The 144179-nt window shown below is 38.7% G+C and overlaps 5 protein-coding genes and 1 long non-coding RNA gene across 7 annotated transcripts in view; 1 reads left to right on the forward strand and 5 right to left on the reverse strand.

The window, feature by feature from the left end:
• Window positions 1-14718: 14718 nt before the first annotated feature.
• Window positions 14719-22992, reverse strand: LOC127418831 (uncharacterized). Its single transcript, XM_051659685.1, has 5 exons — window positions 22864-22992; window positions 19628-19960; window positions 19420-19479; window positions 17992-18068; window positions 14719-16927 (listed from the first exon to the last, which is right to left on the reverse strand). The coding sequence occupies exons 1-5, from the start codon at window positions 22943-22945 to the stop codon at window positions 16817-16819; spliced, it is 663 nt and encodes a 220-aa protein (XP_051515645.1). The 5' UTR covers window positions 22946-22992; the 3' UTR covers window positions 14719-16816.
• Window positions 22993-31808: 8816 nt separating this feature from the next.
• Window positions 31809-50226, reverse strand: LOC127418536 (interferon-induced very large GTPase 1-like; the record flags this gene model as incomplete). The annotated part of the gene is made up of 5 exons (XM_051659116.1): window positions 31809-36996; window positions 37066-38582; window positions 41035-42182; window positions 45051-45758; window positions 50202-50226. Coding segments are annotated over 5 exons (6567 nt in total), but the record flags the coding sequence as incomplete, so codon positions are not given.
• A 20248-nt stretch (window positions 50227-70474) lies between these two features.
• On the reverse strand, window positions 70475-86502 carry LOC127418824 (uncharacterized). Its single transcript, XM_051659675.1, has 6 exons — window positions 86390-86502; window positions 85967-86281; window positions 84960-85108; window positions 82739-82844; window positions 82476-82567; window positions 70475-71766 (listed from the first exon to the last, which is right to left on the reverse strand). Exons 1-6 carry the CDS (start codon window positions 86445-86447, stop codon window positions 71728-71730), a joined length of 759 nt encoding a protein of 252 aa, XP_051515635.1. The 5' UTR covers window positions 86448-86502; the 3' UTR covers window positions 70475-71727.
• Window positions 86503-88739: 2237 nt separating this feature from the next.
• On the reverse strand, window positions 88740-100675 carry LOC127418808 (regulation of nuclear pre-mRNA domain-containing protein 1B-like). Of its 2 annotated transcripts, none has more exons than XM_051659647.1 (8): window positions 100439-100675; window positions 98545-98722; window positions 93726-93855; window positions 93505-93644; window positions 93251-93369; window positions 92851-92977; window positions 90534-90709; window positions 88740-89313 (listed from the first exon to the last, which is right to left on the reverse strand). In XM_051659647.1, exons 2-8 carry the CDS (start codon window positions 98693-98695, stop codon window positions 89164-89166), a joined length of 993 nt encoding a protein of 330 aa, XP_051515607.1. In that variant the 5' UTR covers window positions 98696-98722; window positions 100439-100675; the 3' UTR covers window positions 88740-89163. The 2 variants fall into 2 exon arrangements, with proteins under 2 accessions (XP_051515607.1, XP_051515606.1); XM_051659646.1 differs by having other exon boundaries at window positions 93466-93644.
• Window positions 100676-100689: 14 nt separating this feature from the next.
• Window positions 100690-106799, forward strand: LOC127418859 (uncharacterized). The gene is made up of 3 exons (XR_007893552.1): window positions 100690-100744; window positions 103357-106567; window positions 106725-106799. It is a non-coding gene; the product is annotated as an uncharacterized LOC127418859 (long non-coding RNA).
• Window positions 106800-123204: 16405 nt separating this feature from the next.
• LOC127418830 (V-set and transmembrane domain-containing protein 2-like protein) overlaps window positions 123205-144179 on the reverse strand; it is a 64152-nt gene continuing 43177 nt past the window's right edge. Inside the window, exons 2-4 of the mRNA XM_051659683.1 lie at window positions 134901-135070; window positions 129719-129763; window positions 123205-123838 (exon numbers count right to left, since the gene is read on the reverse strand). Of these exons, the coding sequence (XP_051515643.1) occupies window positions 123506-123838; window positions 129719-129763; window positions 134901-135070 (548 nt within the window). The 3' untranslated portion in view covers window positions 123205-123505. The remainder of the gene's footprint in view (window positions 123839-129718; window positions 129764-134900; window positions 135071-144179) is intronic.

Below are 144179 nucleotides of genomic sequence, written 5' to 3' on the forward strand. Positions count from 1 at the left end.
ATCATCACAATTAAAAGAACCAAAGACTTAAACTACTTCAGTCTGTGTGCACTGAATTTATTTAATACACGAGTTTCACAATTTGAGTTGAATTACTAAAATAAATGAACTTTTCCACGACATTCTAATTTATTGAGATGCACCTGTACATAGTGCAAAACTAAATACAAATCTGTTATATACAGTGCAAGGGAATGTAATGGCAGAAGAGGTTGGATGTGTTGGATAAATATAAAAAGACTAAGCTGTGTACTGCACATAGTTATTGCTCAATGGGGCAATTTGACTGTTCATGAGATGGATAGCCTGAGGGAAAAAACTGTTCCTGTGCCTGACAGTTCTGGTGCTCAGAGCTCTGAAGTGTCGGCCAGAAGGCAACAGTTCAAAAAAGTAATGGGCAGGGTGAGTGGGGTTCAGAGTGATTTTTCCAGCCTTTTTCCTCACTCTGGAAGTGTATGGTTCTTCAAGGGGGGGCAGGGGGCAACCAATAATCCTCTCAGCAGTCCAAACTGTCCTTTGTAGTCTTCTGATGTCTGATTTCATAGCTGAACCAAACCAGACAGTTATTGAAGTGCAGAGGACAGACTCAATGGCTGCTGAGTAAAACTGTATGTTCTGAATTACAGTAATACACCATTCCTTGTTATTCCAGTAAGGTCGGTCCAGAACTTAATGAGGTCACCACTAATATTACAGAAATATAAGCAGTCTATATGATCCTCAACACCACAGCACCTGCACTCCAGGGCTAATGTACAGTGATTACGCCCTGCATTCAGTAGAGGTGATTATCAGTAACTTCCATAGTTGCTTTTGGTTCCATGACACCTGCTGGCTGCAGTGACTACGTGTCTGTCATCTCAACTGGCACTTCGTAAATATGTCGCTGCAATTCAATACAAAAACACAATTAAAAGATGTAATGTAATGGTGTAGATGCCAAAGCTAAATGTTTTTAAATATTTATGTTTATAATCAATGTCAGGTTTAAAATTCAAACCACATAATATTAGCCCATCATTTAATTATAAACGTGTACCATATAATTATTCATAAGTGAGAGAAAGTTGACAGATTAGGTTACATATTCCTGTGATAATACTTGCATTCTTGTGTTTCCAGTATAGGACAGCAATGATGACACTTGATGACACAATGATGAGCACCCCAAAGATGGCCACAACTACAGGTGTAGTAACGCCAGCAGGAAATGATTTACTGGGCATTGGAGAGGAGGTCAATGGGCTGACAGTACGGGGTAGACGATCTATAAGGAACAAAAAACTGTTTGCAAGTAGTCTATTGTGACAAGTTTCTTTCACTCTCTCAAGGAGGAAGTGGGAGATGGCAAATCAAACTCAAAAGGTACACTATATTGCCAAAAGTATTCACTCACCCATCCAAATAATTGAATTCGGGTGTTCCAATCACTTCCATGGCCACAGGTGTATAAAATGAAGCACCTAGGCATGCAGACTGCTTCTACAAACATTTGTGAAAGAATTGGCCGCTCTCAGGAGCTCAGTGAATTCCAGCGTGGTACTGTGATAGGATGCCACCTGTGCAACAAGTCCAGTCGTGAAATTTCCTCGCTACTAAATATTCCACAGTCAACTGTCAGTGGTATTATAACAAAGTGGAAGCGATTGGGAATGACAGCAACTCAGCCACGAAGTGGTAGGCCAAGTAAAATGACAGAGCGGGGTCTGCGGATGCTGAGGCGCATAGTGCGCAGAGGTCGCCAACTTTCTGCAGAGTCAATTACTACAGACCTCCAAAGTTCATGTGGCCTTCAGATTAGCTCAAGAACAGCACGTAGAGAGCTTCATGGAATGGGTTTCCATGGCTGAGCAGCTGCATCCAAGCCATACATCACCAAGTGCAATGCAAAGTGTCGGATGCAGTGGTGTAAAGCACGCCACCACTGGACTCTAGAGCAGTGGAGATGCGTTCTCTGGAGTGACGAATCACGCTTCTCCATCTGGCAATCTGATGGACGAGTCTGGGTTTGGCGGTTGCCAGGAGAACAGTACTTGTCTGACTGCATTGTGCCAACTGTGAAGTTTGGTGGAGGGGGGATTATGGTATGGTGTTGTTTTTCAGGAGCTGGGCTTGGCCCCTTAGTTCCAGTGAAAGGAACTCTGAATGCTTCAGCATACCAAGAGATTTTGGACAATTCCATGCTCCCAACTTTGTGGGAACAGTTTGGGGATGGCCCCTTCCTGTTCCAACATGACTGCACACCAGTGCACAAAGCAAGGTCCATAAAGACATGGATGAGCGAGTTTGGTGTGGAAGAACTTGACTGGCCTGTACAGAGTCCTGCCCTCAACCCGACAGAGCACCTTTGGGATGAATTTGAGTGAAGACTGTGAGCCAGGCCTTCTCGTCCAACATCAGTGTCTGACCTCACAAATGCGCTTCTGGAAGAATGGTCAAAAATTCCCATAAACACACTCCTAAACCTTATGGAAAGCCTTCCCAGAAGAGTTGAAGCTGTTATAGCTGCAAATGGTGGGCCGACGTCATATATGGATTAAGAATGGGATGTCACTTAAGTTCATATGCGTCTAAAGGCAGATGAGCGAATACTTTTGGCAATATAGTGTATCTTTATTTTCACTCACTGTAACGTTTTTTAGTACACGCAAATGATGCCCGCCCATAAACACACACACACACACACACACACACACACACACACACACACACACACACAAGTGCAGGCTCGGCTCTCTCTCTCTCGGTCTGGATCGCCCTTTAAATCACTTTCCGCTCCCACTGCCATTCATGTGCATCAGCACGTAAACTAATCTTAAACTCAGGATCAAAACCTGAGTTGATAGAGAAAGTCGATGAGCAGCATCATGTTACCAATGAAGCCTGATTGGATTGGTTGGTTTGGTCAACTAGTAACCAATCCTGGAACCCTAAATTTGTTCAGTGAGCTTCATGGTATAGGCCACAGGTGTGTATGACTTTCTTTCTTCACCATTTTCTTCATATTTGAAGAAAAATAGAAAAATATCTTAGCTCAGTATGTCCTTAAAATGGAAGTGGATGGTGATTTCTCTTTCAAAGATCCCAAAAAAAAAAATCACATATAGTCATCATAAACGTCATCGATATGACTCCAGATGTTAATGTCTTCTAAAGTGACATGATCGCTCTTGGTATGAAAAAGATAAATAATTAAGCACTGTTTTTTTTTTAAAACCCAAATCATGCTTCTGGTCGGCAGCGGAAAGCGCATGTGACAAAATCACATTGACATTTGAAACACGTGAGAACTGACATACGTGCATCACAGTCAGAAGAGCAGCGCTGTTTACAAGTGAGAAGGAGGAACGCTGTACAGTAGCTTGGTTGGTTTTGGTTTAGATCTGTATTTATCTGTTTCTTTACTCACAATGGTGCATTGGTGTGCTCATCCCGGATGTCTCAACCGAGAGTAGAATATGAGATTACGTCCGTATCATGGCAATGCGAAAACGTTACACGAGACACCGCTTGGACTCCACCCTCTCGTGAAGCTTAACAGAAGCGATGATTTAGAGTTAAAAAGTACTTAAATATTGATCTTTTTTTGCACCAAAAGTGATTGTATTGCTTTAGAAGACATTAATTTAACTGCTGGAGTCATATTGACGACGTTTATGCTGACTGTCTGTGATTTTTGGAGCTTCGAAAGAGAAATCTATATTCACTTGCATTTTAAGGGCCTAATGAGCGGAGATATTTTTCTATTTTTCTTCAAATGTGTTCTGGTGAAGAAAGAAAGACTTACACACCTGGGATATCATGAGGGTGAGTGATTAATGAGAGAATTTTCATTTTTGGGTGAACTATCCCTTTAAATTGGAGTGTCATGCCAGTGACGTCATCTCCTTTGACTGTGGAAGTTCGAGTTTTTTTGTTTTTATTTTGAACGTGTAACATTTTATAGGTTTTTTAAAATATACATATGTATATAAACCTTCTTAAAAAGAGTTACGACTTGTGTTACTCGTGTTCAAATCGGGCTCACAATCTAATGTGGTACACAATTAGATAAATTAGACTGAGTGCTGCTAAAAATCATCCTTGCGTGTTTTGCATTTTCCACTGGCTCGTGACCTCTGCGACGTACGCGTTATTTTTTCCCCACCCATTTTCTGGCAGATTACGCCTCCTGCATTCGGATTGGCTACTAAGAGCTACTTACAAGTGGTCTGCGATTGGCCAGTTGAGAAGTCGTTCATATCCACCTTTTTTCCTACATCCCATGATGCTTAGCGAGAAATATGGGCGTTACTTCCATTGTCAAGTAAACACAGCTGTTGTTGTGGCATACATCCATTCATTCTTTCATTGTGGTGTTGGGATTTTGAGGAGAGTGTGTATGATTTGGTATGTACATAAATCAATCACTACACCAGTGTGTTACTGAACGTTAATAAACTGCAAAAAAGTCATAAAGACAAAGAAAGCACAAACAAAACCAGCACACTGTTTCTCCCAGATGCAGTTGAGATTTAATCGAAGCACAAATGCAACATTTTGAGCAAAATTATCGGTGTTTGGTGGAGTACCTATGTTAGTTCAGCTTCACATGTGTGTGCTTGTACTTGTCACCCTGCATGTTCAAATCAGACAGACACACTAAGGAAGAGCTGTGAAGTTCTCATCCTTGGGTACAGTATGTAATCGCTTTTTCAAGTTTTTCGATCGGACGAAATCTGCACGTAAGCGGATGATTTACTGGTGAGAGGTGGTGCTTTGCTGCTGTCAGGACGTCGTTTTAAACCTCAGATGCGATGTGGTTTTTGACTACCTCTTTACAATCACAAAAAAATTTCACCTCGTTTACAACTATATTTAGCGCTGACTTTTGCAATCGGATCATCCGAAATGCGTCTTATTACCAGCTGTAAACAGGGTCTAAAATGACTGCAGCAAGAGCTAGGGAATGCTGTAGAACAATTTCCGGTGGAAGTTCCACCCACATTCATTTCCCCAGTAAGACCCCCAAGAAAAAGGTGGATAGCCTTAGTAAACAAAAACAGAGAAAACGAACAGCCACAAAGTTCGAAGTTCAGTGCGAATTTTAAATGGTTAACATTAGACTAGACAAAACTATCACATGCATTTAAATAAGCTGTCTAAAGCTTTGTCAATTAATATTATAATGGGGACGATGTAACGTCGCAGCTTTTTACTCTCTTCTGTCCTATACAACTGATAGACCTATTTACTATTCAGTATATTCCATACAGCTCAATATACGATATGTATCTTATATAAGCTCAATATACGATATATAATGTGTCACTTTTTTCTATAACTTCAGAATAGAAGTGGTTTAATGAAGCAATATAATAGATGTGGGTGAGAAACAGATCAATGTTTAAGTCCTTTTTTACTAAAGTGTCAGCTGTGAACTGAAAATGTTGTTTTCAAACCTTGCTGCCTTATAATTATAATAATGCATCTGACTCCATATTTTATTAAATCAGTTCAAGTTCTGCTTTAAATGGAATAAAATTACCTTACAGTATTATCAGTTCTAAGGGTGTCTGTGTGCTTAGCTGATCAATTTCTTTTCCACAGCATTCTCAAAAAAATCTGAAATAGCTAATGACAAAAAAATACATATTCTCTCATGGTAAGTGAGGGTTACCTTTACACTTTTTATATTCTTATACAGTTTAAGTCAGACGTTTACATAGACATTAGCCAAATACATTTAAACTCAGTTTTTCACAATTCCTGACATTTAATCGTAGAAAACGTTCCCTGTCTTAGGTCAGTTAGGATCACTACTTTATTTTAAGAATGTAAAATGTCAGAATAATAGTAGAGAGAATTATTTATTTCAGCTTTTATTTCTTTCATCACATTTCCAGTGAGTCAGAAGTTTACATACACTTTGTTAGTATTTGGTAGCATTGCCTTTAAATTGTTTAACTTGGGTCAAACATTTTGGGTAGCCTTCCACAAGCTTCTCACAATAAGTTGCTGGAATTTTGGCCCATTCCTCCAGACAGAACTGGTGTAACTGAGTCATGTTTGTACGCCTCCTTGCTCACACACACTTTTTCAGTCCTGCACACACACTTTCTATTGGATTGAGGTCAGGGCTTTGTGATGGCCACTCCATTAGCTTGACTTTGTTGTCCTTAAGCCATTTTGCCACAGCTTTGGAGATATGCTTGGGGTCATTGTCCATTTGGAAGACCCATTTGCGACCGAGCTTTAACTTCATGGCTGATGTCTTGAGATGTTGCTTCAGTATATCCACATCATTTTCCTTCCTCATGATGCCATCTATTTTGTGAAGTGCACCAGTACCTCCTGCAGCAAAGCACCTCCACAACATGATGCTGCCACTTCCATGCTTCACGGTTGGGATGGTGTTCTTCGGCTTGCAAGCCTCACCCTTTTCCTCCAAACATAACGATGGTCATTATGGCCAAACAGTTCAATTTTTGTTTCATCAGACCAGAGGACATTTCCCCAAAAAGTAAGATCTTTGTTCCCATGTGCAATAGGGATGCACCGATCTGATACCTGGATCGGTATCGGCTCCGATACTGAAGCTTTTAGACGGATCAGTTATCGGTCCGACAAGCCCGATCCAAATCCGATACTGTGTGTTAGTCATGTTCGTTACTGTCAAGCTCCAAAAATGAAATAAAAGAACCATAAAAACACCATTAAAGCAGTTCGTATGACTCGTGCATTTTATTCAAAGCCACTTGAAGACGTGCGACAGCTCTGTGAATCACAAAAGGCTGTGTTTAATAAGTAAATATATAGTATGTGCAGCGCCAGCGCGTTAGTGAATGGTGCTGCTCTGTTGACAAACTCACGCACAGGCTGGTGATGCTCTCGCGGCTAGTTTTAGCCTTCACAGTGGTGCGCAATATTTGAGCGCTACTCAAGAACAGCATCTCAGATGTAGATACTCAATAGTTCGGTTCACATATAATATGCATTTAGAACGGCACCGGAGATGCATTTTACCAGAATTTGAATAAGAAGCGGATTAAACTACTGTGAACTTGCCTACAGACAGACACATACAGGACTTCCTGGAGAGTTCAGAATGTCAAAATAAAAGCGTGAGGGTTTAAAAAGTGCACAATTTAAATATATTACTATTGTATTTAAAGTTATAATTAAAAGTCAATAATAATAATGTTAATAACAATTTATTATTATTATTGTCATCATTAGTATTTGTTTACAATTTATAATATTATTTAAGTTGAATGGGTTCCAAAAAATAACTGTGTGAATGAAGTGGACTGATGTCTTACAACTAAATTCAACAAAAAAAGAGATCTGAATCCTTTAAAGTCCAGATGCAAGTTGAAACATTTCATACAAAAAAAAAAACAAACAAAAAAAAAGGCAAAAAGAAAACACTGGTTTCTTTTCTACTGAAGACTTGAAGACAGGAATTACTGTTAATTTTGCTGCTACATTATCCAGTATACTAGTTAACAAAGTTTTTCTTAATAAGCTGTACATTTATATTGAAATAATGTGTAGTTAGAGGTTTGTGTTTCTTTACATTTTAAAGAGTACACCCAATTAGTTCCACACAATAATGTAAAGATATTCTAAACTGATTATGCAAAAAAACAACACTGGTATCAGCTTGGGAACAGTATTGGCCGATACTGAGATTTCCAATATCGGAATCGGAAGAGAGACTGTAGTCTGGCTTTTTTATGGCGGTTTTGGAGCAGTGGCTTCTTCCTTGCTGAGCAGCCTTTCAGGTTATATCGATATAGGACTCACTTTACTGTGGATATAGATACTTGTCTACCTGTTTCCTCCAGCATCTTCACAAGGTCCTTTGCTGTTATTCTGGGATTGATTTGCACTTTTCGCACCAAACTACGTTCATCTCTGGGAGACAGAATGCGTCTCCTTCCTGAGGCTGCGTGGTCCCATGGTGTTTATACTTGCGTACTATTGTTTGTATAGATGAATGTGGTACCTTCACGCATTTGGAAATTGCTCCCAAGGATGAACCAGACTTGTAGAGGTCCACATTTTATTTTATGTTTTTAGTTTTTTAGGTCTTGGCTGATTTCTTTTGATTTTCCCATGATGTCAAGCAAAGAGGCACCGAGTTTGAAGGTAGGCTTTAAAATACATCCACAGGTACACCTCCAATTGACTCCAATTAGCCTATCAGAAGCTAATTGGCTAATTGCCTAAAGGCTTGACATATTTTTCTGGAATTTTCCAAGCTGCTTAAAGGCACAGTTAACATAGTGTATGTAAACTTCTGACCCACTGGAATTGTGATATAGTCAATTAAAAGTGAAACAATCTGTCTGTAAACAATTGTTGGAAAAATTACTCATGTCATGCACAAAGTAGATGTCCTAAACGACTTGCCAAAACTATAGTTTGCTAATATGAAATCTGTGGAGTGGTTAAAAAATGAGTTTTAATGACTTCAACCTAAGTGTATGTAAACTTCTGACTTCAACTGTATTTGGCATACAGTGAAACCATAAATGTGGGAGCCAGGCAAAATCTCATTCATATCACTCATTATTATTAAGGACAAAGTGATGTCACATATAACTAATTATTAGTTCATTTCTTTCCAGCTGTGTCTCCTTTCGAAGGCCGCATGCTAGGTAGGAGGCGTCCTTTGAAGGCTGCAGTATACCGAGTGTCCTCCTTTAAACAAATCTCATTTAAATGAGACAACCTTCGTAGGACAAACGGAAACAGAACGTAACATGGTTACTATGACAGCACACCACTCTTTAACAAGTGTGAGCGCTTTGAGTGAGAAGGGAACAAAGTCCCTTTGGAAAAGAATGTATGAGGTACATTTTAGGAGAGATATAATGATGTAAATAGAAAAGAGTGTACTTTTAGTCTGTAATACTTTATTTTAATTATATATTAATATAATTATACATATTATATACTCTGCACCCATCTACTGAGGTACTTCAACTTGGGAATTAACATTAATTGTGTTTGAACATCATATTTACGAGCAAATTGGCGTCATTATTTATTTTTTTTTTTTTTGACATTTCTGTTGAAGCAATGAATTGTGGGTTGTGAGTGTAGTGTGGCTGTCCGGAAGAGGAGAAGGAAAAGGACTCCTGCACCTCAGTCGATGCTAGCACTTGCGTCCATGGAGGCAATTCCCAGTCACTACCAGCTCTCTCCAAGCCTTCAACAGCTCTTAGCTCCCAGCCTTCCACGGCTGCTCTGTCCAGGCCTTCCACGGCTGCTCTGTCCAGGCCTTCCAGGGCTCTGTGTCCCATGGCTCCGCCCCTCGAGCCTCCCATGGCTCGGCCTCCCTTAGCTCCACCCTTCGAGCCTCCCATGGCTCCGCCTTCCATGGCTCTGCCCCTCGAGCCTCCCATGGCTCCGCCTTCCGTGGTTTCACCCCTCGAGCACTCCATGGCTCTGCCTTCCATGGCTCCGCCCCTTGAGCCTCTCACAGCTCTGCCTTTCATGGCTCCGCCCCTCGAGCCTCTCCTGGTCCGCCTTCCTTGGCTCCGCCCGTTGAGCCTCTCCAGGCAACAATATCTGCTGGTGTTAATACTGAACAAAATATTTAAAGAACTTGGAAAGACAACTTAATATTGGCAAAACATTTTTTTGCTCCCCATGATGGGAAGGTTTTGGAAATATCCTTAAGTATTAACAGTAAAGTATGTCAACAAATATAAACATATGTCTCTGAAGAAAAAGTTCTATAAAGTGATCCCAACACAGGGACTATGGCTTGTAATTCTTGGAGAAATCTTAATGGAAATTGAAATACTGGCACTTACATGAGTAAATGGGTAAAACGGATATTATTAAATTTAAAATGACATTGGAAATGAAACCACCAATGGATGCACCCACAGGACTGCATTATATACATAAAATAAAATACCCATGTCAGCTCCTCCTCTTCACTCTCATCTGAATTAGCCTCCCCACAGTGGAAAGAAAGGTTTGTCAAATCGTCTGTCAGAAAAATGGAAAATTATTTGAAAGAGGGCAACATTCGTGAGGACAAGAAGCTTTCTTTTGAGCTAAATCCACTGCGTTTGTAGTATTTTTATTTTCTGTAATTATTAGACATGACAACCAGAGTAGTCATGGATGTTTTTATTTACAACTTGTTAGTAGTGCTATTATAAAACTTACCAGACTCCCGAAGAAGAGTAGTGGCCAACGTAACTCTGCCACATCATTTTGGCTAGCAGGGAATCTGACCTATTCGTCCATTAAGATTTTCTCAATGAACTGATATTAAAAAACACAAGTTATCATTCACCAACACATAACTTGTGTTTTTTTTATATCAGTTCATTGAGAAAATCTTAACAATTTCTTCAGAGACATATGTTTATATTTGTTGACATACTTTACTGTTAATACTTACGGATATTTTCAAAATCTTCCCATCATGGGAAGCAAAAAATGTTTTGCCAATATTAAATTGTCTTTCCAAGTTCTTTAAATATTTTGTTCAGTATTAACACCAGCAGATATTGTAAGGTAGTGAATGGTTTTTGGTAAGTGCTTTTGAGTTGAAGAGCTCAGATGAAGCCACTAATTGTGCATTTGAATCAAAATTATTATCGCTCAAGCATTCCTAAAGTCAGGAATTGACTCTTTTGTGCGAGGCTTAAAATACCAGTCACAAATAACAAGAGTGTTACATTTATTACTGTATGTACATTGTATCTGCTATTGACACAACAGTTTCTGTACTGGCAGCTTAATTCACCCTTGGGTATTTTACAGTAATGACCTTCTAACTAACAGACCAAAAACTGATAAAATGTAATGTTTTTTTACATACTTATAATTATGAGATTGATATTGTTTGTTTTTCATTGATTTTGAATGTTTGTTTTGAATTACTTAGATTTTTCCATATATATTATTTGTAATATTTCTTTAATTCCCATATATATATATTATTTATTTATTTATGTTATTAAAGTGTTCTATGTAATACTTGTGTGAGCTTTCTTTCTTATTGAACACAGGGGGAACAGTATCTGACGGTAACATTCCCAGCTGTCAGGATGCGTTCCCTCTGCTATAATGGGAGTGGTTTTAAGACAAAGATAAAACCTAAAAACTTGTGTGATGTTATTTATTTTTTTATGTAGTATTCATATACAGTATGTTCCGCCCATTTAACCCTTGTGCGTCAATTTAAAAAAGTTACTCTGAGATCTTTAGAGGACAAAAATGTCTGTGTCAAAAAAATTGCCAAAAACAATATTATATATTAATATTATTTTCCACTTTCAATTAGTTAATTTTTTTAACCAACATTAGTCCTGATCATAACTGCCAAATATTCATTCATTTTCAGGATTTTAACCCTTTAAATGTCAGTTTGTTTACATAATGCCACTGTTGTTTTTTACACACACACACACACATTTCTCAATACACACAAAACACACTCTGACATCCATACCAACACACCCACACAATCTTAGCTGCATCATTTATTCAGCTGGCCTGCAGTGCTCTATAATACAGCAAACAGAAAATAGGGAAAAAGCATGTATTTGCTCCATAGGCTAAACATGAGAAAAATGGCGCCATCTGGTGGAAAATATAAAAAATGTACATTTTTAAGCCAGGGCTCTGGAATGAAAGCATAATATCATAGAATTCATGATTTTATGCTTTAATGACACTGGGATCAAATATTGCAGTTTCAATGGGTTTCAATGGGGACATTTTTGTCCTGAAGGTTCTGAGTGTAACTATTTTGTGTACACAGTGTATTATAGATGTATTATAGGAACTGAGGTTGAAATTCCAAAATTTCCCCAAAAATACAAACATTTTAAATAAGAAAATCATGCACACTTTGTTGTTGTGTTCTCTGGTTGAGATGCACATTCAATAGTTACTACTGGTAGTCAGTGGATTTTATATGAACGGCATTGTGCAAAATGTATGCCGTTGGCATTAACACAGCCAAAATGATCGAAAAAACTAAAATGAAAAAGACAAAAATGTCCCGAAGGTCGTACAAGGGTTAATGTTTGCACAAAGGAGAGACAAGCACAAATCAATTGTAGTGTGCCCTTACAAAACAATTTTGAGGAGAAAAATGGCAAATCTGAAGGTAATAAAGGAATAGAACTAGTATATCCAAGTGAACGAAGATGCTGTATCCTTTGCTGTTTGACTGGTAAAGGCTTACTGGAAGCAGCAAAAATGCAAAGAAACCGGTGAGTAACCCTGCAACAGTTAAGCAACTGAATAAAAAAAAAACTAAAACATGACAGGAAGTGTAAATGAGGAGGTGACAGATACAGATTAAAAACAGAAACTGATGATGATGTCACTGAATTGAAGCTACAGGTGCATCATTGAGTGAAGCTCTGTCAAACTGAATAATATCTGATATTTGTTAAAAATGTTCATCTACACACAGGTTTTTATTGTGTTTGTCACCACTGTGGAGGGTAAGGTATTCTTAAAGCTAATACTGTTTTTATGTTTAGTTTTATATAAGAAAATCATGCACACTTTGTTGTTGTGTTCTCTGGTTGAGACGCACATTCAATAGTTGCTGCTGGTATTCAGTGGATTTTATATGAACGGCATTGTGCAAAAAAAAAAAAAAAAAAAAAAAATTTTAAATCATTTTAACATTACATTTGTATTGCAAAGTTAAGTTTATGCAGTTCCACAGCAATACGGGCAATAACAACAGAGCAAACATCCTGCTTGACTTGCTTAACCATGAGCTTTTGTGTGAAAAGACAAATAAATGTGCATGTGATCGTTCAACAAGCAGCATTAATTACTGCTTATTTTACTGCTCACTTACTGTAAAATACATCTTTACGATTTATTATGATTATCGCAAAAGGTTTTTCTTAAATGTAATCATGTGTACATTTCGGAAACCAGGCTTTTTGCCCGGCACAAACGTCCTTTCTTTGAAGTATGAAACATATAATGTAACCACAATGAGTCATGTAAAAACAAGAAAGCATATGAAACTTGAAGTTTGCCTTTTGTCTCATTAGTAATCAACAGCATGAACACACTCATCTGACTAATACATGTTTGAAATATTGTATAAGGATTTTATAAGAATTGTAAATCATTTTAGTAGTTTTACTGTTAAATTTAGTTCTTAAACACCCATATCTTAAAACATTATGCACAGGTGTTCTGTGTGGAACAACTGATAACATAACTTCCTGCTTCAGTATTGGATATTTCCTCTGTGGTTGCTGTATAACCACTGCTAAATATCAAGAGACGGTTGTTTTCATCTTCAGCTGATAACAGTATATACATCATCGTGTACTGTATGTATATATATATATATATATATATATATATATGTTTTCATATTGTTCCAGTGGAGGGAGAGTTTGATCATGTTGGAACAGTTACAGTGATGGAGGGTGGCGTCCTTAATCTATATCCAAGAGTTGATGTAAAAGGAGACGACCAAATATTGTGGATGTTTGAAAGTGGCAATCAAACTACACGTATTGCACAGATGTATCATGGGAAAATTTACACCCACTATGAGGAGAGATTCAATGGCAGAGTGCAGCTGGACCAACAGACTGGAGCTTTAACCATCTCAAACATCAGAACCAATGAATCTGGATTTTATGAAGAAATAGTTGTTTTTAATAGACAGATTGCAACAAGAAAGTACAAAGTGAATGTAAATGGTAAGTTATACCTGCAGCCAATATGAAAACAAAACAACAACAACAACTAGGCAAAAGTGTCAGGATAATAAAATCAATTTTACAGGATTTCTAAAACTGTTGTTACACAATTGCAAGTAATGTGCATGTTTCCTCTTGTCCTAAAGCATCCGTGATTGTACCTGCTATCAAGAGCAGCTCATTAGTAAGTGTGCACCAAACTCCAGGTGAGAATACTCTATCTGAAATAATGCAATATATGTAGTTGAAATGATTTAGGATTGTTTTTCTACATTTCTTTGCTTCTTTCCCTTTCCATACAGCCTTCACATCTCTCTGCCTGCAGGTGCTGCTGTACTGTAATGTCTGAGAGATCTCGTCACTGTAAAAACTTTTCACATTTTAATGCTAAAATAATCTAAAAATGCTGTAACTGTACGTTATATTCCATTACGTGCAACAACAACAAAAAATAATAGTAAAATGTAGATATTTGTTTTTATTTTTATATTTAGGGTAAAAATCTGTATTATATTTAAAAAGACAATACAAGTACTTTTAACGTAAAAAAAAAAAAAGGTATAATGATGTTCCTAAAAGTCCCTGCAGTGTAAGAAATTCCACATTCACTCAAAATAAATAAATAAATTAGCCTACTTGAAGATTTACTCATTTCAAGTTCATAAATTTCCATCAAATTAATTTTTTAACAAGATTCAATTCATAAAACTTGAAATATTAAGGTATTTTTTATTTGATTAAAAATTACTCAGTTAAATTTAATGGAATTTGTTATGAAATTGAAATGCGTAAATCTTTTTTTGAGTGTACATATGTGTGCTGTAGAACGAAGCTTCAACAAGTGCCACATTAAGTAGTATTATTAGTGGGAAAACAGCTTATAATATTTCCCATTAATTCTCTATTTGCAGGTATATAATATCAGCTTTACCCAATTTCTGGAACATTCATTTATTCCAGGACTTCTCTCCACTAGATGAAGCTGAACAGTCCATTCATTGCAAAGAGATGCAAGTGTACATGTTTATTTTGTTCTTTTTCTTTTTACATGAAAAAAATAAATACAGACAATTCAAGTTTACAAGTCGATTCACATTTGATTCTTTCAGAAATGAATTGTATGAAAAGATTATTTGGTCACATTTGGCCCAAAATGCCATTTCTTCGAAAAATAAATAAATAAAATAAACATCACTTTGAGTCTATTCAAAGAGATGATATCACTGTGTCTGTTTACATGTAACAACATGTTTTTGAGGACTGGATGATCTGACGTACTGTAAGACTTTAAAAATGGTTCTAAAGATTGTCCAGGGTTACAAACTCTGACAACTGGTTTGTAAATAACACTACATGTGCATATTTCTTTGTCAGTTATTGCTTCACACTTTGAGCTTAACATTGTGATGGTGTACTACTATGACAAAAGTATCAAGAATTATAAAGCAGAGACAAAAATACAAATAATCTATAATAAGCAATGACAGAAAAAGAAGAAAACAAATACGTGAGCACACATGGAACAAGTTGAGCTTAAGGTGAATACAAAAAACTGAAATCCAGTTACAACAAACTTCATGAAAATAATACCAAAAATGTTAATGACTGCTACAAACTGAAAATACTTAATGGCAACTGTATAACCAGACTCCAACAAAAAACATCAAGAAAGCAAAAATAAAAGCAGCCGTTTCATTGAAGTAATGTTAGTGGTAGAGTTAGGATTAAGAAATACATTTTAAGGCAGCGTAATACAAAAAGCATCATCCAAAAGAACACTTATACGTCAGCTAGTTATCAACACAATGAATAAACACATATAAATACATATAAATAAATGATCACCTTTCTGAAATATAAATGCCTACTTTGAGGTAAACAGAGGGTTAAAGCTTCATCAAGTTATTTTTAAACTTACATCATAGGGGACTCTGGAAAACGTAAAAAAATAAATAAATAAAACTGATGGTTAAGTGTCAAATCTGCAATTCATTTTGTTCAATAAACTGAGCATACATTCTTGTGGAAAATTTGTTCAGTGCAATTATTCTTAAAGCACTCCAGTTTATCAGATTTAGTGGAAATTTACAACTCTAGAAGGGGCTACAGGACTTCCTAACAAAAAAAGTGCCAAATAGCAGCGATCCATGAAATACAAAAGCACATGAAAGTGCTGAGCATACGTTAAAGTATAGGCCTAGATGTGCAAAACAGAAAGATAGAAACATAGGTAAAGCGCTTATGATCTGAGAGTATATATATATATATATATATATATATATATGGCACTATATTATTTGTTGAGGAGTGTTGACTCTCCCCTACTGGCCTAAATGAGACGTCTAATTATCTTCTACTGACTGTACTAAAAGAGTATCACAAAGAAGTTGTAGTGGGCATGCGTCTAACACATTCGTATTTGCTCACAGTCAGAAGATCATACAAAGGCAACGCAGTTGACCAGGCACGAGTCGGTTCAGAACACACAAAAATGAAGTATACCTGGGCCTCAAGGTTTGTGATCACAAAGCACATCCTTAAATAACTACTACTCACCACGATCCCTTTGCAAACATTCAATGAAAGAGTATGTGACATGTGGTCCTCTCTCTCTGACAACATTGCATTAGCTTAAATATGGACTAGTTGGGCAAAGTAAAGGTATGAATTCTCCCTAGTGTGACAGGGGTAAAATCTCTCCATACATATTCATCATACTCATTTAGGAAGAGGGTCTGAAACTCAGTGGGGACTTGGTCAGTCCACCTTGTGGAGGAAATTAATGAAATTGGATGGTAAACTAACTTTCTCCTACGCTAGTTTAATGTGTCACTTTCCAGCCTGATCTCATGAAAATTATGTGATTGAGGGGACATTTTTGCAAAATGATAAAAGGTGGTTCCTAACACATATCACGGCAGTTCCACGGTGAAATGTTCACTGTTATTGAAATGTTCTCCCAAACAGATAAGACTTAAGGTTAATGCTCTATCAAGCATTTTAAATCATCAAAAACGACTTCCCTACCCTAAACCTTAAAGCAAAACTTAACCGATAGTGTCATAAAAACAAATGTGAGATGAGAAACAACTGCTACACCAAGAACGTCATATTGTGGTGCTTGTATGACACTTTTGGCTCATGTGTTGATCAGGACTCGTACACCGGTCCAGCAGGCCATTCTGTTTTGGATCTGAATCTTCCAGACATTTGCTTCTCTGAAAAAAGAAATGAAAGGGTATAATTTAAACATAGTAAATTAAAAATATATGAATAATTTCAGGGTTATTGTATTGTAATATTCTTTTTTTTCTCCCAATTTGGAATGCCCAATTCCCAGTGTGCTTTTAAGTCCTCGTGGTCGCGTAATGACTCGCCTCAGTCCGGGTGGCGGAGGATGAATCTCAGTTGCCTCCGCGTCTGAGACTGTCAACCCGCGCATCTTATCACGTGGCTTGTTGAGCGTGTTGCCACGGAGACATAGCGTGTGTGAAGGCTTCACGCCATCCACCGCGGCAACCACGCTCAACTCACCATGCACCCCAACGAGAACAAACCACATTGTAGCGACCACGAGGAGTTTACCCCATGTGACTCTACCCTCCCTAGCAACCGGGCCAATTTGGTTGCTTAGGAGACCTGGCTGGAGCACCCCTGGGATTCGAACTAGCAAGCTAGCGAACTCCAGGGGTGGTAGCCATGAAATATTCTTTTTAACATGTCTTTTTAAACCATCTTTTAAGTAATGAGACATTTTGTTGATGAATGAACTGAATGTATTGGTAAATTAATAAATCACTCAATCTTGTTCATGTATGAGGATATGCTGACTGACTGAACGAATGGAGGCCGCATGTTGTTCGTTCAGTTCAGCATCTCATCCATCAACAGATGAATTATGAATAAAAGTGAGTCTTGACCACACATTGTGTGGACGTTATTAAAACTCTTAATTATGTATCGTTGCCTTTTTTCGACAGAGTGATAAAAACTCATGTTCAGCAGTTCATAAAATTATAGATATGCTTTGTTGTCATTTGTGGGACTAAAGTGCTTACATGACATTTTAAAAAGTGGTTGTTTTAATCCAACTGAAATCAACCTTTTAAAGTGTGCTTTAAAACTTTTAAAAGAGGTCCCTCCTTCAATGTAAGTTTATGGGACTTTTTTTCACAAGTTTTACTATCCAACAAGTGAAAAAATTCAGGGGGGAAAATGTATATCATTTTTAATGCAAAATCAAAAGTGTAGCTTGCTGCATTCTTCCAGATATAATACTTGCCTTCCAGCAGATGAGACCAATAAGAACCACCACGAATATGACTGCAACTGCAATGTATACAAAGAATCTTCCCCGTGCTGTAAGGGACAAGAACAAAAGATGATCTCGAACTGTATATTAGCTTACACTTCATATGTACCTCAGCTGGCTCGGTCTCAGTGTTTTTGATGTAAAAACAAATGTAGTGGCTGCTGAAGCAATTAGAATAATATTTGAAGAATTTTTAACCCTGAGATGATTGTGTCATCACAATGATGTGATGCACTGATGTACTGTATCAGCCGATAAAAGCAGTTATCTGCACTATCGGACATCAGCCGTTCATAAACGGACAACGTTCAGGGGCAATTATTTCACGGATTAAGGATTCCAGTTTTTAGTTTTTCCAATTTTATTCTGTTTCTTTTTTATTTCAGTTAACAAAAATGTTTCCATTTAGTTTTTGTTTCAGCTTTCGTAAATCAAGCTTAAATGAATAATTCTCCCTAAAATTAAAATTCTCTCATCATTGACTCCCCCTCATGCCATCCCAGATGTGTATGACTTTCTTCAGCAAAACACAAGTGAAGATTTTTAGGAGAATATTTCAGCTCTGTAGGTCCTTATAATGCAAGTGAATGGGTGCCAAAATTTTGAAGCTCCAAAATGCACTTAAAGGCAGCATTAAAGTAATCCATAAGACTCCAGTGGTTTAATTCATATATTCTGAAGCGATATGGCTGGTGTGGGTGAGAAACAGTACAATATTTACATACTTTTTTACTATCACTCTCTACTTTCACTTTTACACTCTTCTTTTGTTTTTGGTGATTCGCATTCTTCATGCATATCGCCACCTACTGGGCAGGGAGGAGAATTTATGGTAAAAACGAACTTAAATATTGATCAGTTTCTCATCCACACCTATCATTTTGCTTCAGAAGACATGGATTTAAACACTGGAGTTGTACGGATTAGTTTTATGTTGTGTTTATGTGCATTTTGGAGCTTCAAAGGTTTGGCACCCATTCACCTGCATTGTAGAGCTGAAATATTCTTCGAAAAATCAGAATTTGTGTTCTGCTGAAGAAAGAAAGTCATACACATCTGGGATGGCATGAGGGTGAGTCAATAATGAGAGAATTTTCATTTTGGGTGAACTATCCCTTTAATTCAAGTGGATATGGCAGACACTAACTGGTCAGTGAATACAAGTAAATGCGCCAATTGTCTTTTTATACTTTAATAGTGACTGTCCACATATTTACACAACAAATAATTCCTGTTACAAAACAGCCCAATTTGATCAATTATTAATTTAATTTTTCCATCAAGCAAATATCAGTTGGTAAAGTTTTTGATTATGTGAACAGTAAAATAAAAATGTTACATTTTCAAGACAACCAACAGTGTATGTGATGGCAGGGAAACTCTGGAATTTAGGCATACTTGACTTGTTCGGCATCTCTTGCGCTGCATTTGTGGAATCAGGCATTGCAGAAGTCTGGCCTTTATAACAGAACAGCATGTTAAGAAAGAGACATAATTAATAAGACATAAATAATGTAAACACATGAATTCTACTTAGTAATAAATGCAGTAATCACATACATCAGTGGATGTAATCTAATCAAATGTATTACTGTAACATACTAACCTTCAACAGAAAGAGTGAAATTCAATAAAGTCCTATATCCATTAAGGATGACACTGTACAGGCCGGAGTTAGTGATGTTTACTTTGGGTATGACCAGAACTAAAGAATCTAATTCTACTCGGAAATGCCCCACAGTTGTTGGGTCGTTGTCACATTTCCCATTATCGCAGAAGTACTGCGCACATAACTTGGGCTCACTGAAGCTTCTGTAACAACGGACGAAGACTTGATCATCCTTTTTCAACTGAGAGGTTTTAATGACTGTTTTGTAAAATGTTGATCCCTCCGCAACAACCTCAGTTCCAGTCAAAGGGAATGTAAAGGCACATGTACCTGTAAATAAAAAAAACAGATGTCAACACTCAAAAGATGTAAACTGGAAAATATGTATGTGGTGTAAATACTAATTATGCGGGAGTAACACAGATTCTCTCTCTCTCTCACACACACACACACACACACACACTTCGCATTTAAAATAACAACATACTATCTACCACGTGATCTTCAAAAACATATACAGTATGTGATATTAAACAAATAAACAAATGTTTGTTTCAAATAGCTCTGAATTAGCAATTTGAATAGTACTTTATGCAAGCAAACGTCACTGGGTTAACTATTAGGATAATGTGAACACTGACTAGTGACTTATTCGACTGGACGAAAGCACATGCCGAAAAGTAGTAGTTTTTTTTCATGAGCTGCCAACTGAAAAAAATAACCTACAAGATCTACCTATAATTTATACGAAACCACGTTTAAGTTGAAGCCACTAAACACTAAAACTTGCTTTTGTTTTTGCATGCGTGCAATAGTACACCCAAATAACTACCCTTAAAAGTGAAGTTTTAATTAATCAGTACCAGGGTTGGATCATGGTCTCACGTCACGAGACCCTAAGCACACATTTTTGGAAAGAATATGAGAAAGCACTTTGCAATTAGTTAAAATAATTAAGAAAAACTAAAATTTTCACATAATATATACACTCACCGGCCACTTTATTATCTACTTATTCATGCGATCATCTAATCAGCCAATCGTGTGGCAGCAGTGTAATGTACAAAATCATGCAGATACGGGTCAGGAGCTTCAGTTAATGTTCACATCAACCATCAGAATGGGGAAAAATGTGATCTCAGTGATTTAAACTGTGGCATGATTGTTGGTGCCAGATGGGCTGGTTTGAGTATTTCTGTAACTGCTGATCTCCTGGGATTTTCACACACAACAGTCTCTAGATTTTACTCAGAATGGTGCCAAAAACAAAAAACATCCAGTGAGCGGCAGTTCTGTGGATGGAAACGCCTTGTTGATGAGAGAGGTCAACGGAGAATGACCAGACTGGTCCAAGCTGACAGGAAGGCGACAGTAACATACAACATGTCGAACACTGAGGCGGATGGGCTACAACAGCAGAAGACCCCTCCAGGTACCACTACTGTCAGCTTAGAACAGGAAACTGAGGCTGCAGCGGGCACAGGCTCACCAAAACTGGACAGTAGATGACCGGAAAAACATCGCCTGGTCTGACATATCTGGATTTCTGCTGAGGTACACAGATGATAGCCTCACTGCAGCCTCAACTTTCTGTTCCTGGCTGACAGAAGTGATACCCAACATGATCTTCTGCTGTTGTAGCCCATCCGCCTCAGTGTTTGATGTGTTCAGAAATGCTTTTCTACATAGAACTGTTGTAACGTGTGTTTATTTTGGTTACTGTCACCTTCCTGTCAGCTCGAACCAGTCTGGCCATTCTCTGTTGACCTCTCTCATCAACAAGGCGTTTCTGTACACAGAACTGCCGCTCACTGGATGTTTTTTGGTTTTGGCACCATTCTGAGTAAATTCTAGAGACTGTTGTGTGTGAAAATCCCAGGAGATCAGCAGTTACAGAAATACACAAACCAGCCCACCTGGCACCAACAATCATGCCACAGTTTAAATCACTGAGATACATTTTTTCCCCATTCTGATGGTTGATGTGAACATTAACTGAAGCTCCTGACCCGTATCTGCATGATTTTATGCACTGCACTGCTGCCACATGATTGGCTGATTAGATAATCGCATGAATAAGATGATGTACAGGTGTAACTAATATAGTGACAGGTTTTGTTCTCCTTTTTTGAACATATTTTTTTAAATATATATGTATATTTTTATTGATAGGATTCATTGAACTGAGCTTATGGCTAGTGGAGGGCACTCCCAGCAGAATATATATAAAATTACGTAATTTAATAACCACATGCTTGATCTGAACAAAATAGGTGTCATTTTATAGCTTAGGATCTGGACTTTACAATGCATATAGCTGATCCTAACAATTCTTAAATAATGCTTTTTAATTAGCTGACAAATAAGAACTGTTTCGTTTTCATCATTTGCAAATTTATCGCAAGTTTTCATTGGCCACAGTTCTCTAATTGGTGAATCTTTCACTGTTGGACCATGGGTAATGTAGTTGTTTCCCACGAATTCTGCTATCAAACACAATTTTTAAAACTTATTTTAAACACAACTTATTGTGAGAAGCTTGTGGAAGGCTACCCAAAAAGTTTGACCCAAGTTTACAATTTAAAGGCAATGCTACCAAATACTCACAAAGTGTATGTAAACTTCTGACCCACTGGAAATGTGATGAAAGAAATAAAAGCTGAAATAAATCATTCTCTCTACTATTATTTTGACATTTCACATTCTTAAAATAAAGTACAAATCCAGTTAATCTTTGCACGCATGCGCAATGAACGCTGTAACCGGAAGCAGTTGTGCAAATACTCCAACTCCCCCATTCATTTGATAAATAGCCTCTGCCCTGGCCCCTTAAGTATAAAACTCAACAAAATATATCTAAATCTCCTTCCATTCTTCTTAATACAACATTCTGCGTTTTGTATTGCATGTTTTGGAAACGCCTCGCGTGATCTACAGAGAATCTTAAATCACTGACTGACGATCAGTTCAAAACCGGTTTGAATCAGTTTGGGAAGAGAAATCGGCCGAAGAGTTGCCTAAACTTTGGTATTTTTACCCACTGACGATTTCGCTTTAGATGTAAAAAGCCAGTGGTTGACCTGGACATTTACTGAATGGATAAAAAACAACACGTGAAATTTCGGAACTTTTTAAAGCGCTGCTTCAGACTAGCGCATCACTTGTGACACGTGGAGATGTCAACGCCGGTTAGCCAAAATACAAGTCGCAATTACATTGAATAAAAGTCTTACCTGCTTTTACGAGAAAGATCAGCAAAAGGACATGGAAATGAGATCGCATCATAGCAGTGTAGAGCAGTAGAGGGCCGTTCATGTGACGGCTGTTGTAGGTACATAAGGACTCCGCTCACTGAAACGTCACGTGCCCCTTTTCTTGCTCTCTCATTGGCTGTAGGTCACAGTGGTGTCCAAAAATATTGGCATTCTTGGTAAATATGAGCAAAGAAGGCTGTGATAAAAAATGTGCATTGTTTATCCTTTTGATCTTTCATTCAAAAAATTCACAAAAATCTAACCTTTAATTGATTGAAGTAAAACAATTGAAAGAGGGGAAATATCTCATTATTAAATAAATATTTTCTCTAAAACATGTTGGCCACAATTATTGGCACCCCTAGAAATTCTTATGAGTAAAATATATCTGAAGTATAATCCCATTCATATTTAAAAATTTTTAGCACACCTGTGTGACTAGGAACATGAAATCAGACACGACTTCCTGTTTCACAGGGGTATAAATATGAGGTAACACACAGGCCAAATTCCCTTAATCATCAATCACAGTGTGTTAGACTAAAGAATACAGTTCTGATGTGCGGCAAAATGTTGTGGAGCTTCACAAAATGGGAATTGGCTATAAGAAAATAGCCAACGCATTGAAAATGGCCATTTCCACCATCAGGGCAATAATTAACAAGTTCCAATCAACTGCAGATGTTAAGAACTGGCCTGGAAAAGGACGTGTGTCTATATTGTCTCCTCGCACAGTGAGAAGGATGCTTCAAGTGGCCAAAGAATCTCCAAGAATCACAGCTGGAGAATTGTAGAAATTAGTTGGGTCTTGAGGTCAGAAAGTCAACCCCCCCCCCCCTACTCAAGCGTCTTCAGTTTGCCAGACACTACTGGAACTTCAAATGGGACCGGGTTCTATGGTCAGATGAAACAAAAAAAGAGCTTTTTGGCAGCAAACACCAGAGATGGGTTTGGCACACACAGAGATTAAGAAGTACCCAATGCCCACGGTTAAATGTGGTGCTGGATCTTTAATGTTGTGGGGCTGTGGGGCCTGGGTAGCTCAGTGATAAAAGACGCTGGCTACAATCCCAGGGCATGCTGAGTGACTCTAGCCAGGCCTCCTAAGAAACCAAATTGGCCTGGTTGCTAGGGAGGGTAGAGTCACATGGGGTAACCTCCTCGTGGTCGCTGTTATGTGGTTCGTTCTCGGTGGGGCACGTGGTGAGTTGAGCACGGATGCCGCGGTGGATGGCGTGAAGGCTCCACACGCGCTATGCCTCTGTGGCAACGCGCTCAACAAGCCACGTGATAAGATGCACGGGTTGATGGTCTCAGACGCGGAGGCAACTGGGATTCATCCTCCACCACCTGGATTGAGGCGAATCACTACGCGACCACGAGGACTTAAAAGCGCACTGGGGATTGGGCATTCCAAATTGTGTGAAAAAGGAAAAAAAAAAAAAAATAATAATAATTTTCTGCCAGAAGTCTTGGACATCTTGTTCGGATACATGGCATCATGGACTCTATCAAATACCAACAGATAAAAAATCAAAACCTGACTGCCTCTGCCAGAAAGCTTACAATGGGCCCTGGTTGGATCTTCCAGCAGGACAATGATCCAAAACAAACATCAGAATCAACACAAAAATGGTTCACTGACCACAGAATCAAGGTTCTGCCATGGCCATCCCAGACCCCTGACCTGAACCCCATAGAAAATTTGTGGGGTGAACTAAAGAAGAGAGTCCACCAACATGAACCTCTGAATTTGAAGGATCTGTAGAGATTCTGTATGGAGGAATGGTCTCAGATCCCTTGCCAGGTGTTCTCCGACCTCATAAGGCATTATAAGACAAGACTCAGAGCTGTTATCTTGGCAAAGGGAAGCTGTAAAAATTATTGAATAAATGGGTGCCAATAATTATTGCCAATGCGTTTTGGAGAAAAATATTTATTTAATAATGAGATATATCCCCTGTTTCAATTGCTTAACTTCGTTAGATTTTTATGATTTTTTTAATGAAAGATCAAAATTATAAACAATAAAGATTTTTTATTTTTTTTATCATAGCCTTCTTTGCTCATATTTACCAAGGGTGCCAATAATTTTGGCCACCACTGTATTTAGTCAAAACACATTTCACATTGCGTGATTTGGAATCGCAGACAGGTCCAAATATTTAAACATGCTAGATATCTCGCTGACATCGGCGACGCTTCTCTCAGATCGCGTCTTTGATAATTCATACATTGTGTTCGTCGCTCACGGGAGCGAGCTCTGATTTGTCTATGATTTCAGGCTTTTGTCGGCGATCTCCACAAAACTGTCGGCGAGTGAAAATCGGGCCTAAAATCATGTAGTGTAAACTCGGCATTATTTTCTTTTTGATCCGATACCAATAATTTCAAATCCAATATTGTTGATACCGATACCAATACCGATACTTCTATTAAACTGATTTTTTTGCGATTTCTTGGGATAAAATGGGTAATTTAAAATATCATTTTTAGTCATAATTCAAGTCATTAATTATTATTTATTTTTATTTTTTTATTATTTTTTCATTTGTGAGCCTAAACAGAAAATTATTAGACTTCTGTTTTGTTTACACCTACAAAAAATAACTATGGTTTCACTACAGTAACTATAGTTTAACCATGGTATTTAGTTAAACCATAGTTACCACACAATTAACCATGGTTACTACTACAATATTACTGTAGTAAAACCATTGTTTCAGCCCTAAAAAAAAAACATGGTTAGGCCACTACAATATTACTTTAGTAAAACCATGGTTATATTTTGTTATTTTGTCATGGTTACTTTATTTAATTATTTATTAACAACAGTTAAACACAAACACATTATAAGAAATGTCACCTTTAGATATGTTTTTATTTTCATGTGAATTTACTCCAGAAGCTGTTTCTCTGATTTTCTGTCATTACCTCTACAAGGCACTGATCCCTCATGTTTGAATGAGTCTTGTGACGGTGCAAGCGCCTGTCTGCTTGTGTTTTTCAGCATGCATGTTAAGATGAACGGAAGAAGAAATAGTTCCCATCCTGCACAAGTATTTGCTAATATAACCTAATCCTTTTTATTTCACTTTGAAGCACTTTGAAGATTATTGTTCTTGTTCATGGTAACCAAATAATATCCCTAGTTAAAAAAATTTTTTTTTAAATGTTAGAATCGATTTTTTGTGTGAGGATTGATATTTTTGATACAACATCAGCATCGGAAGTATCGATACTTTAGGAGCGATCCGCCTATCCCTACAGGAAACAGAAATTATTAGTTCACCTTTCAACTTTTTTGGTCTGAGTCGTTCGTTCTTTTGTCACGTGACAGCCTGTCACATGACAAAAGAACGAACAACTCGGACAAGAAGATTTAATCCAGTGGTGAACTAATCTGTCTGTTTCTCATTATTTGTCCTTTGCTGTATTATAATTTTTTTCCTTATTGGGACTATAATCAGAGTTTGCATAAGTAGACGTTTTGGGGGGATTTGGCTATTGAAAATGTAACATTTTAATTTAATTCTGCTCAAATGAACGAAATGACTTGCATAAAGATTCGTTCATTTTGCTGAACGAGACTCAAAGATCCAAGTCAGTAAAATGATCCGATCTTCCCGTCACTAGACTGCAGGTGTAGAAAGAAGCACACCTGATCATGTGTACCTGCTTAGTACTTCTTCTTCCAGAGTTTTATGGCAGATTGAACGCCATTCGGCGCATTACCGCCACCAACGGGACATTTTAAACCTCATGGAAAAAAAAGGATTTTGTCAAATCTTAGCACTAAGGCCAGAAGACTTTAAAAATTCTATAACATATTTGGAGGTTTCAGATATCTTGTCCTTTGGGCCAAGAAGTGTGGATAGGGAACAAGTGGTTACACCAGTTTTCATTGATTTATCATATAATTCTGTCCTAGCTTTATCAAATTTCAAACATTCTAGTAATACATGGGATACCGTTTCAGACATTCTACATACATCACATAATCCATCCGGATGTTTTCCTATAATATAATGATTTGAATTCAATCTACAATGGCCAAACCTAAGTCTGGACAGCAATATTTGTTGGAATCGGTTATTTCCTGAAATGTAACTACCATGAGTTTTAACATGTGGCTGTATTGAGAAAAGATGTCTCCCCCTACTGTCTTCTTCCCATTGCACTATGTAACACATTTTTTGATCCTGGGTAGTAAGTGTTATTTCCTAATTGCTTATGCCTCAAAAGTATAGAAAATGGCTATTATTTCCCACAAACTTTGCTTTTGTGACCAGGACAGTGATATTTTGAAATGTACCTATTTAAAATGAGAAAACGGGCGAATTTGTGTCTTTTCGTTCACATAAAGTCAGAAAAAAACAACATATGAATTCAAATTAACATGTATTTATACTAAAGTAATATAAAATTGACTACAAAAGATTTAGAAGTGAGTAGTTTTTCGAGATTTACGATTATATTGTAAATCACTTTCATGAATCAGCCCCCAAATGTAGTCTCCCATCATGTTCTCGTTATACTGTCCTTGGTAGCGGCGTTCCAAAGTCTAGTATATCCTGACGGAAGCACTCGCCTTGCTCCTCCGAGTACGCTCCCATGTTCTCCTTGAATTTATCAAGATGAGCATCAAGGATATGGACTTTGAGGGACATCCTACAGCCCATTGTGCTGTAGTTCTTCACCAGAGTCTCAACCAGCTCCACATAGTTTTCAGCCTTGTGATTGCCCAGGAAGTCCCGAACCACTGCGACAAATCTGTTCCAAGCCGCTTTCTCCTTACTAGTGAGCTTCTTGGGGAATTCATTGCACTCCAGGATCTTCTTTATCTGTGGTCCAATGAAGACACCAGCTTTGACCTTTGCCTCAGACAGCTTAGGTAAGATGTCTTGAAGGTACTTGAAGGCTGCCGACTCCTTATCTAGAACACTGAAAAATTGTTTCATAAGGCCCAATTTGATGTGCAGGTGTTCCTGCTGTCCCAAAGGCAAAGATAGCAGGGAAACTTGGTAAAACCGCCATCAGGAATGCCTCCATTTTGAAGTCTCCTATAATCTCCCAGCCATACTCATCATATTTCAAGGTGTCCAGCAAGGTCTTGATGCTGTTGTAATCCTCTTTGAGGTGCACCGAGTGAGCCAGGGGAAGAGACGGGTACTTGTTACCATTATGGACCAGCACGGCTTTAAGGCTCCTGGATGAGCTGTCAATGAAGAGGCGTCACTCATTCTGGTTACAGGCGATTCCGATTGCCTCGAACAGACTGGTCACATTGTGGCAGAAGCAGAGCGCATCTTGACGGGTGAAGAAGCTGGAAAAAGTTTGGTGACGCTTCCTCTGATCTGCGACTTGCACACTTTCATCCAACAAGTTCCACTGCTTGAGACTAGACGTCAAAAGCTCGGCATTGGCCTTGGTGAGACTAAGATCTCTAATCAAGTCGTTGAGGTCTTTTTGGTTGGGGTAGTATGGGTTTCTCTACTCAGCTCCACCTCTGAAATCCCTCAAAGTCCATATCCTTAATGCTCATCTTGATAAATTCAAGGAGAACATGGGAGCGTACTCAGAGGAGCAAGGCGAGCGTTTCCATCAGGATATACTGGACTTTGAACGCTGCTACCAAGGACAGTATAACAAGAACATGATGGGAGACTACATTTGGGGGCTGATTCATGAAAGTGATTTATAGTATAATCGAAAATCTCGAAAAACTACTCACTTCTAAATCTTTTGTAGTCATTTTTATATTACTTAAATATAAATACATGTTAATTTGGATTCATATGCTGTCTTTATGTGAACGAAAAGACACAAATTCGCCCATTTTCTCATTGGAAATAGGTAAATTTCAAAATATCACTGTCCTGGTCACAAAAGCAAAGTTTGTGGGGAATAATAGCCATTTTCTATACTTTTGAGGCATAAGCAATTAGGAAATAACACTTACTACCCAGGAACCAAAAAAAAAAAAAAAAAAAAAACATTTGTTACACAGTGTTGTTGCTGCCATAGTATCCCAATACCTGACATTTACTTCATAATTCCACTCTAATGCCTACTATCTCTTGTTTTAAAGACTCTTTAGCAGGGTGTATAGTAACTAAGTACAAATACTTCGTTACTGTACTTCAGTACAGTTTTTTAATATTTGTACTTTATTGAGTATAAATATTTCTTTGGACTTTTACCTTGACTTTACTACATTTTGAAGAGAAAATTGATACTTTTACTCCAATAAATTTCTCCAGACCCTTTCGTTACTTTTGCCACTGAACACCTAAAAAAATTAAAATAAATAACAGCAGTATGTGCAAAAATGCATGCAAATCGACGATAGTGATGTGTGATTCGTTGAAAGAATCATTTGAGTCGAATCTTTTACATTTGATTCCTTTGAACTGAACAAAAAGATTCAAAAGTGGTCTGAATGATTCATTTTGAGAATCACGAATCTGAATCAAAATCACAAGCGAAGCGCGCGCCAAATTACGTGTTCTGTCGTGTTCATATAAAAGTCAGTCACATGCGTTTACATTTTATGATGTGTATGAATAATTACCAGCGCTCATGAAAATGTCCAACAATATTTATTTTTTATAGTTTATGAAGATGTGAATGTTCTTTGCCGAAGCAAATCTAGTTTTCTGGTGGTTGCTAAAGTGTTATATTTGCTTTGTAGCACATTTATGCTACAGTATGTGGTAACTAGGGTTTTCTGGGTGGTTGCTAGGGCATGCTATGCAGTTATCAAGGTGATCTCTGCTGTGTGTTTTGGCGCATTGCTACAGTATATAGTTGCCAGGTTGTTACTATGCTGTTGCTACGTTGTTTTCTGTGTTTTTTCACATTGCTTTGCAGTTGCCAGGGTGTTGCTATGCTGTTAAGTTGTTTTAACTGTGTTTCAGCACATTGCTTTGCAGTTGCCAGGGTGTTCTGGGTGGTTATATGCATAAATATTAATTCTGATGTGACTTGAATGTGCCATTAAAGGGATGGTTCGTTTAAAAATGAAAATTCTCTCAAAAGATTTTTAGAAGAATGTCGCTGTTATTTAGGTCAATTCAATGTAAGTGAATGGTGGCCAGACCTTTAAAGCTCCAAAAAGCACATAAATGCAGCATAAGAGTAATCCATCAGACTCCAGTGGTTTCATCAATGTCTTCTGAGCAGATCAAATTGGTTTTTGGGTGAGAATAGACCAAAATATAACTCCTTTTTCGACTATAAATTTTGACATTTGGCAATCAGGATTTCAAGTTCGATTACACTTCCTATAGTGCCACTTAGGGCTATGCGCATTCATCAAGCACTAAAAAGTGAAATCAAGCTTGAAATCATGATCGTGCCTAGAGATTGCAATGGCAAGATATACAGTGAAAATGAGTTACAGTTTGGTTTGTTTTCACCCAAAACCAACTGAATCGCTTCAGAAGACATGGATTTAACCATTGTAGTAGTATGGATAACTTTATGCTCCCTTAATGTGCTTTTTGTAGCTTGAAATGTCTGGCCACCATTCACTGGCATTGAATTGACCTATAGAGCTGAAATATTCTTCTAAAAATCTTTGTATTTGTTCTGCAGATGAAAGAAAGTCCGGGCCGGATTTAGGCATGGGCGACATGGGCAGTTGCCCAGGGCGGCATCTTGTGGGGGGGGCAGCATGATGTCTTTTCTTTATACAGGTTAAAACAGAAGAAGAGACAGAGCAAATAACCATCCTGTTTGGTCTAACATCCTCTGCCCATTCTAACGCCCACAAAATGGCTACTGTTTCAGCTGTAGCCATCATCAGCTATTACTTCGGGAGACAGATCTACTTTATCATCATTAAGTTAAATCCACATCTACTGTAGGCAGTAGCCATCCTGGGACTAAAGCCCTTCCAGGATTGTTAGCAGGAGCAATATTTAAAATCTTAAACTTTTCAGCCCATATTAAACATTGCCTTATATAACATACTAACGTTTTCTTTGATTTGGCCAACTCAAAACATTCATATAGTACTCTGTTAGCAGGGCAATCCTCAAGTTTGTTCCAATACTTTAAAGTTAGTTTAATTCTTCTTATATATAATGGCTTTTCCCCCATTTCAACTAATAGTGCAGGGATCGGAGTACTTTTAAAAGCACCACTACATATTTGTAGTGCATTTGCCTGTACTATATCAAGCTTTTTTAAATTACATTCTGCAGCTGATCCATAAGTTTGACACCCATTATCAAAAACAGACCTAATCATAGTTTGATAGATAAGTAAAAGAGGACTCTTATCTGCCTCCCATTCTTAGCTTGTTAAACATCGCATAATAACCTGCTTGGTACTAGTAGACCGTTTTCTTCTACACATTTTGGTTCTCAAAGTAGGCCTACATTGCTGCCACCTACTGAGTTGAATGGACAAGCCATAGACCAGAGGGGAGACCATTTGCCACACTTTTTACTCTAGTGAATATTTCTTATGATAGATTTATTTTTGAAATTTTGTGACCGTCGCCACATTGTTGACCCGGAAAAAGATACCGTTCATATTGAACGCATGTTGATCTTTTGTGACCTTTTATATTTTGGTTTTGCATGTTGTCATACTATATGGAGAAATAAGTTATCTCAACGTGAACCTGCTGTAGGTTAATTAATGGTTTTCCAGCCAAATTTAAACAGTAAAACCATTAGTAAAAAAGTAAAAAATTTTAAAGGTAGCTTGCAAAAATATCAAACCATTGTTTTGGCCAACAGAAATTGTAATTCATTATTGATCTAAAATTACAACAAATAAAACACATGTCACCAAGTGCCCCAATATAAATGTTCAAATTTGACCCAACCTTTATATTTAAAGGTCACTTTATTGTGTTCACTTGTTTAACCAACAGCTGTTACACAAACATGATGATAGTGGCATTTTATTTTGGAGCATAGAACATATATATATATATATATATATATATATACACACACACACTGGCGGCCAAAAGTTTGGAATAATATACAGATTTTGCTCTTATGGAAAGAAATTGGTACTTTTATTCACCAAAGTAGCATTCAACTGATCACAATGTATAGTCAGGACATTAATAATGTTGAAATAAATGTTCAGAACTTCTTAAACTACTTCAAAGAGTTCTCATCAAAAAATCCTCCACATGCAGCAATGACAGCTTTGCAGATCCTTGACATTCTAGCTGTCAGTTTGTCCAGATACTCAGGTGACATTTCACCCCACACTTCCTGTAGCACTTGCCATAGATGTGGCTGTCTTGTTGGGCACTTCTCACGCACCTTACAGTCTAGCTGATCCCACAAAAGCTCAATGGGGTTAAGATCCATAACACTCTTTTCCAATGATCTGTTGTCCAATGTCTGTGTTTCTTTGCCCACACTAACTTTTCTTTTTGTTTTTCTGTTTCAAAAGTGGCTTTTTCTTTGCAATTCTTCCCATAAGGCCTGCACCCCTGAGTCTTCTCTTTACTGTTGTACATGAAACTGGTGTTGAGCGGGTAGAATTCAATGAAGCTGTCAGCTGAGGACATGTGAGGCGTCTATTACTCAAACTAGAGTCTCTGATGTACTTATCCTCTTGTTTAGTTGTACATCTGGGCCTTCCACATCTCTTTCTGTCCTTGCCAGAGCCAGTTGTCCTTTGTCTTTGAAGACTGTAGTGTACACCTTTGTATGAAATCTCCAGTTTTTTTGGGGCAATTTCAAGCATTGTATAACCTTCATTCCTCAAAACAATGATTGACTGATGAGTTTCTAGAGGAAGATGTTTCTTTTTTGCCATTTTTGACCTAATATTGACCTTAAGACATGCCAGTCTATTGCATACTGTGGCAACTCAAAAACAAACACAAAGATAATGTTAAGCTTCATTTAAGGAACCAAATAGCTTTCAGCTGTGTTTGATATAATGGCAAGTGATTTTCTAGTACCAAATGATCAATTTAGCATGATTACTCAAGGATAAGGAGTGATGGCTGCTGTCTAGATTTGATCAAAAAGTACTTTTTTCAAATAGTGATGGTGCTGTTTTTTACATCAGTAATGTCCTGACTATACTTTGTGATCAGTTGAATGCCAGTTTGGTGAATTAAGGTACCAATTTCCTTCCGAAACAGCAAAATCTGTACAAAATTCCAAACTTTTGGCCGCCAGTGTATACCAATATATATATCGATCAGCCGCAACATTAAAACACCTGCCTAATATTGTGTAGCTCCCCCTCGTGCCGCCAAAACAGCGCCAACCCGCATCTCAGAATAGCATTCAGAGATGCTATTCTTCTCACCACAATTGTACAGAGCGGTTATCTGAGTTACCGTAGACTTTGTCAGTTCAAACCAGTCTGGTCATTCTCTGTTGACCTCTCTCATCAACAAGGTATTTCAGTCCACAGAACTGCCCTCACTGGATGTTTTTGTGTTTTGCAACATTCTGAGTAAATTCTAGAGACTGTTGTACATGAAATTTTCAATTCACCTGTCATTGGTTTTAATGACATTTTTTAAAATTTAGATTATCATTCATTATTCAGCACATTCTGTAGTTTTAAGTATTTAAACAAACAGAACTTTCAGAATCAGGAAATTATGAAGAAAAAAAGTTAAAAAAGAAGTACCCTTAGTTATTAATAATGAGATTCGTCCCCTATAAGTATAATATATTTTTCTCAAAATATAATATTCATATATCGTCTGTGATAAAGTGTAAAACAGTTGCTTCTGAAGAATAGAATACTTTGATTAAATATTAACATTATACGTTTTAAACTATTCTGTGAAGTGCTTCTTTGCTACAAGCAGTTTATATTTAAGGCGGTTTATATTGAGTTTAGTATATATTTCACAGTCACTGTAGTGTGGAACAGAAACTCATTTCAAACTTGTCTTGTGTATCAAGATCCTAGAGTCTCATTCTTTATCTTTTCCATCAAATGTATTTATCCAAACTTTCAACAGCCTCCTCTTTAGAGTACAGTCTCCATTCATCTGGAATCCTCCCGCTTCCCTCAAAGGTTTTATTGTAGTACTTTTCCAGATCTTTCTGAAATTGGCACACAAACCATTTCCAGTACGGCAGCTCAGATAGGTCAGAAGTGATGCTCCAGCTAGCATATTTACGACCAGCTTTTTTGTATTCTTTCCATGGGAATTTAACATGGGAGTCATTTGGAAAAAAACATCGATCACTGGCCACTGCTGATGTGCAGATGCTGATAGATAGGTTTGTTGTTCCTCTGTAATTCCACCCATTCAGTCCAATATTACGATGGAAAGGCACTCTATGATCTCCAGGATGGTCTTCCATCGTGTTGGTGCAGATGGCTGCACAGAAAGGACACTGAACCCAGCAGCACTGACAAAAGTGATCAATCAGAATCTCATCTGGCCTGTCTGTGCAGTCTAGATTTACTGGAAATGTTTCTGTACTATATTTGCTGCTTATTTCAGATATTATAGAAGGTAGTTCTTCTTTTATCACATCTTCTAGGAGGCTGACATCAACGTCATCATGATTCACTCCACTGAGATCACTTATAGAGAATATAAGCACATCAGAGAGCTGGTGTGTGAAATAAATCAACCACAAATTGACATCTCCATTGATCTCTTGAGCCTGTTTGGTGGATTCATGTACTGCGGATATGATCTGCTGCTGCAGCGGCATGATGCCATTTTGCATCTTGGGTTGAACACTATCTTGGAATCTTTCAGTGATGTACTGACTTACTTCATCCCTGATGAAATTCTTGAAGTGATTTCTGGGATTATGTATGTAGGTCATGTATGTGTCAAAATTCTTCTTTTCTGCCATTGTCTTGAGGATGTGTTTCTCTAGGTTAGATCTGTTCCCATTCAGCGATTCACAGTTTGTCTTCATTTCATCTGTCAACTCTCTGGCGGTTTTTTTGTAGACATGCTGCTGAATTGGATCTTTAAGTTTATTACAAATAAATTCACCAAAAATGGCAGCTGATGTTGCCCCTCGACAGTATTTCTGGAAAATTCTGTAGTACTCTTCCCTCTTCCTCTCAGAATAAAGAACAGGATCATTGACTTCCCTGAACATTTTGTGTTGGTCAGCGAATGTCTTCTTTGCCCTTTGACATATGCAAAGTACCAAATCAATGAAGAATTCTCTCTTGAACACATATTTCACTCCTTTCAGCCCGTCCTCGTGTTTTTTTAATCGTGTCTTTATGTAATCTACAAGTTGTTGAATGCAGCTAATGTTGTAGCCCATTTTTGCAATGCTAAATGACATAATCATTTTATCTGTCTGCTCAGTAATGCCTGTGACTAAGGTTCTTATCTGGACTTCATCCTCATTAGATAAAGCATGACCAAACATCTGTTTAGCTCCGTTGTAGGCATTTTTGAAAGATCCTGCAACTCCTCTGGATTTCTTTAACTGTACATATTCGGAATAGCTTGGCACAGAGCACATATCACTGTATTTACTGCTCTTTTTCTCATGGTCTACAGGTATACTTTGATAAATGTCATTGAGGAGTTCTTTGACATCTCTTATTATGTCAATAGATTTGACTGGTGGAGTATCTCGGATTATTTCTTCCACCTGCTGTTCCCAAAAGGAATCAAACTCTTTTTTCATTATATTTTCTTCCTTTGCTTGCTCTTTAAGTTTCAAAGCAAGTTCTTTGCTCTTTTCAAAGAGAGTGTTTTCATGATGTGTCCTCTGAGCATCAATCTTTTTCTTCAAGTCACGCTGCTGGAGAACATCGTTTAATTTCCTCTTTGTTTCCCTCAAAATGTTCCCTTGAAGCTCTTGGATTTTTATTTCAAATGAGGCTTTCCATTGGTTCAGCATAACTGCATCTCTGTCTTTCTCAAAAAATTCTGACATTGTCTTTTTCACTCCTTCACTTTGCACATATAGTTTTTTTTGAAGATCAGTTTCCTTGACCTCCCGAATCACTTCATTTTCTATATTGTTATGTAGTGTGTTTTCAATTTCCAGCATGGCACTCCGAAGACTCCAGGTCCATTTGCTGTATTCGGTCTCTAGTTTCCTATAAGTTGCGATTTCCAGAGAGTTCTTGAAGTTGAAGACAAATTGTTCACTAAGCAAAGCCTCCCAGAGATCTTGGATGCGTTTTTTTAGGTGAGTCAGCATCATGCCATTTGATTTTGAGGCATGACAAAGAATAGTTTGCTTTAACTCTTGAACATTTTCACAGTAGTGTGGGTTTGGTGGTGCCATTGGCGGACTGCCCTCCCATAGCTGTGCAAAATACTTCACATCGTTCTGAACATCGAATGCAATGACATCACTAAAACAGTCTGCATCTGACACTTCCTCTATGGCAGCGAGCTTAGTCATTTCATCCAGTGTCTCTTGCAGTCGTCTCCTTCCTTCCATGTTTTTCTCTCCAGCTGTGACGTCTGAAACATTCTGATGCACAAACATGCAGCTGGGATTCAGTCGGACCTGCTTCATCCTCAGGAAGGCCTGAATAACAATTTGCAGAATGTCCTGCATGTCATAAGGGTTTTCTCCAAAGATGTTGATCAAAGTCATATTTCCAAGACCAACAACAAATGTGGCCATTTTGTTGTCACGACATCTTGTTGACCTGCCATCCAGTTCTGGTGCACGAAGCCCCTCAGTATCAACCACCAGAATATAGTCAAACTTCAGCTCTTCTTTCATCTCCTCTGACACTCTGACCAGCTGCATGAAAGCTCCTCTGGTGCACCTGCCAGCGCTGACTGCAAACTGGAGTCCAAACATGGCATTCAGCATGGTTGATTTCCCAGAACTCTGAATGCCTAAAATTGACAGCACAAAGACACTCTGGTCTTCCAGTTTCTTGACGAGTTCATCTAGAACAGCAGTAACCCAGGTCAAAGGAATATGAGCAGCATCTCCATCCATCAGCTCTATTGGAATTCCAGAGATCATCATCTCTGCTGCAAGTCTCGGCAGAGAAAACAAGTCAAACTGCAGGCCTTTCTTGTTCCTCTTCACAGATGACCATGATTCATATATCTGACCAATCTCTCTCAGGATGTGCTCTAAGCCAAAGGTTGTTTTATTGATTTGCTCTGATATTTTTTCCAGAATTGTTTGTTCAATCTGTAGTTGGTCTAGTTGATCAGGCATCTTTTTCAAAGCTGAGACTTCATTCCATTTCATATCATACTCCTTATGAAGCCTACAGCGCTCATCTGAAATGAAATCATCCAACAGATTTCGCATCCACATCAGAAAATAGCTTTTTTCATTGTCTCTCTGTGATTTCAGTTTTTCAATAAACATCACAATGAACTCACTCAACCCTTGTGCCACTTGCTTTTCTCTTATAGTTCTCATGAGCTTCAGTTTGGTACTTTTATCTTCCTCTAGATTTTCTCCTCCTAAACAATGTAGTTTTTTGTTCATTTTACACCATTCATCCCACAGATTCCCCTGACAGGGCAGGTTTGTTTCTTTCACTGTTGATGGTTCCTTTCCATCAAATAGTCCCATAATTTGGAGTGCTGCATCTTTCCCTTTCTGGCTCTCTGGATCATCCTCATCTACTCTGATTCCTGTGTGTTGGGCCACATCTTCAAGTTTAAATGTCTTATTCTGCACCCTCAATCCCACTTTGATAGTCTCCCTTATCTGATAAGATACATCAGATTGGTTTTTGTTCAAAAGACCAATTATGAATTTTCCACCTCCCAGTTTAGTTTTATCACAGTTATTCTCAGTGAGCAGACAAATGAGGGGCTGAGGAGATTTGAAGAGTGATCTTACCAAGCCCTTGTAGTGGTTGCTCTGTCCAAAATCAGGTAAAAATAGGACATTCATAGAAGCCATCTTGATCAAAATCTCATATTGTTTCTCGTTGGCTCCTGCATCACCATGGAGATTACAGAATGCAACACAGTCAGAAAATGTATCTGTCTTTGTCCCAGAGGGACAATACCAAGCGATCTCCACCACTCCATCCATCAGTACTCTGGTTCTGCTGCTGCCTGGACAGTTCCTGTGGAAGAACGTGTTGTGTTTCTCATTAATGAGGGAGTTCATCAGCTGAGATTTGGATGACGACAGAGAGCCAAACCTGAAGAAAGCCACCATTGGAGTTTCTGCCTTATAGACTGGCTGGAAACGGCAACATGTTTGACCTGTTTCATCTGTTGCTTTCCAGCTCTTGCTGATTTGCCGAAATGTCCAGAGAGGGAACTCAATGTGTTGTGTGAATGGATCAGGTACAAGCAGAGGCAGAGCATACTGACACTGTGAGAGTTTAGTCACCATTAGCTGCTTTAAGAAACCATCAGCACAGTGAAACACAGCCATCTGAACATCCATTGGGTGAGTACTGTAGTGATTCCCTGAGAGAACAGTAGGGTTGTAGTTTGCTCCCTCTTCCTCGCCTTCTTTCTTGGTGGTAGGTGTTTTTTGGTCTTCTTTCCCTTCCTGCTTTATGACAGTGTATCTTGCTCTGTAGTCCATGTTCAGCAGCTTTTGTAGGAATGAGTTTACCAGTTCAGTCTCTTTTTGTGGCTCCTGGGTTTGAAATGAAGTGATTGCAAGAATGTCTGTTGTCTTCAATTTATTATATTGCATGTTTGTCAAAGCTAGTCTATTCAAGAGGTCTTTGAGCTCTTGGTCCAGGCTTTGGTCCTCATTGGTTTCAGGCATTGGGCTTGGGGCAGTTTCATCTCCCTGTAAATTAATACACATGAGATTTATATATAAGTAGTAATTTGTTATTGTGTCACTTTAACAGAGAGAATGTACAAATAAACCGTGAAATTAGAAAAAAAGATGTTTATAGGCATACGTGAGTAATATGGTAATTAATATTTCACAAATAATTTAGGAAAGAAGGAGCTTTACAAAAAGAAAGAAGCATTTTGTGTCAAGGTTCAGCCACTTCTGTTGGTTTGTTTATATCTTTTGTGGCTGAATTCTGACATTCATTTATTGTGTCATGTTGTGTGAACACATGGCAATGAAAACCAAACAAACCATGTGTTCCTATGTCTTGTCATTTGTTGTGTGAGTGCACTTGGCTTAGTGTTTTCTCATTGTCGTGTGCACTCGTGTCAGTTCAGTCATGAGTGATACCCCGCCTCCTTTGTTACCATAATTAATTTGCCTCACCTGCCTTCCCTCGTTACCCTCCTAATTTCCTTCCCTATTTAACCTCATTGTGTTTTCTGTCCTGTGCCAGTTTGTTGTGGATGTTTCCCTGTTAGGTGCGTGCACATCCTGTTGGTCAAGTCTGATCCGGTTCCTCCAGCCCAGCCAGGAGAGGTTCGACGGGAGGAGCCAAGGAAGGTGGAGCCAAGGAAGGCGGAGCTGTGAGAGGCTTGAGGGGTGAAGCCACGGAAGGCGGAGTCATTGGAGGTGGAGCCAGGGAAGGTGGAGCTGTGGAAGGCTCGAGGGGTGGAGCCATGGGAGGCAGAGCCATGGAAGGCTCAAAGGGCAGAGCCGTGGAAGGCGGAGCCATGGGAGGCTTGAGGGGCGAAGCCGTGGAAGGCGGATCCGTGAGAGGCTCGAGGGGCGAAGCCGTGGAGGGCGGAACCGTGAGAGGCTTGAGGGGCCTCCATGGTCGTGAGCACTGGCAGTGACTGGGGAACGTCCTCCGTGGTCGTGAGTACTGGCAGTGACTGGGGAATGGCCTCCGTGGTCGTGAGCACTGGCAGTGGCTGGGGAACGACCTCCGTGGTCCTGAGCACTGGCAGTGACTGGGGAGCAGGTGTCCCTTTCCTTCTCCTTTTCTGGACAGCTGGGAGCATTATTACGGGAACAGTCGAGGCTATAGGCATTGGCTCTGGGACGGTTGAGGCTACAGGCATGGGCGCTGGCTCGTTAACCATGGCAGTCGTGGGTGCTGGCTCATTAACTGTGGCAGGTGTGGGTGCTGATATCCCATGAGGAACGGCCTTCATGGCCAAACGTACCGATATCAGTGGGGGATCAATCACCTTAGAAGATGGTGCTAAACACAACGAGGTAAGCACCGTGGGGGAATTGACCAACGGAGCTTGGAGGGGGAGAGCCACCTCCAAAAATGTATTTTGGGGAAAGGTATGGAGAGGAGTTACCTTAGGGTTCGATACTAGCGAGGGGTAATGGATGGCCAGCTTTGCTAGTACATATTCCTCAAAGGAAAGACTCCCTACCTACAGAAGGGCTGTAATTCAGTGGAAATTTTGTCCCATCCCATAGATGGACTTGAGGTAGGAGTCTGATATGGTGGTTGCGGTGACGAGTTGACAGAACTTTGAAGTGTAATCCAGGAGAGGAAGATCTTGTTTGAAAAGTTCCAAAAGCGCACCAGTCAGCTCCATACTTCTGATGAGCGTGCTCGGTGCTTGGTGGGAAATTAGAAGCCCCCGCTGAGTCCTATTGGTGGTCTAGTCTTCTGTCACAACACAACAGACACAGAGGGAGGGTTGAACCCAATAGCGGGAGCTTTATTGATGGAGAAGATCTTAGGCGAATCAAATGTTAAAGGAGAGATCGGTAACTTAATTTTAATGACAGAGGTAGTGTTTGTAGGGAGTTTGCAGAAGGAGATCCAATCCAGGAAGTCAGAGGAAGAAGATGAGTCCTTGGGAATCGTGGAGACGAGGAATATAGGGTAAACAACTGGAGTTTCACGTACGGAAGTGGAGCAGGTAAGTCTAAGTGTTCCTCACGGAAACTAGATGTGGATAGAGTGGCGGGGTGAGGATTTATAGAAGTGATGATTGAGTGCAGGACTGGGCTCTGATGTGAGTGATAATTGCTTTAGGGAGAGAGAGCGGAGCATGGAGTGAGAGAGGGAGTCCAGTGTGGATGTGACAATGCCACTGTTGGGCCCTTGAGCAAGGCCCTTGACCCTATCTGCTCCAGGGGTACTATATCATGGCTGACCCTGCACTCTGACCCCAGCTTAGCTGGGATATGTGAAAAAAATAATAATTTCATTGTACATGTGCAAATGTGTTATGTGTGACAAAAATAAAGTCTTCTAATATTTACATTTTTATTTTGCATTGTCAGCTCATCTTTTTTCACTGAGGCCAGCAGCAATTTTTTATTGCAATTATAAGCTGCACTGCAGTGCCATTCTTTACAACAATGTCCCAGTCAACATTGAGATAGCAAGTCATTGATCACTTACCCTTTGAGAACAGCACATTTTCATGTTTTCCAAGTCTTTTCTTCTGTCTTCTTCATAATCCACATATTTAACGCTCTCTAGTACATCTTGCCTCTTTTGTTCTATTAACTTAATTTTGTCTTCATAAATCTTACATTGTTTTTCATTTAGATATTTCTCATTCTTGATTTTCTCTTCAAGTATCTCACGATGTTTGTTCCAGTTTTGTTTTTCCTCCATCATCCTCCTTTCATTATCTTGCATCCGTTTCAGTGTTTCCTTTTGCTGTCTCTGTATTTGCTCTCCTTCTATTTTCAGTTCCTGGGTTTTTGTCAGCTGCTCCTCTAATTTTTTCTTGTATTGTTCTTGGTTTTCTCTAAATTCGACTTCAATTCTCCTCCTTTCTTTGTCATGATTTTGTCTTTCTTCTTCCAATTTTATCTTCATTGTCTCTATCTCTTTTTCTTGGTTGGCCAGAAGTTCTTCTCTTTCTCTGCTCAGCTGCTCCACTTTGTCCCTTAGAATCTCTATTTGTTTTTCCTGTAGATCTCTCTCCATCTGTCTGAACATCTTACATGAGTAGTAACTCCCTCCATTTGCTGCCACCATTGCATCTATTTTTTGTAGTAGAGTAGAAACCTGTGTATGATCTCTAGTCATTTTAGTATTGAACACATGATATCTGTTGCCACACTGTTTAATGAGGTTCCTCAAAGCAGATTCAAGGTTTCCCAGGTAATCTTCAATGGACTTGTTCTTCAGATCATCTCCTCTGGTGAAGAGCACTATGGTGTACATTAAAGAGTTTTCACCAAAAGTTTCTTGAATTATCTTTACAGATTTTTTCTCCTCTTGAGTGAAACGTCCCAGTGGTATGAGTAAGAGAAACACATGTGGTCCTGGTAATGTCATTGAGGTGCAATTAGTGATTTCTCTCTGGATCTCTTCTTCATTAAGTTTAGTATCAAACAGTCCGGGAGTGTCAATCACAGTAATGTATCTGCCATTGATCTCAACTGTCTCTCTCTGACACTCTTTGGTAACTGACTCTTGAGACACATCTGCTTTAAATGCTTCTCTCCCTAAGATGATGTTTCCTGCTGCACTCTTCCCAACTCCAGTTTTTCCCAGTAACACAATCCTTACATCATCTGATATCTCTCTTGAACCTGAAAAAGAGAAAACTTCATTAGTCATGTTGCTAGGAACTAGTGTTGGGTTTGAGTCCACCTTAGTCAAGTCTGAGTCGAGTCCGAGCTCAAAAGGGGCAGAATTGGACTCAAGACCGAGTCCATAACAGGCCGAGTCCAAGTCAAGTATGAATGAATCTGTTCATGAATCTGAATTCAAATTGTAACCGTAAACTCAACATCCATATTTTAACCTTCACAACTAAGAAAAACAATTTGTCTAGATAAATTTAACAAAATAACCTCTGTTACATTTCATATATATATATATATATATATATATATATATATATATATATGATTAGTATCCTGCCAAACAAACTTCAAAGTGGTATCAGAATGAAAGCATTTGCTTTGTGTATGAAAAACTGTCCTTCAACACACTTCTTATTGCGTTCTGTTGACATTTCAGTTATTTGTTGCTTTCCCCCTCCACTCAGACATAGACTAATGAAAATGAAGGCTGCGTTAGTCATTACAACCAAGGTTATGTTAATTTAGTTTTTATTTTTGCTTCATTTTCAATTTGTCCATTCAATTTAGTTTAGTTTTATCTAAAATGATCCCTATCTAAAGAAATAATAGTCTATACTGAGATTCCTGTCTTCTCTATCTGCTGACTGCTTTGGGAAAATAATGAGTCAACACAGTAGTAATTAGCATTCGCTGAGAAGTTCCATCTCACAATTTGACGGCAAATGCTACATCTGAAAATATTGGAAAAGCCTACAGCTAATATAAGGGCCATTTAACACAGACATGATTGTCTAGTTTTATTCACGGAAAAATGGCACAATGCGGGGCGGTTCTGCGCACTGCTTGTGCACCTAAAACCCTGATGCATCCGTGTGTTATCGTTTAAAAAAAAATAAGAGAATCATAAACATTTATTTAGTACAACCTTGAAAAAGCTATTTGACAACAGATACTCACATACAGTATATTTCACAAGACAAAATAGTAACTGAATTTAAACAAATGATTCTGTTCAAAAGTTTACATTCCCTTGGTTCTTAAAGGATTAGTTCATCTAAAAATGGAAATTCAGTCATTCTTAACTCAAACCTGTGTTGTTATAACCCCATATGACGTGAAGCTGCCCACTTTTCTTAAGAAAAATCCACCAACTACTGTCCATTCTTTGGTTTCCCAGCGTCTTCTGCACATATGAGTTCTTCCCAACAGTGGCTAAATGATATAGACACCCAGCTTTTGACACTTAGGACAATTGATGGACACATACACCACTATTACAAAAGGTAACACAAGAACCAAGGGGATGCAAACTTTTGAAAAGGATGATTTGTGTAAATTACAGTACATTTTGGATTATGTAGCTTTTGAAGGGCAGTACTACATAAAAAAAATATGATATTTTACCTCTTATATTTGGATACATTCTGAAAGGGGTGTGAAAACGTATAGTCCTTCTGCACTTCACTGTATATATAGTTTGTGAAAATCTTATTTCATATTCTGTTTTTCATGATTTAACCACATTTTAGCATTTTTTTTAATGTAGAAATTCCATGTAGCCTATACTATCCATAAAATGTCATATTGCATGTGTAATTATGAACAGACTTGTCATGCCAGGTACACATTTTAAGACAAAATTCACAACATTGAAACCTAAAATTCAAAATACAATCCCCACATCTCAACATTTAAGTGCTTGTACTATGTACAGGGATGCAAATTGGGAGTGGTGAAAAAGGCGATAAAGTCATAGCAGGTGTTCCAGATGTATAATGTCTGTTGATTTGTTTGTTGTATTAAATCTTTTGTTATATTTAAAGCTTTTTTTTTAAGTGTTTAGGTTAAAAGTAACCCTTTCAAGTGATTTTAATAAGGTTAATGTAGAAAATTTCATCCAAAAAATTGGGCAAATTAGCTTCAGAAAATGTGACTAGCTGAAAGGTGAGTAGTTTGCATCCCTGTATGTAAAAACTGCAGAAATTGATCGGCTTCTTTCGGCTCGTTGTTGAAAACGCGTTTTGCATTATTTTGGGCATTTGTGCTAACTGACAGGACGACATAGAGCGCGTGCCAAGTGCATGACGTCATTGCCATGGAATCCAGTCACATTTCAGCTGATCTGCTGAAGACTAGAATGAATGTATCATCAAATCAACGTGCAACACAACAAAATTGATTTTCTTTCTCTGCAAACGATACCAGAGACAATATCGTGAAGAAAAAAAAATCAGTGACCCTACCAAAAACCGATGTAATAAACCGAGACGTCTGGTCACCCAATCTATAATTAAATTATAAAACAAAACATTTTGCTGCCCAAAATAACTTTATATTTTATTGTGCATTTTACTGTGAAAAAACTATAAAAGAACATATTTTAAGCAGCTCGTCAATGCTTTTAAAATAGAAAAACAATAAATAGGTGCTGTTTATCTGTTTTTCAGAGTTGCAGTCTGCTTTAGCAAAAAAAAAAATTTTTTTTTTTTGGACTATTTAAAAAGTTACCGTTAATTCATCAAGGACCAGTTTTTTTATTTTATTTATTTAATTGGGTTTTTTTTTTTTTTTTGGTCTTCTGCAATACATCTAGGCTATAAGACGTTTCCTCTCGGATGTCAATAAGACATTCAGCAGATGTCTTTGAGACATTTATGATTTAGAATGTTTGTAAATCTGATATTTTAAGATATTTTGCTGATGTTAATTAGAACTCAGTGCTTTCCAGATGAAACGCTCTTAAACAAACATCTCGGAGATCTACGTGTGCTATCTAGGTGTGCGCTTGCTACTTTTAACGGTTTAACGGATTTTGCTCGTGTGAGAAATGTAGCCTATGTCTCATTCGTCAATGACACTCCTCAATCTTACACAAGATGTTCCTTTGGGAAACAATTTCCATTTGCTCTGTATTGCCGTCTTTCATTTTTCTATCATCTTCATGATCAGAATTCCCCTCATCTTCTTCTGCTTTGAACAAGGCTTCAGATTTGCTCTGTACTTCATCCACTGGTATTCCTTCTGCATCCTCGTATAAGTCACAGATAAGAAACGTGTCCTCTTCTTCCTTGAGTATATTTTCTACCCTTTCAATCATCTCAGAAAGCCACCCTGATTTTCTTTCATCAAACTGTATATGTCCACCTCCACATTCCTTTATTAATTGATGAATACATTCACAGCTCTGGTCATCTTCCTCAGCAGTCAGCACTATAGAGTATTTAATCGCCTGCTCACTGAATTCTTCCAGTACATATTTCACTCTCTTGCAGTCGTCCTCACTGAAGTCATTGTACCGAAGTACGAGTATGATCACATGAGGTCCTGGGGTAGACAGGGACACACATTCTCTCACTGCCTTTGCAATCTGATAATTTGCAAGATTTGGGTGGAGCAGCTGAGGACTGTTGATGACTGTGATGTCTCTATCCTTCAGTTTTCCTCGGACACACTTACTGTGCTGCTTCACATTAGCCAGAGGTCCTGCAATCTCAAATGCTGCTTTTCCTAATATGAAGTTTCCCACTCTGCTGTTTTGTACTATATCCGTCCCCAGCAGAACAACCCTTAAGTCACACACTGGAACAGAGAACACACAAAAACAGTACTACAAATCAAACATTGATTAAACTACAAACAGGGCCGCCTCAAGCCTGGCGGGTCTCGGGGCAGGTTAGAATATGTGGGATGGGGGTGGGGGTACTTGTCAGACAGTTTCTGAAGGGCCATATGATTTCCGTAATCTAGTAATACTGAAGAGTTGAATGTTGATTAGTTAATTAAATAAAGTAACTACACTGTGTTAGTGATGATTGATCATTAGTGATGACACCTGCTGTTAACAAGTTGAGTCTACTGAAGGAAAGAGAAGGGAACAACAAGAACAAGAAAACAAGAGATCAAACCAGCAGACACCACAACAATTGAATCTGTCTTACACCCACACAGCCTTAGATATACATCAACTGCAAATAAATCTCTTTGTATGTTTTAGAAAAGTTATATACTTATAATTAATATAGGTTTGTCTCAATTTAGTGTTGCTGATATCTTTTTGTGTCATTTGAAGTCACCATTATGGTGATTATTGCTTTGACTGGTTAGGCACTTCAACCTTGCTCAAATAAACATCATCATCCAAAAAGTACAGTTCAAGAGAACAAGCACAAAATAATATGATGTAGGAACTGCATCACGATGATGGATTAAGAGTTAGCATCAAAGGAATAATTGCATTCCAATACAATGTGATTATGATGTTAACTGTGGATCTATAATTAACACTATGGAATAAGGGATATGTTAATGAAAATCTCCTTTGTCAGAGTGGTTGGATGCTGTCCTTGATGGATGATTTTAAAGTTGTGAATTAGACAAACAAACATCAAGACTCAGCATACAAAATTCAACAATGGTGACAAACCACAAACTCATTTTCACATTCATACCACTATCCATTATGGGTGTTCACATAGTACAGATCTCAACAATGGTACCCAGCATGCATTGCAGCATATATTGTTGATTGTCACCATTGATGAGATTTGTATGTTGATTGTTGATGTATAGGTGTACATATTTAACTTGCTATATTGTTCACTGGCAGAATTTGCTCAACTTTACATTTTGTTGTTCTAGTAACTGCTCAACTGTATATATTGGTAGAATTAATGTAGCTATAATTTAATTTACCATAAACTTATTGAAATAAATCAATAGTTTACGCTTTTGTTTCAAACTCATTATGTCAAAAAGCTGATCTAGTCTAACTTCATTCCCTTCCAGCTTTGTGCAACTGCATGTGCTTTGTTGAAACACTAATGCACTGAGCGGAAGATAATTTACTGACTCACATTTGCATTTGATAAATAAATAAATGTTTTCCATCGTACCATTTCTAGCATTAATTAGTTAGGCTTCTTCATTTGGGCTTACTGCAGGTCTTGTTTTAAGCATGGAGGTCAGAATACATAGAAATAACTTAAATTAAACAACTTAAGTAAACCAATGCCTGCAGTCAGATTTCAATAAGCTGGAAATTACTATAACACCCTGATTTTAAAAGTTCAAATCTATTTGGTCTAATTCGATACTTACCTGAGTTGGACGCCATTTCATCTTTATCCTATTTAAGTGTAGAAGTCGAAAGAGAAAGTTAATTTGGCAGACAGAAGAAGAAAAGGAGAAACCCGTCTGTCTGTGTGTGTGTGTGTGTGTGTGTGTGTGTGTTTATCAAACAAATAATTGTGATTTATGATGATTAATTGTCTCTTTTAGGGCTTTCAGGATTAGTTGTCATAGAAATTGTCATATTTCATATTTAACTTCAAAGATATAAATCAAATAATAAAACAGGGATATATGATTTCCTTAAAGCTTTAAATGAATGACACGAAAAATAATGTTTTATATATCAAAACATTTCTAAATACTTAAAATATGTTTATCTTTTTGGTCAGCTTTAGTTTTGGTCAATTTTATATTTACACTGTTGTTTTTGGAACTCAACATATTTTATATTATATATTTTTTTTGTTATAAAAAAAACTAAAATATATTTTTTTACAAATATATTTTTATTGTATTATATTATGCAATAGTAAAATATTTCTGTCCTAATTTCTTCAATTTCACATGTTATTTAAATGCTCTGATTAAACACTTGAGCCCTTTTTTCTCATGAGGCAAAACATTTCTATTTTGTTTCATCATTTCATCACTCCAAAGAAATAAAGTGTGCGTCTCTTCTGTGTCACTGTTTGTCATTAACACAGCATGTATGGATGCATAATGACCAGGAACATTTTCCATTACATGATCGTTTAAAGTGAAACCAGAGCGCTTTGCGTTCACTATCAAAGTTTATATTTGTTTGTTTAAATTTTCATACTGGAGCTGATCTGGTTGACATCTGCTGTGCGGCTCAGTGACGCTCAGAGTTCAACTGAATGAGACACACAAATGCGCCTTTGATGACATTTATATATTTGCCTAAAATTCCCTTTTTTGGGCATTAAAATGTGATTGTAATGTGAAGTGCACAATAATCACGGTTATCTCAAATATTTGCGATCAGACGATTGTTTAATAATCATGGCAGGCCTAATCAAAGCGATTGTGTGAAGTTAATTAGTTAGGCTTCTTCATTTGGGCTTACTGCAGGTCTTGTTTTAAGCATGGAGGTCAGAATACATAGAAATAACTTAAAATTAAACAACTTAAGTAAACCAATGCCTGCAGTCAGATTTCAATAAGCTGGAAATTACTATAACTCTTGATTTTAAAAGTTCAAATCTATTTGGTCTAATTCGATACTTACCTGAGTTGGACGCCATTTCATCTTTATCCTATTTAAGTGTAGAAGTCGAAAGAGAAAGTTAATTTGGCAGACAGAAGAAGAAAAGGAGAAACCCGTCTCTGTCTGTGTGTGTGTGTGTGTGTGTGTGTGTGTGTGTGTGTGTGCACGCACAGGGCGGATGCAAACCGGATTAACTAGGCAATTGCCTACGGCTACATCTCTGCGGGTGGCAACAAGGCGGAGCGAGAGAGAGTGCCTATAGCTACATACACTATCCTTCTATGCACAGCTAAATGCTTCTAATTTTGTATTCTTCCACTTGCGCTCCATTTTCTTAGCTGCTCTCTAGAGAGCATGAGTGTGATCATTGTACCATGGTGCAGGGCTTTTTTCTTTAATTGAAGGGGGCTGACACTATCAAGAGTGCTAGAGAAGACTGTATTTATATTTTCTGTTATTACATCAAGATATCTATGTGAATGTTGAAGTCACCAACAATTAAAGCTCACAAGATCTGAAAGAAAATGTGCTAATTCACCAAGGAAATCTGAGTATGGCCCAGGTGATCTATATACCGTAGCAAGGGTGAAAGATGACAGAGATTTTTTATTCATATCTGGATGGTGTCACATTAAGCATTATTAGTTCAAAATACTTAAAATTATATCTTGCCCTCTGAGTAACACCAAAAACTTCACTGTAAATTGTAGCAACACCTCCTGCTTGACCCTTCAGATAAGGCTTATGTTTATAACAATAAACTGGGGGAGTAGATTCATTTAAACTAATATATTAATCCGGTTTAAGACAGGTTTCAGGCAAACAGAGCACATCCAAACAATGATCTGTAATAATTTCATTTACAATTAGTGCTTTGGTTGAAAGAGATCTCATGTTTAGTAGCTCTATCTTTATATGATTTTTATCTTCAATTCTTATTTTTTTGTTTGTTTGTTTTTTTTAAAAGTTGACTTTAATCAATATTTTTTCTAAATGATTTAGTGAGAGTTTTGTGTATGGTAGTTCGGGGAACAGACACAGTCTCTATGTGATATCTAGGTGATACAGTCTCTATGTGTTGTAGTTTACGTGACCTGTGTGACATCTCAAGGCAGCTTGCAGATGTTTGGATTAACGAGATTGTCTGATTCCTGACCTGGGCCCTAGTTAGTCAAATACTATCACTATTAAGACTACGAACCAAATTACTAGAGAGGTGAGCGGCACCTTCCCTGGAGGGATGGAGTCCGTCTCTCTTTAGCAGGTCAGGTCTACCCCAAAAACTCTTCTAATTGTCTATAAATCCTATGCTATTCCCTAGACACCACTCAGACATCCAGCCATTTAGTGACACTAATCTACTATAAACCTCTTCAACACGATGAGCGGGGAGGGGGCCAGAGCATATTACAGTGTTTTGACATTGTTTTTGCAAGTTCACACACCTCTTTAACATTATCTTTAGTGATCTCTGACTGGCGAAGCCGGACATCATTAGTGCCAACATGAATAACAATTTTAGAACATCTACATTTAGCTTTAGCCAGCACTTATAAATTTGATCTGATGTCAGATGCTCGAGTCCCGGAAATGCATTTAACAATAGTGGCTGGAGTCTCTATTTCCACATTTCTTACAATAGAATCACCAATTATTAAGGTTCTTTCAACATTATATTCAGTGGGTGCATCACTCAGTGGGGAGAATCGATTGGAAACCCTAACAGGAACGGGAGAGTGCTGTCGCTTTGCTGAGTGAGTATGCCGCCGAGACGTCACCCAAATGCCCTGCTGCAGGGGCTCTAGAGCTGAAACCAAAGTGTGTGTGTGTGTGTGTCGCTCACTGTACTACCCGCATTCGAAACAGTATCTACTGGCTTCTCTTTCTCACTGACCTCCACTAACGCTCATATGCGTGTCTCTAACTCATTAAGCTTCTTTGTCAGCCTGAGTAATTCCTTACATTTATCACATGCGAATCCCTCACTGCTGACGGAATAAGCTATAATAAACATGTGGCATTAACATGTGAGGATGCCATGACTTACCGCAATTGTTTGTTGTTGTTGTTGTTGTTGTTGTTGTTGTTGTTGTTGAGCGGCGAGAGTTTGAGAAAGATGTGGTTCGATGTGATTCCCTGTCAGCAGTGGTCAAATCAAATCAAAATCAAATCACTTTTATTGTCACACCACCATATACACAAGTGCAATAGTGTGTGAAATTCTTGGGTGCAGTTCCGAGGTCATAGTAGTCGTGACAGTGATGAGACATATACCAATTACAGTAAACATCAGATTTACAACACAATTTAAAATCTAATATACACATAATTACACACAACACAATATACAAATAATAACATATAATGTACAGTATACAATACACACAATATAGAATACACATTATACAATAAAAAAGTATATATAGTATATATATAGAATGTACAGTAGGTTGTATTGTACTGTATTGACATTCAGGCTGTCGGTTGATAGTAAGTTGTTAAGAGAGAATATAATATAATAATAATATAATTTATGACAGTCCGGTGTGATATATAAGAGTAAGAGTAATAAAGTGCAGTGCTGATGTATTCTGATCGTGGGAGATCAAGAGTTCAAAAGTCTGATTGGTTGGGGGAAGAAGCTCTGGTGCGGGTCCTGATGCTGCGATACCGCCTGCCTGGTGGTAGCAGTGAGAACACCGCCTGGTATATATGTCCTGGAGGGAGGGAAGCTCACCTCCGATGATGTCTCTGGCAGTTCGCACCACCCTTTGCAGTGCTTTGCGGTTGTGGGCGGTGCTATTGCCGTACCAGGCGGAGATGCAGCCAGTCAGGATGCTCTCTACAGTGCAGATGTAGAACTGTGTGAGGATGTGGCAGTTCATTCCAAACTTCCTCAGCCGTCTCAGGAAGAAGAGGCACTGATGAGCCTTCTTCACAAGGGCTTCATGTTAGTTCCTCAGTGATGTGGACACCCAGGAACTTGAAGCTGCTGACTCTCTCCACTGGTGCTCCATTGATGGTGATGGGACTGTGTTCTCTATCTCTTATCCTGAAGTCCACCATAAGCTCCTTTGTCTTACTGACATTGAGGGAGAGGTTGTGCTCCTGATACCAGTGTGTCAGAGTGTGCACCTCCTCTCTGTAGGCTGTATCATCATTGTCAGTGATCAGACCTACCACTGTCGTATCATCAGCAAACTTAATGATGGCATTGGAGTTGTGTGTTGCCACACAGTCATGTGTGTACAGGGAATACAGGAGTGGGCTGAGAACACAGTCCTGCGGGGCTCCAGTGTTGAGGGTCAGTGATGAGGAGATGTTGCTGCCTATTCTAACCACCTGGCGTCTGCTTGACAGGAAGTCCAGGATCCAGCTGCACAGCGTGCTGCTTAAGCCCAGAGCCCAGAGTTTCTCATCATGCTTGGAGGGCACTATGGTGTTGAATGCTGAGCTGTAGTCTACAAACAACATTCTCACATAAGTGTTCTTTTTTTCCAGGTGGGAGAGAGCAGTAGGTATTGTAGATGCAATGGCATCATCAGTGGAGCGGTTGTTGCGGTAAGCAAAGTGCAATGGATCCAGTGAGGGAGGCAGCACAGAGCAGATGTAATCTCTGATTAGTCTCTCAAAGCATTTGCTGATGATGGGGGTCAGAGCAACAGGACGCCAGTCATTTAAGCAAGTTGTTTTGGATTGCTTTGGAACAGGCACAATGGTGGATGTTTTAAAGCATGTGGGGACTACAGACAAAGACAGGGAAAGGTTGAAAATGTCCGTAAAAACACCAGCCAGTTGGTTCGCGCACGCTCTGATGACGCGGTCCGGAATGCCCTCTGGACCCGTGACGTTGCGGATATTCACCCGTCGGAAGGATCGGGTTATATCCGCTACAGAGACAGAGAGTGAACTAACCTCTGTAGCTTCGGCCGCGAGAGCTCTCTCCGCGAGGGCGGTGTTATTTCCCTCAAAACGAACATAAAAATGATTTAGCTCATCCGGGAGAGAGGCAGCAGTGTTCACGGCGGAGTTTTTATTCCCTTTAAAGTCCGTGATGATGTTAATTCCCTGCCACATGCTTCTAGAGTTGGTGGTGTTAAACTGTCCTTCAATCTTGTTCCTGTACTGGCGTTTTGCTGCTCTGATAGTTTTTTGGAGGGCATAACTGGCTTGTTTATGCTCCTCTGCGTTCCCAGAATTAAAAGCGGAGGTCCGTGCATCAAGTGCCACGCGAACATCGCTATTAATCCAAGGTTTCTGGTTCGGATAGATCCGTATTGTTCTGGTCGGAATGACGTCCTCTACGCACTTTCTGATGAAACACATTATGCTATCTCCCAGTCCACGTGAAAAAAACAGTCTTGTAGCGTAGAGTCTGATTGGTCCGACCAGCACTGGATCGTTCTGAGGGTAGGTGCTTCCTGTTTCAGTTTCTGCCTGTAAGCGGGCAGAAGCAGAATGGAGGAGTGGTCCGATTTGCCAAATGGTGGGTGGGGGAGGGATTTGTAGCTGTTCCGGAAGGGAGAGTAGCAATGGTTCAAAACCCGGTCCCCTCGTGTGTTAAAACTAATGTGTTGGTGGTATTTTGGTGCAACTGATTTGAAACTGGCTTTATTAAAGTCCCCGGTCACAATGAACGTGGCCTCAGGGTGCGCGGTTTCCTGCTTACTTATAATCCCATACAGTTCCTTGAGTGCCCGAGACAACATTTTCAAGATGGCAGCGCGCTAGTTTCTCTGGCACATAAGGTGAAAAAGAGCTGTCGGTACTGTGATGGCATTTTCACATCATTGCCGGTACAGCATACTTTTTGTTGGTTTGTATATGTACTGTATATTTAAAAGAAAGTAAGTGGAATGGCCCTAAATATTAATATGAATGATATGAATATTACCCAGCAAGAGCGCTGTGATCATTGGGCTGAAATAATTTTTGAAGTGGAGTAAAGACAGAATAAAGACTGCATTGATTTCAAATAATAATAAAAAAGATTCAAATTTATTCTTACAAACTAGGTACATCACCAGGATCACAGGCGAGCATCAACACAACTTTCTTCAAACAGAAGAGATCTGTCCCACACATCAAAGATGCAATAAGTACGAAATGTACATCAAACTGCTTTTTACTGCCAGAGCTTTGACTGGGACTTTGTATCTGACAAAGGTAGCCATTGACAAAGTATTTGTTTAAATCTCGTCTCTCTCGCGCTGTCTCTCCCTTTTAACTTTCAGATTATTCACAGTTTTGTGATGAAACTGAAGTGGTGATCCGTCTGGTTCTGTCTGTTCTGGTGGGTACTGTCACATTAAAGTTTTTGATTAAGTGTAGGATGTGTGTTACAGAAATAGCTTTAAAGAGACATTACAAAGTGTATTTGCTTTGATGTTGATGCAGGTTTCCTGGAATCTATTATTGACACCCTATAAAGAGTAACAATTATTATGGCATAGCAATTCTTTGAATGGTACGCATCATTTTTAAGGCACATAATGGTATTTCTTGTTCAATTTTACAACCATATTCCATTTGTTTTTGTTTTCCAGAGGTTCTCAAATCCAAAACCGTGTAATATTTGTAACGGATTGTGTTACACTAAATTTTGGCTCAGAAAACAAATCAGATCAGAAGACATCCAGGTTCAGGAATAGAGGTGGTGGCAATTACGAAAGGAGATGGTATTAGGGTAAGTATTTTACTATTTTACTGAACTTTTCCTTTTTGTTATTAGGCCTTGTTCTTTAGATATGTAGTATCTCAGAAATAAAATAAAATAACCAAAAACCATAAAACAACAAAGTAAATTACATCAAATAAACACTGACAGACAATGTATATCACTGTAAATATACCCTCAAAGTATAAGAACAATGCACAATAATATTTTGTTCAGTTTCAGCCAAACCAAATTTAGTATTCAAAAGTATCGATCCATTTCAGATAACACAGGTAATCAGAATCAATTCAAATATAAATATCAAAAGATTTGAGTTCAATATCAAATAGTTCAATATGAGTTCAGAATGGATCAGAGTCAAATATCAAAAGGATTGAAGTTAAGTTTCTAAAGGGTTAAAATACTGATATTAGTTCTTTCCCCCTCAATTTCTGTATTCAAGATTTAGTCCCCTATGAGAGGAACATAGTCTTTGTGATGGAATTCCTTTGACTTTTGCAAAGAAACAGAAAATATACTGTCCTTTACTCTGTGGCTGAAGCCTCTACTTTCTTCCCAAAGTTTGATTTAGGTTGGCTCACCATCAAACCAAGATCAAAATCCAGTTGGACAAAAAAACCTGACCACGTCTGAATATCCACCATTCGGTTACTCAAAGACTTCATAAACACATCGACTGTCATAAGTACAAAGTTATAGTTGATCCTACTGAACGATCTTCTCTCTCAACTGTTTTGAAGAGTTTTAAGAACTATTCTCGAAGTTATATTCAGTTTTTTCCATCTGCAAATTTAGCTTTCATCTAATGTTTCTCCCGTTCACTCTCTCCTCTGACCTCTGCAGTCTGTTAGCTCAACAAGTGGGCGCGACTAACCAACACACATTCTGATTGGTCAGGACATTAGCTCACTCCAGAATTGAGACACTCAGAGATAAAATTTAGAAATATTTCAGTTATGTATATATATTCTGTAATGTTGTGTTCAATAGTGTCATCAGTTATTAAATTTGAATTTTCATTCCCCAAATCTCATTAATTTACATTAATGAATACTCATTTATTTTTTATCTCAGTTAACCTGGGTTACGTATATATTGCATGCTTAGTATATACCAACTTTAGGCTGTATGTGCTATTTGGATTTCCATTGTCATGTTAAAGCTCTTTTCTATGGTATTATACAGTATACACATAGTTTATTTTAATCAAACTCTCTATTTGCTCGAACCATTAAGTTGCTGAAATGGCAATGCAAATTTCCATGTCTTGCTACTAATAAGCAGGCCCAGGTGGAATCTGCAGACTGTTTTGTGCTGATCTGGGATTATATTTTAATATGGTTTAAAGGTTAAACTGAGTTTAGAGTGATACACTGTTCTTGAAAGCATAATCATTTAAAAATTGTTCAATTAGCCAAAATCTTTAATGAAAAAACCTGGTAGGGATGAGGAATTTGCAGATTTTAATTCCTGTGGAAATCCAAGAGACTTCTGACATCTGTAAAGGTCTGCCCATACAGATTCCCTACAGGCTTACTAATGAGTGGGAGGTACAAAAGTAGCACAATCCCAATCATTTCTGTAATGTGATCCAAATTTTCTCCAGGTACTGTATGTACATTCTGATTTTACAGAATCATAGCAGCAGAGAAAAAGTTCAGCACACAGTCATAGTTTGCCAATCTTTATTAAACGGTAATGTTTCTTCAGGCATTTAAAAAATAGAGCTCAGACATCTCAGAATGCACAATCTCCTCTTAATGAAGTTAATAAACGAAGGTTCAGTAGGAACCTGCCCATCTAATCAACTAATTAGTTGTAGTATATATAAGCCGCCACTTACCTCTCCCCTGTGATGGTCCTTTCAGCAATTGGCCCCGCCTCAAACCGAGAAACATGTCCAATTCTATGGAGTTTGAACTCTTCCCGTCGGATGACGAATTCTCCAATCCTCCCGACACTCCACTGCCACCCTCACAGCCCAAACCTGGAAATTCCAACCTTCCTGTTTCAGAATCTCCCCGAGAGCGCATGGGTTGTCAGACCCAGCAAAGGCTCCTTTCTCTCCTCGCAAGAACACCTCAACTTTCCTCAGCCCATCCCCTGATCGCTCAGGCTTCATCTTCATCTTACTCTCACCTGGCAAGTCCTCCAATTCTGGATATTTCAAAATGGACAGTCAACAATTTCTGCCAAGCCCTCTCAGTGGCAAGCGTGGCGTTTTCTCATATATCCACCAAAATCCATTTTTACGACAAGTACCTTCTCAGCCAAAAAAGTTATAGGAAAGCTCCTCCCAAAACAATTTTCCAGTGCTTCTCTACCCGCTCTCAAACTCTTGCAGCACTTTCACTGCCTTGTGTCTCTGCTACCTTTTCTCAAACCTCCCCTCCCCACACCCCAGCCTCTTGCAATTTCAGCTCCTCCTTCACTTCAAATGCCCACCACTTCTGCCTCCCTTGTCACTATGAATCCTCCTTTTTTCCCTCCATCTGTCCCACAAACCTCCATCACCCAAACAAATACCCCTTCCTCGGGTGCAAGATTTTATCCCCAGTCTTCTCTCCTCCATCTTATTTCTATTTTTACCTCAGCTCCTGCCAATTCATCTGCCGCCCCCTTTCAGCAACAACAACTCTCCTTGTTGCTTCCTCCCTCAGTTCCTCCCCTTCACCCTAAACATTCTATTTACTGAATCAATCAGAGCATGAGGATGCCTCCGCAAAATTTTCCGGTTTCAAATCTCCTCCCCTCAGGCCTTCGTCCTTCACACTCGCTTAAACAATTCCTCTCCCAGCTCCTCTCTATGCTGTCGCTATGGACCCACCTTCAGTGTCTACAAACCTCCGCTTTCAAATTCTCACAGGTACAAACATCGATCTAGCATCCCTCATTTCTCCCGTTCCACAAAATGAAACGTTTCACTCTTTGGACTGTGGACTGATAATCATCATTTTGAAAAATTCCGCAACAAATTCAAATCGCGTGCTGACCTTAGCCGAGTTCTGTGTCGCCTTCGAGAAATACACGGAGTTTTCCAACAGGCATAAGGAACTCAATGACTTCTTCTCTATCATAGCCGAGCTATCACTCTCCTTTGGAGGTAGTAATTTCTTCATGTATCACAAACTTTTCTCTGCCAAGTGTGCCACCAGAGTGGTCCAATAGAACCACTGTCCGTACTGGGGAGCACTCGACCTAGAGCTCTACAACAAAGTGTTCTTGGGCTACCGAAATCTCTTTTGTGCCATTTGCAGATCAGTTGATCATCAGACCCCAACATGCCCCTAAATTATTAAAGCACTCCCTCGCAGAAAGCCGAACTGGATGCGAACAGGTCTACCTCTCACGTTCCGCAGTCCAGGAGCTAACTGGTTTCACAGAACACCAGACCTGCCCAATACAAGCACACATTGCTCACACCCACTCTATCTGTCCTGTTCATCAATCATCTACAAAAACAAATAACATTTTAAGAAAGTATCTTTGTACTCTCATCTTTGTCTCTTAACTGGCACTGGAACTTGCAAATCATCCAGACAAAAATTTCACCCAGTATTTGTTAACAGGTTTGAAGGAAGGATTTAACCCAGGTCTCGAAAGCCTTCCAAATGCCAGCCTAATATGCAACAATTTGCAGTCCGCATTTTCCGAACCTGAAACAGTAGATGCCTTAATAGCTAAGGAAGTGGAATCAGGGTTCATGATCGGCCCATTCAACACCCCCCAGCCCAGCATTAACAGTATAATTCCTTAAGAGGAATATTGTCTCGCGATATGCTCTCTCTGCTGGGCCACTTAAAATTCCCCATGCGCATAGTGCCTCAAGGCCACCCGTTTATCTCCCACCATATCTCTCTCGCTTTATCAATTCCAGAATTAGACGACCCCAGAATTAGACCCCAGTTGCAGAGCCGATCTTAATTTATGGATCACTTTCCTCAATCAATGGAATGATCTTATCTTTTTTTACAATGACTTTCTCTCCCCAGCGACATCCAATTATTCACCAATGTGGAACCTTACGTCAGTTTCTGAGGTTATTTCAATGGTAGTTGGATCGCTTCCATCTGACCACCCAAGCTCTCCAATATCCCATCATCAGCCACTTCTTCTGTTAGAGATGTAACCCATCACAGCAGCCTCCCACCTGTGGGGGAGCAAATGGGCATCCAAAAGCATTCTGTTCTTTTGCGATAACTCAGCTACCGTGAATTGCATTAACAAAGGCTGATCAAACTCCCCCGAAATCATGCCCCTGCTAAGTCACCTCATCTGGCTTTTGGCCTGCAACCAATTCATCATCAAAGCCAAACATATCTCAGGAAATAAAAATCTAATTGCTGACGCTTTGTCGCCCTTTCTTTTTCAGAAATTCAGAGCTTTGGCTCCGGAAGCGAACGCAACACCAACCCCAGTCCCTCCATATTCAGAACTGACATTCCATTAGACCATCCGCTGAAACACCTTCACACCTTATCCAAGGACTTAATCATTAACTCTCCCTGTACCCTACAACCCTACTGGACAGCTTGGTGGTCTTTTAGACTATTCCACAGATGTTTCAACCTGCCTTTCCCTAATTTTTCTTCAATCGTGATATCTTCCTTTATCACACACTTGAGCCAAACGAAACATCCAATCTGGAACCATATAGATCCTTCTACCAATCTGCACTTTCTCAGATCAGATATTCCAGATAGCTTCTTCTCTAAAAATGATTCTAAATAATGTTCAGTGAAATTCAAGTGGTACATGAAATGTGACAGAGAAGGAAGTGGTTTATTCTAGTGGTATGTGATCTGCAGTGAGGTCTGAAGTTGTATGAAACCACTTTGTGGAAACGTTGTGAAAAAGCTGACAACAAGAACAATACAAACAAAAGTTGCCACCACAGTGCTAGGATTGTTGCAAAGGTGTTTTGCTATGTAGTTGCTTCCAGGTGGTTGCTAACTGGCCCAAGACAAAAGAAAGCACCACAATCTCTGTTCCCTAATGACTCGAGTCCCTTCCTCAATGTAAATCTATTTTTGGGATGTGTTATCAGATAATTTAGAAAAATAAAAGCACACTTCTTCTCAACAAGCTGCATGATTTGAGGCTTCATGTGTAAAAAAACAAAAACAGAACTTGATATTTTATTTCAAATCTTTGTGTGTGTTTTCTTTGCCTTTGATAGGAGCACCTGACAAAATACATTTTTGAACTGTAAGTAAATTAATAACACAGATTTACATTTAGATTATACAGTAATTTGCTATGTAAGCACTGACTGCGTGAGTTACACAGGCTCTGTCCCAAAATCTAGTAAACTGCATGCCAAGGCAGTACTTCACGGTCTCAAATTGGAAGTACTTGATTATGATGCCCCTTAGGATACCTCCAAACTCTGAGGCAGGACTGCATGTAGGCCTACCCTTGATAGATACAGCAGTCCCACATGCCACATTGCATTGCAACGTGAAAAAATTCCAGAAGAGCTTGAGTTACCATAGCAAATGCATGCTCATTTGTATAATGAGAACATTTGAATTCAGTGCTGAGATAAAAATATCAATATTTATAAATATACTATAAATATTAAAGAATTTCAGTTAATTAAAGATGCATTATTTCACCCAAAATTCATGTGTGCTAGGTATTATTATTAATACTATGTCTACTTGGTAGCATAATTACATGCTCAAGTCAGAATCAGCTACTTTGCCTGACATCCTGTTTACGTAGAAGCGCAACAAAGTTGCTGCCTTTCAGGCTTATGCCAAAGAAATCACTTAAGACATTCTTTATTATTAGGATTTATTTTATGTACACAGCTGCCAACATAGAGGCGTAAAGTCGGCTCACACGGTTTTAATCCGGAGCCAGTTTAAACAGCACGGACAAGATTAAACTTGAAAAGCATTGAAAACAATGATTACCTGTGATCTGGATTATCATCAATATTACAGTCATAAACAAAACACATCTTGAAAGTGTTCTCATTGTCTCATTGGTGTAACTTAATGTAGTCAGGTTGATTCAGACATGTTTAATCAAACCAGTTAATTTAGATGTTAACACATGAAGCACATTTTTTAGGTTAACATTTTGAATCAATGAGAGATCAGAAAGAGAAGAAAAGCTTTGGTAAAATGTTCATTGTTGAAAGGCACCTGGTTACCACCTAACAGCTGATTTCATGGGCAGTGTCACTTCCTGATGAAAGTCAGAGATACAAAAGATCTTCACTAAATGTTCATTCTGCTCAGATGAGTTCCAGGTTATTCACTGAGAAACAAACTCAACACAATACCTGTTAAAATGCTCTTCAGCATATGGGCTTTCATTATATTTTTCATCGGTGTAAAAGGTAAGGTATTTTAACTCTAGTATTTTTCTACTATTGTTTTAGTGGTTGTGGTCACTGGTCAAGTGGCTTGCTTGAACATTTTTAACATTTGGTAGTCAATGCATGCTGCACGCTGTCATGCACATCTTGACCAGTACTCAAAACAATTAAAGTTCACCAAACAATAAAACGTGTGTAAAATGACAGCAGTTTAGAATAAAGGCAAACTCTTATGGTGGGCTAGTCACATAAAGCTGATCGCACATTCATAACATGCATGAATGGTCAAAACATGTCATTGTTTTGCAAATAAACCATTTCCATCAGCTTAATGCACATTTTAACTAATGCAAAACTCTACAAAATCCACCTCCTCCAAGCACATTCAATTTTAAGCGAATTTAGAAAGTTTATTCGCATATCAAGCATTTCCATTCACAACTTCTTATGCGTAATTTTAAAATGCACATCAAATAGGCTTTAAATACACAAGGATTAACAAGGTAACAAGACTAATTAACAAGATGCACCTGGTAGAAATCAAGGAGAGACAAGACCCCAAAACTAAACTTCAAAATAAAAGACATGACATACAAACTTGAACAAAAGCCTACAAATACGTGCAATAACTTGACAAATTTTCACCATTTCTAATCATATTCCATGTATTCTCCCAATTAGAGAATATCATTTTCTATGACATCATGAAAATGTATAAGCTGCAACTTCTTAAATTCATGTCAGCTACACATTTTAGCACAAAATTTAAATTGTAACACAATATTGTCACATAAATATAATATTTTTCCACATAAAGCCCAACATTTAGCTGCAGTTCCCTTCAAGCTCCTAATGAGAGCTACAATGTCCAAATTACCTCCTTAGGCTTAAGACGTCGGGATACCCATGGGCACAGATGTCTTAACGGGCCCAGTGTGGAAATCACAACGTGACAAAGACCTCTCCCATTTGTCTCAACAGTGCTGTCACACACAGTTTAGAAAGTGTTAATTTTAATGTAATCAGAGTGATTTTATCATGTTGTGATGTGTTCTTCAAGTGAACTGTAGATATTCATACAAATATAATTTGTTGTAAAATACTTTTGTTTGTGATACGGTTGTCAAATATCCACCGGTAGCAGCACATTTTCTACAGCATTATTTACAGGTGTATGGCCTTTCAAACAGGATATAAGGACTAAAATATGCGACAGTGCAGTCTGTACACAACACTGTATTTTAACAATACCACTACAAACAGGCTTATATAGCCTACTATTACATTTATAATCAGTATCCACTATAGCTTTCCAGCCTCTTCAGATCATGCTATCGTAAGACAATTCAGTAAACACAAGCAACAGAAGCAACATATCAAGTTCAGTAAAATTAACCGTGTTCTTACCTCAGATTTCGAGAAAAGTCTTCCACAATGTCATTAAAGTTCGGTCCTCTCAACAGTTTGTTTTTTATAGCAACTACAGAAAGCAACTTGCTTTTCTATTTTTCTTTAAATAGATCCAATTGGTTGTGGGTTTTACATTCATTTTCTTATTTATTTATTTTTTAAACATGTTATTTTATACTTGTATTATGCAATTATTTCCCCTCACCACTAAGCAGCATTTGGCAATTATTAATTAATAACAATTGAAAAACGAATCATATGACAAAGTGTTCAACATTGCTCTGTTACTGTAAAATAATGACTATTTTTAAAAAAAATATCAGATGTAATTCTAGTAAATGTGCCATTTCTGCATCTCATCAGGGCCCCCTGCTGGTCAAAAGGCCAGGGGCAAATGCCCGGTAGGCAGAGAAGAATTGGGCAGGCCTGTGCCTTAATCCATCCCTGCTTTTACAGTCCCAGCAACAACCAAAAAAAACTCACTTACATTTTTTTTTTTTACATCACACGAAGAAATGAATCACCTTCTTTCAGCTTGCCTCTATAAAATTTCTAACTTACAAAACTGATTGCATTGAGGGGATAGTAGGTTGCAACAGCAGCATGCAAAGTTATTATCATAGCAGCCATGTACATTTGAAGTACATACACTTAGGTAGAAGTCATTAAACTCATTTTTTAACCACTCCACAAACTATAGTTTTGGCAAGTCGTTTAGGTAGTTTTTCCAACAATTGTTTACAGACAGATTGTTTCACTTTTAATTGACTATATCACAATTCCAGTGGGTCAGAAGTTTACATACAGTAAGTTAACTGTGCCTTTACGCAGCTTGGAAAATTCCAGAAAATTATGTCAAGCCTTTAATCAATTAGCCAATTAGCTTCAGATAGGAGGTGTATGGATTTGGAGGTGTACCTATGGATGTATTTTAAGGCCTATCTTCAAACTCAGTGCCTCTTTGCTTGACATCATGGGACAATCAAAAGAAATCAGCCAAGACCTTAGAAAAAAAAATTGTGGACCTCCACAAGTCTGGTTCATCCTTGGGAGCAATTTCCAAACGCCTGAAGATACCACGTTTATCTGTACAAACAATAGTACGCAAGTATAAACACCATGGGTCCACGCAGCCATTATACCGCTCAGGAAGAGACACATTCTGTCTCCTAAAGATGAACGTAGTTTGGTGAGAAAAGTTCAAATCAAGGCTGCTCAGCAAGGAAGAAGCCACTGCTCCAAAACCACCATAAAGAAGTCAGACTACAGTTTGCAAGTGCACTTGGGGACAAAGATCTTACTTTATGGAGAAATGTCCTCTGGTCTGATAAAACAAAAATTGAACTGTTTGGTCATAAATGACCATTGTGATGTATGGAGGAGCCGAAGAACACCATCCCAACCGTGAAGCATGGGGGTGACAGGATCATGTTGTGGGGGTGCTTTGCTGCAGGAGGGACTGGTGCACTTCACAAAATAGATGGCATCATGAGGAAGAAAGATTATGTGGATATATTGAAGCAATATCTCAAGACATCAGCCAGGAAGTTAAAGCTTGGTCACAAATGGGTCTTCCAAATGGACAATGACCCCAAGCATACCTCCAAAGTTGTGGCAAAATGGCTTAAGGGCAACAAAGTCAAGGTATTGGAGTGGCCATCACAAAGCCCTGACCTCAATCTGATAGAAAATTTGAGGGCAGAACTGAAAAGCGTGTGCGAGCAAGGAGGCCTACAAACCTGACTCAGCTACACCAGTTCTGTCTGGAGGAATGGGCCAAAATTCCAGCAACTTATTGTGAGAAGCTTGTGGAAGGATACCTAAAACGTTTGACCCAAGTTAAACAATTTAAAGGCAATGCTACCAAATACTAACAAAGTGTATGTAAACTTTTGACCCACTGGGAATGTGATGAAAGAAATAAAAGCTGAAATAATTCTCTCTACTAATATTCTGATGTTTCATTCTTAAAATAAAGTAGTGATCCTAACTGACCTAAGACAGGGAATGTTTTCTATGATTAAATGTCAGGAATTGTGTAAAACTGAGTTTAAATGTATTTGGCTAAGATGTATTTAAACTTCTGATTTGTACATAGTAGCCATTTGCTGAAAGTCAGTGAACCAGCTGAAACCAGATCTAAATTCATTTTAGAAAATTGTGGGAATATGTGACACACACCCAGAGAAATCCTGGTTCACCTTAAATGAACAGGCAGGTGGGGTGTCATTATGCAGCAACTCAAAGTGTGAACAGCAGAGAATAAGTCATTATGGTAGTGTGCAAAACCATACAAAACAAAATAGGAATACTCAATATATATACCTACTACATGTCAACAGAAAGTTAAATTCTCATAGTGGATTAGGGCAGACTAAGTGGGCCAGTTTTGGTAGTAGTTTAGTAATTGTTGGAAGGGACATAGGCAATGTTGAGATATTCGATTCCTTGTGGAAAAAGCTGTTTACTCACTGTTGGGCCTTTCTAGTAAAACAACACAGCGATGTTGTTGGTAAAGACACTCTGTACCTCATATCTGTCGAATTAATCTGCTCATACTGATCTTGTTGTGTCTTCTTCATGAAGGTGGTGTTGTTCTGGTTCCTAGAAAGGTCCTGTGTTGTGAACCCTCAGGAACATGAAGCTGTTGTTGATGGTTTCCATCTCAGCACCATTTAAAAGCAAGGGAACTGATCTGCTGAGTACTTCCTGAAGTTCAAGAAGTCTTCAGCAGTTAACAACAACAATTAAGTGCTTTAAAGTCACGAAACGGCATTCACAAACCATGTTACTTCTGTAATGTGATGTATTCACAGTATGTATAATATTCAACAAAGTAAATGTAGGGCTGGACTTGACAGGAAATTGAACAGATCTTAAAAATTGGGCATTGAATTTTAACAAGGGCTCAGGATTTGGCTGGTCAGTTGCATCAGTGACCCCTGGTGGCACAAAAGCACCTTTCTCCTTTGGCCATGTTAAACAACAATACGTAAACAACAGTTGGCCAATTTAGAGGGCTCTTATGAAGCATGAAATGGACTTTTTCCCTTTCTGACACATTTTATGTCACAAATCAGGATAGTTCCTACTGAGCATTTATGTTCTGGTGATTTGCTCAAAAAAAGGCAAAATGGTCAAATAAGCATATTTATTTGTTAGATCATACCTGTATGCCACTGGCTAAATTTAATATACAATGTAATGAGGTCATGTCATGAGACAACAATGTTGCATTCTATTGTTTTGATTTTTTTATTGTTGCAGACTGCTTCACATACTATTTAAAAATGGAATCCCTAACGGAAAATTCAGTTTAAGCTGGTAGCTGTGTTTTGGAACATGGTTGGTTTCTAGCTGGTCATGAGCTGGTCTAAGCTGGTCATTAGCTGGTCCAAGCTGGGAGACTAGTTTAGACCAGCTACCAGCTTGTCATACCAGCTGGAGGTGGTCATGCTGTTTTTTGGAACATGGTAGCTGGTCGACCAGCTAAGGACCAGTTCGGACCAGCTCATGACCAGCTTGGACCAGCTACCATGTTCCAAAACCTAGCTACCAGCTTAAGCTGAATTTTCCAGCAGGGATAAGCAGTTTGCAAGTATTCCACACCAAACATGACAACTTTTATTTTCTTATTTCCTTTTGTTTTTATGTATTTATTTATTTTAAAGACTTAAAGGGATAGGTCAGACAAACATCTCTTTAAGACCTCATCTCAAATGGCTTAATGCATTGAACTAATGCTGTAGTTCAGGTGGCTGAATGTAGTTGAAGCTTATTTGCTGGCAGTGTAACCACTATTTAACCCATTTTAATATTGTTTCAGATGTAGTGAATGGTAAATGGGATGAGTTAAAGATTGTGATGGAGGGAGAACGACTGACCTTGCAAACAAAAGGTCTAAAGAGTGAACTAAAGAGTCTTGATGAAGCAGTGTGGCAGTTTGGAAGTGAAGAACGAACTATCCGTATTGCACAGATGTATCAAGGGTTTGCACCCTTTTATGAGGGGAAATTCATTGACAGACTGTACTTGGACCAACAGACTGGATCACTGACCATTTGGAACATCAGCACCAGTGAATCTGGACTTTATGAAGTGTCTCTCACCATCAATGGACAAAAATCAGAGAGGAGGTTCAGAGTTGATGTTTATGGTAAATTTTTGAGATTACTATTAATAACTGTCAGGACAATTTAAGTAAAAGATTTTGTCCCATAAATTGTCAAATTAAAGACAATGGCTATGTTTTTTCTTGTCTTAAAGTACCTGTTTCTATACCTGCCATCAAAAGGAGATTATTGGTTGGTGCAAACCAAACTCAGGGTGAGTCACCCTCATCCTTAAATCGATCCATTAAGCAGATGCTTTTATTCGAAGCCATTTACAAATGAGCAGTAATCAAATCCAAGAGTTCAAAGAGCTACAATACAAAGTTCCATGCCGAATCGGAAAATACAAGCTAAAAAAATATATTTTTACATGGCATGTATCGTGGCAGTTTCCAGGTGAAATGAACACTAGAGGTGCTACAACAATGACTTTTATTCCCTTTTACACAAATCATGAGTAAAACAGCAGATTAGCAGTTCTTAAACACTTTTCGCCCTGTTCCTCACACAATGCTATCTTGACATCAAAACACTTACTACAGCGCGTTTACCTTACATAATAAACACCATTTACAAGCTTGTTCGGGTGGGATTGATTTGTGTGGTAGCTCAACTGATAGAGTGTTGCACTTGCGATGCAAAGGTACGAGTCCTGAAGATCACACGTGTCGACACTTGAGCCAAAAGTGTCATAGAAGCACCACAAAATTATGTGAATTGTGTTTTTACACATTTGCCTTGTTCTATCGATTAGGTTTAAGGTTTAGGATAGGGAGAATAAGGCAAAAATAGGTTTTGCTGATTTAAACTATAGAGCATTAACCTTATCTGTTTGGGAGAAAATTAATAAAAATAAAAAACTGGCTTTTAGTGCCACACAGTAGGCACTTCACCTCGGATTTGCCACGATATGTGTAATAATTTTGTAAAAATGTAGCTACACAGACAATTCATTTTTATGAGATCAGGTTGAAATTATCAACGTGACAAAAGCCTAATAGGAAAATGTAAAATGCTGTGAACACATAAACAACAGCAGAAGTGTGATTTACTTGCCTAAAATGTGGAACAAACAAGGGCCAGACATTGAATTAGTATTATCCATATTATCGAGTGAGAGATGTAAAATTTTGGCAAAATACCATAGAGTTTGATTTGGACACATTGCCTTTGACTTCAACAACAAAAGATTTGGGAAGCGTATTCTTCCTTTTGGTAAGTCTATTTATTTTGCTATCTGCATTTAAGCAAGATTATATGGATTGTTGGATTAAATTTGCATGCTTTGTGAGCAAGAACTTGTTTCTGAAGGGAGTCAAACTCCATTAAGACAGATAGAAGATTGACAGAAGACTACCTGAACTTTGAAATTTTAAGAATTATTCTTTCTAAATGGGTGTCCACCAGATACATCACAAGAGATGGAGGAATTCTGTTCTGTGTTCTGCTCTGTAAGAAATGATCGAGACGTGTTCATCTCTTGGTATAAAGAAGGTGAAATGTTGAATCAGACCAGAAGTTCAGATCTCAGCATCAACCTCAGTCTACCGTTACACCTCCATTATAATGATACACAGAACTACAGCTGCACAGCTGCAAATCCAGTCAACAATAAGACCATCTATCTTGACATGAAACACTTCTGCCCACATTATGATGGTACGTAACTACACTTCTTGCCACAATAACCTCAAGCAACATCAAAACAAATCCATTTAATATCTGTCTCTCACTTAACTTTCAGATTGTCAACAGTATTGTGGTGATATTGAAGTTGTGCTTCGACTGGTTCTGTCCGGTCTGGTGGGGATTGCCACTGTTGTGTTTCTGGTTGAACACATGAGGTTCCAGGGAAGCGTTCCATCTTCTGTGAGCTCATAATACTTTCATTAGAGGTTATTAGTGGAACCAAAGTGAATAGCAAAACTAAAGATTGTTCCAACAGGTTTCCAGCATTTGGACAAACAGGTAGTCAACAAAATTACCTTACCTTTAAAAATATAATTGACAGCTTTAAAAAATGTTAAATTGTTACAAATCATTAATATAGATTTTTATTTTTAGATTTATATATATGTATGATGTACTGTAAATATTTTTAAATAGTCATTCATCCATTTGTCACCAAGTCATTTTCATTGTGTGTAGCTTTAAAATCTCAAATTGTGTATCACATGACCAGAATATGTACTCACCTTCATCCCAAAATGAAAATTGTCATCATTTACTCACCCACATGCGATTCCAAACCTGTATGACTTCTGTGAAACACAAAATGAGAAATAAAGTGCTGTGGAAAAGTATCTGCCCCCATCCTGATCTATCTCGTACTAAATTGTTTCAAAAATGTAAACAAGGTCTAACATAAAACAAAGGCAATCTAAGTAAACACAAAATACATTTTTTAAATGATAATGTTATTTACTGAAGCAAAAAAGTTATCCAATACCAACTGGGCCTGTGTAAAAAATTATTTGCCCCCTTAGTTACTAAATCCCCAAATCTATGAAACTGCATTCATAATGGGGTTCAGCTGGACTAGACACACCCAGGCCTGATTACTGCCAGCCCTGTTCAATCAAATCAACAACTACATAAAACTTTTTCAGCAGCATGAAGTTTGCTAAAAGGTCTCACCCAATAGCACACTATGCCAAGGTTGAAAGAAATTCCAGAAACGATGAGGAAAAAGGTGATTGAAATACATCAGTCTGGGAAGGGTTACAAAGCTATTTCAAAGGTTTTGGGACTCCAAAGGACCACAGTGAGAGCCATTATCTCCAAATGGAGAAAACTTGGCACTGTAGCGAACCTTCCCAGAAGTGGCAGACCTTCCAAAATTCCTCCAAGAGCACAGCGACGACTCATCCAGGAAGTCACAAAAAAGCCAAGGACAACATCCAAGGAACTGCAGGCCTCTCTTGTATCAATAAAGGTCACTGTTCATGACTCCACTATCAGAAAGACACCGGCCAAAAATGCCATCCATGGAAGAGTGGTGAGGTGAAAACCACTGCTAATCAAGAAGAACATTAAGGTTCTTCTGAATTTTGACAAAACACACCTTGATTATCCTCAAACCTTTTGGGAGAATTTTCTGTGGACGGATGAGTCGAAGGTGGAACTGTTTGGAAGACGGGGGTCCCGTTACATCTGGTGTAAATCAAACACAGAGTTCCACAAAAAGATCATCATACCTACGATCAAGCATGGTGGTGGTAGTGTGATGGTGTGGGGATGCTTTGCTGCTTCAGGGCCACTTGCAATAATTGAGGGAAACATGAATTCTGCTCTCTACCAGAACATCTTAAAGGAGAACATCAGTCATCAGTCCGTGAGTTGAAGCTCAAGCACAACTGGATTATGCAGCAAGACAATGATCCAAAGCATAGGAGTAAGTCCACCTCTGAATGGCTCAAAAGAAGCTAAATTAAAGTTTTGGAGTGACCTATTCAAAGTCCTGACTTGAACCCGATTGAGATGCTGTGGCAGGACCTTAAACGGGCATTTCATGCTTGAAAACCCTCCAATGTGGCTGAACTAAAGCAGTTCTGCGAAGAAGAGTGGGCCAAAATTGCACCACAGCGTTGTGAAAGACTGATCTCCAGTTATCAGAAGCATTTGGTTGTAGTTGTTGCAGCTAAAGGTGGCACAACCAGCTATTAAGTTTAAGGGGGTAGTTAGTTTTTCACATGGGTGATATAGCAGTTGGATAACCTTTTTATCTCTCTCACCTTTCAGATGATCTTCAGTATTGTGGTGAAATAAAGGTTGTGGTTTGACTGTTTCTGTCTGGTCTGGTAGGAATTGTCACAGTTGTGTTTCTGGTTGAACACATGAGGTTCTGCTCAGTTCAAGGAAGAGATCCATCTTCTGTATGCTGATGATACTCTATATGGCCAAATGTATGTGGAAATGCCCTGCTTCTAATTAATGGGATTGGCTATACCAGTTTTTGCAATGAAAATAAATCTTACCATCACACCATATGACTTTAGGGAAATCTGTGCTTCCAATCTTCTATAGCCGATAGCGCTGTGTAAGGAAATACAATTCTAATCTTAATTTACTGAAAATCTGCTTAACCCATTCGAATCTGAAGCACACGCGAGAATGTCTTCGTTTACATAAGGCCAGTGACCACACCTGACACCATGTCAAAGGCAAAATTGAGAAAGAAACTGTAAGAAAACTGTAATTGCTGTAATGAGTGCCACATGCATCCTAACTGTGAGCACAGATCTTGTGTGTGTGTGCATTCTCGCTATTAGGTTACACAAGTGAATAGTTTCAACTTTGAACCCCTAATGTCTCGTATTAACCCCTAACTTAAAAAAAAAAAAACTGCACAATTTGGAAAAAAATAATTTATTAAGTATATTAAATACAATTAAATACATTAAATAAAAAAATGCATAAAAATAAAATATTTACACATTTATTTTATTTACAATGTACATGTGGGAGAGTAATAACTGTCGGTTACTGAGGAAAACTGTTAACACCAGCCCTTTAGGATTTTGAAGACAAAGCAAAACAACCTCAAAAACTGTCTACTGTTTTAGTCCAAACTGTGCTGTTACATGTATAATATACATATATGTTAATTTATTTTGGGGCTTTTTGCCTTTATTTCTGGGACAGTAGAATGAAGACAGAAAAGCAGGGTTGAGAAAGGAGGAGCGGGATTGGGACGTGACCCAGATCAGACTCGAACCTTGGTCCCTGTGAGAAAACAGCTCTTATATGCAGGCTTGGGAGGGTTACTTTTGAAACATATTCCACTACAGATTACAGAATACATGCTGTAAAATGTAATTTGTAACGTATTTCATTTGATTACTCAAGGTCAGTAACGTATTCTAAATACTTTGGATTACTTCTTCAGCACTGGTAGATTTTTTCACTTGTTTTGACTATAAAAACTCTGCCAGTACAGTAAGACAAAATACACATGTTAAAAATACATTCTCTGAAAAACCTAAATATCTTATGCAGTGTCGTTTCTAAAACAAGATAAATAAAATTGATCTTGTTTTAAGGATTTTTAGATATTTTTACAGCAAAACAATACAAAACTTATCATCAAGAATATGATTTTTGCCCTAATATCAAAGGTCTTACTAGAAAGAAATAAATTATGATCCGTGAATTTTCTTGATAAAAAAAATATGATACTGTCCGGTAACATGTGCATGTAAAATGGTTAGAAATAGCATTTTACCTTAGCGTAAAGCTGACAATTTACACAAGGTTTATTTCTATTTCTTCTGCTCCAAACTTACTTCAAACGTACTTCTCTGTCTGCTCGTATGAATGTAACACATCATAAGAAAGTGTTTCACTGCTGTACAAATGCACTTTGAATCACATCATTTATATGTATAAATGTTTTCCATCTGAAAGGACTAAATATTAAATGAAACTAATGACAATAAAATGCAAAGTAATCTCTTCAGTAATCAAAATACTTTTTGAATGTAACTGTATTCTAATTACAAATGATTTAAACTGTAACTGTAGTGGAATACAGTTACTTATATATTGTATTTTAAATACGTAATCCCGTTACATGTATTTCTTTACTCCCCAACCCTGCTTATATGTCCTGAGCACCTGCACAGCCCACAGCTCTGATGTATCTGGAATAGTTGAGGAGAACTGATCATTAGACGACCGGGCAGGGTGGTGAAGGGGTCCGATGTCTGGGTCAAGTCCTTTCACAATCCTTGGGCACAAGTAGGCTTTTCTTTGTTTTCCTGCCGTAGAATCAGATAACAAATGAGTGCATCAATCAATGAATGAATGCATTGGTGCTGATCTTGTAAGTGCTTGAGCGTGATGGTATATTTATTAATACTGTAAATCCCGACATATGAAAGAATTATCAGAAAATTCAAATTTTTTGACATTAAACTTTTAGTACCACTAGACAATTGAAAAAGAAATTAAAAAAATGTGCACATGCTTTATGTATCATATTTTATACATTAGGCTTTAAAGGTCATTATCCTCCTGAGGACCAGCAATTCATTTTTCTGTGGGACATTTGTTATTTAAGTTTTTCTTAGCCCATACATTTTACAGTGGTAAATCTTGGGGTATTATCAGAGGACTCCCTGGGCTTTTCAGAGATACCAAATGTTTGAGAGTTTGGCCATGACAACTTCCTCTCCTTGGTCTATAAATATGGATTGAAATGTATCGCAGTTCAATTCAGCACATCAAATACAATATTAATCAAATATTTTTTTTCAATAGACAATTTTTATCATATATACACTATATATGATATATTTTGTCATATACACACTATACACTATATCGACATTTAAAAAAGGGAAATTGTAAAACTTTCACTGGATCACAGGAACTTATGGTAAGATGACATTATAATAGCTTGTAAATGTAAAATAATGAGATCGTTAAAATGACAGAGCATGCACAAAAATATTAGTTCACACTTTAAATATATCTTATAAAAAGTATGTCAGAATTTTCAAATCTCTGTGATTTTCTTTTTTTGTGGTGGGCATGAATGGAATATAATGGTGATTGTGAGATCTCTCTCAAAAGCCTGTTGTATCATATTTGATACATGTGGATTTCAATGGGCTTTTTCAATAAAATAATATACAAAATTTTACCAAGCATAAGTTGCTTGTATTCAGCAAATACTCATTTTAAAATATCAGTAACAATCAGTGGCTATTTCTGAGAGTAGGCAAGGGAGGCACTGTCTCCTCAAAAATTCGGGTGAGAAAAATAAACGACTCTACATAAATAAAACATAAAATATTACGAAATGTGAACTCAAACAATGTGTATAGCAGTCCTCTTTCTAAAGTCACGCTGTCAAACAGCAACACCCAGCAGATAAAGCTTTAGAGGGAGGCAGCGTCTCTCAAGCCTCCCTACAGCTCATTGCGATCTCATTCAGCACCTACAGCACTGCATGAGGGGCGGTAACCGCCAAATACAGCGAAAAGTCACGTGAGGGAAGACACTGGCTCTGATTAGCGCTGATTTGTTCAATACGCTGTCAATCAATCAGTGCGATAGTGTCCGCCATCCTCACAGCATGTCTTTGCAGATCGCTATGAATGGGACAAACAAATGGAAGTGGAGAAACTATTTGCACAGAAAACTACTAGCTGACACAGACAACCGCACTTTGTCACATACAAATCAATATGAACTTAAAATGACTTGAAATCTGAAATTGTATGTGCGTGACATGCTTTATAGTGAGCGCTCGCTCTTAAAGGTACAGATCCGTGCCATCACGAACCCCGTGTTGTTTACCAAGGAGTAGATGACTGATGATCCAAAAATAAGATGACTATAAAAAATAGGCGATCAGATTAAATATACATGAAAAATACTTGTTGCTGTATTCTTGTAGGTATTGTTATACCAATATCAATAATTATAAAAACAATCCATATACCTGAGTCTTAGATTTGACTTGATTTAATAGTGTTAATATCATCTTACAAAAATAAGTATTTGGTGCTTATTTACAGTGTAAGTTAAAAGGTATTTCATATGCCTTCCCGTACAGAAATCTGATATATGGCAATTAACAAACATAATATATATTTTTTGGGCATATACACCGATATCCCCCTTGTGCTGCCAAAAGAGCGCCAACCTGCATCTCAGAATAACATTCTGAGATTATATTCTTCTCACCACAATAGTACAGAGTGGTTATCTGAGTCACTGTAGACTTTGTCAGTTTGAACCAGTCTGGCCAATCTCTCTTGACCTCTCTCATCAACAAGGTGTATCTGTCCACAGAACTGACGCTCACTGGATGTTTTTTGGCACCATTTGGAGTAAATTCTAGAGACTGTTGTGTGTGAAAATCCCAGGAGATCAGCAGTTACAGAAATACTCAAACCAGCCCGTCTGGCACCAACAATCATCCATGTGATTATTTAATCAGCCAATCACATGGCAGCAGTGCAGTGCATAAAATCATGCAGATAAAGGTTAGGAGCTTCAGTTAATGTTCACATCAACCATCAGAATGGGGAAAAAATGTGATCTCAGTGATTTGGAGGGTGGCATGATTGTTAGTGCCAGATGTTGTCAGAGTGTGTGGAACATCTTACCCCCCACTGCCCAAATATAGCCTACTGTTTTTTGGTGGGGAATAAAGGACCGTCTATTCCAGAGAACACAAACATAATTGTCTTTGTTCCAAATTGCACATAGACTGCATATAATGGGCAAAATATGGTTTTACCATTAGCTACAATAAGAAAATATGAATATCAGAGGTCATGTAGAATGATACAATACAACTTACTGAAATGTCTCATATCTCATGTATTCAGCCAATCTGTTAATGTTGAAATGGCATGGAGAGAGGTCACGTGACGCCACGCAAGAAGCAGACGTGTGAGCGACGAGCTCTGCGCACTTTGCTTAATTTTTAATTATTTTCATGTTATAATCTGGTGAATTTTGATACACCCAGTTACACATTTGCTCTTTGATGCAAAACATGGCAAAGAAGTCAAAATCCTCAGGCTCTGGAGACATTAAAAGACACTTACGTGTTCAGGATGAAAGCCCCGACAGCCCTACAGACCGGGGACTCGTTTTGGATGGCGAGGCAGGAGAGGAGATCTCTTGTCAGTTGTCCAACATGTCGGTGATGTTGAAGGTTCTTGCTGACTTGGATGATCTCGCTGTAATACGTCGATCGATTACGACGATGGAAATAAAAATTCTCTGAGTTAGCTACAAGAGTGTCAGATGCTGAGAAACTAATCGATTATTTGGAGTCTTCGGAGAGGGAATTAACCGCTAATCCGCTGCGGCCAAAGTTGATCTGGAACGTATTCTTGAAAAGCTTGAAAATCTTGAGAATAGAAACCGCAGGAAATCGTCAGAATTGTTGGAATTCCTGAGCATGAAGAGGGCAGAGATATGGTGAAATTCTTAGACGAGCTCTTCCCGAATCTGCTCGGCATAACAGGCCACAAGCTGGTAATCGAGCGTGCTCACAGAGTCCCAGCTCACAGATCTGCTGAGGGAGACAGGCCCCGATCGATTCTGGCCAAATTTCTAAGGTCATCCGATAAAGATCTTGTGTTGTGCCAGGCGAGGAGCAAAGGGAAGCTTTCTTGGAGGAATCATAATATTTTCTTGTTCCCGGACATTGCGAGTTCGACAAGAGAGAAACGCGATCGGTTCAAGGAATGCAAGAAACTCTTACATCGGCAAAAGATCTCATTTGCTCTAATGTTTCCGGACAAACTGAGAATAGAAACGAAGAACGGTCGCCAAGTATTTACACTTTCCTTAAGTTTTTGCATTGATGAAAGATTAATTTTGCATTGAAGTTCCCGGCAAGTTTGAGAGTGGACACTACGGATGACCGCAAAATATCTACATGCTCACACAAAGGATGTCTTTTATAAAGTTGACAGATTGAGTAAGTCATGGTATATACTTTTATGCGGCCTCCGAGTGAATTGACTTGACCATCCGGGGAACCGGGATGTCGGTTTTGTTTCTTTTTGTGTTGGCTCCAGCTAGCGGCTGGAACTTGTGCCGTTTACGGGACACTGGAATAATTACGTCAACCGCTGGACTCATAATAGCTGGCTCACTGAACATTTGTTTGACTATCTGTGAAACTGAACGGTTTTATATCTGCTGAAATTTGTTTTGTGGAGGATTACGTCAACCGCTGGACTCATAACAGCTGGCTCACTGAACATTTGTTTGACTATCTGTGAAACTGAACGGTTTTATATCTGCTGAAATTTGTTTTGTGGAGGATCACACCTTTAAAACAATCCTGTGAATTAATCTACATGTTCTGTGTTCATTCTTCCTTTTGGCTGGAGGTTATTTTACAAAGTATTTTCTGTTATGTAATTTTGCTTCACAAATTTGTGAGGCAAAATTGAGCAACCCGATGGCAAAGTTGTCGTGGGGGCTCGTGGGCATTCATGGACCTTTTGAGTTTAGAGGGATTATCGCCGGTTGGCGCTTTCGTGTGTGGGGTTAACGTGCACGTTTTACTTTTTTCTGTTTGTTTTGTTCGGGGGGAAGTTCGGGGTTTGATTGTTGCATTAATGGGGAATGTGCTCTGTATAATTTTGTTTTTGACACACAGTTTATTTTTATTATATCAATGTGTCAGTTGTTAATATGAGTGTACTATCTCTCTCCACATGGAATGTGAATGGGTTGGGGCAACCCATAAAAAGGAGGAGGGTTATTACTTTTCTTAAATGTAAGAAATATGATATAGTGTTTCTTCAAGAAACGCATCTTTCCCCGCAGGAAGCTGAAAAATTTGGGAAGATATGGGGTGGACATGTTTTCTTTAGTGCGGCCTCAAGTAAGAGCAGGGGAGTCATTACATTGGTAAATAAACATTTACAATTCAAATTTCTCAAACAGATTAAAGATAAATTAGGAAGAGTCATTATTGTTTTAGCTCAAATTCAAGGGCATAAGTTGATTTTGGCTAATATTTATGCGCCTAACGCTGATGATCAGGGCTTTTTTATAGATCTTGAAGGGATGTTGCAAACCACTGGCACCACTCATGATATAATATTGGGAGGAGACTTTAATCTTTTGATGGACTCAGTCCTTGATCATAGTGAAGCAAGTGTGTAAGCCCCCTAGAGCAACCTTGACAAGTCACAGGATGTGTAAAAATCTTGGTCTTACAGATATTTGGAGACTTTTGAACCCATCTGGTAGGCACTATACATTTTTTTCCATCAGTCCATAAGATTTATTCTAGAATAGATTTTTTTTTTTTATATCCAAGTCCCTCATTTCATCTGTTGTTGATTGCTCAATCGGAAATATCTTAGCCTCAGCTCATGCCCTGGTGAGTTTAGGGTTGTGCCACATACGGAGAAAAAGAAATCATATCGTTGGCGCCTTAATGTGTCCCCTTTTGCAAAAACCTGATTTCCAACAAATGCTAAAGGCTGAGACCAATTGGTCCTCAGTATCCACTATGGGCGTGGCTTGGGAGGCACTTAAGGCGGTTCTTAGGGGTCAGATCATACAGTATGCCTCATTCATCAAAAAATCCAAAGCACGAGAACTCGTGGAGTTGGAAGGAAATATTAAAAATGCCGAGGCAGAGCTGAAGCGCCGTTTGTCATCCGATGGCCTCAGAGAATTGACTCGATTGAAATACAGATATAACACTATTTTGTCACAGAAAGTGGAGTTTTGGTTATTCAGGGCAAGACAGTCATACTTTGAGTCGGGGGACAAAGCAGGAAAACTTTTGGCTACATATATAAAGCAGAGAGTGTCTTTTTCTACCATTCCCTCAGTGAAATCTGCTGGTGGTGAAATATTTACCTCGGCCATTGATATTAATAATGCTTTTAAAGAATTATACTTTGATCTCTATAGTTCCATGTCTTTGTCTACTGATGAAGATATTAGAAATTTGTGGAACCATTAGATCTCCCTAAACTGACGACTGAGCAAAAAAATTCTCTTGACTCTGAGATAAAATTGGAGGAGCTTGGCGATGTTATTAAGGCCTTACCTACAGGCAAGGCTCCGGGGCCTGACGGCTTTGCTGCTGAGTTTTTCAAATCTTATGCTACAGAACTGGCTCCACTTTTGTTATAAGTTTATACTGAATCATTAAAGAATGGAAAGCTTCTGCCAACAATGACACAAACCAGGATCAGTCTGATTCTTAAAGAGGACAAAAATCCAAGTGAGTGTAAAAGTTACCGTCCAATTTCCCTGATCCAGTTAGATGTAAAAATGTTGTCAAAACTTCTGGCTAATCGATTAAGTAAAGTTATGACATCACTTATATATATAGATCAGGTGGGGTTTATTCGGGGCCGTAGCTCTTCTGATAACATCAGGCATCTCATCAATATCATGTGGTCAGTAGCGAATAAACAATCTCAGGTCGCTGCCATCTCACTTGACGCCGAAAAGGCGTTTGATATGGTAGAATGGGATTATCTTTTTAAGGTTTTGGAAATATATGGGTTCGGGAGTACATTTATTGGATGGATTAAGTTACTTTATAGACACCCAGTAGCGGCGGTACAAACAAATGGACTAATTTCAGATTATTTTACTTTGGATAGGGGCACCAACAATCATACCACGCTCCACACCACTGAGATCACATTATTTCCCCATTCTGATGGTTGATGTGAACATTAACTGAAGCTCCTGACCCGTATCTGCATGATTTTATGCACTACACTGCTGCCATGCGATTGGCTGATTAGATAATCGCATGGATGAGTGTTGGTGTCAGATGGGCTGGTTTGAGTATTTCTGTAACTGCTGATCTCCTGGGATTTACACACACAACAGTCTCTAGAATTTACTCCGAATGGTGCCAAAAACAAAAAACATCCAGTGAGCAGCAGTTCTGTGGATGGAAATGCCTTGTTGATGAGAGAGGTCAACAGAGAATGACCGGACTGGTTCAAACTGACAAAGTCTACGGTAACTCAGATAACCGCTCTGTACAACTGTGGTGAGAAGAATATAATTTCTGAATGCTATTCTGAGATGCGGGTTGGCGCTGTGTTGGCAGCACGAGGGGGACCCACACAATATTAGGCAGGTGGTTTTAATGTTGTGGCTAACCAGCGAGTTGGCGCTGTTTTTGGCTATTTTGGACAACGTTGACAATAAAAAAATTGACGACAATTGAATCGTTTGATCTCATTTAACGTAACAAACTCTAATGATGACGCATGAGAGCAGAACTGCAGTTCGCACCTGATTGAGAAGAATTACACAGCTCACAGATGCACTCTAAACTTTCCAAACAGCTTCAGGTGATGTAGGTCACGAAGTATGAGAGAATTATAATGCAAAAATACAAAATAAGTAAATACAGAAGCACTCGTTGTGGAATAAGTGGTGCCGGAGCTCTTTAAAAGGAAACACCCCGGCATTACATCTTAAATGCAGTTATATTTAATGCGTTGTAACTTTTTTTAAAGTTCAAATAATATGGAAGCAGGTCAGGTAAATAACTACAAACTCCAAAACTGTCATTTCTCTGTGCGGTCAGCGCCTCTTCTATGAGTCAGTGCGTGCATGCTTAATGCAGCTAGATTATAACGTGATGGCTCGAGACTTTATTAATAAGAGAGAGTTTGTTTTTTTGTGAGTTAAAGATTAATTGAAGTGAAAAGAAAGGTGTGAGGGGTAGTCTTCACCCCATTATACACTGCAACAAAATGCATTTGATTTGTTTTGGCGTTTTCCAATATAAATATCTAAATATCCCCTTTTTCTCCCAATTTGGAATGCCCAATTCCCAATGCGCTCCAAGTCCTCGTGGTCACATAGTGATTCGCCTCAGTCCGGGTGGCGGAGGACAAATCCCAGTTGCCTCCGTGTCTGAGACAGTCAACCCACGCATCTTATCACGTGGCTTGTTGAGTGCGTTGCCACGGAGACACAGCGCGTGTGTAGGCTTCACGCCATCCACCGCGGCAACCACGCTCAATTCGCCATGCGCCCCACCGAGAACAAACCACATTATAGCGACCATGAGGAGGTTACCCCATGTGACTCTACCCTCCCTAGCAACCGGGCCAATTTGGTTGCTTACGAGACCTGGCTGGAGTCACTCAGCACACCCTGGGATTCGAACTAGTGAACTTTACCACTGAGCTACCCAGGCCCCGGGAATAATTTGTTCACATTCACTTACAATTATTTTGGGTTCCCTCACAATAGTGTTATCCATTTTTACCATGGTTTTACTACAATAACTATAGTTGACCTGTGTTTTTTGTTATAAAACCATGACCACAAAATTTACCATGGTTTAACAGCAAGCATTTTTAACCTTAAAATTCACGGTAAAACCTAAGTAATACTACAGGTCAAACAAAATGATGGCAGTAAAATTCATAATCATTATGCCAAAATGCATACTTTTACTACAGTAACACCATAGTTACAGTGCATCTGGAAAGTATTCACAGCGCTTCACTTTTTCCACATTTTGTTATGTTACAGCCTTATTCCAAAATGGATTAAATTCATTATTTTCCTCTCAATTCTACAAACAATACCCCATAATGACAACGTGAAAGAAGTTTGTTTGAAATCTTTGCAAATTTGTTTAAAAATTACTTTAAAAAAAAAAAAACACATGTACAGGAGAACGGTACTTGTCTGACTGCATTGTGCCAACTGTGAAGTTTGGTGGAGGGGGGATTATGGTGTGGGGTTGTTTTTCAGGAGCTGGGCTTGGCCCCTTAGTTCCAGTGAAAGGAACTCTGAATGCTTCAGCATACCAAGAGGAATTGTCCAAAATCATGCTCCCAACTTTGTGGGAACAGTTTGGGGATGGCCCCTTCCTGTTCCAACATGACTGCACACCAGTGCACAAAGGAAGGTCCATAAAGACATGGATGAGCGAGTTTGGTGTGGAAGAACTTGACTGGCCTGCACAGAGTCCTGACCTCAACCCGACAGAGCACCTTTGGGATGAATTAGAGCGAAGACTGCGAGCCAGGCCTTCTCGTCCAACATCAGTGTCTGACCTCACAAATGCGCTTCTGGAAGAATGGTCAAAAATTCGAATGAGCGAATACTTTTGGCAATATAGCGTAAGTATTCACAGCCTTTGCTCAATACTTTGTTGAAGCACCTTTGGCACAGATTACAGCCTCAAGTCTTTTTGAGTATGATGCTACAAGCTTGGCACACCTATTTTTGGGCAGTTTCTCCTATTCTTCTTTGCAGGACCTCTCAAGCTCCATCAGGTTGGATGGGGAGCGTCAGTGCACAGCCATTTTCAGATCTCTCCAGAGATGTTCAGTCGGGTTCAAGTCTGGGCTCTGGCTGGGCCACTCAAGGACATTCACAGAGTTGTCCCGGAGCCACTCCTTTGTTATCTTGGCTGTGTGCTTAGGGTCATTGTCCTGTTGGAAGATGAACCTTCGCCCCAGTCTGAGGTCCAGAGCGCTCTGGAGCAGGTTTTCATCAAGGATGTCTCTGTACATTGCTGCATTCATCTTTCCCTCCATCCTGACTAGTCTCCCAGTTCCTGCAGCTGAAAAACATCCCCACAGCATGATGCTGCCACCACCATGCTTCACTGTAGGGATGGTATTGGCCAGGTGATGAGCGGTGCCTGGTTTCCTCCAGACATGACGCTTGCCATTCAGGCCAAAGAGTTCAATCTTTGTTTCTCATGGTCTGAGAGTCCTTCAGGTGCCTTTTGGCAAACTCCAGGCGCGCTGTCATGTGCCTTTTACTGAGGAGTGGCTTCCGTCTGGCCACTCTACCATCAGGCCTGATTGGTGGAGTGCTGCAGAGATGGTTGTTCTTCTGGAAGGTTCTCCTCTCTCCACAGAGAAATGCTGGAGCTCTGTCAGAGTGACCATCGGGTTTTTGGTCACCTCCTTGACTGCCCTTCTCCCCCGATCGCTCAGTTTGGCCAGGCGGCCAGCTCTAGGAAGAGTCCTGGTGGTTCCAAACTTCTTCCATTTACAGATGATGGAGGCCACTGTGCTCATTCAATGCTGCAGACATTTTTCTGTACCTTTCCCCAGATTTGTGCCTCGATACAATCCTGTCTCGGAGATCTACAGACAATTCCTTGGACTTCATGGCTTGGTTTGTGCTCTGACATGCACTGTTAACTGTGGGACCTTATATAAACAGGTGTGTGCCTTTCCAAATCATGTCCAATCAACTGAATTTACCACAGGTGGACTCCAATCAAGTTGTAGAAACATCTCAAGGATGATCATTGGAAACAGGATACACCTGAGTGTCATGGCAAAGGCTGTGAAAACTTATGTAAATTTTTTTATTTTTAATAAATTTGCAAAGACTTCAAACAAACTTCTTTCACGTTGTCATTATGGGGTATTGTTTGTAGAATTTTGAGGAAAATAATGAATTTAATCCATTTTGGAATAAGGCTGTAACATAAAATGTGGAAAAAGTGAAGCGCTGTGAATACTTTCCAGATGCACTGTAATTTGTGGTTTTTAAAACCATGCATTGTTTTTACCACAAAAAATGGTTACTACAGTTAATTTTCATAAGGGCATGTTTTTTTGGTAGAAACCACAAATTAACCATGGTGTTACTATAGTAAAAACCATTTATTTAAAAAAATAAAAATAATAATTGGCAGAATGATTTTCATTGTCATAAAATTTCAAGGTTTTACAACAAATACCATAGTTGAACTGTAGCTGTTATAGTATAACCAAGGTAAATTTTCGTACTGGATAGATAAAGCTATTTCAAGGGAACACAAAGCTATTTCAGAAAAATAAATTCCCTCCCTGTCCTCTAAAGGGCTCTGTAGAATCTTTCCCTTAAAAGTCATTAAAACAATAATTTCAAAAAGGTCAATTATTCAGCATACCCACTGGCAGAAACATAAACCAGCAGTAATGAATGAATGAAATCTTATTCAAAAACAGGAGTCACATACCTTGATTGAATTGTGATTCAAATCCTCCACTGAAAGTTTCTTTCTCTGTGGGCGAAGCGTCTCGTCCTCCATCTTTAAAGAGTCACTGAACACTACAACACAAACACAGCATGCAAGGAGTGCTACTTGGGTGTAAAATAATTCCTACTGGTGCTCTTTGGATAAGGGATATTTTGTTCAGATGCTCTAGAAGTCCAAGGCACTCAGAGTAGGGTATACATTTTAAAAAGCCTTTAAGTCATGGCTATTAATTTAAAACATACCACAAACAGACATGTTGCAGCTTACAAGGCCTTCATCAGCGACAACACCCTGATTAAGAGCGCACTCTTCCACTAGAGCTTCAGCAGACTTCTTCTGACTCTTTTTCTGTAAAGTGATGATAAATGAGGTTTAATTACTCTCAACAACCACTTTATCGCAATTGCACATGAAATTTGTTAATACTGCACAAAAATATTATGCACCTGCCAATGTTTTGTAGTATACTCTAACTATTCTCATGCATGATGTTCAGTTATCAGAACCATTAAAAGGGGAAGATGAGGAATCAAATTCTCCTTGATCGTTTCACTTATAAGAGGTCATTGTACTATAAAAACATACTCTAAGTTTCAGAACTGAAAACTTCCTCCTTTATAGAAAGAGCATTTATTTAAACCAGGTTCTAGAAACGGCACGTTTGGAATTTGTGGAACTTGTGATGTCACAAGGACCAAAAACATCTGCATATGAATGCCTCTTCAGGAAGTCATCAATGCCCATTTATCATCATTGCACCCTTGCCCACTGCTCAGTTACACAGGTGAAGTGGAGAGAGATGGGCCTGTCATGGGAGATTCATCTACACCAAAGGGGACTTATACAGAACTCCGGCTGGATTTAAATGTTTTCTACACTAGATGAATGGCTTTGACCATTTTCATGCATCTCGCACTGCTTTTAAAAGACGCAATGTCAAGTTATATCTCTAAAAATGAGACCTCCATTCTGTTTCATTCCACTGCACTGTTTCTGGCTATTTTTTTGTGTGTGTGGATTTTCTCCCCAATTTGGAATGTCCAATTCCCAATGCACTCTAAGTCCTCATGGTGGCATAGTGACTCGCCGGATGGCGGAGGACGAATCTCAGTTGCCACCGTGTCTGAAACAGTCAACCCGCTATGTCTTCGTGGCAACGTGCTCAACAAGCCACGTGATAAGATGCGCGGGTTGACGGTCTCAGACGCGGAGGCAACTGGGATTCGTCCTCCGCCACCCGGACTGAGGTGAATCACTATGTGACCACGAGGACTTAAAAGCACATTGGGAATTGGCCATTCCAAATTGGGATAAAAAGGGGAAAAAATCCCCCCCCCCCGGCCAAAAATGGTACAAGCGCAGCTTTTAAAAATGCGTCTCTGTCCTGTTGCTGCCACAGATTGGGAAAAACACATGCCTTTCAGTGTGTAAACAAACACAGAATCAATTGCTCAGCGTGGATTGCTTGTGAACCAGCCTCAATATTATTTAAGCGTTGCAAAGGAACTTATTGAAAAATGCAGCAGTTAACACCACTGGACCGCAAAAAACTATTTCATTCATGAATATTTCATATGTCATGACTGTTTGATAGTTTATGATGTTGTGTGAACAGTATAAAATATTTAGATGAAACGTGTTAGATGTGCGTTATATGTTAATCCTGAAATGTATTTTTATAAATGTTGTGGTCTTGTGGAGTTTGTTAATTTTCTTTGGAGTGCGTTTCAAATATGGCTGTCACAACAGCCAATCACAACAGTGGGCGTTTACATTGAGTCCCAGAACAACAATCCACTCTGCATTACTGATTTTCTTGGTTGGGGGCAATTTTTTTTTTTTTTTTAAATCACCCAATTTGGAATGCCCAATTCCCAGTGCACTATGCGTCCTCGTGGTCCCATAGTGATTCGCCTCAATCCAGGTGGCGGAGGATGAATCCCAGTTGCCTCCACATCTGAGACCATCAACCCATGCATCTTATCACATGGCTTGTTGAGCGCGTTGCCACGGAGACATAGCGCGTGTGGAGGCTTCACGCCATCCACCGCGGCCTCCGCGCTCAACTCACCACGCGCCCCACCGAGAACGAACCACATTATAGCGACCACGAGGAGGTTACCCCATGTGACTCTACCCTCCCTAGCAACCAGGCTAATTTGGTTGCTTTGGAGACCTGGCTGGAGTCACTCAGCACGCCCTGGGATTCAAACTAGCGAACTCCAGGGGTGGTAGCCAGCGTCTTTTACTGGTTGGGGGCAAGGTTGATCATCCCCCCCTCCCCCCCACACCCCCTTTGTATGTGAAATATCTGACCAGTAAGAAACTTCACAAGTCTAAGCTTCTCCAAATACCCCGCTAAATTCTCAAACACTGCAGTGTAAAATACAGGTGACACATACAGCTTCACCTGAACATGTTAATGAAAAAAAAATTGTTACATGTTCAAGTGATAATACTTGCCTTTTTATATCTATAGCAGATGATTGAAATGACCAGAATGAACATCCCAATCAATATAGCTGCTGCTGCAGTTTTGACTGAATCTCCGTCATTGGGTGTGGGGGATGTTAGGTGTGGTGATTCTGGGCTGATGGTACTGAGCGGTGATTCTGTAAGAGACAAGAACAGAAACAACTAGAAAATCTTCGTTTGTGCTGCTTCGGTTTTTTTAGATATTAAAATAATATTTATAGGTCATTCTGAGGTCACTCAGCCCCCCCACATGCTCCAAATTCACCCCAAATAGGCTCAATCGTTTGTGCTGGTTTGTGCCAGTAAAAATTTTGTTTGCGCTGCTTCGGCTTTTTAAAAATTAGACATTGAATTACAGGCGAATTATAAATGCTGATATTTATTGAATACAATACTGACAGAATAAAATAGATCACTTAATGGTCACCAAAATCAAATATAGGTTAGTAGCAGACCTGCCCCTCCCCCCGCTGATCAAAGATCAGCTCACACAGCTTCAGTGCCATAACTACTATAATGGTCAGAAATACAAAACTGACCCTAGGTCAGTGTGGCTCCAAATCAACAAATGACCCGAGATGTCATCTTTGATTGACAGGTGTTTGGTTCTTCGTTCTTGTGTTGATGAACATGATGAACTACCAATCAGTTCTGGGGTGGCCAATGAGCTGGGCCACCCCCTAAAATCGCCACTGTTTAGAGCATATGTAGGGGGTGACGTCATCGCCACAAAAGATTGAGACTATTTTGCCGACGTTTTGCGTTGGGTGGGGGGCCAACTTCACGCAGGTGACGTCGATCCGAGTTCCGACTTCCAAGACAAATGGAACCCAGCATTAGTGTAGTATTCCCAACTCAAGCCAGTATGTTGGACAGGCAAGTCAAAATAATTACACATTTTCCAGCTAAAGGCTAAATAAAAATTAAACACTTTCGTTGGAGTTGTGTTATAAGAAAACATAAAAAGGAGGCTGGTTTATGGTAGTAATACATACCGTTGACAACTACTGTTAACTTTTTCTTGTAAATGATGTTCCCGATCACTTCCAAAGTGTAGCATCCTTCATCACTGGAACTGGCATTACGAATGGAGAGGGTCATATTCTGAGTTTGGAGTAAGACTTTGTCTGCCCCAAAAGACTTACAGCCATTCTTCTTTTCATCAGGCGAGCAGTACCGGAACACGAGAGGCCCGTTTTCACATATAAACATACTCACTCTAGAAACATTTTTCAATTCAGGGTTTTCATCAAAGAGGTCAAACCTTTCTCCCATTGTTACCTCCACCCTCTCGCTGTCAATCGCAGCACCTGATAAAATTAATATTTTAAGTGTAAATGACCACAGATTCACAACTTCTTGGATCATCAAATCATGTGCCATTTAATGCCTTTTATTAATACCCATTATAATATTACCTGCGATGAAGAGACGGATTATCAACACGAAGAAGCCAAGCATGTTTAATGAACTCATACTGGGACAGCTCGTCTAGGTGGTGCGTTTATATAAGCGTGGACCACGTGCGTCTGTACTTAAACACAAAATGGCGCACTGGGCGGAGCCACACTCTGTTACCTGGGACAGGTAACCTTCAACAGTGTGATTTTTAAATACTAAACTTTTAAAATTAAATTTGCACTGTTTCTTTTATTTATGTTATAACTCAATACGATTGATTTTTCCAGTATTGTGTCATAATAAAATCGATGTTTTTTTTTTTTAATTGCGTTTAACTGTGATCTAGTTCGAGGCCCGACGGACTAGAAGTTTCTTTCTGAAAGCATTTCTGCGCCTCAAGATGAGCGGAAGAAAAAATAGTTCCTGTGTCTATGCAACTATTCGCTAATACAATTATTATTTTCCACTTCGAAGCTTATAAGATGCATTAATATTCATGTTATCTAAATAATAAGATCACTAGTTTAAAAAAAACCTTCAGAATCGATATTTTTATGTGAGGATCGATATTCTTGATACCACATCAGTATCGGAAGTATCGATACTTCAGTATCCATCCGCCCATCCTTACTTCAATGTTAGCTGTCTGTTCAGTTGTTGTTCTAATTCACCTCTTTTTACGCCTTTTATCCATTTTATTTCATATATCGACGATAGACTGAATGGCAGATGTGCTAGCTATTGCTGTGCAGTCACAGCCAGATGGTGATTTAAGTTTCAAGTGTATTACTATTTTGTATATATTGTATTTTAATTAATATTTAATATTGAATATGTGTTTTAACTCTTGTGCATCAATAAAAGTTACTCAGAGGTCCTCAGAGGACAAAAATGTCAGTGTAAAAAAAAAAAACTGCCATAATATTATATATTAATATTATTTTCCATTTTCAGTTAGTTATTTTTTTTAACTTCAGTCCTGAACTACCAAATAGTCATTTAAATTGAACTAAACTACCAATTAGTCATTGCCAGTTTGTTTACATAATGCCACTGTTGTTGTTTTTTACACACACACATACACAAAACACACTCTGACATCCATACCAACACACCCACACAATTTTAGCTGCATCATTTATTCAATTGGCCTGCAGTGCTCTATAATGCAGCAAAATAGGGAAAAAGCATGTATTTGCTCCATAGGCTAAACATGAGAAAATGGCGCCATCTGGTGGAACATATGAAAAATGTACATTTTGAAGCCAGGGCTCCAGAATGAAAGCATAATATCATAGAATTCATGATTTTATGCTTTAATGACACTGGGATCAAATATTGCAGTTTTAATGGGTTTCAATGGGGACATTTTTGTCCTGAAGGTCCCGAGATATAATTTAGGAACTGAGGTTGAAATATCAAATTCCCCCCCCAAATATTCACACCTTTGGCAACATTTATGCCATTGGCATTAACACAGCCAAAATGATAAAAAAAAAAAAAATTTTAAAAAAAATTAAAAAGACAAAAATGTCCTGAAGGGCGCACAAGGGTTTTGGGGCCATTTTGTTTTCATTTGTGTACATTTATTTACAGTGGCATGTTGTCCGTCCATATTCTGTACTTGACCAGACCTACAACTCTTGTCTGACCTCACCGACGCCTGTTCATTCAATAAACAATCCGCAAATTAATTATTACCAAGCGAATGATTTTATTCTTTATTATGCTAAAGAAGCAAAGAGATCCATGTTCTGATGTGTGATCCAGTCATGAAGCACTCGTAGACAAAATGACAATACATTCTCCATTGTCTCTGGACTGAATTATGCAGTTTATATATCACTTTTACTGTATAAATGGTCTAATTTCTGGTTAAGAGTATGATGTGCTTTCTCTGAACTATTTAACATGATAGTAACCATAAAGCACCATGAATATAGACAATTTTATACTACAAAAATGGAACCGTTTTTTAAGTTTTGTCTCTGTTGTGATCAAGTGTATGAGGGGTATATTAGAAATGGTAATTTGAACTGATTCAACCACAGAGTTTGGGCCACAAATATTTATAAATTAAATGGATGCTCTACACCATCCCTCTGATAATACGACAATCCATTCAATTTTAATCTCAAGCATTCACTCACATCAAAATGCTAAATATTTCTTACTGTGTAGTCATGGTTCTATGTTGTAGCCACATAAGAAAGTTGGATTTTTTTTAACATCTGTTATATTAGCAATAAAACCCAGAGAACATATTTGAAATGAAAATATAACACTTTGAATAGTATCTGATGGTGGTGAACATGTTTTGTACAAGTCTCAATTCTCTTGATATCATGAACTCAGTCTGAAGCGGAGTCATTTAAAAATTTTAATCCCATTTTCCGTCTCTTCCAAAACCACATAATATGCAAAACCTGTCTTTTAAAGCAGAAAAACTAAAATTCGACTGATGTAACACAAAACAAAGGGTGTTGCTTTTTCACAGTAAAGTCACTCAAAGCAAAACTGCCAAACTTTGAATCAGATTTAATTATCGACCGATGAGTTTGATCGCATTGACATTTCGTTCTTGCAGCAAAAATTTCATTGGCTGCAATAAAACCAAAAGAAAATGCACAAATGCGGGCGAGAGCTGAGCTGGTGTGCTAGAATCGTCGTCCAGTTGGTTTATCTCGGGCTCCTTTCATGGTTTTTGGAGTCGTTCTGATCTAAGAGGAACTTTGAGTCTTTAGAGGGGCAGGTTTACAGGTGGAGGGGTCAGATTTAAGGGCCGAGACACTCAGTCAGTAGAAAAGAGATCTCCAGCAGACGGCAGTGGGGCGAGACCACCAGTAACATTTGGTAGGAGAGAAAGATCTGGAAGACTTTGGATGTGCGACTTGAGTTCCTTCCGCACTTGTGTGACGCGAGCAAGTTTCATCTTGTATTCCTGCAACGACAACAGATAATGGATGAATCGATCAGTCAATGTGAATGAATGAACGTTACATTTATGTAGCGCTTTTCTGACACTACACTCAAAGCGCTTTACACAGTGAGCAGGGGACTCTCCTCAACCACCACCAGTGTGCAGCATACACCTGATAGTGCACCAGTACGCTCACCACACACCAGCTATTGGTGGAGAGGAGAGTTATAGAGACAGTTAATGGAGGGGGATTATTAGGAGGCCATGATTGAGAATAGCCAATGGGGGGAATTTGGCCAGGATGCCACGGTTACACCCCTACTCATTACGAGAAGTGCCCTGGGATGTTTAATGACCACAGAGAGTCAGGACCTCAGTTTAACGTCTCATCCAAAGGTTGGTGCCTTTTTACAGTATAGTGTCCCCATCACTATACTGGGGCATTAGGACCCACACAGACTGCAGGGTGAGCACCCCCTGCTGGACTCCCTAATACCTCTTCCAGCAGCAACCTTAGTTTTCCCCAAGAGGTCTCCCATCCAGGTACTGACCAGGCTCAGCCCTGCTTAGCTTCAGTGGGCAACCGGTCTTGAGTTACAGGGTGATATGGCTGCTAGATAATGTGTTTCAAGGCATTTAGTAATAGTGTTCACCAAAAAGATGAAAATTCTGTCATCATCACAAGACTTTTTCTATGGAACATAAAATGAGTTTTGAAGAATGTCTGAGCTGCTGTATTCCATCAAATCAAAGCATACAGTGACCAGGAGCTTTCAAGGTCCAAAATGAACAAAAAGCACCTTAAACACATTAAAGAATTTCATATGACCTGTGCGCTATATTCCAAGTCTTCTGAAGCCATATGATACCTTTGTGTGAGGAACAGACCAAAATTGAGGTTGAAGCACAAATGCAATTTGAAAGCTGACGACTTCGTAAATAACGACTTAAATTTCGGTCTATTTGACACACAACGCTATTGCATTGCTTCAGAAGACTTGGAATAAAGTGCTAGAGTTGTATGGACTACTTTCATTATGCTTTGTTGTCGTTTTTGGTGCTTGACAGCCAACGTCACCATCCACTTTCATTGTATAGAAAAGAGCAGCTCAGACATTCTGCCAAAAAACTAAACAAAAAAGAAAGTCATAGGGATTTGGAATGACATGAGGGTGAGTAAATGGCGACAGAACTTTTTTTTTCTGTGAACTATCCTTTAGAAGCACTGATGACTCTTGTACCTCCAGTTTCTTCTCCCTCTCGTTGAGCGCCTCTCTCTGGCTTTGAATGTATTCTGTGAGCATGCGGGCCAGCTGCCTTCGGTCCTCTAATTCAGCCGCTAGACGTCCGTTATACTCCGCCAGCAGCAGACACGCCTCGTCCACTGTCTTCGAAAGTTTATCTGCGGCCTCTTTATCTGCAGAAAGCAGGACATAGAGATGCACGTACTGTTAGACAGGTCACAAGCTGCATCAAACTACCCTTATGAACCGAAAACAACAGGTTCAATTTGAACATTGAACCTTTGGGTTTTCTGATGAAACTATCTAGTGACTCTCCATCCATAATCAAATGAGTTATAGGGCTTGGTAATGACACTGATTTGCTGATTCAAAATCATTTGGGTATATTTCACTGACAATGTCCATTTTGCTTACATACAAAGAAATTCTGGTTGCACTTATTTTACAGTACGTGTACTTTCAGTATACTTACAAAGTACTTACCCATGAAAGTACTGAGTAATTTTAGGTAACTACATGCACTTAATATGAGTTAAGGTTAGAGTTGGTGTTAGGCTTAGGGTTAGTACCTAGTATTTACTGTAGTTATTGTAATTATATAGTATGCAAAAGTAGAACAGTACTGTCAAATAAAGTGCTACCGAAATTCTCTCTCAAATAATGCGGTTAATTTATACATGGAGGGGACGCTCTAACTTGGTACATAACGAAAATATACATTTTATTTGATTATTTGTTTTTCATCATTTTCCCATTTCAGCTTAAATATGCCAAATTCCATCAGTAAAATATCTTGAAATTGCATACTTTGTATATACATATAAATATTATGTGTACATACAGTATATATACATATACACAACTCTTTATCTGATGAATATATAGGCTATAAAAAGCTTAATTTGCTAAATAAATACTTACCAATTTTGGGATTGTTTACAGTTTAAAATTCAGCATTATGCAGAAAAGCTTTATTTTGCTGGTTATTATTAGGATACTGGTTGCATAATTAACAGTTTGGGGATTTTATTCATCTTTATTAAGATTGTTATGAATCTTGTAGCCTCAATGTCTGTGCTTATAATAGTAATAAAAAACTACGTTTTTTTTTTATTTATCATTCTATAAATACATTTTAAAAAACTATCGGACAATTAATCGGTTATCTGTCTTTATTCACCACCTTAGTTATCGGTATCAGCAAAATCCACTATCGGCCAACCTCCAATTTCAGCTATAATGACCATTTTGCTTACATATATGAATGAAATTCTCTCCCGGATAATGCTTTTAATTATACAGCGGACCTTCTAACTAAGTACATTACAAAAAGCTTCATTTTTACAAATTATATTTTATTTGCGTTTTATCATCTTGGTCACATTTTAGCTTTTTTTAAATGTAGAAATCCATGTATTCCAGCAATAATTATAATGCATATATTATATTTAGTTTAAAATCATAACTTAGACTATTTACAGGTATTTACACTGATTTGTAGAACACATGCTAAAAATCTGTACTGTCTCTTTAAGAAAACCGCCATTTCTGTAAGGACCGTCTGTAAATGAGCGCATATTAACGAGAGAGGGCTCGAATGGCTTTACCTCTTCCATGCTGTGCATGATTAGAATTAAACGTTTATTTATCACTGACTAATGTCTCTTAATACCCTTTCTGTTCTTTACACTCAGTTGTTGATCAAAAACGACAAAAATAGAAACATGCAATTCTATTCCCACATAGCACGGATGCACTAAAGAAGACATGCAGCTCCACTCTCTTTAATATGCGCTCAACCAGAACACTGAAATGGCACTATTCTTAAAGAGACAGTACCGTTTTAGCATGTGTTCTACATATCAGTGTAAATAGTACAAATTATGCATGTAAACAATAAACGTGACAATATATAATATGCAATTTTAAGACACATGATTTATTGATGCAAATTTTTATAAAGTTTGCAAAAATGTATATTTTCATAACCTAGTCAGAACGTCCCCTGTATAATTAACAGCATTAGCAGAGAAAGTTGGGTCGTTATAACAGAAATGTACTCAATCGAGATCAAGTGAATCTGAATAAAATACTCCCGGTATTAACATGCATTTCAAATGCACCTCGATTTCACTAATGCATCTGGGACAACAGTGAAGGACCGCCTACTCACCTGTCAATCATTCCTTTAGCTAAAGCAACGTTTTTGCTTTAAAAGAAAATAACCATCTGATCAAACCATTCGTAAAAGCGCTTTGGATCAAGAATGTTTTTCCTGTGAAACCTCAGACTCAAGTCTCCTGCCAGGACTCACCTGTGATCTTTTCTAGAAGAGAAACGTCCTGCACCTCCTGCGGAAGAGAGGCAATCTTCTGTCTCACTGCAGCATCACCTGACGCCGCGTTCTCCAGATCCTGCAGCGCTTTCACCAGATCCTCTGTCTGTGAAGTCATGAAAATGTTCATTGCATCTTTTTTGAATTTTAGTCTCTGACCGAGACTAACATTAAGCCTAATATCTCCTTTTGTGTTTTCACAGAATATAGAAAGTCATACAGGTTTGGAACAATATACGGGCGAGTAAATGATTACAAAATTTAAATTTTTAAGTGAACTATACCTGTAAGCTTGATGGACACACTTAAGCTAAAAACAGCTGAGAATCACTTTTCTCTGAGTAAATATCTATGGCTGAACCTTTAAAAGCATTCGTACCAGTTGAGGAGCTGCTGCATCGGTCTCACGAGGGGAGTAGTGACCTCTGTAATCATCATCTTCCTCCTCCTCTTCCTCCTGCACCTTCTGATAGCTTCTCTTCAGGTTTTTCCTGTCATCTGCCAAGTGAAAATTCAAGGCTATTGACATTCATAATTACAGACCAAGTCTCTCAGGAACCCAATTAAACATGTAGACTATAACAAAATAAATACCAGTGGCAGCTGACGTTATATGTGGTCTCTGGTGCTGACCTGCAGACTTGTGTTTGGGGCTGTCGGAGTCCTCGATGGCCAGTTTGAGCTGCTGGATGAAGTCTGAGCGATAGAGACTACGCTCTTGCCAGATATTCAACAATCTCTCCATGTGCTTCTTACAACCGTCATCCCCATCTCTGACACACAAAGAGAATATAGGTAACACAGGACAATTAAATTGTTTTTTTAAAAACATGAAACGTTGAAGGGGATTTCACCTTGCGACATGCGAACAGGCATCAACCAAGACGCTTTCAAAGTCTTTCGTGAACTCGGGACCCTTTTTCTTACTATTCTGAATGACATCATTTGCCAGATACAGGAATGTCAACTTCCTGCTGCTTTTAGCTGAAAAACAAAACACACAATGAATGAGAAATTTTATTCATTTATAATAAAGTCACCACAAAATGTAAATTCTGTCTGTGAAACACAAAAGAGGCAAACAAAGAGAGGTTTAGCAGAATGTTCATGCTGCTCATTTCCATACAACAAAAGTGGACAGTGATTTTTGCAGTAAAGTTACGACGAAAAACGAAAGCACAATAGAAGTATTCCATCCGACTCGTGCACTATATTCCAAGTCTTTTGAAGTCATACAATAGCTTTGTGCGAGGAACAGACTGAAATTTAAGGCGCTATTCACTAACAAACTGTCATTGACTGCGAGCACCATTGGTTCTCGTGTGTCATGTGACTCAAGTGTCTTATGTATCAGTGGACAACAATTAAAATGTTGGTATGTTCCTCACACAAAGCAATTACATAACTTCAGAAGATTTAATATAACACATTTGGAGAACTTTTATGGTACTTCTTTTTATCCATGTTGGAGCTTGGCAATAGGGGTGGGTGATACACTATATTGGCAAAAGTATTCGCTCACCCATCCAAATAATTGAATTCAGGTGTTCCAATCACTTCCATGGCCACAGGTGTATAAAATGAAGCACCTAGGCATGCAGACTGCTTCTACAAACATTTGTGAAAGAATGGGCCGCTCTCAGGAGCTCAGTGAATTCCAGCGTGGTACTGTGATAGGATGTCACCTGTGCAACAAGTCCAGTCGTGAAACTTCCTCGCTACTAAATATTCCACAGTCAACTGTCAGTGGTAATATAACAAAGTGGAAGCGATTGGGAATGACAGCAACTCAGCCACAAAGTGGTAGGCCACGTAAAATGGTCAGCGGATGCTGAGGCGCATAGTGCGCAGAGGTCGCCAACTTTCTGCAGAGTCAATCGCTACAGACCTCCAAAGTTCATGTGGCCTTCAGATTAGCTCAATAACAGTGCGTAGAGAGCTTCATGGAATGGGTTTCCATGGCCGAGCAGCTGCATCCAAGCCATACATCACCAAGTGCAATGCAAAGCGTCGGATGCAGTGGTGTAAAGCACACCGCCACTGGACTCTAGAGCAGTGGAGACGCGTTCTCTGGAGTGACGAATCACGCTTCTCCATCTGGCAATCTGATGGACGAGTCTGGGTTTGGCGGTTGCCAGGAGAACGGTACTTGTCTGACTGCATTGTGCCAACTGTGAAGTTTGGTGGAGGGGGGATTATGGTGTGGGGTTGTTTTTCAGGAGCTGGGCTTGGCCCCTTAGTTCCAGTGAAAGGAACTCTGAATGCTTCAGCATACTAAGAGATTTTGGACAATTCCATGCTCCCAACTTTGTGGGAACAGTTTGGGGATGGCCCCTTCCTGTTCCAACATGACTGCGCACCAGTGCACAAAGCAAGGTCCATAAAGACATGGATGAGCGAGTTTGGTGTGGAAGAACTTGACTAGCCTGCACAGAGTCCTGACCTCAACCCGATAGAGCACCTTTGGGATGAATTAGAGCGAAGACTGCGAGCCAGGCCTTCTCGTCCAACATCAGTGTCTGACCTCACAAATGCGCTCCTGGAAGAATGGTCAAAAATTCCCATAAACACACCCCTAAACCTTGTGGAAAGCCTTCCCAGAAGAGTTGAAGCTGTTATAGCTGCAAAGGGTGGGCCGACGTCATATTAAACCCTATGGATTAAGAATGGGATGTCACTTAAGTTCATATGCGTCTAAAGGCAGATGAGCGAATACTTTTGGCAATATAGTGTATGACCAAAATCTTGAAAAACTGAAAATCACGATAACGACATACACTGGTGGCCAGAAGTTTGGAAACAGCACCATCAATATTTGAAAAAAGTCATTTTTTATAAAATCTAGACAGGCCCCATTTCCAGCAGCCATCACTCCAACACCTTATCCTTCAGTAATCATGCTAAATTGCTAATATGGTACTAGAAAATCACTTGCCATTATATCAAACACAGTTGAAAGCTATTTGGTTCGTTAAATGAAGCTTAACATTGTCTTTGTGTTTGTTTTTGAGTTGCCACAGTATGCAATAGACTGGCATGTCTTAAGGTCAATATTAGGTCAAAAATGGCAAAAAAGAAACAGCTTTTCCTCAGCTGACAGCTTCATTGAATTCTACCCGCTCAACACCAGTTTCATGTACAACAGTAAAGAGAAGACTCAGGGCTCCAGGCTTTATGGGAAGAATTGCAAAGAAAAAGCCACTTTTGAAATAGAAAAACATAAAGAAAAGGTTAGAGTGGGCAAAGAAACACAGACATTGGACAACAGATAATTGGAAAAGAGTGTTATGGATCTTAACCCCATTGAGATTTTGTGGGATCAGTTAGACTGTAAGGTGCATGAGAAGTGCCCAACAAGACAGCCACATCTATGGCAAGTGCTACAGGAAGTGTGGGGTGAAATGTCACATGAGTATCTGGACAAACTGACAGCTAGAATAACAAGGATCTGCAAAGCTGTCATTGCTGCACATGGAGGATTTTTTGATGAGAACTCTTTGAACAATTTTAAGTAATTTTTCACATTATTAATGTCCTGACTATACATTGTGATCAGTTGAATGCCACTTTGGTGAATAAATGTACCAATTTCTTTCCATAAGCGCAAAGTCTGTACATTATTCCAAACCTTTGGCCACCAGTGTATATCACAATATAGTACTTTTGTTTTTTGGGAAAATCAATAAAAATTGGTTTATATATTATATAACCATATTGCAATGCTTATTTTTGGATATTTCAGTCAGTAGATTAAATACTTTATAAATGAAAACCACTTCCTCTTATATAATTGTCACATTTCAGTCTTGACATGCTGTTGACCAATTTTATTATTATTATTATTATTATTATTATTATAAAGTTTCCTCAAGAATCTCAACATCTTCTCAAAGCAATGCAACGAAGGAAAAAATATATAACACTTCATTAGGCTGTTAATTAAGTAACTAATTAAGTCATCTCTATAGACAAAATATAAATATCAGAAGGCAAACATGGCCATTGTGTTCCCTAATATGAAACATCATTGAACAGAATTTTAATGAGGGTGATGATGTGTACATTAAAAACACTTTAATTTGGTACATGACAGTGTTGTAGCTTTTTTCTCATCAGTGATGGTTAGAATGCCAGGCTGTCTAGATGTTTGACTTCATCCATAGCATTTTAAGGTCAAGTCATGGTACAATTCAAATTGGTCTGCGCCACCATATCGAGAGAAGCCGGATTGCCGCTTTGCGCTCTCCAGTCTCTAGAGAAAAATTATTGGGAAGCCCGCTGGATTCGCACGCACTCGCGTGCTCCAGAGATAGAGCGCGAGACACTCAAGTGAAACACATATACATATTTAGCGCTAATGAAGTGCCAAACGCAAGATGAATGTCATTGTATTTGCCTAAATGTTCATTGCAAGAAAAACCCTGTCCATGTTTCTTCAATTCTCTCAGTCCTGCCAACTGATAGATACACACACGCCACGCATATGGATATCTACGATTCGCGATATACTCGATATAGAAAAATCTCTATCGTTTGACACTTTATATCGTCGCCATTTATACTGTCATATCACCCAGCCCTAATTGGCAGTATAAATCACCATCCACTTACCTTGTACAGAAAGTACAGAAACTCTGATATTCTGCGGAACATCTCCTTTTTTGTGTTCCACCAAAGAAAGAAATTCATATGGGTTTGGAATGACATGGAGGTGAATAAATGAAAACATTTTCATTTTTGGGTGAACAATCCCTTTTCTTTTTTTTCTCCCCTTTCCCCCCCAATTTGGCATGCCCAATTCCCAATGCGCTCTAAGTCCTCGTGGTGGCGTAGTGACTCGCCTCAATCTGGGTGGCGGAGGACGAATCTCAGTTGCCTCCGCGTCTGAGACTATCAACCCACGCATCTTATCACGTGGCTTGTTGAGCGTGTTACCACTGAGGCTTCACGCTATTCTCCGCGGCATCCACGCACAACTCACCACACACCCCACCGAGAGCGAGAACCACATTATTGCGACCACGAGGAGGTTAACCCATGTGACTTTACCCCCCCTAGCAACCAGGCCAATTTGGTTACTTAGGAAGCCTGACTGGAGTCACTCAGCACACCCTGGATTGAAACTCGTGACTCCAGGGGTGGTAGTCAGCGTCTTTACTTGCATGAACAATCCCTTTTAATACACTGTGATGCAAGCTCACGAGAGGTGAAAGTCATAGCAGGTGTTCGAGGGATATATTTTCAGTCAGTTTGTTTGTTGTATTCAAACTTTTTTTTTTTAAGTGATTAAGCTTAAATTGTGCACATTAGCTTCAAAAAAGGCGACTTCAGCCAAAAGGTGCATGTTCGATAACAACCTAACCCTTTGTATTACTATGAAATACAACATAGAAAAGACTTTTTGGACACTACCATGTTGGTAATGCCCTGGTATTATTTAAAGTACCTTACATTATCATGGTATTTATCAAAGTGCCATGGTACTACCACAGTACTTTTCTGTAAGGGACTCATTAGCTATTAATTAAGTTTGGAAAAGCAAAATATGACTATCTGGTGCTAATCAAACAGATCTCACAATCCTCAACTGATCCAACAGATCTGTGTGTTCCCTGAAAGCTGCAGCTGTGAACTCATGAGTGACAGCAGCATAAGAGTATGTCTCTCTCTCACCCTTCTTTAGTTCTCTGTGCCACACTCGCACTATGAGCGCTGAATGTTTGCGGTGGTGTATGATCCACAGTGAGAGAGTCTGAACGCTCTGCTGCGAGTTACTCAGCTCAGACAGTTTCTTCTCCAGAGCAGACTCAGAGAAAGACGACATGATGGACGCGCTCTCTCCAAAAACTCCCTAAAAAAAAAAAAATGGTTAAAAAGAAGGCAGAACCTTTAAACACTGAGTACGGCATGTTTATCTCAAGAAGCTTCAAGAGCAAATTATGGAGTTAGTTACAAAGTATGGCCTAGAATACAAAGTGTACGTGCAGTTGATATGAAAAAAGGTAGTGTGACATCCTATACCTCATTTACAACTGCTCTTGGATAGTTATTATATAGAAGGTTTTTATGACCTCATATTATTTGAGACTACATGGAATATTTATTCTTATAAAAATATATTTATCACACCACACGGCTATTTAAAATGAACTATGGGAGGTCAAAAGGGTGAATAAAAACTTGAAGAAAATTAATAGGAGAAATCAGTCACAGCAGTCAGCACTTCTTACACACTAATATACATTTTAAAACATTTTGGATGTTGAATTTGGCAATGTCAAAGTTATTTTTCAGCTACCCATATACATATAGCACAACATAAAGTATATTTAGGTAGAATGACTAAATAAATAAAGTTATATAAACACACTAAATGAATATACAAAAATTACGCTTTTCAATTTTATAATAAAAGTGCATCAATTTGAATTGAGTAAATTTAGTGCGTCAATTTAAAAAAGTTACTCAGAGGTCCTTCGAGAACAAAAATGTCTGCGTCAAAAAAACTGCCATAATAATATTATATATTTAAATTATTTTCCACTTTCAATGAGTTAATTTCTTAACCAACATCAGTCCTGATCATAACTCCCAAACATTCATTCATTTTTGGGATTTTATCCCTTTAAATGCCAGTTTGTTTATATAACGCCACTGTTGTTTTTTTTACACACACACACATTTCTTGATATACAAATACAAATACAAATACAAAACACACTCTGACATCCATACCAGCACACCCACACAATTTTAGCTGCATCATTTATTCAGTTGGCCTGCAGTGCTCTATAATACAGCAAACAGAGAACAGGTAAAAAGCATGTATTTGCTCCATAGGCTTAAACATGAGAAAATGGCGCCATCTGGTGGAAAAAGTTTACATTTTGAAGCTAGGGCTCCCGAATGATAGCATAATATCGTAGAATTCATGATTTTATGCTTCAATGGCACTGGGATCAAATATTGCAGTTTTAATGGGTTTCAATCGGGACATTTTCGTCCTGAAGGTCCTGAGTGTAACTATTGTGTGTACACAGTGTATTATAGATGTATTATAGGAACTGAGGTTGAAATATCAAAATTCCCCCCCAAAAATACACACCTTTGGCAAAATGTATGCTGTTGGCATTAACACAAAATGATCAAAGAAATGAAAATGAAAAACACAAAAATGTCCCGAAGGTCGCACAAGGGTTAATGTTGTTAAAAATAAAATACAAACCACACAATTCGATTTGATGTACTTTTGTTATGAATTATGAAATTGAAAATCTTAAAAATAGGCTAAAATATTTTTTGAGTGTAGTTTAATATGTACTATAGTCACATCCAACTACTATATAACTATACAGTTTGATTGTACATTAACATTATATATGATTATAATATACTCTGCACTCAGTGTATAGATCCTGTAAATATTAATTATTGATTCGTTGAACATCTGATTAGTTTGCTCCTGCAACTCTACTACAAGCAACTCATTAATCAAATAATACTAACAATAACTACAATATACTAACTAAATAAACAGCTAGGAGAAAATGCTATATAAAGCTCTTACCTGTCAGCAGTTTTAGACGTGTAATCTGGATTCAACTCCAAAATGGCACAAAACACGCGGAAACCAATGCAATATGGTATAACCGCTGATCAGAGGGGTAGACGGGGACGAAATAAATCAGAATCGATTAATATGACGCGAATGTGTGGGTTAATTCCTCGAAACTTCTGCAGAATGTTTAATTTAAACACAGTGAGATTTCGCTGCAAGTTTCTCTCGCGGCTGATAAACAAACGGGCGTCGCGCAATGACGTCATAGAGACGCGCGGAAGGAACATGCTGGATGGCTTCATCTCATACAACACTGTAATTTTTATTTAACTTTATAATCATAGTTCTGAAGAGGTGTCTGCTCTTTTGTGTGGTGATTTTTTGGTGTAATGTGTTTTATAAGCCCAGTTTTTATTTATTTATTTTTTTTTGCTTAGTGACCAGCAAAGAGGAGTGTGTCTTGTCTGGCCTTTTACTGTTTTAATGAAATGAAATCAGGAAATAAAGTTGAAATGGCGAAATTATGTGCATAGATAGATAGACAGTTGAAGTCAGAAGTTTACATACAATTAGGTTGAAGTCATTAAAACTCATTTTTAACCACTCCACAGATTTCATATTAGCAAACTATAGTTTTGGCCATTTATGACATCTACTTTGTGCATGACACAATTGTTTACAGACAGATTGTTTCACTTTTAATGGACTATATCACAATTCCAGTGGGTCAGAAGTCTACATACACTAAGTTAACTGTGGCTTTAAGCAGCTTGGACAATTCCAGAAAATGATGCCAAGCCTTTAGACAATTAGCTTCTGGTAGGAGGTGTACTGAATTGGAGGTGTACCTGTGGATGTATTTAAGGCCTACCTTCATACTCAGTGCCTCTTTGCTTGACATCATGGGAAAATCAAAAGAAATCAGCCAAGACCTCAGAAAAAAATTGTGGACCCCCACAAGTCTGTTTCATCCTTAGGAGCAATTTCCAAACGCCTGAAGGTACCACGTTCATCTGTACAAACAATAGTACGCAAGTATAAACACCATGGGACCACGCAGCCATCATATCGCTCAGGAAGAAGATGCATTCTGTCTCCTAGAGATGAACGTAGTTTGGTGAGAAAAGTTCAAATCAATCCCAGAACAACAGCAAAGGACCTTGTGAAGATGCTGGAGGAAACAGGTAGACAAGTATCTATATCCACAGTAAAATTAGTCCTGTATCAATGTAACCTGAAAGGCTGCTCAGCAAGGAAGAAGCCACTGCTCCAAAACTGCCATAAAAAAGCCAGACTACAGTTTGCAAGTGCACATGGGGACAAAGATCTTACATTTTGGAGAAATGTTCTCTGGTCTGATGAAACAAAAATATAACTGTTTGGCCATAATGACCATCGTTACGTTTGGAGGAAAAAGGGTGAGGCTTGCAAGCCGAAGAACACCATCCCAACCGTGAAGCATGGGGGTGGCAGGATCATGTTGTGGGGGTGCTTTGCTGCAAGAGGGACTGGTGCACTTCACAAAATAGATGGCATCATGAGGAAGGAAAATTATGTGGATATATTGAAGCAACATCTCAAGACATCAGCCATGAAGTTAAAGCTCGGTCGCAAATGGGTCTTCCAAATGGACAATGACCCCAAGCATACCTCCAAAGTTGTGGCAAAATGGCTTAAGGACAACAGAGTCAAGGTATTGGAGTGGCCATCACAAAGCCCTGACCTCAATCCAATAGAAAATTTGTGGGCAGAACTGAAAAGGCATGTGTGAGCAAGGAGGCCTACAAACATGACTCAGTTACACCAGTTTTGTCTAGAGGAATGGGCCAAAATTCCAGCAACTTATTGTGAGAAGCTTGTGGAAGGCTACCCAAAATGTTTGACCCAAGTTAAACAATTTAAAGGCAATGCTACCAAATATTAACAAAGTGTATGTAAACTTCTGACCCACTGGGAATGTGATGAAAGAAATAAAAGCTGAAATAAATAATTCTCTCTACTATTATTCTGACATTTCACATTCTTAAAATAAAGTAGTGATCCTAACTGACCTAAGACAGGGAATGTTTTCTACGATTAAATGTCAGGAATTGTGAAAAACAATGTGTAAATCTATTTGGCTAAGGTGTATGTAAACTTCTGACTTCAACTGTCGATAGATTGATAGATAGATACTAGTTCACACTATTTTTCTAATTCTTGTATAATAATTAAGATTTTTACCACATCAAAATACACAAAAGTACTTTATCAATTTAAGGTTTGAAAATAATGCACAATTTACATATTAGAACAAAAGTGATGTTTTAATCTGATAAACTACTTGGTAATTGTCTGGGCCATTTTTGTTATTATAAGGTTCATAAAATGCTATTAAAAATAATAGCAATATAAATGAAAAGCAAATTATAAAACGCAAACCTATATGAAAAAGTTGGATTTGCTTAATGTCACTTCAAGAAAATGGCAAACTGCTGATAATTTAATACTTTGTTTACTTGGTGAAGGTAATCCTAAAAATTATTTTATGATGATTTATTATATTATATTGTTGGCTATTATTATGGATGTTTCTTTAAAAATGTGGTTGTGGAAGTTGCAAAATATTGCAGAAAGCCAAAATTTCCACTGAATAACTATAAAAATATCCAAATCACTGCTCTCTTTGTCATAAATTCTCATAATTGTGTTTCATATTAGCCTATTTCTCTCTCTCTATCTCTCTCTTTCTCTCTATCTCTCTCTCTCTCTCTCTCCCTCCCTCTCTCTCTCTCTCTCCCTCCCTCTCTCTCTATCTCTCTCTTTCTCTCTCTCTCTCTCTCTCCCTCTCTCTCTATCTCTCTCTTTCTCTCTTTCTCTCTCTCTCTCTGTCTCTCTCTCTCTCTCTATATCATAGTAACTTACAAGTGTTATAATCTCCTTCACAGATCTCATAACTCCCTGCAAGGAGAATAGCTGAAAATCAGATAGATGATCCCAAGATTGCATTTGCATGTCTCCGTCCATCCTGTGTCCTCTTGACCAAAGAACCTACAGCCGCTAATGTAGAAACTCTGAGCGTCCACCTCCACAGCGTGAGTGATGGAACTCTCCAACAGCTCCAGGGCTATGTCCTCTTTCCTCTCAGATTTGTTCTCAAAAGTCCAGGCTCCAAGCGCGAGGCTCTCATCCAGGCAGTCATGGAAGCCATGGCTTACGTCTTGGAGAACACTTGCGTTCAGAGTTGAAAGTCACTGCGAGATCTTTTCTCCGAGCTGTGCCTTTGTCTTTGTTTCCCGAAAGACCCGGGAAAGCCTGCCGCAACCTCAGAGGAAGTCAAACTGGCTGTCCTGAAGTGCCTGGATGCCCTCCTGCACTCTGCGTATTTGGACATCGTTTTTAGCTGTACGAGCCAAGCATGTTGCCTGGACTCGAAGCGGCCGTGTCGTTAGGCATAGCAAACAAACACCTAATACACCCTTGCAATCACCAAGCTACCACCCAAAAAAACCTTTGCAAATGCCATAGCAACTGCCTAACAACCATCCAGAACATCTTAGCCACTGCATAGCAATACAATCCGTAAATGCACAGTAAAATAAGAAATAAATGTCAAGTAATATGGTTTTATCAAAAGTGCAGATAAAAGTGCACACCACTATTAGGCAAGGAGGTTCCCGCCGTAGGTTTGTGGCTGATTTACAAGACGAGTTGACCTGTTATTCATTTTAGCATCATGATAGTCTTGCAGAGCCAGACTTTTGACTATTCTGGCCAAGAACTGCCCACTCAGACAGGACCATGTTAAATGACTGATTTTTATTTACGTGAAGTTTAGATTTAGATTTAGAACCAACAAGAGCAAAATAACAGACTGGCATACAAAAAAGCAGTTGCTTATTCATATAATGGCCGCAGTTTTTTGTTTAAGGTTGTAACAACAAAACCAAAGAAATCAGTAGAATTTAGAATTTAGAAAATTTCTTACATTTAGAATTAGGGATGTCACAATACCACTACCGAGACTGAAATACTTGTTCTTGGGCTCGTAAAAATGTTCCAATAGCAAAATCCAGAACCATTTGATGTACGTTTGTCATTGCGTAAGCATTATTATAATCCTTAAACCACAAAGGCTACCATTTAATGAGATAAATATAGTGTGCATGTGCTGCACGCTTCAAATGTGAGTGCTTGTGAATTTATGGAGCACCGGCTGTGTGGACGTCAGCTGCTCATACCTTTTACACCTCCTTGGCTTACACTGAAAACACCATCATAAGAATCGCACACTCTGTTTGTAGCAGATGACAGTGAGCATAGTGCTATTTCACTTTGTAGCACAAGGTACATACGAAGTACATATTTATTTAATTAAATAGGAGCCTTTTGTGGTATAATAATCACACTGAGGCTGTGTCTCGTTTGGAAGGATGCGTCCTCCGGAGGTCGCATTTCTCGGCCGCATTCGTCAACGAGGCTGTCTCGTTTCAGAAAAGCAAGTAGGACACTTCGAATGAAGCCTTCGAATGTGACCTTCTTTCACGGGAATTCGGAGGATGCATGAGGTGTGTCCTTCGTGGGCACTCATAACCCACAGTTCTTTGCTTCAACGGAAATGTCTAAAAAAAAAGACGCCAATTTGCCCGTAAATATGAAGTTCAAATGCAAGGAATGTTAATTCCCAAGTTGAAGTACCTCAGTAGATGGGTGCAGAGTATATAATATGTATTATTATATTAATATATAATTAAAATAAATTATTAGACTAAAAGTACACCTGTAAAATCTATTTTCTTTTCTCTTTACAACATTATAACTCTCCTAAAATGTACCTCAAACATTCCCTTCTAAAGGTACTTTGTTACCGTGTCACTCGAAGTGCTCGCACTTGTTAAAGAGTGGTGTGCTGTCATAGTAACCATGTTACGTTACGTTTCCGTTTGTCCTACGAAGGCCGTCTCATTTAAACGAGATTTGTTTAAAGGAGGACACTCGGTATACTGCAGCCTTCAAAGGACACGTCCTACCTATCATGCAGCCTTCCAAACGAGACACGGCCTGAGTGACGTAGTGACCTGCTTTTCTGGAAGTGAGAAGCTACCATCATAACAAAACAAACACTTCAAAATAAAAGCTCAGCCAAAATAAAAGCTTAATTTAAATAGGGAAAAAGTACGACAGAAATATATCACTACTGTATAGTTATGCAATATTCTCTGTAATACTGCTACTACTACTAATAATAAGAAATGTACAATTATTTAATGTTATTTAAGTAATATCTCACTTCTGTGATTTTCTGTTATGCAGCACTTTATTTGTTTTTTGGAGGTTGTGTAAAAGCACTTCATTTTATAAAAATAATTCAATATTATGTTGAAAATAAATTGTTAAATTCAAGTTTTAATGAATTAATTTATTTAGACACAATTTTCATTATATAAACTTTTGATAGATTTAAATAAATTGAAATAAACTGTTGATATGGTTCAGAAAACAAACAAAAAACAGGTATTGGTATCAACAAGTATCGAAAAGGAAGTATCGGTACTTGTACTCGTTCTAAAAAAAATGGTATTGGGAGATCCCTATTTAGAATGTAGAAACTTAGTATAAAAATTAGTAGAAACAAACATTAGTGTGTGTTGACTTTTTTACAGGGTCATCTCTGTGACATTGCCAGTACTTACTACTTTTGGATGGACATAAATTCTAACCACAAAGCGGAATATACAGTTGCGTTTAAGGGTAACTTGTTTACTTGCTAATATGTGCCTTAATAAGTTTTACTAATGTGATAAATTCTGTGAGTAGCAACAAATGTTCATTGTGGCAGCCTGGTCACTTGTAAACTAAACTTTTTTCCCTACGGACTATAAACTGTGCGTTCTCGAAAGTGACAGAAAGCCCACCAGTCAGATTGGAACTTGAGATTCTGCCAGATTCTTGGCATTTTTGTGCAGTTTGAATGGTTTGCAAGTGCAAATGTTCTGTGGGCGGTCCTGAGACTAGCATTGTGACATCATATCCTCAGACGTCCCTCGACCAGCGTCCACTTCTGAGGAGGACAGGGAAGGTCCTGACGTGAAAGATCCAGATTGCCAAAGACGTCATGGAGTGATGCATTCACCTGCTGACTCCAACCTGTGATTGAAGGTTGCAAAATTCATGTCCTTTCTCTTTAAACTCAACACTGATTATGATCACCAAAGGCCTGTTTTCTTGATTTTATTTAGTAATATCCAGCATAGATGTGTTGCAATTGAATTCCTCTCTCTTGTTGAACTGAAATGTGTTTGTTGATTTGATTTAGATTGAACAGTGCATCCGGAAAGTATTTACAGCGCTTCACTTTTTCCACATTTTGTTATGTTACAGCCTTATTCCAAAATGGATTAAATTCAATATTTTCCTCAAAATTCTACAAACAATACCCCATAATGACAATGTGAAAGAAGTTTGTTTGAAATCTTTGCAAATTTATTAAAAATAAAAAATGAAGAAAAATCACATGTACATAAGTATTCACAGCCTTTGCCATGACACTCAAAATTGAGCTCAGGTGCATCCTGTTTCCACTGATCATCCTTGAGACGTTTCTACAACTTGATTGGAGTCCACCTGTGGTAAATTCAGTTGACTGGACATGATTTGGAAAGGCACACACCTGTCTATATAAGGTCTCACAGTTAACAGTGCATGTCAGAGCACAAACCAAGCCATGAAGTCCAAGGAATTGTCTGTAGACCTCCGAGACAGGATTGTATCGAGGCACAAATCTGGGGAAGGGTACAGAAAAAGTTCTGCAGCATTGAAAGTCCCAATGAGCACAGTGGCCTCCATCATCCGTAAATGGAAGAAGTTTGGAACCACCAGGACTCTTCCTAGAGCTGGCCACCCGGCCAAACTGAGCGATCGGGGGAGAAGGGCCTTAGTCAGGGAGGTGACCAAGAACCCGATGGTCACTCTGACAGAGCTCCAGTGTTTCTCTGTGGAGAGAGGAGAACCTTCCAGAAGAACAACCATCTCTGCAGCACTCCACCAATCAGGCCTGTATGGTAGAGTGGCCAGACGGAAGCCACTCCTCAGTAAAAGGCACATGACCGCCCGCCTGGAGTTTGCCAAAAGTCACTTGAAGGACTCTCAGACCATGAGAAACAAAGATTGAACTCTTTGGCCTGAATGGCAAGCGTCATGTCTGGAGGAAACCAGGCACCGCTCATCACCTGGCCAATACCATCATGCTGTGGGGATGTTTTTCAGCAGCAGGAACTGGGAGACTAGTAAGGATCGAGGGAAAGATGAATGCAGCAATGTACAGAGACATCCTTGATGAAAACCTGCTCCAGAGCACTCTGGACCTCAGACTGGGGCGAAGGTTCATCTTCCAACAGGACAACGACCCTAAGCACACAGCCAAGATAACAAAGGAGTGGCTACGGGACAACTCTGTGAATGTCCTTGAGTGGCCCAGCCAGAGCCCAGACTTGAACCCGCTTGAACATCTCTGGAGAGATCTGAAAATGGCTGTGCACCGATGCTCCCCATCCAACCTGATGGAGCATGAGAGGTCCTGCAAAGAAGAATGGGAGAAACTGCCCAAAAATAGGTGTGCCAAGCTTGTAGCATCACACTCAAAAAGACTTGAGACTGTAATTGGTGCCAAAGGTGCTTCAACAAAGTACTGAGCAAAGGCTGTGAATACTTATGTACGTGATTTATTTTATTTTATTTATTTATTTATTTTTTTTTTTTCATTTTTAATTTTTAATAAATTTGCAAATATTTCAAAGAAACTTCTTTCACATTGTCATTATGGGGTTTTGTTTGTAGAGTTTTGAGGAAAATAATGAATTAATCCATTTTGGAATAAGGCTGTAACAAATGTGTAAGAGAGAAGGAGCTCCTCCCCATGGTGCACCGGTCCTCCACCGTCTCACTAACGATGATCCGCTCGCTGTACAACGAGCTTTCAAGGTCAGATGAGTGTGTGTGTGTGTGTTCGTGTTAGAGGTCGAAATCATTTTCTCTCAATTACCATAATATTTCCTCTCTGAGTGAGAAGACTCTGGAGTATGTGAGCACTAGGGATGTAACGTTTTCACGATATACTGCTGTTTTAAAAACAGATGGTTATCATACCGTTGACAATTTTAATTTATGGGATTGCATTAATATAAAGTCTAACTTTTTCTAGGCTGAGAAAAGGAATTAGCATTCCAGATGTATATATCAGCTCAATTAAGAGAGAATCAGCTACATTTACACAGCATCATAAACTTGCCACTTACTCCTGTATTTTCATTAGGTGTTGTTTAGGATCAGCCTAAATTATAAAAGCAACCAATTATTGAATCGAATGCATATCTTAACTCTTAACCTGGGGGAGTAATCATCAAATTATTTTGTAGTCATTTCTTTTATTTTTAATAATATTAATATTAGCAATGCACCTTAAAACCGTGATCCCAAAATACCACTGTACATTTTTGTGATGATTATCATACTGTGAATTTGATACTGTTGCACCCCTAGTGTACACAAAGTGCGTTATCTTCAAATTAAATCATAAATGCATTTTAATATATATATATTTTTCATTATTTACAAACCCGAGCACAAAACAAACCCAGAGTTTGTATTTTGTATTTTTCTCATTAAATTATTTTTTAAACATTACAAATCATATTATCAGCTTAACAATTAGAGTGAAACGTTTAATTGAAAAATGAATATTAAAGGAATATTCCGGGTTCAATACAAGTGAAGCTCAATCGACAGCGTTTGTGGCGTAATGTTGATTACCATAAAAATTAATTTCGACTCGTCCCTCCTTTTCTTTTTTGATTTTTTCCACTTTCTCCCAATTTTGGAATGCCCAATTCCCAATGTGCTCTAAGTCCTCGTGGTTGCATAGTGATTCGCTTCAGTCCGGGTGGCGGAGGACGAATCTCAGTTGCCTCCGCGTCTGAGACAGTCAACCCGTGCATCTTATCACGCGGCTTGTTGAGCGCGTTGCCATGGAGACATAGCGCATGTGGAGGCTTCACGCCATCCACCGCGGCAACCACGCTCAATTCACCATGCGCCCCACCGAGAACAAACCACATTATAGCGACCACGAGGAGGTTACCCCATGTGACTCTACCCTCCCTAGCAACCGGGCCAATTTGGTTGCTTAGGAGACCTGGCTGGAGTCACTCAGCACGCCCTGGGATTCGAACTAGCAAACTAGCGAACTCCAGGGGTGGTAACCAGCGTATTTTACCACTGAGCTATCCAGGCCCCCTCGTCCCTCCTCTTCTTTAAAAAAGCTACAATCTGGGTTACAATGAGGCACTTACAATGGAAGTGAATGGGGGCCAATCAGTAAACGTTAAAATACTCACTCTTTCAAAAGTATAGCCACAAAGCATAAACAGTATGTTTGTAAACATGATTTTAGAGTAATAAAATCATTTACTAACCTTTTCTGTCTAAAGTTATAGCCAATTTTACAACTTGGTTGCCATGACGATGTAATGTCAACAAACCCTAAAACGACTGTAAAAATGACCATTTAAACATCTTTACAGCTCAAATAATACATGAGTTTTAACAGAAGATTGAATCTAAGTGCTTTTATAAAATTATAAGCTTCACATTTCTGCCTTTAAACCCTCCAAAAATTGGCCCCCATTCACTTCCATTGTAAGTGCCTCACTGTAATCTAAATTTTTGCTGTTTTTAAAGAAAAGGAGGGAGGAGTCGAAATTAATTTTTTGTGGTAATCGACATTATGCCACAAATGCTGTCGATTGAGCTTAACTTGTATTAAACCCGGAACATTCCTTTTAATTTCAGAACATCTCAGTATTCGGATTGTCCCTCTTTTGCTTTAATGACAGCATTATGCACTCAAGCTGGCATGAACAAAACCTGATGATCATGTTATCAGCATGATTTGAGAATATCCCAAAGCACATTTCCAACCAAACTCCAATTTTTCATCAAATTAAAATCAGCATAAATTCATTTGAATCCAAATAATAATACCATGCATGTTGTATACTTATCAATGTACTTTACAGTTTAAATATATGATAATAATCATATTAATAGCTTAATAATATATCATAATGGTCATTTTTTATTATGCAAAATATAACATTCTGGGCTGAAATTTGACGCCACAGTTGTTGTGAAATTGTATTTGTAGATCCTCTGTTTAAATCTCTCTGTGTGCAGGTGTTGTGTGTTCTGGACGAGTCGTGTGGTGATTTCCTCAGGATGCGGGTGTCTAAAGCGGTTCTGCCGTGTCTCACCTCGTCTCTGATCAAACAGGCAGAGATCAGCGCTCGCTCGGGGCCCGTCTACACACACACACTGGCTTATAAACTCCCGTTCGCTGTGCTGCAGGGTCTCCGGCTGCTGTGTGTGTAACTGGACATGAGTAAGTCTCAACAACTACAGCTTGAAACTCTACTGGTATTGAATATTATTTGATAAAGAGCAATTGATCATTGATAACACAAAAAGATTTAAAGTTAATAGGAGTTTTTTTTAATATTGTTTCTACATTATGTTTGATTGATATCATTTATATAAAGTTTGGCTGTGATTTCTGTTCCCGCTTTCTAAGTTTCGCTGCAGTTTCCTGGTGAAATGAACACTAGAGGCGCTACAACAACTGTGTGGTTTAATCATTATCACACAAATCATGAGTACAATTGCTGATTATGACTTTATAAAAACGTATTTTTCACTATATTGCTCATCCCCAGCTATGTTATAATATCAAAACACTTTTATTTTAACACATGATTTGAAAAACTAAACATTTAAACACTTGTATTACAGACCCACCTACATATATATACACTTACACTTCCTACACCATTAGCTTGTTTGGTAGCTCATTCGAAAAAACTTTAATGACTGCGGTTCGAGACCAGCCAAAGACGTATGAAAGAGAAAGTGGCATAGAAGCGACATGAAATGACGAGGTTGCTTCAGTAAATGTATTTATTTATTTTATTTCAAATTTGCATTTTAAAACACTATCGGTTAGGGTTAGGTGTTGGTTAAGGGTAAGGATGTCTGTTTTGTTAAACTCTCATTTATCTTTCCGGACACTTTTGGTTAGATTTAGGGTAAAGTTTTAGGTTAGGGAGGTACATTTTACTTATTAAAACCTTCATCTAAAATTCACCTTAAAAGCGGTGTCTGATCACAACCTCATTTCACTCAGTTTTGGCGCCCCCCGCTGGACATTTCACTAGGAAACTGCAGCCAAACGTGTAATGAAGCATCTAAATTCAATTTCGCAAAAACGTTGCAATGTTCACGTAAGACCAGGCTGTCAGTTCCTGTGTGGAAGAGCGCGTGAACTGCTTCTCCTGCCAAACTCCCATGAAAAAAATAAATAAACAAATATAAACTTTCATTGTGAACAAATGTGTAAATGTTAAATTGACCAAAACTAAAGCTAACCAAAAAGAGACACACATTTTAAGTATTTAGAAATATTTTGATTTTTAAAACATTCTTTTTCATGTCATTCATTAGTTTTTTAAGCCTTAAAAGGAAATCATATATCCCTATTTTAACATTTGATTTAAATATTTGAAGTTAAATATATAAAAACGACTTCTTAAAGTGTATGAAGCACACATGCACCATAAGATATATGACAATGAATCGTGAAAACCCTAAAAGAGACAATTAATAATGTAGGATGGGACTTCATTTTATTCTGCATTTTGTTCAGATAGATAGCAAAAAGTGAGAAATGGTATTATTGGTTAATATTATTTTCCCCTGCCTCCATAGCCTTGGTTACATCAGCAGAAAAGGAAAGTCATGTCAAAGGTAGTGAAAGTTATTAGTTTTTTAAAGATGGATTTCCCCCTCTTTAGATTAGCATGCACTGATGCACTTGTGTACAATAAGACTATCGACATTATCATAAGTACAGGTGCATCTCAATAAATTAGAATGTCGTGGAAAAGTTCATTTATTTCAATAATTCAACTCAAATTGTGAAACTCGTGTATTAAATAAATTCAATGCACACAGACTGAAGTAGATTAAGTCTTTGGTTCTTTTAATTGTGATGATTTTGGCTCACATTTAACAAAACCCCACCAATTCACTATCTCAAAAAATTAGAATACATCATAAGACCAATAAAAAAAACATTTTTAGTGAATTGTTGGCCTTCTGGAAAGTATGTTCATTTACTGTATATGTACTCAATACTTGGTAGGGGCTCCTTTTGCTTTAATTACTGCCTCAATTCGGCGTGGCATGGAGGTGATCAGTTTGTGGCACTGCTGAGGTGGTATGGAAGCCCAGGTTTCTTTGACAGTGGCCTTCAGCTCATCTGCATTTTTTGGTCTCTTGTTTCTCATTTTCCTCTTGACAATACCCCATAGATTCTCTATGGGGTTCAGGTCTGGTGAGTTTGCTGGCCAGTCAAGCACACCAACACCATGGTCATTTAACCAACTTTTGGTGCTTTTGGCAGTGTGGGCAGGTGCCAAATCCTGCTGGAAAATGAAATCAGCATCTTTAAAAAGCTGGTCAGCAGAAGGAAGCATGAAGTGCTCCAAAATTTCTTGGCAAACGGGTGCAGTGACTTTGGTTTTCAAAAAACACAATGGACCAACACCAGCAGATGACATCGCACCCCAGATCATCACAGACTGTGGAAACTTAACACTGGACTTCAAGCAACTTGGGCTATGAGCTTCTCCACCCTTCCTCCAGACTCTAGGACTTTGGTTTCCAAATGAAATACAAAACTTGCTCTCATCTGAAAAGAGGACTTTGGACCACTGGGCAACAGTCCAGTTCTTCTTCTCCTTAGCCCAGGTAAGACGCCTCTGACGTTGTCTGTGGTTCAGGAGTGGCTTAACAAGAGGAATACGACAACTGTAGCCAAATTCCTTGACACGTCTGTGTGTGGTGGCTCTTGATGCCTTGACCCCAGCCTCAGTCCATTCCTTGTGAAGTTCACCCAAATTCTTGAATCGATTTTGCTTGACAATCATAAGGCTGCGGTTCTCTCGGTTGGTTGTGCATCTTTTTGTTCCACACATTTTCCTTCCACTCAACTTTCTGTTAACATGCTTGGATACAGCACTCTGTGAACAGCCAGCTTCTTTGGCAATGAATGTTTGTGGCTTACCCTCCTTGTGAAGGGTGTCAATGATTGTCTTCTGGACAACTGTCAGATCAGCAGTCTTCCCCATGATTGTGTAGCCTAGTGAACCAAACTGAGAGACCATTTTGAAGGCTCAGGAAACCTTTGCAGGTGTTTTGAGTTGATTAGCTGATTGGCATGTCACCATATTCTAATTTTTTGAGATAGTGAATTGGTGGGTTTTTGTTAAATGTGAGCCAAAATCATCACAATTAAAAGAACCAAAGACTTAAACTACTTCAGTCTGTGTGCATTGAATTTATTTAATACACGAGTTTCACAATTTGAGTTGAATTACTGAAATAAATGAACTTTTCCACGACATTCTAATTTATTGAGATGCACCTGTAAATAGGGTCCATTTTGATAGGATGTTGTTGAGCAATTCTTTTGACCACATTTGAGCAGTTGTTGGATCTCACCACTAGATGACAGGCTTGGATCAGTTTTTAATAACAGCTGCAAACACGTCAATCTGACTGTAGTTCATGATGAAGTGTCACTTCACAGCTTTGTCTGAAAATCACAGATCTTTTTATTTTCTTGAAATACATTGTGTTTGTTTTTCACAAGGATGTATTGTTCAGCCAACAGTCGCCATGAGGAAAATGGCTTCATGAATATATTCCATAATGTCTTCGTGAAACTGTAAAAATGTAGCACGCTTTGTCATAGGGGTTAGGTTTAGAGGTAGAGGATAGAAAATATCATTAGCTCAGCATAACAACAATAGAAGTCCATTGAAAATCCCCAACATGAGAAACAAACGTGTGTGTGACGGGGGCTTGAGCGTTGAACTTGGTAAAGAGCTGAAAGGAAACTGAATACTGATGGAGTTACCATGGTTATGAGAGACACCTGAGAGAGACAGAGGTCATGCTGGATATTTCCCAGTAGTGTAGTGTTTTTCTCTTCCACATGTTTCTCTCCCTCTGCTGTCTATCATCCCTCATCTCTCTTTCTCTGCATCTGTCCCTCGCCTCACAGTCCCTCTGCTATACCATCATTTTTCTTGAGTAATGAGCCTCTACAGCACGCTGCTTAATTAATTAATTAGGATCATGCTGCCATGGAGACTATTAGAATATATTAGAACATATGTGCTTGTTATGACGCAGCTGTACATTGTTTGCCATTTGCAATGAATTTTAAGTACTGAATACACCACAGAAATGCATAAACCTTTGTGGAAATACAGTATTACATGTCTTTATTATATATCCCAGGTTTGTATGACTTTCTTTCTTCGCCAGAACACATTTGAAGCTGCAAAAATCACAGACAGTCAGCATAAACGTCATCCATACGACACCAGCTGTTAAATTAATGTCTTCTAAAGTGACACAATCACTTTTGATCAATATTTAAGTATTTTGTTTTTCTTCCCCTTTTTCTCCCCAATTTGGAATGCACAATTCCCATTGTGCTCTTAAGTCCTCGTGGTGGCGTAGTGACTCGCCTCAATCCGGGTGGAGGAGGACGAATCTCAGTTGCCTCCGCATCTGAGACCGTCAATCCGTACATCTTATCAAGTGGCTTGTTGAGTGCATTACCATGGAGACCTAGCGTGTGTGGAGGCTTCACGCTATTCTCCGTGGCATCCACGCACAACTCACCACGCGCCCCACCGAGAACGAACCACATTATTGCGACCACGAGGAGGTTACCCCATGTGACTCTACCCTCCCTAGCAACCGGGCCAATTTGGTTGCTTAAGAGACCTGGCTGGAGTCACTCAGCACGCCCTGGATTCAAACTCACGACTCCAGGGGTGGTAGTCAGCATCTTTACTTGCTGAGCTACCCAGGCCCCGTACTATTTAACTATAAACCATTGCTTCCGTTATGTTCACGAGAGGGTTGAGTCCAAGTGGTCTCTCGTGTGATGTATTCGCGTTGTTATGATACGGACATAGTCTCACGGTCTCCACTCGGTTGAGACATCCAGGATAAGCACACAAACGCACCATTGTGAGTAAAGAAACAGATAAATACAGATTTAAACCAAAACCAAGCAAGCTACTGTACAGCGTTCCTCCTTCTCACTTGTAAACAGCGCTGCTCTTCTGACTGTGACACATGTGTCAGTTCTCACGTTTTTTAAATGCCAATGCGATGACGTCACATGCACATGCCACTGCAGAGCGGAAACATGATTTAGAGTTAAAAAGTACTTCAATATTGACCTTTTTTCGCACTAAAAGTGATCGTATTGCTTTAGAAGACATTAATTTAACCGCTGGAGTCGTATGGATGACGTTTATACTGACTGAGAAATCACCATTCACTTGCATTTTAAGGACCTACTGAGCTGAGATATTTTTCAAATTTTCTTCATATGTGTTCTGGTGAAGAAAGTCATACACACCTGGAATATCATGAGGGTGAGTAAATAATGAGAGAATTTTCATTTTTGGGTGAACTATCCCTTTAACCTTTCAAATGCATAGGGTCTTTAGTGACCCAAGACCTCATTCCACCTCTTGCACCTCATCCACTTTCTCTTCTGAATAGTGTAACAAAAAAAGGCAAAATTGCAAAAAATACAGCTTAAAATTAACTGAAAGACCCGAGATTCGTAAAAGTGTCGCGCTTCCATAAATCATTTTTTTTTTTTTTATTATTTTCAAGTTTACTATCACAGGATATCTATTTCTTTGTTTATTACAAGAGAAATGAACACAATTTGTATTCACTGTTTCAGTGATTGACTTGATTTACATTTGACAGCCATCTGGCGAAAAAGCAATGTGGAAGTAAACTATAGCAAGTGTAACATGAACAGTATGATGGTGTACTTCTGAAATGATGTAAGTTGTGCATCGATTTAGACACAATAAGTGCCTGAGAAAATACATATGTGTATCTTATGTGTTGTGTAGCTCAGTATGTGCTTGACAGCCAGTTGTGTCTCATAAAATTTCAGTGTGGAAGTAATGAATCCCGTTCTATCATTTGTTGCATCTCTTTGATATTGAAATAGAAACCATTAAAATATATCAGAATATATATTAAATATAAATTAATATAAATGTTACACTATCTGGGCATTTTGTAGATTCATTTGTGATAGATATACGTCCCGGGTCATTAAAGACCCGAGTATGTAATAACGTTTGGCGAAACACTCATGCATTTAAGGGTTAATGTGTTTATAGTCATTCTGAATGTCTGTTTTCAGTGGAAGCCGATCCTGAATTTCTGATGCTTGTCTTCCGTACCTGAGCTGCCGTCAGCCAATCAAACTGCAGGAGGCGTGTCTCAGGTAACGCCCGATCTGTTGCAAAACTAAAATTGTACCCTTTTTTCCAGGTATTTCTTTAAAACAATTTTAATTTAAAAAAGTTTTTCACCTCATGAAAGATATTTTTATTAAACAAGAGTGAAAGTGAAAATTAATTTTAGTCTAAAGTTTTTGTTTTGTAGATGAAGTTATTGGACTGTTTCGCTAAACAGTTACATATTCTTCTGCATTAGTATAAATTAAGGTGATATTTGTTTTTATTTCCATATTTATTTTGTCCGTAGGGTTTTCCGTCACCTGATAGAGCTTGATGCTGATGCATGCTGGTTCACTCTGAACGATCTCTTCTGTCCTTCAGCGTACGAACTGCCTCATCCGCAGCTGCTGCCCGTGATGCTGAGCGGATCAGACAGGCCGAGAAACGAATTCACAGACAATGTCTTCAAATTACTGCAGGAGTCTGATTCCCCGCTAGAGAACAGATAGGTCTCTGGTGATTTCAAATAAGAGGGTTTCTTACATGTGAGCGATAGGTTCACGACACCTAATGGTTCTAAGATTATGGTCTTTGGAAAAGGAATTGAAGAAACTGTTTCATTTACTTCAAACTTGGACTACAACAGAAGGACTGTATTTATCAGATTTTATGTAGACTGTAGTATGTTCAGTAGGACTAATGTAAGAAATCAGAATCCTAGAATGCCTGCTTGTACGCTACAATGAATGTTCTTTTACGTTCTGTATATTATTTTTTTAATTGTCGAAGCATTTACTATTTGCCTCTTTGTAAAAAGGCAATGGATATTACTTGGGCTGTGCCGATACAATTATATTTTATAAACGCACCTTTTAATGATACATGCTGCTTCAGATATGGCTTATTGAGCAGTAGCAATCATAACTAGATAAAGTTTGTCAAGGCAAACTTTGATGCTGGCTTGACAAAGCGTTGTCTGAAAGTTAAATGCTTGAATTTTTAACGTTTTCTAACAGAAAAGGACAGACAGTCAGATACATAAATGCAAGTCTGTGATATTTTTGGCCGTTTTGAAGGTCATATACAGGAAAACCGGAAGTCTGATCAATTAGAAAAGATAAAGCACACTAAGTCAGAACAGTCTGAAGGTCTGTGCCAAGTTTGGTGGATGTAGCTTGAAAGCTCTAGGAGTTACAGTTGGAAATTTTGGTCAATGTTTTGGGATTTTGGAAAAAACCCTAAAGTCTGTAGGCTATTTTAAGCCAACTTTATTAGCCTATCATATCGTGAGGTAGTTGGGATAACAAGAAAAACTGTGGGGGTCGACTCAAAGTTTTAAAGGGGTCATGACATACCTTTTTTAGTATTTTAATTCCTTGAGGTTCACTTTATAATATTAGTAAAAAAAAAAAAACTTTTATATTTGTAAAACATCATTTTCCACCCTCATTCTGACTCTCTGTCAGAAACGCTCTGTTTTGGTGCTGCTTCTCCTTTAAGTCTTGACAGTAAATATCCACTGATCTGATTGGCTCTGCTCTTGACTGACCTGCGCTCTCATTGCCATCTCACTGCTCACCACTACTGGTCGGGGCTACAGAAGTGATAAGGTTTGTTTTGCGTTGATGTGTTGTTGTGGATGCGGACAGATGCAAATGTCTACCACAGTATGACATCACAATGTGAAGGAAGTTTTGACAGATTGGTTTCAACAAATGCTGTTTTTGCAGTGAGGAGGAAGTTTTGAGTTCTGAAACTTACAGTATGCTTGCAAAGTACAATGACCTCTAATTTGTCAAAAGATCAAGGAAAATTTGTTTCCTCATTGCATGAACCCTTTAAAGGAATTTCTGTCAGTAATATGTTGAGGATCAGCTCACGCAACAAAACTGTCTTTCTAGCCGCAAATAGCAAGCTAACTAGTTAATTAACCGTCAACTATCTTGAAGACATTTTAAACAAAACACTTTGAGATGTACACCGATCAGCCACAACATTAAAACACCTGCCTAATATTGTGTAGGTCCCCCTCGTGCCTCCAAAACAGTGCTAACCCACATCTCAGAATAGCATTCTGAGTTGCTATTCTTCTCACCACAGTTGTACAGAGCGGTTATCTGAGCAACCGTAGACTTTGTCAGTTCAAACCAGTCTGGCCATTCTCTGTTGACCTCTCTCATCAACATGGCATTTCTGTCTGACCATCAATCGTGCCATGGTACAAATCACTGAGATCACATTTTTCCCCATACTAATGGTCGATGTGAACATTAACTGAAGCTCCTGACCCGTATCTGCCTGATTTTATGCACTGCAATACTGCCACACTGATTCTGATTGGATAATCGCATGGATGATTGTTGGTGCCAGATGGGCTGGTTTGAGTATTTCTGTAACTGCTGATGTCCTGGGATTTTCACACACAGTCTCTAGAATTTACTCCGAATGGTGCCGAAAACAAAAAACATCCAGTGAGCGGCAGTTCTGCAGATGGAAACGCCTTGTTGATGAGAGAGGTCAACAGAGAATGGCCAGACTGGTTCGAACTGACAAAGTCTACAGTAACTCAGATAACCACTCTGTACAATTGTGGTGAGAAGAATATAATCTCTGAATGCTATGCTGAGATTCGGTTGGCACTGTTTTGGCGGCATGAGGGGGACCTACACAATATTAGGCAGGTGGTTCTAATGTTGTGACTGATCGGTGTATTTGTGATCTGTAAATGTATGATAAAGTGATAAATAATGACAGGCTTTACATTTTATCGGTTAACGGAAAGCACTCGAGCAGGACCCTGACAGCACACGTACATCACCCAGACGCCTGTTTCCTCTCAGATGTCAATGATTGTCAATTATTTGTAAATCTGATCCTTTAAAGATGTTTAGCAGATGTTAATACAACTGCGATAACTTCCAGATGAAAATGTCTAAAGCAGACATATCTAAGATGTCTGTAAGACTACATGTGCTATCTGGGGAGCTAACCTGCTGTTACGATTGGCTGTTTGAAAACACAGTTGCAACATTCAGTTGACGTCAGTGTTTTGTGGTTTTCAGGGGAACACAGTTAATGTGATGAACAGTCAAAGCCCAGGAGGTTCTTGTGACCTAGATAAGCAGTTCGGACCTGTTGGTTCCGAGCTGCTGTTCAGTCGCGTGTGGTCCGCGGGTTCCTCTCTGACAGTCTAATAAATATGCTGGCCCATGAGAGTCGAATTAAAGCTGCCTCATATGCTTTGTGTTAGCGCTCTGGTGTGTTATCGGCACTGTACTTCGCTATTTATCCTGCTGCCAACGCTGACAGAGGCGCTATTATTCACAGGGCCCGAGTGACACAGGCGACCAACTAACGCGCAGCGTACAGGGATAATGCAATTTCCTCTCGGTCGCTTCTGATAAGTATACTAGCATCATTATGGAGTCAAACCGCTTGATATGTGCATTGTTTGAGGGATTCACTCCCATTAAGTATAACAAAGCAAACTGGAGTGAAATAAAAAATGAAGAATGAAGGTGATTTTAGAGGTTGGGAAAGTGCAGAAGCCATTTGTTAGAACACAAGGCAAAAACGCCACCTTGAAGGGTGTCTGATAATATCATATAAGCAGATGGTGTGGGCCTGAATCTACCAATTTTGGTGATTTAATTAAGCGATAAGGTACAAGAGACTGCAGCTACTCATAACAATGCATATAACTGCATGATACTAAAGACACACATTTTTCATAAAACATTATAAAGGAAATTCAAGAAGTGTCATGGTTCCGCTAGAAGCCCTGACATGTAAACTGGATACCGAATAGGTGCTGATATGTAAATGCTAAATGGTTGTGATATCTACAAAGTTGATCAAATTGTGTTTTATTTCAAAAGAGCAAGGAAAATCTGTATTAATAGTACACTAAGATATATGATCAATGTTTTTATTTATTTGATAAAGGCATACATTGAGGGTGAAACCAGTCTCCTGCAGGATTACTGTAATATAGACAATCTGTACACAGTTATTACTTCCAAAAACAAAAACGGTTGAATCTAAACAAAAATCAAATAAACCAGAAACTAAGCTGTCAATAATACCATTAAACATACTGTGATTGTTTTTAAAAGCTGCATAAAATCACGAAACATTGTAATATTGTGTGTGCACCATCCCCTCATTCATAAGACAAAAGCCTAATGGAACATTTTTGCAGGAAAAAACGGGGCACCTATGAAATCTCAAAGTCCAAATAAAACCCCCAGACTGGTGCATTTAACATTATATGTAAACAATGATAGTAATTACAGCCTGTAAATGTCATCATTTAGACCTGATGAATAATATTTTGAACATTCACTTCTGTTCTACCCCTTCTCTCTGGGTGATTCTCACAAAACTATCAAGAAATGTCCTACTTTTACGCCAGGAAATAAAGCCAATATTAAGGACTATTACGATTTTTTTTTACAATGTGACATTATATTCATTGAACATTATTTTATGAAAAATTATCTTTTTATTTAAATTATTTTTTTATTATTTACATTTATTTAAATCAATTTTCTATTATTTTAATATTATTATTACATTCTCTTTTCTCTTGATTTTGGGGTTAAATATAATTCAGACATTTCTTCATGTGATTCACCCATCTGACTACAGAAACACTGTATCAAAAACATGAATCCGATCGTACTAAGAATGACCAAAGAGTTTAAATCAACGGTCAAATTTGGTTGCTTGCTCTTTAGCAAATATTATTAGAAACATTTGTGACATGCACTTGCTGTTCTGAACAGACATCTACTGTTGTTTTATACAGAAATATACATCTTGTGTTAAAGGAAAAGCTCACTCAAAAATGAAAATCCTGTAATCATTTATTCACACTCATGTTGTTCCAAACCTACAGTATATGACTTTCTTTCTTCTGTGGAAAACAAAATCAAATGTTTTACAGAAACTTTGAAAGTAGAAAGTGACCACAAAAAAAATTACATATATATATATATATATATATATAGTTGAAGTCAGAATAATAGTAGAGAGAATGATTTATTTCAGCTTTTATTTCTTTCATCACATTCCCAGTGGGTCAGAAGTTACATACAGTTTGCTAGTATTTGGTAGCATTGCCTTTGAACTGTTTAACTTGGGTCAAATGTTTTGCGTAGCCTTCCACAAGCTTCTCACAATAAGTTTCTGGAATTTTGGCCCATTCCCCCAGACAGAACTGGTGTAACTGAGTCATGTTTATGGTGGTTTTGGAGCAGTGGCTTCTTCCTTGCTGAGCAGCCTTTCAGGTTATGTTGATATAGGACTCGCTTTACTGTGGATATAGATACTTGTCTAACTGTTTCCTCCATCTTCACAAGGTCCTTTGCTGTTGTTCTGGGATTGATTTGCACTTTTTGCACCAAACTATGTTCATCTCTGAGACCGAATGCGTCTTCTTGAGTGGTATGAAGGCTGCGTGGTTCCATGGTGTTTATACATGCGTATTATTGTTTGTACAGATGAACGTGGTAACTTCAGGCATTTGGAAATTGCTCCCAAGGATGAACCAGACTTGTGGAGGTCCACAATTTTTTTTTCTGAGGTCTTGGCTGATTTCTTTTGATTTTCCCATGATGTCAAGCGAAGAGGCACTGAGTTTGAAGTTAGGTCTTAAAATACATCCACAGGTACACCTCCAATTCAGTACACCTACTATCAGAAGCTAACTGGCTAATAATCTAAAGGATTGACATCATTTTCTGGAATTTTCCAAGCTGCATAAAGGCACAGTTAACTTACTGTATGTAAACTTCTGACCCACTGGAATTGTGATATAGTCAATTAAAAGTGAAACAATCTGTCTGTAAACAATTGTTGGAAACATTACTCGTGTCATGCACAAAGTAGATGTCCTAAACGACTTGCCAAAACTATAGTTTGCTCATATGAAATCTGTGGAGTGTTTAAAAATTTAGTTTTAATGACTTCAACTGTATATATATATATATATATAGTAGAGAAGCAAAATTACATGGCATTTTATCTTGTTTTTTTGGGAAATATAACAGAATTTAGTAATTTTTATGCTTTTAATAAAAAAATATATATTTGCTAATGGGATAAAAAAAAAAAAAATACGATTCAAAGGGGGGGAAAAAAAAAATTCTTACCCCACTGGCAAATAGTTTTTTTCTTCTTTTAAGCATACATCACATCAAATTGTTTTAGATTTCTCTGAAAACAAGACCATATCTTATGTAATTTTGTTTCTAATAAATATATATACATATATTGGTTTGTTTTACGGATGTTTAGACATTTTTACCGGGAATTTTTATATATATATATATATATATATATATACACTATTTTTTTTTTTTTTTTTTTTTTTGCAGTGCAGGGACAATCAAGTGACAGAGAACAAAAAACAAAAAAAAAACATAAAAACAATTAAAATTTTATTAAAGAATTCCATACGACTTGTGCACTACATTTCAAGTCTCCTGAAGCTACACAATATTTTTGGAAAAGAGCGGTGTGAACATTTTTCAAAATTCCAAAAGTCACATTGGTTTGGAACAGCATGAGGGTGAGTAAACGATTTTCATTTTTATCTGAACTATCACTTTAAAATTTAGGGCTCTTGGCTTAAGGAATTGAGGGTTTGGGGTGTCGGGGTCGAGTTGGAACTAAGCTGAGGAATTTAAAGTGCACAGCTTTCTGTGCAGTCAGTGGTACTATCATCAGCGGACCTCTTCCTGAGCTCTCGGCCGGGTTTATGGTGGGCGTGGTGCACTGGCTGGTGCTTGTTGTGCTCGGACTGCAGAAGTTCCTCTTGTGATGCTGCCCCCTGCTGGGATGGAGAAGCCACGTTCCCCTCGCCCTGCTCCACCTGCAGGTATGCCCGCACGTGATGGTGGCGCAGTTGACTGTCGCTAAAGTCGATGACGCGGCATTCGTACGTGCCCTCGTCTGACGGCTTCACATTGGACAGACGCAGCTTGTGGGAGATGTTGCTACCGGCAACCTTCACCACCTGTGGAGAGGGAAAAGGAGATTTGATTATCTCTGAGGAGATATTAGAAAATGACCAGTCAGTGTATTATGTAATGATTGAGCCTCATCTGCTGAATTTGTGCGCTGAATATGCTCAATTAAAATGGACTCCAGCAGATTTGGGCTCAAAGGCTGAGGCAGTAGCTAAGAAATGTACAGCATGCCAAAATGTGCATTATATTTTAAGAGGGGATACATCAGATCTATATAGCCTTAAAATATAAAGATGTGGAACTCGTAAAATACAATCTCAAATCGAATACATTTATAGAGTAATTAACGAACAGTCTCTAAGCATTTGCAGTTATTATTTCATTTTAAACTTCATCTTATTTTCAAACCCTGTGAGCTGAAATGGGCCCCAGAAGCAGAGAACCTAAGGGCCAATCATCTGCCTCTAAGAACCAGCAATGGAAGCGATAGGACGATGTAATCAGATATTGTTGATGACTGATAATTATGCCGAAGAAGATCATGAGAGCCATTGAAAAATGATGAGCGAAAATGTCAGGAAATGACAAAAAATGGAATGTGGGAAGTTGGCAAATATATTAATTAATAGCCCAATAGTTTTTCCCCCAGTGTTATAGAAATTAATCCAACAGAGTGCAAAAATTGTTTAGCCATCTTGGTTCCGGAAGTACTTTTCCCATTCTTTTTTTTTTTTGTGTGTGTATTTCATTAAATCCTTAATCCTTTACTTAATGTCTTTTATGAGGGACAGAACTACAATCCCATGAAACACTGCGAATGAAGTAATCGAATTAAAAACAATGGAAAAATATAAAACGACCGATTTAAAGTTGTTGATTAAAGTATACAAACAATATATTTCAGCTTTTTTGCAAAATATTCAGATACAAATATATAAGTAGTTTGAGAGTACAGAAGACCGACTCCATTGTCATTCACAGTGCGTCATGGGAGTGGGCGGTTGCTGCAAAGCTCTTTTGGCACACTTTGTTTGCTGCGATTCTCTGATTGGTGGATCTCTCTTTAGGATTATGGGTAGTATAGTTCTTCACCAGGAATTCAGCTATTAAACATTAAATTTTTTTTTTTTAATTAAATGAAGATGAAATTACATGGACTGATGGCTTCAACAGAAGCATGTACCATCGATTAACAACCTCAGAACTCATGGTAGTTCTGTCTTTAAAGGTTTAGAAATTATCATAAAAAACAATTCGCCTATGGAGAAAATGAATGAATGGGATTTTTTTAATTTCTGGAACAAGACTGTTGCACTATATTAAAAAGTTAAAAGCATTAAGGAATTAAGAGGCCAGCTGTGTCTATTTTCACTTTTGACATGTTCTCTGAATATCATAAAACATTTTCTATAGCAGTTATTAGGGCTGTCAACTGGGCTGAGAAGATAAATTATTTTTTTTACCTAAAATATTACCAAAATTTGAATTAAATTCGAATTTTAAAGCCAGCTGATTTTAAAATTGACGTTGTGTCCTTAGTCCACAAGAGGGCACAATAAATGCATATAAACCATACAGTACCATGCTAAATTATTGCAAAGAACATTCCTGGCTGTTAAAAAGAGCAATTCATTTTAAACTAATGTGTGTAGAATAAATAAATAAATTAGCTGGTTCATAATCTCAAATGTTTAGTTCTATGGCCATCTACCCTAGACTCAAGCTGCATAATAATAGTGATTCAACAATGTTTTTCATTCTTTACAGCTGAATGTACAGTAGTAATATTCCCAGATAGTACTGCTAGTCGGCTGAACTCTGTTGTGAAGCAGCTCAGATTTTGAGCCCAGGTGCTGTTCAAACAGACAGAGCACAACAGAATGGAACAGAACGCCACAATCTCGAGACACACATTTACAAATTGAACTCCTTTCCTGACAAAGCGTTTTATGAAAACTATTGCTTAATATTTTGAGCCAAGCCCAGGCTTAATATTTTTAGCTGTGCATTTACTGACTGAGCACTGTGCTGCACTTACTGACTGCTCTGTATCCTTATATTTTATCTCTGTATCCTTTTCTTTTTTTTACATTAATTTAAAAAAAAAAAAAAAAAAAGATTTTTTAATTTATTACTTTTTATTCTCATTTATTGTTCTTAATTGGTTTTAAAATGGATTTTTATGTATCTTGCATTTTCTTTATGTAAAGCACTTTGAATAACCATTGTGTATGAAATGTGATATATAAATAAACTTGCCTAATAAGAGAAACATTGATTATAGAGCAAGACGCAGTCGCCAAAGTCCTCCACCTAAGGGCAGTTCACGCTGAACACTTTTGCAACCATTTGTTTTTCTATGTAAACACGCTAGACGACCGTCTTTGATTGCTTCGAGGCATGTTTATTCAGCGTTTCGTGCAGGAGTGATGTGTTTTTTAAATGCTAAATCAAGTTAAAAAGATCTTCAACCTTTAAAATGCATCTCGAGACACTTAACCGGTATTTTTGGTGCTGCATCTAGCCTTTTTTAGAGCAAGAATGCAATCTGTCTGAAGTCATCATCAGTGCTTGACACACATCCAAAATTTGAATGCACAGTTTTAGCATTCGAATGTGCGCTTTTTTCATAAATTTGACAAATAATGGAATTTCGGATCTTAATTTGACAGCTCTAGGAGCCTATAGACTGTTATAGACTTTTGCACTCTATTAAAAAGTTAAAAGCATTAAGGAATTAAGAGGCCAGCTGTGTCTATTTTCACTTTTGACATGTTCTCTGAATATCATAAAACATTTTCTATAGCAGTTATTAGGGCTGTCAACTGGGCTGAGAAGCTAAATTCACATTTTTACCTAAAATATTACCAAAATTCGAATTAAATGTGATTTTTAAAGCCAGCTGATTTTAAAATTGACGTTGTGTCCTAAGCACACAAGAGCATTTTTTTTGTTCCGGTTCAGAAGTTCTACAACCTCCTTTCCAAATAGTAACTGTAAGAACAAAATAAAAGAAATGTTAATCATGTTCTTTTTAAAATGACAGTACTCTGCGGTAAGGGGCGGTTGAAATAGCAGTTGCAGTGATGTCAGATCTCGTAAGAGAAACAAACAATGCGGTCTGGAAAAACAAGCCCAAAATAAGCCACTTGCCTCACCAAAATAAGCCATACATTTTTTTTATGGTGTGCTGAATTTATCAGCATAGAAATAATAACAAGCATTCAGTTAATTCAAGTATAATTTTCTTTACAGATCTGCTTCTCAGTCAAAACCAGGCAGCACCAAATCTGTATGAGTGCACCATATCTAACAATAATTCAGTGAAGAATCAACTGAGAAATAATGTTTTACCTCTAATAATGTTTCCTTGTATCTGGATTAGTCGTGCATGTACAGTAAATGTAGTAATTACACATAGCAGTTAAAAAGGTCTTCAGTGAGGGGCCTGGGTAGCTCAGCAAGTAAAGACGCTGACTGCCACACCTGGAGTCACAAGTTTGAATCCAGGGTGTGCTGAGTGACTCCAGTCAGGCTTCCTAAGCAACCAATTGGCCTGGTTGCTAGGGTGGGTAGAGTCACATTGGGTTAACCTCCTTGTGGTCGCTATAATGTGGTTCTCGCTCTCGGTGGGGCGTGTGGTGAGTTGTGCGTGGATGCCGCGGAGAAGAGCGTGAAGCCTCCACACGCACTAGGTCTCCGCAGTAACGCACTCAACAAGCCACATGATAAGATGCGCGGATTGACGGTCTCAGACGCGGAGGCAACTGAGATTCGTCCCCCACCAGCCAGATTGAGGCGAGTCACTACACCACCACGAGGACTTAGAGCACATTGGGAATTGGGCATGCCAAATTGGAGAGAAATGTGTGATGTTTCCTTCAGGATCAAAGCACATGTTTAATTTTTTCAGGCAACATGAAGTGGTGTACTTCAAAAAATTTACTGTGATAAGCCCTTTAGCCTTGGGTTTATAATGAAAACATTTCTGGAATTAAATTAACTGGTTACCAGCGTTTAAAAAGAATGTTTTCACTCTAGAACAATTGAAAATGACTTTAGTTCCCGTTTTCAGTTACGTTCTTCAAAAAAATTCGTCGTTTTTGGTTTTCATTCTATGAACCGTTTTTAGTCCTTGATGTAAATAAACAGTAACATGAACACTGTACAATAAAGTGTGACCAGTGTCATTTTTTTTTAACACATCACCCAGCCTTAGCAGATACAATTATATGTTTATTAACTCAGCAGATGGTTTTATACAAAGCAAATTTCAAATGAGAATAATACAAGCAGAAGCAATTAATCCAAGGGAGAAAACAATTCAAGCAGTGCTGCATTCCCTATTTCCATAAGTACCAGAATAGTAAGTGCAAAAAGGCTAGTGAGCCAGTCAAATGCTGCCAGTGGAGGCAGTGAGAGGCAACAGTAGATGCAGTCAAGGCACTGAGTCAGTGAAATGCAGCAGTGGGAGGCAGTGAAAGAAAGACTTCTGCATTAGAGATGCAATGAGATGGAGCCGTGGAATGGCAGAGAGACACTCACGAACAGCTCTCTCTCTCTCTGTTTATTTGTACCTTCTGCCTAGCACTCTACCTGACATACAAAAACAATACGACAATCTCTCTCTCTAAAGCGGTCCGAATTCCCAGAGGGCTTCAAGCGTGAGTCCAGACGCTCGATAAAGCCATCTGCCAGTCAAACAGATTGAGTGGGAACTAAGGTGGATAAATAAACACATTCACAAACCAACGAACGTGCTAACAGTAACTTATTCACAGGCAATGTTTGTACAGTGTTACATATGTTGGATATCTGAATATTTTGCAAACAAACACTGCCGTTATCACATTCAAAGATACTAGTCGGGTTCCGTGAAGCTGCTGTTTTAATGGTAAGAGCAGAAATTCTCAAAGGGGCTGAACTATTCCTTTAACACTTGAATTTTGTCATGCAATCTCACGTTGAAATTTTCACTTGCCAATAACTGATCCAAAAACAAAAAAACAAATGGGAGTTTCTAACGTAGGTGGGCAAGAGTTCAACACAACATCACTGTGAAGAGTCCTGGATTGTGGTGAACGTCAGGGACTGAGAGCGTGATTCTGTGTGAACCCTCATCACAGCAGGGTTCTTCAACCGCACATCGAGAGCTCTTTCAGCATTCACGCTGGATGCAAACGTCCTTGTGAATATTTTATGGAGTAGCAGAGACGAGATGCTTTGATTTAATCCACCCCCCCCATATTTAATCCATTTTGTTCTCTTGTATTCTGTTTCACTATGCTCTACTGTCCTATTCATTTACGAGTTCTATTCTATTTTACACTGATCTGTTCTGGTTTGTTCTATTGTTTTCTCTTCTATTGTGTTCTACAGTATTCTGTTTGATTCTATCCTATTGGCTTCTGTTCCATCACAATCTTGAAAGCACACTAAGAGGAACATACAGACAGCTAACAGTAGCTGCACGCCAGTCTACCTCTGAAATACAGACACCGCAATTCAGTTCCTCTGCCTCTCTCAGTCTCAGTTTGTGGACAGTGTCTCTCTGACGCACTATCACTTTAACATGAGGTGGTTCCCTACATGCATCGTGGTTGCCGTTGGGCGTTTTGCTTCGTTAGTTCATGCTGCTCACACAACCAATCGTTGTACACACACATACACGCACACCCTGGAGCAGCACAACCAGCTAGAGCTGAGCGAGTAGCTAACAAATCACCTTTAGCCCAACCGACCATGATGTCCTGTTGGAACGCTCCAGTTATTTGTCCATACAGAGACACTCCATGTATTTTTACATTCCATTACTGACGGCAGATGCTAACGGCTACACATGAGCCAATGAAACACAATAAATAAGACATTCACAAAGGAAATGAGGGGCAAATTACAGCAGAACACTGCAAACTTCACACACTTACACTGATTTTGGTGGCGTCCTTCGACATCTCATTCTGGGGCACCACCTGGAATTAAAAACATCACACAGTCATACTGTTAGACAGATATATTGGATATTATACTGTATATTAGAGAAATTTTAGAGACAGGGTCCAAAATTAAAGCGTTAGGGGCCATTCACACCGATTGTCTGCGCTGTTTTTAAATAGTTTTCCGATGTAAACATGCGTAAGACGGATGTCTTTGGCCTCTGAGTTGTGTCTGAGTGTAGCATTATTTAAGCGTCGAGTCAAGTTAAAAAGAACTTAAACTGTTAAAAATGTGTCTCGAGACACGTGTGTTCTCTTCAACTTACTGCGCTGCGTCTCAGTTGCCTCCACTTCTGAGACCGTCAATCCGCCCATCTTATCACGTGGCTCGTTGTGCATGACACCACGGAAACTCCCAGCATGTGGAGGCTCATGCTACTCTCCGTGATCCACGCACAACTTACCACGCGCTCCACTGAGAGCGAGAACCACTAATCGTGACCACGAGGTGGTTACCCCATGTGACTCTACCCTCCCTAGCAACCGGGCCAATTTGGTTGCTTAGGAGACCTGGCTGGAGTCACTTAGCACACCCTGGATTCGAACTTGCAACTCCAGGGGTGGTAGTCAGCGTCAATACTCACTGAGCTACCCAGGCCCCCCGATAGTTGATTTTGCCAATACCAATAATAAAGGTGGTGGAAAAGGCAGATAACTGGTTAATCGACTGATTGTTTTTAAAATCGATCTATAGAATGTAAAGAAATTGTCTTAAGTCTTTTGTTACTATGACTGGCACAGACATTGAAGCTATACGAGTCCAAAACGAATGCAGTTTATCGTGCAATCAAACTCCCAATATAATCAGAAAAAAATTCAGATTTGGTGCATAATGTGGGACTTTTAACTATAAACAAGCCCAAAACACACAAAGGACTCTTACTTTGAAATGACAAGAGACTAGTTATTTGCCAACTTAAGCTTATTTGCCTAATATTAGCTTAAGCTTAATAGCCTAAATATTCACCAGATGAAGGGTTTTGTGTAAATATAATATATATTTCATCAGATGGTGTTTATTGAGGAATAAGGTTTATTATTATTCACAAGATATGAAGCTGGAGATACGATATATGTGCTGACGCAGAACGTTGCAATATAGTCACATTTTTCTTTGCATGCCCTCGCTTCAAAATGAATACCTTTTCTCTCCAATTTGGAATGCCCATTCCCAATGCGCTCTAGGTCCTCGTGGTGGCGTGGTGACTTCAGGTGGTGGAGGTCAAATCTCAGTTGCTTCCGCGTCTGAGGCTGTCTATCCATGCATCTTATCACGTGGCTTATTGAGCGCGTTACCGCGGAGGCGTAGCATGTGTGGAGGCCCACGCTATTCTCCATGGCATCCACGTGCCCCACCGAGAGCGAGAACCACACATTATAGCAACCACGAGGAGGTTACCCCATGTGACTCTACCCTCCCTAGCAACCGGGCCAATTTGGTTGCTTAGGAGACCTGGCTGGAGTCACTCAGAATGCCCTGGATTTGAACTCGTGACTCCAGGGGTGGTAGTCAGCGCAAAATAGAATACTTGAATTTCTAATCAAAATAACAAAATATATATTGAAGTGTGGGTCTGCAACTGTCGGCATATATTTTTGCCGATAACCGATAGTTCCAAAAAGCAAATATCGGCAGCGATTAATCTGTACAACCGATATATCTGTCTATGTATAATGTGTGGTTTGCTCTCGGTGGGGCACGTGGTGAGTTGTGTGTGGATGCCGTGGAGAATAGCATGAAGCCTCCGCACACACTATGTCTCCACAGTAACGCGCTCAACAAGCCACGTGATAAGATGCGTGGGTTTACGGTCTCAGACGCGGATGCAACTGAGATTCGTCTTCCACCACCCGGATCGAGGCGAGTCACTACGCCACCTCGAGGACTTAGAGCGCATTGGGAATTGGGCATTCTAAATTGGGGAGAAAAGGGGGAGAAAACAAAAAACAAAAAAGTTCCTCTGATACACAAATCATGACAACAATCCAAGCAGGCGATCCAGGCCATTTAAACTGTCAGGAGATTGCTGGATCCACACGAGTGTGAGAGTTCAACTTTAAGGCTGCGTCCGAAACTAGGAAAATGCTGCCTTCAGTGGCTGTATACGGAGGTATGATGAAAATAAGGTGCTTTTCAAACTGTTCGGAGACCAGTTTCCTTAAGAGTTCATTCAAAATCGGGGGATGGCATAAGGGTAAGTAAATTATTATAATTTACATTTTTGGTGAACTATCCCTTTAAGATTTGTAAAGGAACTTGTAGTGAACAATTAATGTAAATTTGGAGCACTGTAAATATAACACGATCAACGCACGTAATCAAACGCAACACAGCTGTTATTCTGTTCATGAGATGAAATTCATGAAGCGAGCACACAACCGCCTCACGTGTGCTCAGAACAGAGCTGTGCACAAGCAGAGCTCTTTTAAAATTCGCATAAGATCATATCTTGATTTAGATTCTTTTTCGATGGATTGTCCAGCCCTACACAATGCAATAGAAAGATGTGTTGTTTTTGCGTTATTTTGCGGCACACACTCTTTTTAACTTATCACATTCAATTCAGACTAAAAGCTTCGCCATGGCGCTGGAGTTTTAGTTGCGGCAGAGTGCCGCTGCTGAAAAGCGGTGCAGGAAACACTGTCATATAGACTATAGATTATTCAGCTGCTTAATTTAACTACTCTCAATGTAACAAACAGTATGTCCAGTATGTTCAAATGAGCTGTTAGTTCTCAGGCGGTATAATAACTCTGTGTGCCATGCGGACTTATCTGGCCTCTGCCAATCCTCAAGAGCCTCTCATGAATAATTCATGATCTAAAGGTGAGCGAGAATTTCTATATTTCCCCCTTTTCATCCTTCCATCCAATTAAACAGCATCTTGAGTTCACAGCAGGAAGCCCTGCAAACTCTCCCACTCTCTCTCGGGAAGCTGCGGCTATTTCTACCAGTGTGATTAATGTGTGGTCTGTTACCTGCTGCAAACTCCCTAGTACATTAATACCAGTGTGTTTCCTGTACTCACCCGAGTCTCATGAAAACATGCTGTGTCCAGGTCACATTTCAGCTCAGAATCAAAAGAAGATTTAGCTTTTTAGGACCATTGTGACAGTATTTTTATGACAATTAAGCACACTTCCCTCCATGTTCACATTATTGAGTTTTTTTGTTGTTGTAATTCTCATTATTCTAAATGGTGATTCTCATTAGATTCTTATTACTGTAATACAGTCATTTGTATTGCATAACTGTTTGGTTTGACTTGTTCCATGTAATGTGTATCCAAAGATGACATCCATACAGTCCCCTTTCACTGAATAAACTCTTTTAAATAAGTACCCTTTCTGTTCTTTAAAATCAGTTGTTGATAAAAAAAGAAACCTTACTGCATCTGTGATATGTGTGAGAAGAATTAAAGAAGCCTTTCGACTCTCGTTAATGTGCGCTCAACCGAAACACTCCTGTGTGCCCACTGTTTCCTCTTAGCTGCCCGCATACACAGCCGGGCACTTCTGATGTTGCTTCCGCACAGACGGAAAAAACATCCACGCAGATGACGGACTCAAATGTGTGGGAAAACCTCGGGATTTTCTTGAATCAGAGCTAAATGCATGCTCAGTGTTTCAACTGGAGTTCAAATGAATGTTAATGTTTCAGTGTTAAATCTTGTGTGTAAACCAGGTGGAAATACACATTACAAAGTCGCAAAACTACACATTAACATACCGCATTTATCATGGGACACGAGCGCTATTGGTGAATGCGAAAATGCGGCTGCATGGCCGAACGGTTAGATGTGCTTCATGGTCAGTGCCCGTCCCGAAAGTGATTGAGACAGTCGCTTATGACTTATGTGAATGCAAACAGGTGCAACAAATCAGGTATGTGTAAAAATATCAGATCTGTGCACAAGATTTTAAAGCAGCCCAACAGATCTGCCGCAGTCTATTACTATTGTTCTTAATTTTAATCAAACAACAATACTGAAAAGAAAGCCACTGACTGCACTTATTTGTTATTATTAGCCTACTATGTAATTAGTTTTCTTAATACTTAGGCTACTTCATTATTATTATATATTTTTTTAGGTTTATCATATCATAGTTCAAATCGCAATCGCAATAATTTTCAAAATAAATGCAATTTGATTTTTTGTCCAATTCGTTCAGCCCTCCCAGTTCGCTTATTATCTTTTTCATTTTTATGTTGTATTACACTTACATGTCATGTTGAAAGTCTGGCGAATGAAGACAAAAACGTACTTGCAAATGGCGATTCTTTCTCCAATGTGTCCGTAGAATGTTGTATTGTCATGAAAATAAAGTCAAAATGCAATAGATCTTAAAAAGGTCTTACAAAATATGTTTCATTTTCATAATGTAAAATATGATTTCTTCTTGTGATTTTGGGGGTGAAATATGACCCGGACCTGTTCTTGAGAGGTTTTGTGAAACTCCCCCTTCTACTCCTCCCAGTATAAATATTTCATTTGTAAATAAACATTAAATATATATTATTAAACATTCGATCTACTGACACATTTTTATAAGGAAGTCTCTGTGTGTGAGACACTGGCTGCATTCATGCAGGTAGAACTCTCCATGGTGCTGAAGCCTTTGACTGGCAGCGGGTTATTAGTGTGTGTGTGTGTGTGTGTGTGTGTGTGTGTGTGTTGGACAGGTTACTGAACTCTCCATCTCTGACTCTTAAAATAGGCCGGTCTGTTTGACTGGCACAGTCACAGAGAGAAAGCAGAAATGGGTCTATAATGGCAGGCGGGTGACAGAATGCCTGCTGTGGATCATATTGTTGTGTATATTGTTAGTTCTAGTTAGTGATGTAATTGCAGACAGATCTCTGCTGTGGTTTAGGGCTCGACTCAGGGGTACACTGCTGACAGAATGAAGGGATTATGGTCTTAGTAACTTTTTGGTTTCTGGCACAAATTTAATTCTCAACACACTGGAATTGAGCTGACACATGTAAATGCCAAAGGTCAAGTGTGTCATTTCTGCAATAAACGAAATGTCTTGCACGTTGCTTGTCGTGGCTGGTTTGAATCTACTGTGAGTGAAAAGGCATTACGGGTCATTTACGCCTCTACCTGACCTGATTGGTGGTCCACGTCTGCTTGTCCATCCATTCTTTGTGGTTCCTGATGTACCACCACTGTATCTCCAGTGAATAGGATGGTGAGCCCGCCCCCCGGAACGAGCACGCCATCTCCACATCCTGTCCACGCTGTGCCGTGATGTCATGAGGGACCTCTGTGAAGACAGCTGCGGGAGAAGAGAAATTCTTCAATTATTACAGTGCTTACAGTATATTTTATGCAAGTGTTATAAGTCAACATAAAATCAAAATCAACCATATTAACTTTCTTAAAACACATTCCTGGTATTTTAGTACTTTAACACTGATTATGCTAAATAAGTCGACAACGTGTGTGGTCATGCAAGCACCTTAAACAGCGTTGCTTTATTGTGGTAAGGTCATAAACAGTTTAAGGCATAAACTGATTTTGCCCATTACACTGATTTCTTGTTACTACGACCGTGAGCAACGTCTTATCCAATTTTCATGAGAGCGCTAATTCTAAGTGCATTTTTTAGTGCCAGCGAAAAGTGCAAGTGGCCGTGGGTGGGAGTGTTTGCGCAAACTGTGGGTGTATTGTATGGTAATGAAGTGGCGCAAAGCACAATTTGCTATTTTCCTGAGAAATAGGTCATTGCGCTAAGACGTTTCAAAATCACGTCTTATCCCAGCACAAAGTTTAAATTCAGTTCCTGCATTTGCATGTCCAAATTCTGAAAATATAGAGGAAAATCAAATTAAATCCCTGACAATAAATGTCATAGCCATTTTATGAAACAAACATTTATGAGACTTGTGTTAAACTATCTAAAGGCCATGGTTTATTTTTCAGTTATTATTATCATTATGTTTATATTTACAATTGTATTTATGATCTAATTTATATTGGTATTTTTCCACCTGTTGTCGTAGAGTGGTCACTGCAAATGGCGGGTGGAAGAAGTTGGATTTGGTATGATTGTTTTTTTTTACCACTTCGTTATTTTGATTATATTTTCATTTAGTTTGAAGTGCAATTTGAATTTTGAAATATTTTTGGTTTAATTTGTTCTTGATTCAATATGTGAATTGAACTGATCTAAATCAAAATCGACCGGTAGAAGTGGAGTGCATTCCAATACAATCACTGTTAATACTAGCCATGATTTGTGTGTCAGTACATGAAAATTAATAATACTTACATTTTCTATAATTTAATGGAGTGTACATCCAAATACTGACAAGAATACAAATTTTCCATGCATATAAAAGAATGCCTGGCATTCATCAAGGAAGCAGTTAATGCACAAAAGAACGTAATTTCAAAAACATCGCATACAGTCCATTTACACTACCAACTTCTTATGAATGTGCTGTCTTGGTTTATATTGCTGGTGTTTGAGGAAATGAACTATATAATAGGTTGCAGACAATGGATTAACTGGAGAAGAACCTCTTAATTTGCCCTTGAGCGCGCAATTTCGCCAAACCCACTTGCGCCTAGACTTAGCGCATGCTTGCACGAAAATACCAAAGCTTCATGGCAATGCCCACCGATTTTGTGCTTATGATTTATGGCAGCGCTACCGTCCTTAAAATAGGGCCCTTCAACTTCAAACATGTTGTATTTAGAGTTAGATTCAACTATATGTCAGGATAAAGATAATCTGATTTGATTAGATTTCCGATTTCGCTTTGATTCATTTGGGTATATTTCAGTTATAATGTCCATTTTGATGAAATAGTAAATACATTTTCTCTCTGCTTATGCTGCAAATTATACAGGGAACCTTCTAACTTGGTACATTCTGAAACTATACTATATATATATATATATATTTTAAATATTAAAAAGGATAAAACAGGGCCCAAACCATGCAGTTCAATTACAATATATTTAACAAATATAATAAATCAGCACAAAAATAAAGTAATCTTTAAAGTAAAAGATCAATCTAAGAATTTTAAGTATCTACTGTTTATCAGGATCATTCAAATGAGGATCTATTTATCGGAAAATCAATATTTTTAACCAGCCCTGTTGAACTACTGTAGATTGCAACAAAACAGCTTTGAACACAACTCAATCTACCCTCTTGGTTCTGTTTTCGTTTTGAGATAGCATCTTGGGAAACACCCAAAAATGTCAACATCATATGTAAAAGATATCAGCGAACATTCAGAGAATTATCTGAAGTAAACAGATATCTACCTTGTGGATAGCTGTTTTAGAAGTCTTTGGGCGAAAAACTTGAGAGCATTGTTTCCCTTAAATGACCCTGTGAGTGAAACAAGCTTATCAACGACTTCAGACAAATACAATTCAATTATCCTTCATGTCAAAGCCTAGAAGATATAACTCCCCCTCAGCTGGCCTGAAACCAACTTCCTCAGCGAAAGCAAGCAAGAGATGCCCTCAGAATGAGCTCAAATCGCTGTGCAGGAATAATTTCTCAACCAGCAGGAGTCAATGTCTTATCATTCCCTACAGACCCCGCGGGAATTGTTGTGAACACTTCAAAGAAAACCGCTCAGCATCTCTGTTCGCTCTCACACCTGACAGTCAAACCCTCGAATCGTGAAAGCGGTGGAGCCGTTTGGCACAGATCAGCTGCAAAAATACAGAAATCCCTGGAAGATATTACTAATATCTGAGATGTGGACTGAGCAATGATTTAAACTAATTCAAGGACTCTAGGCTTTGAACACCACAAAACTCGACTCAAACACAGTTTCGTAAATACTTTTTTTTTAATTAATTTTTTTATTGAGGGTTAGGGATATAAACATTGTATCAGCTTTTCTGTGCACAACTTGAATGATCCCTGAAATCATGCAGCTTGCTGCTGATATACCTCAGCTATATTTCCTAGCAACCACTCTGAACACCCTAGCAATGTCCTGAAACCACACAGAGCCAGGGACTAAAAACGGTTCAAGGAACGAAAATCGAAAACGAACGAAATGTTTAGCAGAACGTAACCTAATAACTAGAACGAACATAGTGATTTTCAACTGTTCCAGAGTGAAAGCTTTATTTTTAAATGCTGGTAACTAGGGCTGGTCAATACACTGAATACCCACGATATAATGTGAAATTCAACAATATCGTGAATATTGCGATGATTTTAATGAGCCTTTTATTTGGCCATTAAGTTTCATAGAGTGCATCAGTAGACTAATTTCACGATCCTTCAGGGCTGTATAATGAATCAAAATAACATCAAAATGGAGATATGATCATATGTAATTATATAACTGCCAAAGTCTGCGATTAAAGACAGATAAACATGGTCTGTGTGCGCTTCAGAATGAACGGCGACGTGCTGATCTATGTGCCCATAGACTAGTGTTTTTAGCGCAGTTCACCTGCAGGTTCAAACATTCACGCAATTTCAAACATAAGTAACCGCTAATAAGTTATTATACAAATCCACAAATGCAGAACTGTAAAGGAGAGTTTGACAGCAGTTCACAAACAAACATAACATAACATAATTATAGAGATATATATCGAATATCGTCAATTTGCTGAAAAATATCGAGATATAAATTCTGAAGCCATATCACCCAGCCCTACTGGTAACCAGTTATAGCCGGTTCATTTTTCGATATTTTTTTCATGAAACTAAAAGCCAAAGGGTTAATCACAGTAAAGTTTTGGAACTACACCACTTCATGTTGCCTGAATAAATTAAACATGTGCTTTAATCCTGAAGGAAACTGCTGCGTCACACATTTCTTTGCCTAATTGCCATTGTGGATGTCGCATTCTGTGAATGAAGACCTTTTTAACATCTATGTATAATTACTACATGTACACCGATTAGCCACAACAATAAAACCACCTGCCTAATATTGTGAAGGTCCCCCTTGTGCTGCCAAAACAGCGCCAAGCCCCATCTCAGAATAGCATTCTGAGAATATATTCTTCTCACCACAACTGTACCTTCTGATGGTTGATGTGAACATTAACTGAATCTCCTGACCCGTATCTGCATGATTTTATGCACTACACTTAAGATAATCGCATGGATGATTGTTGGTGCCAGATGGGCTGGTTGGTGTATTTCTGTAACTGCTGATCTCCTGGGATTTACACACACAACAGTCTCTAGGATTTACTCCGAATGGTGCCAAAAACAAAAAACATCCAGTGAGCGGCAGTTCTGTGTACAGAAACGCCTTGTTGATGAGAGAGGTCAACAGAGAATGGCCAGACTGGTTCGAACTGACAAAGTCTACGGTAACTCAGATAACCGCTCTGTACAACTGTGGTGAGAAGATGCGGCTTGGCGCTGTTTTGGCGGCATGAGGGGGACCTACACAATATTAGGCAGATGGTTGTAATGTTGTGGCTGATCGGTGTACATGCACATCTAATCCAGATACAAGGAAAACATTATTAGAGGTAAAAAGTACATTTCTCAGTTGTTTCCACGTCTTCACTGAATTATTGTTAGGTATGACGCATTAATGCAGATTTGATGCTGCCAAGATTTGACTCAGAAGCAGATCTGTAATTAAAATTATACTTAACTGTTAATTAACTGCTTGTTATGAATTGTATGCCGATAAATCCACCACACAGGAAAAAAATTCATTGCTTATTTTCACTTGTTTTGGTGAGGCAAGTGGCTTATTTTGGGCTTGTTTTTCCAGACCATGTTGCATGTTTTTCTTGCTAGATTTCACCCACCCCTTAGCACAGAGTACTGTCATTTTAAAAAATAATGTTATAAACAATTATTTTATTTTGTTCTAACCAGTAACCTTTTGGAAAGGACTGGAGGCTGTGGAACTTCTAAACCAGAACGAAAAAAAGCTTTTGCTCAGAACGAACCAAAATGAAAAACATTCAGTTTTTAGTCCCTGCCCAGAGCATCCTAGCAACTACCTAGGTAGCAACAACCAAGAGAACCCTAGCAACCATCAATCATTACCCTTGTAAACAATCCAGAATAGACCTTATTCAAGCTAGCACCATCTTTGATTTTTAATGGGAATGACAACGAGGCTGTGAGGGACAGACATACCATCTTTTCAATGGCACGAATAGTACAAAGCTGTATAAAGTTCCTAGATCACATCTGATTTTCCACAACTCATGTTGTCTGGAGTTGTTTGTATACTGAATGTTCTTGGACAGATATTTTATCAATGTTTTGTCTGCAGAATGATTCAAAAACACTTTAAACTGCAGTACAGCCCACTGAAGATACTTCAAGTCTATCCCTCACAACCTCATTGTCATTCCCATTAAAAATCAAAGATGGCGCAAGCATGAATAAGGTCTATAGACCAGCAACCATGCAGCAGCATACCCCAGCCATATCTCCTAGCAACCACCCATAACACCTTAGCAACCACCTAGCAATACCCTTGTAAACAACCCAGAATATACTAGCAACCACACAGCAACACGCCCCAGCCATATCTCCAACAACCACCCATAACACCTTAGTAACCACCTAGTAATGCCCTAGCAACCACCAAGCAACACCCAAGTAACCACCCAAAATACCCCAGTAACAAGCCCCAGCCATATCTCTTAGCAACCACCCACAACATCCTAGCAACCACCTAGCAACGCTGATATAACCACCCAAAATATCCCAGCAACCACACAGCAACAAGCCCCAGCCATATCTCTCAGCTACCACTCAAAAAACCCTAGCAACCACCCACAACACCATACTAATGCCTTAGCCTAGAACACCCTAGCAACCACCCAGAATACACCAGCAACCATGCAGAACACCCTCGCAACCACTCAGAACACCATACTAATGCCTTAGCCTAGAACACCCTAGCAACCACCCAGAATACACCAGCAACCATGCAGAACACCCTCGCAACCACTCAGAACATCCCAGCAATGCCTAAGGAACCACTCAGAATACACCAGAAATCATGCAGTAACATGCCCTAGCCAAACCTCCTAGGAACCACCTAAAACATCCTAGCAAAGACCTAGCAACACCCTTGCAACCACCTAGCAACACCCAACCAACCACCCAGCAACAAGCCCAAGCATATCTCCTAGGAACCCATCAAAACATCCTAGAAACCACTTAGCAATGCCATAGCAACCACCAACAACACCTAGCAACACCCAAGCAACCACCCAGAACACCCTAGCAACCAACCAACCACCTAGCAAACACCCAAGCAACCACCCAGAATACCCTAGCAACCTCACAGCAACAAGCCCAAGCCACATCTCCTAGGAACCACCTAAAACATCCTAGCAAAAACCTAGCAATGCCCTAGTAACCACCTAGCAACACCCTTGCAACCACCTAGCAACACCCAACCAACCACCCAGAATACCCGAGCAACCACCCAGCAACAAGCCCAAGCATATCTCCTAGGAAACCATCAAAATATCCTAGAAACCACCTAGCAATGCCATAGCAACCACCAACAACACCTAGCAACACCCAAGCAACCACCCAGAACACCTTAGCAATAACACAGCTACAAGCCCAAGCCATATCTCTTAGGAACCACCCAAATCATCCTATCAACCGTCTAGCAATGCCCTAGCAACCACCCACAACACCCTTGCAACTTTCCAGCAATACCCAAGCAATCACTCAGAATATCCTAGGAACCACACAGCAACAAGCCCCAGCCATATCTTTTAGAAACCTCCTACAACACCCTAGTAACCACCTAGCAATGCCTTTGCAACTACCTACAACACCCTAGCAACAACCAAACAACCACACAGTAACATGCTCCAGCCATATCTCCTAGCAACCACCCACAACACACTAGCATTGTGGCAGTGAGTTTTGCATGGGCAAGCACTACTCACATCTTCAGAAAATGAAAGAAATCTAGTATTAAATGTACACTTTAACCAAAAATATCAACAAATACCATGGCAACCCCTCTTGTTTTACCTTTGTATTTGAAGTGCCTTGAAGTACAATGTAAATACCATTGTAAATTAATATAGTAATCATCATCAATATCAATACAGTGTATCAAAGTAATATAGTATTACCATCTAATACCATCACTAGTTACCACAGTACTATTTTTAAGAGTTATAAGCCACTAAAACTCAAAAAATGTATATGCATTTGAAATCTACTATATGAAAGTCTGACTGTACTGTTTTCCTCTGAAACACACATGACCGCATATAGAAGGATGATACATAAGGTTCCCATGTCTCGTACAGCGTCTGCCACTCAAACAAGCTCCGTGTGGAATGAAGACGTGTTGAGCAGCAGAACATCGCCACATACGGTTATTAACACACCCAAATCCTCTTAAGCGTTTCCTCCAGAGCGCCTCTTCATTTACCCATAATCCCATTCAAATGGGCCAGGGCGCAGTGGGGGCCACTGTCTAGCCCACAGGGCATCCCAACACTTCCGTCCAGACAAAAGGCGTGCTGGGAAATCCGTACGCGTTCAGATCCAGTCCTGGAGATCATTATGTGTATAATGTGTCAATATCACAAAACGTTAAACGAGCATTTTAAATGATGAATATATGTCAGAAATGAAGAGAAGAGACCCAGCATGTGGGGCCGAGGAGGTACAGAAAAAGGGTTTCTGATGATTGAATGATATCCGATGTGTCTCACTAAAGCCAAGAGCGAACCAAACAGCCGTCAATCTTTCTGAAAAATCACTAAGGCGATCTCTTTAATATCTCAGCTGTTTCTTCTAGACAGCAATGAGATTATGTGGAGAGTGAATGCTTTAGTCTTTAGCTTCTCAGATGTTTCGCCAAAGAAAAAGACTCCAGTTATCTCCCATGCATTTCCACCAGTTTCAGATGAAAGGTCACAAAACTGTGCTCAGATTTGCCATTATACTAACCCAGATGATGTTTTAATGCTCTTAGCTTGCTCTTTCATAGCTCTTGAGACTTAATGAAGTTCTTGCAGAATCAGAATAGTTTTATTGGCCTGGTAAGATTTCACTTATGAAGAATTCAGCTTGGCAGTTGCTAAAGATGTACATACATATAGTTTAAATACAAAAAAATACAATACAATAACTACAAATATGTGCAAATAAAGAATGAAAGATAACAGAGATGTGCAACAGTGTATGGCATATCAACAATTACATTTGCATAACAATTGCATATGTTTCCTTTAAGTATCAACTCTGAGATGTTTCTCATAAAATTTCTTAATAAAAACAGACACAAATGAGTCAACTGTTGACATGCAGCGAGAATATACTGTAGAAGTCAGTATCTCAATATGAACTTTAACATTTCTCTATACTATACACAATCATTTTATAGCTCTATTCTCTTAGTGTATGCCAACAACTGACTTTTTGTTTTTTCTCTAAGAAATTGTAGGAGAAACATGTAAGACAAAATTGATACTTAAAAGAAACGTATGCAAGAACTTCATTAAAGGGTTAGTTCACTGAAAAATAAAAACAATTCTCTCATGATTTCCTTACCTTTAAGCCATACCCTGATGTGTCTGACTCTTCTTCTTCAGCAGAACCAAAGTGAAGATTTTTATAAGCAGATTTCAGCTCAGTTTGTCCATACAATGCAAGTAAACAGGTGCCATCAGTCTGCTGGCTGTTTGACAGTCCAAAAGGCATATTTAGGCAGCATAAAAGTAATCCACATGACTCCAGTCGATCAATTAATGTCTTCTGTAGCAAACTGATAGATTGGTGTAAGAAACAAATCGATAATTAATACGTGATGCATCGGCTGCTGACGGATAGTGATTTTTAAAGTTAATAAAGTTTAGACTGGAGTCATGTGGATTACTTTTATGCTGCCTAAATATGCCTTTTGGACCATCAAACAGCCAGCAGACTGATGGCACCTGTTTACTTGCATTGTATGGACAAACTGAGCTGAAATCTGCTTATAAAAATCTTCACTTCGGTTCTGCTGAAGAAGGAAAGTCAGACACAAAAGGGATGGCTTAAAAATAAGTAAATCATGAGAGAAATTTCATTTTTGGGTGAACTATCCCTTTAACTAAGATACCGCAAAAATAAATTGTTCAATGTTAATTCATACTACATAATGTATGTAAACACACAGAACTCTTTTCCAGAGTTGTTCCTTGTCCGTTTGTGAGATTTTGATCTTAGCTTCTTTAACACTCCTGCTTAAAAAAGTGACGATTCTTTACAAGTCTGTTTTGTGAGTGTTTTTCAATGTGGCCAGCATTTGAAATGTCAGCTGTAAAGTGTATTTCCAATGTGCTAAAAGACTGTGTCACATTCACACACTGTCCATGTTTAAACACTCAGTGCTCCTTTAAGAAATATTCCGGGGTTCAATTCAAGTTAAGCTCAATCG

Source organism: Myxocyprinus asiaticus, chromosome 28, assembly GCF_019703515.2.
Source record: "Myxocyprinus asiaticus isolate MX2 ecotype Aquarium Trade chromosome 28, UBuf_Myxa_2, whole genome shotgun sequence".
In the NCBI taxonomy this organism is placed as follows: domain Eukaryota; kingdom Metazoa; phylum Chordata; class Actinopteri; order Cypriniformes; family Catostomidae; genus Myxocyprinus; species Myxocyprinus asiaticus.

Coding starts and splice junctions, on each gene's coding strand:
- LOC127418831 (XM_051659685.1), bottom strand. CDS start 22,945: ATGAACGGCCCTCTACTGCTCTACACTGCTATGATGCGATCTCATTTC. Junction 18,069..19,419: donor AGAGATGCCGAACAAGTCAA/GTATGCCTAAAT, acceptor TGTCCCTTACAG/CACGGGGAAGATTCTTTGTA. Junction 16,928..17,991: donor TTGGTCTCATCTGCTGGAAG/GCAAGTATTATA, acceptor TTCTTTTTTCAG/AGAAGCAAATGTCTGGAAGA.
- LOC127418824 (XM_051659675.1), bottom strand. CDS start 86,447: ATGAGTTCATTAAACATGCTTGGCTTCTTCGTGTTGATAATCCGTCTC. Junction 86,282..86,389: donor AATCCGTCTCTTCATCGCAG/GTAATATTATAA, acceptor TAATTTTATCAG/GTGCTGCGATTGACAGCGAG. Junction 85,109..85,966: donor GTTAACAGTAGTTGTCAACG/GTATGTATTACT, acceptor TGTCTCTTACAG/AATCACCGCTCAGTACCATC.
- LOC127418808 (XM_051659646.1), bottom strand. CDS start 98,695: ATGTCGTCTTTCTCTGAGTCTGCTCTGGAGAAGAAACTGTCTGAGCTG. Junction 93,856..98,544: donor GCACAGAGAACTAAAGAAGG/GTGAGAGAGAGA, acceptor TTTGTTTTTCAG/CTAAAAGCAGCAGGAAGTTG. Junction 93,645..93,725: donor GCCTGTTCGCATGTCGCAAG/GTGAAATCCCCT, acceptor TTTGTGTGTCAG/AGATGGGGATGACGGTTGTA.